This window comes from Erythrolamprus reginae, chromosome 3 (assembly GCF_031021105.1).
Source record: "Erythrolamprus reginae isolate rEryReg1 chromosome 3, rEryReg1.hap1, whole genome shotgun sequence".
Taxonomy (NCBI): domain Eukaryota; kingdom Metazoa; phylum Chordata; class Lepidosauria; order Squamata; family Dipsadidae; genus Erythrolamprus; species Erythrolamprus reginae.
In genome coordinates, this window is record NC_091952.1 from 81,415,069 (window position 1) to 81,559,247 (window position 144,179).

The 144,179-nt window shown below is 40.1% G+C and overlaps 4 protein-coding genes across 6 annotated transcripts; all 4 read right to left on the reverse strand.

Moving 5' to 3' along the window:
• Positions 1 to 11,006: 11,006 nt before the first annotated feature.
• Positions 11,007 to 57,867, reverse strand: OMA1 (OMA1 zinc metallopeptidase). The gene is made up of 9 exons (XM_070746010.1): positions 57,496 to 57,867; positions 51,866 to 52,371; positions 50,554 to 50,782; positions 43,934 to 44,107; positions 43,723 to 43,830; positions 42,008 to 42,136; positions 37,132 to 37,206; positions 28,515 to 28,664; positions 11,007 to 11,545 (listed from the first exon to the last, which is right to left on the reverse strand). The coding sequence occupies exons 2-9, from the start codon at positions 52,345 to 52,347 to the stop codon at positions 11,336 to 11,338; spliced, it is 1,557 nt and encodes a 518-aa protein (XP_070602111.1). The 5' UTR covers positions 52,348 to 52,371; positions 57,496 to 57,867; the 3' UTR covers positions 11,007 to 11,335.
• Positions 57,868 to 70,603: 12,736 nt separating this feature from the next.
• On the reverse strand, positions 70,604 to 72,343 carry TACSTD2 (tumor associated calcium signal transducer 2). The gene has a single exon (XM_070746005.1). It carries the CDS (start codon positions 72,117 to 72,119, stop codon positions 71,193 to 71,195), a length of 927 nt encoding a protein of 308 aa, XP_070602106.1. The 5' UTR covers positions 72,120 to 72,343; the 3' UTR covers positions 70,604 to 71,192.
• Positions 72,344 to 87,933: 15,590 nt separating this feature from the next.
• MYSM1 (Myb like, SWIRM and MPN domains 1) lies at positions 87,934 to 118,993 on the reverse strand. Of its 3 annotated transcripts, XM_070746006.1 has the most exons (20): positions 118,848 to 118,993; positions 115,693 to 115,768; positions 115,178 to 115,248; positions 114,231 to 114,308; positions 113,953 to 113,979; positions 113,467 to 113,545; positions 112,590 to 112,688; positions 110,882 to 111,600; positions 108,845 to 108,975; positions 105,198 to 105,301; positions 98,349 to 98,426; positions 97,110 to 97,198; positions 96,751 to 96,805; positions 96,623 to 96,673; positions 95,504 to 95,578; positions 94,650 to 94,838; positions 94,323 to 94,455; positions 92,413 to 92,518; positions 92,240 to 92,297; positions 87,934 to 90,226 (listed from the first exon to the last, which is right to left on the reverse strand). In XM_070746006.1, the coding sequence occupies exons 1-20, from the start codon at positions 118,922 to 118,924 to the stop codon at positions 90,062 to 90,064; spliced, it is 2,460 nt and encodes an 819-aa protein (XP_070602107.1). In that variant the 5' UTR covers positions 118,925 to 118,993; the 3' UTR covers positions 87,934 to 90,061. The 3 variants fall into 3 exon arrangements, with proteins under 3 accessions (XP_070602107.1, XP_070602108.1, XP_070602109.1); XM_070746007.1 differs by lacking the exon at positions 113,953 to 113,979; XM_070746008.1 differs by lacking the exons at positions 114,231 to 114,308; positions 115,178 to 115,248 and having other exon boundaries at positions 118,848 to 118,976.
• A 2,503-nt stretch (positions 118,994 to 121,496) lies between these two features.
• On the reverse strand, positions 121,497 to 125,953 carry LOC139164200 (CARD- and ANK-domain containing inflammasome adapter protein-like). Its single transcript, XM_070746009.1, has one exon. The coding sequence runs from the start codon at positions 125,624 to 125,626 to the stop codon at positions 123,374 to 123,376; it is 2,253 nt and encodes a 750-aa protein (XP_070602110.1). The 5' UTR covers positions 125,627 to 125,953; the 3' UTR covers positions 121,497 to 123,373.
• Positions 125,954 to 144,179: the final 18,226 nt, after the last annotated feature.

Consider the following 144,179-nt stretch of genomic DNA (forward strand, 5'->3'; position numbering starts at 1 on the left):
CGCTTCTTATCCAAGAAGCTTCTTCAGCTCTGACAAGATAGTGGGGAATGGAATTTATATTCCTTGGAGACAGCTGGTCATTTGCATTCTTTTAGAAGGTCGTTGAAGCACTTGTAGGTATTTATGTCCTCAGGGTCACCTGAATAGTGATCCTGGTTCCTATAGTCTGCAGTATTTTCTCTGGAAGTCCATTTCTACTCCTATACCTTTCAAAGGGTGTTCATCCCAAATTGTATAGCTAAAAGTCTGTAGAAATTATCAGCATGGTCCAATGCTCTTTCATATTTTAACCATAGATATATTGTGTTTGTCCACTCAATTTAAAATGCTGGTTCTCATTTTTCTTTTCCTCTCTCCATTAATAATGTGGGATTTGGATACATTTCCTCATTCAACTTCTCTTGAATTCCTGTTCAACTTCTGAAGTTCTGGTCTATGTAACCCTCCAACCAAGTTGGAAGAAGGCATTCTCAGTTATCACGCCAAATGTATAGAATGTACATGCCAAGTAATAGCACTTTTACACGCCAAGTAAAAAATGAGACCTCGTTTAGTTTCAATTTGATTTCTATTGCCAATCTTTCCTCTTCTATCCAGCTTTTTTTCATTTCCTGTAGTTTTGTTTTGCTGACAATTATTTAACTTTGTCTTTTAGCTTAACTAAACACTTTAGTATTGTTTTGTTATTCACTTCCATTTTCAAAAGATATAGATGGATATCATTGCAAAGCACAATTTCTTTTTCTATATCAGAGATCTACCCCAGGGAGTTCACTGTTTTAAAATGAGACTAAGTCTGAAGCCACTCCCTGCATGGATGCTCAGTCTTTTCATCCTGCCAATGCGAAACAAGCACTACATTTTCTCCTTTTTCCTATTGTCCTCCCTCCCAGCAGGAAAACAGACAAGGGTCATCTCACACGCTGCCCGAGAAATATTTTCTTCCTTTCCCATCAAATGTGGAGGCATCCTACTTCATTTACTTCAACAAAACACTTGGTCCCTAACCAATTTATTTGATCTATAGGGGGGAAAGTGATTACTACTGTGTATTATCCCAAAAGTGCTTTTTTATATATACTGAGAATCTCCATAGACATACTCTATATTATGCTTTACTGTTTATTTTATGTGATAGCACTGAAATAGCTTAGCGAATTTTGATGTTTTTCTATTTATAGAATGGGCAGCAAAATCCTGAACAGAAATAATAAAGTGGCCAAGAATGGCCAGCGGGAGACTTTTGCTTGGTCTTGCATTCTGAAGCATAAAAGAATTGAAAATGATGCACACTAAATCAACTCGTACAGAATCAAGACTGACAATAGAGAGCGCCAATTGTGGACATTCCTCTCCAGATAAAAGTTAAATTACATGTTATCATGAAGCTCAGTTGCTTTCCTTTAGTGAAAACAAAACAAAAAAAGGAATATTTCAAACAACCAAAAAGGTTTTCCCACCTCTCACAGAAAAAGCCCTTAACAAGACACCACATTCCCAATTCTACATTAACAATTGGGAGAGCTATACACTTCTCTAGATGAAAAAGAAAAGAAAAGAGGGGTAGCCACATATGTGAAAAAAGAATTAAACCCAAGAGAGATAAAAACTGACCCAAAAGGAAGATATATTATAGTAGAAGTAGAAATCAAAGGAGAGAAAATATTATTAGTAAATATATATGCACCAAATCATGAATTGAAACAATTTTATAAAAAAATACATGAAATATTATTACAATTTAGCCAAACAAATATTTGTATAATAGGAGACTATAACGGAATAGTGAACCAAAAACTGGACTACAAAATAGAAACCAAGAGTAAAATAAAAAGAGCCACACTACCAACCACATTTGAGAAAATGACGGATGAACTAGATCTGGTAGATATGTGAAGATTAATACATCCAAATGAAAAACAATTTACATTCTACTCTGCCCCACACAACTCTTTCTCTAGGATAGATATGGTATGGCTAAGTAAAAATATGCACAAAAAAATAAAATCTGTTGACATAGAACCAAATACGTGGGCTGACCATAACCCAATAACAATCACTTGGCAGGGGGAAAAGAAAGAATTTAGAAGATGGTCATTAAATACAAACCTACTTCGAGATGAAAAATATACAGAAATGCTAAACAAAGAAATAAAATTATTTCTAGAGGAAAAGAAGAAACAACCCACCTCAACTCAAATACTATGGGACACACTGAAAGCATATACTAGGGGAGTTACTATATCATATACAGCTAAAAAACAAAAAGAAGAGAAGGCAGAATATAATCACTACGTAAATAAAATAGCCAACCTGGAAAAAACTCTTCAACAAAACCCAACTAACAAACAGACACAAATATCACTAAGGGAAGCTAAATCCAAAATAAATATATTAGAACAGCAAGAATTTATTAGAAATTTAAAACAAATGAAACAAAAATACTTTGAAACAGCTAACAAACCAGGTAGATGGCTTGCACAGAAAATCAAAAAAATGAGAAGCGAAAAATTAATTTATCAATTAGAGGATAAAGAAGGGACAATACAACACATGGAACAAAAGAAAAAGGAAATAATACAAGATTATTACAACAACCTATATAAAGAAGAACCAATCGAAATGGTAAAAATTACTAAATACATACAAGAAAATAATACCATACAAATTGAAGAACTCGATAAACAAATTTTAAATGAAAAAATTACTTTACAAGAAATTCAATTAGCATTAAAAAAACAAAAAAACAATAAAACTGCAGGGCCGGATGGACTCCCGGGGGAATTCTATAAAGGAAATAAAGATCTATTTGAACCCATATTACTGGAGACATACAATGAAATATTAGAACAAGCCAAAATTCCAGAATCCTGGAGAGAATCATACATAACGATGATACCAAAGGAGGGGTTAGACAAACAGAAAATAAGAAACTACAGACCAATTTCTCTGCTCAACGCGGATTATAAGATCTTTATGGTAATCTTAGCAGACAGAATAAAAGAAATATTAAATAAAATCATCAACACAGACCAAAATGGTTTTCTACCCTCCAGACAAATTTTCAACTGCACCAGGACAGTTTTAGACGTCTTAGAATATGGTGAAGCCCATCCAGGAAAACAAATAGCTCTTGTCTTCCTGGATGCCTAGAAGGCATTTGATAATGTTAATTGGCAATACTTGAATGAGTTAATTAGAGAATTAAAATTAGGTAACAGATTTGAAAACATTATCAAATATATATATACCACCCAAAAGGCCAGAGCAATAATAAACGGAGACACTACAAAACCAATTTTGATAGAAAAAGGAGTCCGCCAAGGCTGCCCAATGTCACCCTTATTATTTATACTGACACAGGAACTACTACTAAATAAAATAAGAAATAATAAAAATATACAAGGAATTAAAATTTAAAAAGAAGAATATAAATTACAGACATATGCGGACGACATGGTGTTCTTTTTAGAAGAACCAACCAGCTCTGGCCCAGAGCTAATCAAAGAAATTGAAAATTTTGGGGAATTTGCAGGTCTAAAAATAAATAAACAGAAAACAATGTTAATGACAAAAAACATGAGTATACGACAAATTAGGAAATTAGAAGAAACTACTAAACTCCAAACTACAAAAAAAATGAAGTACTTAGGATTAATATTAACAAACAAAACAATTACACTTAAAAAAGACAATTATGACAAATTATTGCAAGATACCAAAAAATTTTTAGAGAAATGGAAAGACCTACAAATATCAATGTTAGGCAGAATATCTGTAATAAAAATGGATATTCTTCCCAAATTTTTATATCTTTTTCAGACAGCTCCGATTAACTTGGAACCAAACTTTTTTAAAGAAATCAATAAAATCATCTCCAAATTCATCTGGCAAAACAAAAGGCCAAGAATAAAATATGTGTATCTCCAAGATAATAGAATTAGAGGAGGCCTGGGGCTCCCGGATCTAAAATTATACTACAAAGCGGCAAGCCTAATTTGGATAAAAGAGTGGATTAACTTAAAAAATAAGAGAATACTTGTATTAGAAGGCCATGACTTACAAACAGGCTGGCATGCGCATTTATGGAAAGATAAATTGCAAAAACAAACTATATTTGACAGGCACTTGATCCGTAAATCACTACTAAAAACCTGGTACGAAATTAAAAATAAACACTACGATAAAATTCCAAGATGGCTTTCCACTATGGAAGCCATCATCTACCCAAATTTGATCGACATAGCCAAAACCATCCAGTACAGAGACATATTACACCCAAACGGGGAACTCAAATCTAGACAAGAACTGGAAAGATTAAATCATAAAATGGATTGGTGGACATACGCCCAAATAGAATCCAGATTTTAAAAAGACAATCAAACACCCGGTATTCAAAAATCTATGAACCCATTAGATAAGATTCTGATAGGAAATGAAAACAAACAAATAAGCAGAATATACCAAATACTTTTAGAACAGGAAAGAATAAAAGATACGACCAAAACACCAATGATAGCGTGGGGAAAAAAATCTGCAACACGCCATCCATATTGCCGACTGGGAATGAACATGGACCACAATATCCAAAATAACCCTTTCGGCAGCATATAAGGAAAACTATTACAAATTATTCTACAGATGGTACCTCCCACCGGCGAGAATAGCAAAGATCCACCCAACATTATCAGACTCATGTTGGAAGTGTAAAAAGGAAAGAGGTACGTTTTTCCATATGTGGTGGTCCTGCCCCATGATACAAAAAATTTGGACAATAACTCATACTTGGCTCACAGAGATTACAAAAGAGGAAATAGAACTCACACCGGAAGCTATGCTTTTAGGAGTTTGGAGAAAACATTATTCAAAACAAACAATGCTCCTCACAACACATATAAATACCGCCACAAGAATTGCGATAGTACAACTCTGGAAAAGTGATCAGATACCAACGGAAGATTTAATTATAGATAAGATATATGCATGTGTAGAGATGGACGAATTCACGAATTCAATTAAGGGAAATAAATTAATAGAATCAAAAAGAACATGGCAAAAATGGCATGAATGGGTTCAAAAGAGAACATAAAAGCAACATAATATGAAACAACAGTACAATTGAAACGACCTACAGTTACCGTGTATAATTAATGAACATAATAGATTTTAGAATTTAAAAATACAATGTATATAATGAAATGAAACCGGTCAAAACTTACTGTCAGAATGTTAACTGAGAATATGTATAATCTGTAATTCAAAATAATATGTGATGGGAATGATATAAGAAAAATTAATAAAGAGATTTAAAAAAAAAAGTTAAATTACATGTTATCATGAAGCTCAGTTGCTTTCCTTTAGTGAAAACAAAACAAAAAAAGGAATATTTCAAACAACCAAAAAGGTTTTCCCACCTCTCACAGAAAAAGCCCTTAACAAGACACCTCATTCCCAACTCTACATTAACACTTTGGTCCTATTTAGTATTGGTGGCATGCCACTTTTAAGCAAGGTTTCCAGGTTGTTAATGCTATTACATATTTGGCCTATATTTAATATATGTGGCCTATATTTAATCTATAGAAGCTATCTAGGCCTAATTTACAAAAACAAGTGAAAAAGGAGAACATAGACATGGGTTGTTTTGGGTTGATGGTTTAACAAAGCAGAAATTGTGTGCCACCAGCAAACGCTGATTTATTTGATTGAATGATTAATTGCCACCCATCTCACCACGAGATAATAATAATAATAATAATAATAATAATAATAATAATAATAATAATAATAATAATAATTTATTAGATTTGTATGCCGCCCCTCTCCGAATACTTAATGCTGGATTTTCAAATCATGCCATGCTTGGTAACAGTAAACTGCCATCTCAGTTTAGGACGAAACATTAAGCTATAATTCACTTAGACTTAATTATTATTATTAATTAAATATCAATTATTATTATTGCTTAACTTATACTCTCCCATTAGTGAACGGGTTGCAGATATTTAGCACACCATCCTCATTATGACTTAACCTTCCTGGCTGAAAACAGCAATATTGTAACAATATTGTACCAAAAAAGTGAAGGTATATATTCAATAATTTTTTAATATTGTTCCACACATTAATTTTTCTATGTTCTCTGACTGTTAAATGCAAGAGACTAACATTACCAGTAATGGGTGAACTTCTGAAATCTGGAAATTTGCAGCAATGTCTCTGGTTATAGCAATGTTCTCTTTGTAGCTTATATTTCAGGAGCACTTTACTGAGATTTTTAAAAGAAATACTTTATTCCAGTGGAAGCTTTTCTCAGAATAGCATGGAAGAAAAATCTCCTACTTCTCATCTTCCTGTATTTTTATATCTTTAGTAAAAGATGCACAAATCTTTTAAATTGTCTTAGAAACATGGCTGTCCAGTCGTGGAATGGCTTTGCTGTAATAGGTGAAGTGGGGTTTGGGGAATGAGTTTTATAGCGTAAACAAATGTTCTAAAATAAGGACTACATTTTGACAGTCATCTTCTCCTTAGAACAGTTGGGCTGCAGAACTACTGTACTATTGGCCGAGAGCGATATCATCATTATTGCTAACAACATTATGCTTCAAATGTAGAATATGTACCGTATGTACAGTGAAAATGAAAACATTGCAAAGATAACCCTGTGCAAATGGGCAAGTTGTGAATTAGGTTCAAAGTAGGGACACAGAAATGAATAGGCATCACAAGGTTAGATGGATTATTTTAATCTTCATGCCTTCAAGCACTTCTTCAAGAATGGTATCCATGTATCTTAGCAATATGCTTTAAGAACCAGGCTCTAACCTAGCAGGTCCTCACCAAATGTTTATGTTTAATCATTAAAGTTAAATCATGCTGGTTCTGCAGGAGTTCAAGGCAATAGACAGGGCACTTTCGCCTAAGTTTTCTTTACAAGGTCAATTGAGTCAAATAGGTTGAGATGAGAGATAGTGAATGGCGTCAGCAACCCAGTAAATTTCCATGGCTGAGAACAGATTTCCACAGTCTCACTCTCCACCGATTTAAATGAGTTTATCATGTAGCTGGAACTCATGAACTTCCAATCGACTGATATCCAAACAAATAAATCTACTGACTTTAAGTGGTGTTTCATCTACCCTACACATATGAAGTTATATTTAATCACATTAATGTTTAACGAAGGAAACATAACCTTACACGGTCTAACAGGCATTGCAACTTTGAGGAAGTCTTTTTTCACAGCCCTCCTGAAATTAGGCAGCAGTAATTTCTCCCTCAGTTGCAGAGGAGCATCCCAAAGGAGGTTGCCCATTTCAAGGGGTGCAACAAGTGGGGCAAGAGGAAATTCTGCAGCCAGGTTGGGGGGGGGGGAAAGAAAGGAGGGTTCTTTCCAGTGGCCCAGAACAGAAATGTTTACTGAGTCATTCTTTGTCAAATGGACCAATTTTCAGAATCTTCCCCACTCGACCACCTTCAATTTCAATGAAACTTTGCACATACAGTGATCCCTCGAGTATCGCGAGGGTTCCGTTCCAAGACCCCTCGCGATAATCGATTTTTCGCGATATAGTGGTGCGGAAGTAAAAACACCATCTGCGCATGCGCGCCTTTTTTTTCCATGGCCGCGCATGCGCAGATGGTGTTTTTACTTCCGCACCTGGGAAGACCCAGGGAAGGTTCCTTCCGCCGCCCAGCAGCTGATCTGCTCGGCAGCGCCGCAGCAGCGAGGAGCCGAAGATCCGGGTTTCCCCGCCGCCCACGCAAAGGGGAAACCCGGATCTTTGGCTCCTCGCTGCTGCGGCGCTGCCAAGCAGATCAGCTGCTGGGCGGCCGAAGGAACCTTCCCTGGGTCTTCCCCGCCGCCCACGCAAAGGGGAAACCCGGATCTTCGGCTCCTCGCTGCTGCGGCGCTGCCGAGCAGATCAGCTGCTGGGCGGCCAAAGGAACCTTCCCTGGGTCTTCCCCGCCGCCTACACAAAGGGGAAACCCGGATCTTCGGCTCCTCGCTGCTGCGGCGCTGCCGAGCAGATCAGCTGCTGGACGGCCGAAGGAACCTTCCCTGGGTCTTCCCCGCCGCCCACGCGCCGCTCGAGAGCAAGAGAGGGAGAGATAGAGAAAGAGAGAGAAGGAAAGAAAGAGATGAGAGAGGGAGGAAGAGAGTGTGAGAGAGGAAGAAGCAAGATAGAGAAAGAGAGAGAGAAAGAAAGATGAGAAAGGAAGAGAGTGACGTCATCGGGTGGGAAAATATTTTTAATTAATATTTTTTGAAAAATCGCGATATAGCATTTCGCGAAGATCGAGATCGCGAAAATCGAGGGATCACTGTATATTCCTTATGGTATAAAATTGAGGTGTGCAAAATTTTACGCTAACATTTTGCACACCTCAGTTTTATACCATAAGGAATATATGTGCAAAGTTTCACTGAAATTGAAGGTGGTCAAGTAGGGACACCTGGTCCACTTGACAAAGAATGTGCCTACCCTCAAAGCAGAGAAGTGACTGCATGATTCTTGGTCAGGCAGAGAACCTCCTGAGATTAAGAGGAAATGGCTTGACACCCAGGCAAGGCAAGAGACTGGGGACCATCCTACTCCCATATCAAAAAGCCACCAGAGTCAGAATCAGAAAATCTGCTACCAGTGGCAACCATCACATGGGGAAGAGGAGCAGCAACTTAAGCCTCATTTCTTGGTCATGTTGAAAAGCATCTTCTTGATGCAAGGTTAGAACAACAGACAACTATAGACCTTCCCTAAGTAGAGATTGATTTATGTCAATCTAAATTTGTAACAAATGTATGGAATGGAGAAGTGAGAAGAACAAGTGGTTGCGATGACTTTGCTTTTTCTTGAGGGCACCACAAGGCCTTCGTCCTGCTTGAGGGTATCTGAAGAGGGATTATAGGGAGAGAGAATAACAAGATTTCCAAGGCAGAACACCGAGGATGGGTCTGGTATGGAAGGAGGCACCTCCCCCTGAAGTTTGTTGCTTTCACTTTACAAAGGAGTTCCTGGTATCCGTTCCTCAGGGCCAAAGGTTTAGCTATTCCTAGTCATTCTCCATGAAACTGCTACCCATCACACACTAGCTCCAATGTCTACAGCAAGCCCAAGTATCACTGCACAACTGTCACTGGGAGCCAGGTGGGCAAACCATATGGTGGAATGATGTCTGGATTCAGAGGGCAGAGGCAGCTAAGCATGGTCAGGAGGAAGAGAATGAACCTAGCTCCTCCCTAGCAATTCCCAGAGCATGTTTAGTGATGAAATTAGCAGCTTCAGTTTGGCAAGATTTCTGACTATAGGTGAGAAATAAAGGAAACTACAGTGGTACCTCTGTTTACGAACTTTTCCCATAGGAATCAACGTAAAAGCAAATAATGTGTGTGATTGGGGAAACCACAGAGAGGGTGGTAGGCCTGTTTCCTCCTAGAAGATTCCTAGAGAGGCCCCATAGAGGCTTCTCCCCGTCTTTTCTGGCTCTGTTTCCTCCCAGGAGATTCCTAGAGAGGCCTCATAGAGGCTTCTCCGCACCTTTTCCGGCCCTGTTTCCTCCAAGGAGATTCCTAGATGCCCCACGGAGGCTTCTCCTTGTCTTTTCTGGTTACAGTTTCGGAGGCTCAGGTTTGTAAGTGGAAAATGGTTCTTGAGAAGAGGCAAAAAAATCTTGAACACCCGGTTCTTATCTAGAAAAGTTCGTAAGTAGAGGCGTTTGTAGGTAGAGGTACCACTGTACTCAGAAATAATTCCACATGCCTTTCTTGTTTCCTGGAAAATGTTGAGAAAAAGTAACATCAGAGTTTTGTATTCCAAGGCTTTTTGTCAATGTATGGAAGTTTCAATGTATCAAAGAAGTCTTCAAGCAGTACTTACGTTGATATAAGTATGAAACCTCTGCTACTTTAACTTTGACTTATTCCCACAACACTTTGGGTTAAAATATGTAGTCATCACAACAACGAAGCAGGATTGGATTTTTTTCTTATAATATGAATGGGAAACCAAGAGAAAATGCCAACGCTGGAGAAGAAATTGGAAATTTAAAAATAAAATATCCCAGATGGCAACAAGAAGCTACTTCCTTATCGACACTAAGAAAACAACATGGATGTAGCCTTGTAGTTACTAGTTGAGCATACTATAACACAAGATTAACTTTACCCGACTCAACCTGTCTTTTGGAAATACAAGAGAAACTCAACATGAAGTCAAAAAATTAGATGCTGTTCATTGCAGAGTTTACTCGAGACAGGCAGTGCAATTTTTTTAGCAATTCAATACAAGCTGAACAAAGCTGTGTAAAGCTTATAATATGTGAGCAATACACGATCATCTGAGTATTGTCCACAAGATCATATGCTGCAATGTCTTACCAGTCAATGACTACTTCATCTTCAACCGCAATAACACAAGAGCACGCAACAGATTCAAACTTAATACGAACAGCGCCAAACTTGACTGTTAAAAATATGATTTCAACTATCGAGTTATCGAAGCGTGGAACTCATTACCGGACTTAATTGTGTCAACCCCTAACCCCCAACACTTCTCCCTTAGACTATCTACGATTGACCTCTCCAGGTTCCTAAGAGGCCAGTAAGGAGCGTACATAAGTGCACTGGTGTGCCTTTCGTCCCCTGTCCAATTGTCTTTCCTTTCTTTCACCTATCTTATATATTCTCTTCCTTTCATATATCCTCTCCTCTAAGTTCACTTTCACCCTCTTTTATATTATCACATGTCTGTTTTCTTCTTATGTATTTGTGTATTGGACAAATGAATAAATAAAATAAATAAAATAATGAATATAACTTAAATGTACTATGCAAACAGGAGCCATTTTTAAACAGACATTCAAAAAAGAAGCAAGGTTTTAACTCTTCCAGTACCAGAAGTAAAAATCCCCCCTCCCCTGGACTTTTCATATAGCAATAAAACTGGTATTATAATGTGATATAAATAATGGGTGTTTTCATAAGAAAAAAAATTGGACAATCATTTCTTCGTTTTTGAGCATCTGGTGTGACAGCCCTTGGTTTATTATCTTGTAAGTAGAACCCCACTTCTATAAAGCAGGTTTTAGGCAACTCCAAAGAGGGATGAATTACAACCTTGTGTATAAGAAGCCATCTTCTGCCAATCCATCTAAACACCATGTTTCTTATCCACATTACGATTGCAGGGGAGGGGAATCATACTCATGATTCACATCTTTCTCTTAATGTTGTCATCAAATGTTTGCACAAAAGCCTATGGCATATGATCGACCGTGTGATGAGCATTTGGATAAAAAGTATCCAGAAATATTCTGGCTTTCGTCCCGAGTGTTATTTTCCAGTGACAGGGTCGACTGGCATGGTTTCCCTTTTTGCGAATGGAAGCGTAATGTGAGGGGGGGCGGAACCATGAAGAGTAATATTTGGGGTTTTTTGACCTTCAGATGCTTGCAACAGATGCTGCATGCTCAGTTTGAATATGAGGCGAGGATCCTGACCAGGCAAAGACGGGCAGTTGCAATTTTCTCTTATTTTCAGTGCCTGCAAATAGAGAAAGGGTACGTTATGACACAAGCAAAAAAACCCCATTAATCAACAAAGTTTACCCCAAAAAATTTGCCGCACGAATCCCAGCAATCGGTTAGGTCCCACAGAGTTGGCCTTCTCCGGGTCCCGTCAACTAAACAATGCCGTCTGGCGGGACCCAGGGGAAGAGCCTTCTCTGTGGTGGCTCTGACCCTCTGGAACCAGCTCCCCCCAGATATTAGGATTGCCCCCACCCTCCTTGCTTTTCGGAAACTCCTTAAAACCCACCTCTGCCGTCAGGCATGGGGGAATTGAAACATCTCCCCCTTGCCCATGTAGTTTTTGTGTATGATTCGATTGTGTGCTTGTTTTTTATATATTGGGGTTTCTTTTGGATTTTTTAACCTAAAACTGTAATTTAGATTGCGAAATATTAGATTTGTTACTATGTTTTGTTTACCATTGTTGTGAGCCGCCCTGAATCTACGGAAAGGGGCAGCATATAAATCCAATAAATCTAATTTAATCTACAAATCCATAATTCCAACCAAAACCTCAATGTTGGTTGGTTTGTTTATTAGACTTCCATGCCACCTTCTTGAGGCAACTCAGGATATTGTAACACAAACAATATTGTAACACAAACAATATATGTGTAGAAATCTAATTGTTTAAAAAAGGAAATATACAAAATTAGCAAAAATACTAAAAAGCCACCTCATTCCCAACTCTACATTAACACTTCGGTCCTATTTAGTATTGGTGGCATGTCACTTTTAAGCAAGGGTTCCAGGTTGTTAATGCTATTATATATTTGGCCTATATTTAATATATGTGGCCTATATTTAATTTATAGGAGCTATTTGTGAGCCGCCCCGAGTCTTCGGAGAGGGGCGGCATACAAATCTAAGTAATAATAAATAAATAAATATTTAGGCCTAATTTGCAAAAACAAGTGAAAAAGCAGAACATAGACATGGGTTGTTTTGGGTTGATGGTTTAACAAAGCAAAAATTGTGTACCACCAGCAAACACTGATTTATTTGATTGAATGATTAATTGCCACCCATCTCACCACAAGATAATAATAATAATAATAATAATAATAATAATAATAATAATAATAATAATAATAATTTATTAGATTTGTATGCCGCCCCTCTCTGAAGACTTAATGCTGGATTTTCAAATCATGCCATGCTTGGTAACAGTAAACTGCCATCTCAGTTTAGGACGAAACTTTAAGCTATAATTTACTTAGACTTAATTATTATTATTAATTAAATATCAATTATTATTATTGCTTAACTTATACTCTCCCATTAGTGAGAGTGAATGGGCTGCAGATATTTAGCACACCATCCTTATTATGACTTAACCTTCCTGGCTGAAAACAGCAATATTGTAACAAAAAAGTGAAGGTATGTATTCAATAATTTTTGAATATTGTTCCACACATTAATTTTTCAATGTTTCCTGACTGTTAAATGCAAGAGACTAACATTACCAGTAATGGGTGAACTTCTGAACCCCATGCACAGTCATCCACATTCATCCAATTCAATCACTCACAACAACATCGTCCGGAGACAATCTCGTCACTCAGGGACCCCATGCCCGCCGACAGAGGTATGTCTTCAAAGCTTTATGAAAGACCAGGAGGGAGGAGGAAGTATGTATCTCTGGAGAGAGTTCGTTCCAGAGGGCTGGGGCCACCACAGAGAAGGCTCTTCCCCTAGGCTCCACCACTTGACATTATCTGGCCGGCAGTACCTGGAGAAGGCCGACTCTGTGGGACCTAACCGGCCGCTGGGATGCATGAAGCAGAAGATGGTCCTGTATGTAGTCTGGTCGTAAGCCATGTAGGGCTTTATAGGTCATAACCAGCACCAATGCAGCTCACGGAGTGATGTTGAATGCGGGCAGATCTTGGGAGCCCCACAATAGCTCGTGCGGCTGCATTTTGCACAATTTGCAGTCTCCAAACACTCCAAACATGTCGCCTCATTTACAGTTCAATACTGTTGGCTTGAATTGAAAACTTCTCTGAAGCATTTTTAAAAAAATATAACACTTCTACCTATTTTGCACACTACCCATAATTTTAGGGGGGGGGGGAGAATCAAAGTAACGTTTTGATTTGCACATGGTCTTCTCAATATTGTGTCTAAAAATTCACTAGCTGTAGATGCAGTCATTTCCACTTACCAATCAATAACTTCACAGATATTTGCAGTGACAGAGTTTTCTCTTATTCTCGTGTTGAACATAAGCCACTGCATTAATGTCAAATGGTATTACTCAAGCCAAGCATAACGATTTGGGTTATTTCTTAAAAAGAGAAAATTCAGTTCCTTTCATACTCATGTAGCATTTTAAAAAAAATCTTGCAGTTTTTGTGTTTTTTGGAAAACAGAGTACAGTGGAACCCCGACATAAGAGCTGCTCTACTTAAGAGCAACTCGAGATAAGAGCTGGGAGGGGAGAGATATTTTTGTTCTACTTACAAGCCCAAATTCGAGATACAAGCGCCAAGGAGCTGTCTCCTGAAGCCAAACGCTAACTTCCGCGTTCGGCTTCAGGAGACAGCTGCGAAGCGGCGCGCGTGTTTTAAAAGGTTGCAGCCGGCCTGGAGGGCTCGGGGGGGTGCTTGCAGCTTTCTTTCTTGCTCTTTTTCTTTCTCTCTTTTACCTTCCCTTCCTCTATTTCTTCTTTTCTTTCTCCTTCCCACCTTCTTCCCTCCCTCCCTCCCTTCACTCATTCCTCTCTTACTCTCCCCTTTCATAAGTTTCCTTGCTTCCTTCCTCTGTTCCTGTCCCTTCCCTCTTTCCTTCCTTCCTTCCCACCCTCCGTCCATTCATTCACCCATTCCTCTCTTGATCGCTTAAAGCCGGTCCCTGGTGCAAAAAGGGTTGGGGACCTCTGTCCTACAGGATTGGGTGGCAGAGAAGTTGAACATATGTAAATTTAAAAGTTTAAGAAAGTTTACAAGTTAAGTGAAAGAAACTTCATTATTCATTTATATGTACATGTACATTTCTTCATTAAAAACATGTCTTTCTGCATAATTTAGACTAACTTTGTGAGTTTTTTGAGGGCTGGAACCAATTAAAATTATTTACATTAATTCCTATGGGGAAAAGTCGTTCGAGATAAGAGCTGCTCGACTTAAGAGCCCAGGTCCGGAACGAATTAAACTCGTATCTCGAGGTACCACTGTATTGTATCCATCTTCCCTCTGTTTACTTTATTTATTTAAATTAGCAGATCATCAGCAATAGAGCCAAAGTCGCAAAAGACATAGCACAGCTTAAAGTAATATTTTGTTTGAGTGGGAAAGAGAGGCCTGATTAAACGTACTTCACACTGTTTTATCATCCATTAAATACAAGATGAAGGCTATAGGCAGGAGAGATAGAGAGTTATGCTCAGCATGGAACCTTCTGAAACTTTAGGCCAGTCAAAATGATATTTGCAACAATTTCCTGTATGAAGATTTATTGCTGGTACTGAAAGTTTAGACTCACCAAGGGAATGTCCTGTGCTGACTATTTTGTTTTATTTAGAGCCAATAATGTGGACCACAAAGCAGTTTAAGGCCTGTTACCTGTACTGGATTATATCTTGACCTATGGTGCATTGCAACAGCAAGAAATACCACTGCATGGAACCAAACAACAGTGATGTCTATTGTTGTTTATTTGGAATAAAATTCCATTTAGTCAAATTATGCTCCTTCTGTAGTGCATTTTGGGCTGCAATCTAATTCAATTCAATTCAATTCAATTTATTAGATTTGTATGCCGCCCCTCTCCGAAGACTCGGGGCGGCTCACAACAATAATAAAAACAATATAACAGTAAACAAATCTAATATTAAAAGAAAAGATATATAAAACCCCAACAATTAAAACCATAAAACACATACATACCAAACATAAAATATAAAAGCCTGGGGTTGGTGTCTCAGTTCCCCCATGCCTGGCGATATAGGTGGGTCTTGAGTAATTTGCGAAAGGCAAAGAGGGTGGGGGCTGTTCTAATCTCCAGGGGGAGTTGATTCCAGAGGGCCGGGGCTGCCACAGAGAAGGCTCTTCCCCTGGGGCCCGCCAAACGACATTGTTTAGTTGATGGGACCCGGAGAAGGCCAACTCTGTGGGACCTTATCGGTCGCTGGGATTCGTGCGGTAGTAGGCGGTTCTGGAGGTACTCTGATCCATTGCCATGTAGGGCTTTAAAGGTCATAACCAACACTTTGAATTGTGACCGGAAATTGACCGGCACCCAGTGCAGGCTACGGAGTGTTGTAGAAACGTGGGTGAATCTAGGAAGCCCCACAATGGCTCTTGCTGCCACATTCTGCACGATCTGAAGTTTCCGAACACTAAACATGGCTGCTTGCATGTATGTGGAAATAAAGTCTTGGGTCTGGAAAAATACAGTTTTTCCATATTTCCACAAATCCCATCTCTGCAATGTTTCGAAAAGAGTAATATTCTGCTGTGCTACCCCATATCTGTCATTCCCAAACGTGTCAGTACAAGGAAATGAAAGAAAAACACCTTTTCTGGAAGTATGGACAGAACACGACACAATTTGCTTCAACAGAGCAGAATATTTAATCATGAAATCTGTCTGTAAATTTGAATGCATAACTTACTATTTATACGTTCCCGGAGCTAAAATAAGAAAACAATGAATATGCCATATGCAAGAGTTTGACACCTTTCTTTCCAAATTTTTCCAGCAGCATCAAACCCCAAATGTTTCCAACAGCGTCAAGCACCAAAGCCTAATTTAGGAAACAAGGATCGCTTGGATTTCGGGAATGAACTTTACCGCAAATAGGGTATTGTGGCAGAACCTTGAAAGCCTGCCAAAGCAATCCTTCATATTGATTTAGACCGAGCGCCCGAAAGCAGATTTTATTTTATTTTATTTTATTTTATTTTATTTATTTTATTTTATTCATTCATTCATTCATTCATTCATTCATTCATTCATTCATTTATTTATTAGATTTGTATGCCGCCCCTCTCCGCAGACTCGGGGCGGCTAACAACAGTAAAAAGACAATGTAAACAAATCTAATATTAAAAAATCTAAAAACCCCAATTTAAGAGATCAGTCATACATACAGTCATACAATACATAAATTTTATAAGCCTAGGGGAAGGGAATATTTCAATTCCCCCATGCCTGACGACAGAGGTGGGTTTTTAATAGCTTACGAAAGGCAAGGAGGGTGGGGGCAACTCTGATATCTGGGGGGAGTTGGTTCCATAGGGTCGGGGCCGCCACAGAGAAGGTTCTTCCCCTGGGTCCTGCCAAACGACATTGTTTAGTCGATGGGACCCGGAGAAGGCCAACTCTGTGGGACCTAACTGGTTGCTGGGATTTGTGCAGCAGAAGGCGGTCCCGGAGATATCCTTGACTTATGGCCACGGTTGGGTCCCAAATTTACTCTGCTAAGCAAGACAAGTGCTAAATGAGTTGTGCCTCGTTCGATGATTATTTTTTTTTGCTACAGTTGTTAAGAAAATCACTGTGGTTGTTAAGTGGATCGTGCGGTTGTTAAGCGAATCTGACTTTCCCCATTGATTTTGCTTGTCGGAAGTTGACTGGGAAGACTACAGATAATGATCACAGGACCCTGACACATCACAACTATCAAAAATACATGCTGGTTACCAAGTGCCCAAATTTTAATCATGTAACCATGGGGATCCTGCAACAGTCGTAAGTGTGAAACTAATCATCGGTCACTTTTATTAAGTTCCATTGTAATTTCAAAGTTCACTAAAAGGATGGGTTGGACGTTGAGTTCCCGTGCTTTGAGTCTCTTGGTCAAGCTTAGCCCTTACCTGTTCTGAGACATGAGCACTTCATTCTAAAGCAGGGGTCTCCAACCTTGGCAACTTTAACACTTGTGGACTTCAACTCCCAGAATTCCTCAGCCAGTGATCACGTTAAAGTCCCCAAGCCTTAAAGTTGCCAAGGTTGGAGACCCCTGTTCTAAAAGCATTAATTTCTCCCCACATAAAGAGCCCCTCCAGGGAAGGATTTTCCCCCCAGAATTTAAGCAAGGAAAATCCCCCATCGCTTACTCCATCCAACTGATGCTAATTTCATTTTGAAAGTCTGCTAATGTTAAAGGGAAAGCTGTATTATATGTCCTTCAACAGTAACAACTTTCTTTCTTCTAGCATTAGCTAGTGTTAATTCTTCCTTGTTTGTTGTTCAGCTAACCCCATATACTTTCACCAAATCAAGTAGAAAACATATGAAGCAATATAGTAAGACCTCACCTATCGCTAGTGTTACGTTCCAGACCCGTCCGCGATAGGTGAAATCCGCGATGGGGAATTTATCGACTGATAGTACTTATTTAAGTATTTATATTGTAATTGTTTGGTAAGTTTTCATTGTTTTAAGTGTTTATAAACCCTTCCCACACAGTATTTATTTTAGATACAGTGTTTAAATACAGTATTTACAATTTTAGATATTTTTTTTTAAAAAAACCTGCCGATCGAGTTCCGCGGGCTGTTTAAATCTGCCGATCGACTTCCTCAGAAACCCGCGAACCAGCAAAGATCCGCGAATGATTTTTCTCATTAATATTTCTTGAAAACCCGCGATGAAGTGAAGCCGCAGTAGGTGAAGCGCGGTATAGCATGGGACTAATGTACTGTGTTCATTTATTATTTTGATTTACATGTCTGCCCAACTCAAAGCCAATTCTGGATGGAATACATTTAAAATTAATGCAATAGCTAAAACAGCAACAGCAGCAACAACAGTAACAAAACTAACAGCACGGAATGAAGAAAACACATACTATAAGATAAACGAGCACACCAACAAACCTATCCTAGAGCTTAGGGGAAAAGCCAGGTTTAAATGCATAAAGGTTTGCAGAGCTGGGACAATAGTCTCTGGGGAAAGATGCTATTTAGAAGGCAGGCACCACAACAAAGTAGGCCTTCTTTCTAAAACTCACCAGACACATTGCTTAAGGGATTGGATTTGCTCACCCTGTTGGATCTTACAGGGCAGGCAGAAATAATGGAAAAGTTGTAAATGCTGCAGTAATTATTATTCAACTGAGAGCAAACTAAATTATCTGGATCCTTTTTAGTCAGGGTTCATGGGACTGAGATCATACTCTTAGATGACCTTTGGTGGGAGCAGGATGGGGGAGTGTGACCATCCTCATTATTCTTGACCTCTCAGCAGTCTTCAATACTGGACCTGCTTTGAGAGTAGATGATACTCAGGGGTGGGTTCTGACTTACCTCGCTCTTAGTTTGCTTCCTCATGTACAGTTAAGTACCCTACTGGTACTTAACATTTCTTTGTACCAGTAGAGTGAAGGAAAAAATAAAGTCAATATTCAGTGTCACTATACACATTTATGTTTTCCCTTAAGTTTTCTCTGGGTATACTTCAAGTACGTTGGCCTGCAGTTTTTGTTAAATTTTGGGGAAAGCAGTTAAGCCCCCTGCCCCCAAAAGATTTTGGAACTGACAGAAACAAGAACTGTATTAATATTATCAATGCATTTCCTTCTTCCATGTGTTAAATTACAGAGAGCTACATGTTGGCTTTATTAATTAGATCAAACAATGCCAATACTTGATGGTACCTGTCTAATTCCAAGACTCATCTTTCCTGGGAAATCCTCCCTTTATTGAACTGACTTAAAAGGAATCCTAGCAGAATTGAATCTTAGCAAGAAAAATAGCCTAATCTTGGTCCATTACCACTTTTCCCATTTAAAACAGCTCAAGAAATTCACAGCATGATTAAAGTACTCTCCTGAGATTTAATTTGATATCGGTTGTAATCCACGCTGCATCCCAAGTCATTGTTATTTAGCATTTTAAAAATATTATTTATTCTTTGGGAGGTTAGAAGACACGGGCTTACTAGATGAAAGGTATCTTTGCATGATTCCGCTTCATTTGTGCTTTGGGGCATAACAGATCTATAGAAGAGGTCTGGAATGGATAACTACTCAATTATAAAGTGCTATGCCTTGAACAGTTAAAAACAGAGCTGAAAACCCTATGTTAGGAAACATGGTCTTCATTTATTTTTGTTCATACCGTAAATTAAAAATGATTTTTTAAAAAAAAATAAAAATGATTTTTTAAAAAAAATTTAAAAATGATTTTTTAAAAAAATTTAAAAAATGATTTTTTAAAAAAAATTTAAAAAATGATTTAAAAAAAATTAAATTGGATTTTTTAAAAAAATTAAATCAGATTTTTTAAAATTAAATTTATTTTAATAAAATGCTTTTGGAGTAAAAATCCATCTAAAGATAATTGTATATTCAAGATGCATTAATAATTTAGTTTATTCAGCATGGAATTGAGCTTAGTTATGTAGCACGGGGCTGTATATTCTGCAATATTGGGACTGTCAATCAGTGCAGGACAGAAATGACAATTGCTCTTTAAAAATTATGATTTAAATCAAATTGATTTAAATTAAGCCTTTTTACTAGTGATTTAAATTGTGATTTATATCCTGTTTTAAATCGACTTGATTTAAATCAAATCCATCCTGTTCAAGGCATAGGAAATCTAATGAATTGAATTGAATTGAAAAGAAACATCAACCCACAGAAGTACGGTTCAAAGCCCAGTAGCTGCTCTTTTCTTGTAAGGCAGAGACCTCTTAAACATGTTTTCAGTGTTAGAAACACTTTCATGACACATACCTAGCAAGCAAAAGCAGTCTACATTGTTTGATAGCATGTGACAGCTCTTGAAAAAGATGCAACTGGAATGGACGGAGAATTCAATTTTTCAACTCCGCGTTTGTGAACAGGTTCCACGTTATGGCTCAATGTAACGTCTGTATGGCATTTAATGTGATCCGAGTTGCATAAAGACAGAAAAACATGATTTACCGGGAACTTCTAGAATTGTCCTGAGCTTGCAGTTAGCTCAATATTGGTCACACCAATATTTCTTCCAGACTGGAAGTTCTCCCCACCCCCAATTTGGCATAGCATCACAAATGTATATTGAGACTAGACTTTCAATCCTGGGCCTAGAAAGCCTAGAACTAAGACGCCTTAAACAAGATTTAAGTACGTATTGCCCACAAGATCATATGCTGCAACGTCCTGCCTGTCGGCGACTACTTCAGCTTCAACCACAACAACACAAGAGCACACAACAGATTTAAACTTAATATTAACCGCTCCAAAATTGACAGTAAAAAATATGACTTCAGTAACCAAGTTGTCGAAGTGTGGAACTCATTACCGGACTCCATAGTGTCATCCCCAAACCCCAACAATTTACCCTTAGATTATCTATGGTTGACCTATCCAGATTCCTAAGAGGTCAGTAAGGGGCGAGTACAAGTGCACTAGAGTGCCTTCCGTCCCCTGTCCTCTTACTTTCCTATATCTCCTATACCTTTCTTCTATTCCTATATCTCTTCTTCTATTCTTTCATTGATATGTTCTATTACTATATCTTCTTTTCTATTCTTTCTTAGATATATTTTACTATGAGTATCTTCTCTATAACCTTCATCATGTATTTAACTATGTGTGTAGATATATATATACCCACTAAACCCTCATTGTGTATCGTACAAAATAAATAAATAAATAAATAAAAATAAAATAAATTATGAACAGTAAGAGTTGTGATATTTAAAGAAGGTCTAAAAAAGTGATGGTGAACCTTTTTTTTCCTCGGGTGCCAAATCAGCATGGGCGCTTGCTATTGTGCATGTACAAGTGCCCACACATATACTTCAATGCCTGGGGAAGGCAAAAACAGCTTCCCCCACACCCCGGAGGCCCTCTGGAGGCTGGAAATGGCCTGCTTCCAAACTTCTGGTGAGCCCTGTAGGCTCGTGTTTTGCCCTACCCAGGTTCCAAAGGCTTCCCTGGAGCCGGTGGAGGGTAAAAAACGCCCTCCCCCATCCCACCAGAGGCTCTCTGGGAGCCAAAAACGCCCTCCCAGAGCCTCTGTGCGAGCCAAAAATCAGCTGGACGGCACACACGTGCACGTTGGAGCTGAGCTAGGGCAGCGGCTTGCATGCCAGCAGATATGGCTCTGCGTGCCACCTGCGGCACCCATGCCATAGGTTCGCCGTCACTGGTCTAAAAGATAACTGATAAATGATGCCTATGGAAACTTTGGTTGTGTTTAATCTAGTAGGAAATGTGTATATTATGTGCTCTATTTTACAACAACTTTTTAATACCACTTCCCTTAAGTATACAGGTATATATTCAGTACTGTACTTTCTGCCAAATTCTGGTTGCTTCCCTAAACCAGATGCCACATTTGTTATGTATATAGAAACCAACATCCACTGTATCACTTAAGAGTTCGAGTTATTGGAAGTACAGTTACCTTTTAAAAGGCCAGGCTGCAAATTACCCCAAAAGAACAGGACTCCAAAGGTTTGTAAATACCATTTTCGTTTTTGCAAGCCTTACAATTTTATAGTCAAGTAAAATAAAATTTAAAGGAAAAACATAGTAAACAATATATATAGAGAGATATTCTCCTGAATTACAGTGCTAACCCCAGCCTCAGTTTCAATATGTGAAGAAACAACCCCAATTTGAGAACTAATGACACAATTTAAAAAATAATTTACAATCTCCACAAAAGTTTGTCTCCTTATCATCTGCTAACACAAATAATCATAGATCGGCAGCATATATAGTATTCTAAATAATACATTCCCAGAATACTTTTCTCCATAGATCTTCGATCATTCAAGTGTTAAATTTCCCCTCTGACTTGCTTATCTTAAATCTGTGCCAACCAATTCTGTATTTCAGATCTCTCCTCAAGGATTTATTTTTCCATGCTAAATTGAAAATCTCCTTCCACTTCTTGCTATAAAAGGAATAGTTTTTCCTTAAATAAATGTGCCAATGTTTTAAAAAATTGTCATCTTCCGTTCTCAGCAAATTAAAAGTGACAATGAGTTCTTAGTTTCTCAGTATAAGTAACCATTTGGTTTATAATCATGGAAAACTTCTAACATATAATAGTATTCTTGATTTACGGCACTAAAACTCCTCTTGTTTCTATCACTATGGCAGTGAATGGATGGTTAGATCTGTAAAATAACAATGATTACACCATTTTTCAAAAAGAATATAACTTTTTTAAAAATATGCATTATGGTCACAAAATGGAAAAGCAAATGAGAGTTCTCATTTCAGGAGGTGCTCTCAAACATTAAGGTATTTGGGGTGCTTCAAAAGAAAAACATATGTGAAGTACTTTAATGGAAATGATCCACAATCACGGTTGTACAGTTTGACATTTGATTAATAAAAATCTGAAAATCCCTCTGTTTCGCAACTAACAATTAAACTATTAGCAGTTGGCATTGAGTTCAGTTGAAATTATTTCTGAGTAGACAGACATACAGGAATTATATAGTGAGATTTATTCAAATTTTCAGCTAGTTTGCATGGCAGTGCTTAAATTTCTAGTACAAATCAGAAATGTAAACTCAAAGACCTTCTCCAATATTCCCAATAATTTAAGAGTTGTTGGCCTTCTCCGGGTCCCGTCGACCAAACAATGTCGTTTGGCGGGCCCCAGGGGAAGAGCCTTCTCTGTGGCAGTCCCGGCCCTCTGTAATCTACTCCCCCGTGGAGATTAGAACTGCCCCCACACTCCTTGTCTTTCGTAAATTACTCAAGACCCATCTATACCACCAGGCATGGGAGAGTTGAGACACCTTTCCTCCAGGCTTTTTTTATATTTATGTTTGGGTATGTATATGTTGTTTGCTTTTTTAAATATGATAGGGTTTTATGTGCTTTTTAATATTAGATTTGTTTTCGCTGGAATATTGTTTTTATTATTGTTGTGAGCCGCCCCGAATCTTCGGAGAAGGGGGGGCATACAAATCTAATAAATTGAATTGAATCGAATTGAATCTGATCCAAACAGAGACATTAACAAATTCAACATCACTCTGGGAGCTGCACTGGCTGCCAAGGGATCTCTGGGCACAATTCAAAGTGCTGGTTATGACTTATTAAGCCCTACATGGCTTAGGACCAGACTATCTTTGGGACCGTCTTCTGCCTCATGTATCCTAGTGGCCGGTTAGGTCCCACAGATTCAGCCTTCTCCAGGTCCTGTCAACTAGACAATGTCATCTGGCGGGACCTAGGGAAAGAGCCTTCTCTGTGCCGACCCCGCCCCTCTGGAACAAACTCCCTCTAAAGATACGTACCGCCCCCTCCCTCCTGGTTTTTTGTAAAGCTCTGAAGATCCACCTCTGACAGCGGGCATGGGGGCCGTGAGTGATGAGATTGTCTTCAGCCTATATTATGAATTATTGAATTCAATGAATGTGTGTGTCTGTATATGGGGTTCTTAACAATTTTAGCAACTTGTATCAGTCTTTTAAAGTAAATTAGATTTATTTTCTATATTGTTGCATTTATAATATTGTACGCCACCCTGAGTCTCTTTAAAAAGGGCGGCATAGAAATCTAATTAATAAATAAATAATAAATAAATATTTTATTTATAAATTATTTGGAGCTGATTTTTGATAGAAACAAATTATTTAGAAAAGTTTAAAAATAACAAAGAAAGATAGAAAAGGAGGAGGAAGAAAAGAGGGGAAAACAGTAATTTCTAAACTAATGGAAAAGGCATTTCACTGACAGACATTATTAAGTACAAATGCATGTACAGTGCTAAAATTTGAAAAAAATATCTCAACTTTACTGATGGCAACAACCATCCTGGGAAGAGATCACATGAATATGGTGGACAGTTTGCCAAAATCATCAATTCCATTTGCATCAAATTCCTTGTCTAAATATAAATTTAAAATGTCAGTGTCATAATGTTTTATGTAATGTTTTTATGTAATGTCCTATAATCTTACTTGAGATATCCTATGTACCTGTCTTAAAGAGAATATTGCTGACTTGTAATTCTGTGAAAGATTAATCAAAGTAATTATGTAATGGTAACTACATTATAACAGTGAAGAGGTATGACTTTCACTTTTCAAGTAAAATGTGCGAGTAAAAAGGAAGATAGTTTCCCTGACAAATACCAGATATTCTGTAGAAACAGCAAAGGAACATCTTATGATGATGGTTTGAACTGATGGTTTAAACTTACGAGGGCTTCAAAAATGTGACTTACAACCTGTCCTGGAAATTAGGATTGTCACAAAACCTCTATAGCAGGGATTCCCAAACATGGCAACGTTAATACTTGTTGACTTCAACTTCCAGAATTCACCAGCCAGCTAAAATTCTGGGAATTGAAGTCCACAAGTCTTAAAGTTGTCAAGTTTGAAGATCTCTGCTCTATGGTTATAAGATCGGAATGCAGATGCTTGGAAATTGGCTTACATTTATGACAGTTGCAATATCTTGCAGTGATCACAATTTGTGACTTTCCCGGCTAAATTCCAACAAGCAAAATCAATTAAGGAAGCCAGATTCACTTAACAACCATGATAAAATGGTCATAAAATCAGTTCTGGTGATGTAATGACTTGACTTCCTTGCTTAGAGATCCAAACTGAAGTCCCAATTTGTTTGTAAGTTGAGACTTCTGAAGGATGCAGGTGTATTTTTAAAATTAATGCTATTTTCTTCAACTGAAAATATGATTCGTTATCTATTTCACTATTGCTTATAGCCATATATGGAAGGGTGGAAGAATTCTCAACAAGTAAGTTGGGGATCCCACCATCAACATACTGAAGAAGGCAAGTATGTTGTTTTTTATCAGTTCACATTGCCCAGATCTTTCAATATGTGGCCTGTTTGAAAAATTGAAGTTTTAAAATTTTAAGATGACAATGTGGCAAATATCATAAATAAACATTTATTTTATTTTATTTATTTTATTTATTGGATTTGTATGCCGCCCCTCTCCGCAGACTCGGGGTGGCTAACAACAATGATAAAAAACAACATGTAACAATCCAATTTAATAAAATCACTAAAAACCCTTATTATAAAAACCAAACATACACACAAATATACCATGCATAACTGGTAATGGCCTAGGGGAAGGAATATCCTAACTCCCCCATGCCTGGAGACAAAGGTGGGTCTTGAGTAATTTGCGAAAGACAATGAGGGTGGGGGCCGTTCTAATCTCTGGGGAGAGTTGATTCCAGAAGGCCGGGGCTGCCGCAGAGAAGGCTCTTCCCCTGGGGGCCCGCCAAACGACATTGTTTGGTCGACGGGACCCGGAGAAGGCCAACTCTGTGGGACCTTATCAGCCGCTGGGATTCGTGCGGTAGAAGGTGGTTCCAGATGTATTCTGGCCCAATGCCATGTAGGGCTTTAAAGGTCATTACCAACACTTTGAATTGTGACCGGAAACCGATCGGCAGCCAGTGCAGGCCGCGGAGTGTTGCAAAAACATGAAGATTCATTTGATCATGTGATCTTGCTTAGTATGAATCTTGCGTAATGAACGACTGCAAAAGTTCCCAGTATGGTGCCCTTCGGTTCTAATTTGTTCACAAATCTCTCCTTTGATGCAATATAAGCTCCATGCTTCATATGTATGGAAGAGAGGGAGGGGAGGAAAGGGAAGGAACTGACCAAGGTTGGTCACCACAATTTTATTAAAGGACATCTATCCGTCACTATGGCAGTCCAATGCCCACAAAATAGCCTCTCAAAACTCCAAGTGTGCCACTGATCAATGAAGCCGAGGATTTTTGCCTCGGGCTACAACAAAAAACTCTACTTATTTTCCCCTAACTGTGAATTTCCCACAGGCTTCCTGTTGGCTGCTTTCATTCTGTGGTCTAGATGAGTATTTAACTCAGCAGAGTTGTTGTGTTTCTCTACACTTATTAAATGCAAGCATAATTTATATTCCGTGCATCCAGCAAATCCACAACTAACAGAGAAATGATGCGTATTTCTATATACAGTACTTCATTATACAAGAATAAGCTTTATGTGTTACTAGATGAGAGGCTTCACTTGCAATTTCCCTGAAATCAACTATATAAATTCACATACAGGTAGTCCACAACATATAGCCATTCATTAATTGACTGTTCGAAGTTACAATGACACTAAAAAAAAACACCTGTGACCATTTTTCACACTTACGAACATTGAAGCATCCCCCTATCACATGGTCAAAATTTGGACACTTAGCAACTGGCTCGTATTTATAATGGCTTCAATATCTCGGGGTCTTGGGATCACTTTTTGCAACCTTCTAATAAGAAGGAGCAAAGTCAATGGAAAAGCCAGATATATTTAACAACCACGTTACTAACTTAAAAACAGCAGTGAATCACTTAAAAGCTGTGGCAAGAAAGGTTGTAAAAATGGGGGGGGGACCTCATTTTACAATGTTTTGCTTAATAACAGAAATTTCTGGGCTCAATTGCGGTCGTAAGTCGAGGACTACCTGTACTTCTGATACAATGCTTTAATGTGCCAAGGACTGCCAAAAGATGCATGCACATATTATGTACTAATACAGGGGTAGGCAAAGTTGGCTCTTCTATAACACGTGGACTTCAACTCCCAGAATTCCTGAGCCAATTATGCTAGCTCAGGAATTCTGGGAGTTGAAGTCCACGTGTCATAGAAGAGCCAACTTTGCCTACCCCTGTACTAATTCATTATATACTCAAAATGGGTGAACAGTGCAGTCAGGCGGTAGGGAAAGCAAGTAGGATGCTTGGCTGCATAGCTAGAGGTATAACAAGCAGGAAGAGGGAGATTATGATCCCGCTATATAGAGCGCTGGTGAGACCACATTTGGAATACTGTGTTCAGTTCTGGAGACCTCACCTACAAAAAGATATTGACAAAATTGAACGGGTCCAAAGACGGGCTACAAGAATGGTGGAAGGTCTTAAGTATAAAACGTATCAGGAAAGACTTAATGAACTCAATCTGTATAGTCTGGAGGACAGAAGGAAAAGGGGGGACATGATCGAAACATTTAAATATGTTAAAGGGTTAAATAAGGTCCAGGAGGGAAGTGTTTTTAATAGGAAAGTGAACACAAGAACAAGGGGACACAATCTGAAGTTAGTTGTGGGAAAGATCAAAAGCAACATAAGAAAATATTATTTTACTGAAAGAGTAGTGGATCTTTGGAACAAACTTCCAGCAGACGTGGTAGATAAATCCACAGTAACTGAATTTAAACACGCCTGGGATAAACATAGATCCATCCTAAGATAAAAATACAGAAAATAGTATAAGGGCAGACTAGATGGACCATGAGGTCTTTTTCTGCCGTCAGACTTCTATGTTTCTATGCTCTATGTTTTTTCCTCCTTATTTGTTACATCACAAACCACTATCAGTATTTTGAATCCTCTGGACAGGATGATATAGAATTACCTCTTTGAGCAAGGATGGAAATCAGATTTGGGGGAGAACCGCACACATGCATACAATGATATCAATTCTAAGAGCCAGCAATTTACAGATGGCAACTCCCATCAGAACAAGTGGAGGAGTAGAATAACACAAACTTTTCAATACCCAATGGCTAGGGGAGTAAAGAAATGAATGAGACAGAATACTAAATAGACCATATGTGCATCAGTCCACTCAGTATTCTTATCACCCCTCATCTGACTGGAGGGACGACTGGAAAGTCAATTATAAAAACTAACCCCTGTCATCTCGGGTTATGTCTTATGCTAGTCAATTTCTGTACTATTTATTTTATTATTATTTTGAAGCATCTATGCGTGGATTGCAAAACACGGTTCAAATTGACAGCATGCAACCTGGTGACAATTTTCTTTAGGAAAAAAAAGAGAAAGACAAAACAAAGCATCATTGCTTGGTAGATTGTAAAATGCGGTGTGTATATTTATCAGCAACACTGGATACCCTCATTCTCTCGTTTCTAAGTTATTTCATGTGGAGTGAAACTCTCTGTGATAAGCAAATAAGACAGGGCACACAAGGTTTACAAAGGGTGACTAACCTCCGGTATCAGTCTGTCTAATTGTTCAGCTCGATTCTCATGTGATGGGTGTGTAGAAAGCCATTCTGGTAATTGGGGTTCCTTCTGGAGAATCGTAGCCAGTTCCATTTGCTGCCAGAAGACAGAACTGGCTCTTACGTCCATACAAGCCTAGAAAATATAGGCAGGAAACTGCTTAGTAAAGACATTTTCACAGATTTCTTTCACAACAATTAGAACTCTTGTAAATATTGCTGGCTGCTCTCATAATACAAGGGAAATGTATCTATTAATTAAATTTATTTATTTATTTGTTTGTTTTATTGATTGATTGATTGATTTGATTTGATTTGATTTGTATGCCGCCCCTCTCCGTAGACTCGGGGCAGCTCACAACAATAGAAAACCGTTCATAACAAATCTAACAATTTTAACGATTAAAAAAACAACAACATTAAAATCCCCGTTATTAAAACATACATACACACAGACATACCATACTTACATTGTATAGGCCCGGGGGAGATGATTCAATTCCCCCATGCCTGATGGCAAAGGTGGGTATTAAGGAGTTTACGAAAGGAAGGGAGGGTGGGGGCAGTTCTAATCGCCGGGGGGAGCTGGTTCCAGAGGGTCGGGGCCACCACAGAGAAGGCTCTTCCCCTGGGGCCTGCCAAATGACATTGTTTAGTCGACGGGACCCGGAGAAGGCCAACTCTGTGGGACCTAACCAGTCACTGGGATTCGTGCGGCAGAAGGCGGTCCCGGAGATATTAGGGTTTTATGGGACGTTCCTAAGATATCAACATGCTGAAACTCACACGATACAGTAAGTCATTAGGTTTGGGGGCAGGTGTCTTTGACTCAGCCTTGACTCCTGGTGACTATCTCCATTAGTCCCTAAAGTTTCCTTGGCAAGATTTTTAGAGGTGGTTTGCCACTGCCACTTTCCTAGGGTGAGAGTAAATGACTGGCTCAGCTGGCTTTGTGCCTAAGGTAGGTCTTGAATTTATGGTTTCCCAGTTTTTAGCCTTAACTACTACACAAAACTGGCTCAAACATTGAGATAATTTACAGCCTAGATAAAAGAGAAAGCCAATGGCTAGATTCAAAGTTTTGCTCAAGTCACAATCTTCATTAGGCACTGTACTATGACAGGAAAGTTGCTGTCAGCAAAGAAGTAGCAAAAGACAGAAAGCATAGGAATACTCCTGGTCTGTTTTCATTGCAGGAATTGTGACATCTGTAGCTATGAAACCAAAATAATTCGTAGACCTCCTCGCTTTAGAAGTGAATGGGTTAATAATAATAAAAAGCCAGCATAGCCATTGAAGTGTTTTATTGAAAGAAGAAAACCCTCTAATTAAAAAAAGAATTGAAACAAAGGGCAGCACAAAATAACCCCAGAATAAGGCTACCTACATTGAAGTTTGTTACAAGGAAACAGCTAGCACAAGTATTCATAGATACTGTAACACAATCTGATTTCAAGAAACAAATCAAGTGATTTATAGAATGTGCGGAATTAGACATGATGACAAAACGCTTGAATAACCAAGCTGAAACAGAATTTTATAAAATATGGCACAAAGTATATAAATGGTGGAATTTTAAAAATAGTTTTAAAAATTAAATAAGTAAGAATTTACAATTATTTGAACGTATTAATTTGATGGTAAACCGTATGCATATATGAATAGTTTAAAAATAACATAAACATAGGGTAGTTTTGCAATATGATAAATTTAGAAGTGATATATTTTATATTCTATTTTAGATTAAAACATTTAATATTTGATAGATAAGAAAATTAATTAACATAGAGAATATAGAGTTAAATTTAATAAGAATATAGAGTATGTATGTTATGTTTTTGTATCAATCTGATCATAGTTAGACTTTTTTCTTTTTTATATTAGTTAGACTTCTATGATAAGCGGAACAATGGTAGCTCCTTAAATGTTGAATGTTGTTTGTCCTATGTTTGTCTTTTGAAAAACTAATTTAAATTTAAAAAAAAAAAAAAAAAGAAAGGAAAAATCAATTGCTGCTATATCCAATTGCTGGATACAAAATCAGTAAACAAGAAAACCCCCAAACAGTGGCATACCAAAATGGAAAATTGGGTGGGCATTTTCAGAGGTATCCAGTGATTGTCGTAAATATCTGCAAAATTGTCTGGATTCATTCAAATGACTATCTTTTATTACATCATTTTAAAAAACGGACAGCTTCTGAGTAGTAGAGTGAAAAAAAAATTCAGTGGGAAATAAAGGAGACTTGCTCATTGACATTCATCAGAAAACACTAAGGCAGAAATAGAAAAAGTTGATTAAATATGCACAGAAAGAACTAAGACCAATGTAATGACTGTTCTACTCTCGGGTCTCCAGTAATTTTCCACGTCCAGAAAAATAACTTTTTTGAAATAAAGCTCATTCTTTATTTTTTCAAACGAACAGGATATAATAATAATAATAATAATAATAATAATAATAATAATAATAATAATAATATTATTATTTATTAGATTTGTATGCCACCCCTCTCCGAGGACTCGGAGGATATAGCCACCCTGAGTCTGCGTAGAGGGGCGGCATACAAATCTAATAAATAATAATAAATAATAATAATATATATAAAATGCAATGCAAAGTCAAAGAAGCATGAAGTACAACACAGTTCTTTGTCACTTAGAAACAAGCTTTGGCTTGGGATCTGGGAAGCGCGCCAAAATCCATTCCTTCTAAATTCCTAGAAAACACACACCACTATAAATCAAAGCAAAATCAGAGGCTCACCGCCAACTTTTACAAGCAAAGGAAAAACAGCTTAGAACATATCTGGAAGACAAAGCCCATGATTTTTAGCATTTCATTTCAGGGACGCCACAGTTTCTCACCTGTTCCATGTAACTAACGTTGTGAGTCCACGCCCCCTTTTCCCAGCCACCCTTCTTTATATAGCCTGGAAGTGACATCACACATCAAAGAGTTAAGGCTGTGGATTAATAACTTTTACTCTGGATCTCCTCTTGCCTTTTGGGCATTCTTCAATAGCGTGGGTTAATCCATGTATCTTCTCCCAATATGTCTTCCTGACTATCTTACAGGGACCAATCTCCCATTGTCACATCAGCCCCCTCTGGCTCTCCCCAGTCAGTGTCTCACTCTCTCACTCAGTTTCCTCTGACAGCCCCACTGGCCCAGGATATCCTGAGGGGCCTGGTTCATCCTCTTCAGAATCAGGCATTATTATTATTATTATTATTATTATTATTATTATTTATTAGATTTGTATGCCGCCCCTCTCCGAAGACTCGGGGCGGCTCACAACAGTAATACAAAAAAATATAACAGTGAGACAAATCTAATATTAAAATAAAACATATCTAAAACCCCAACAATTTAAAACCATACAACACATACATACCAAACATAAAATATAAAAGCCTAGGAGAGGATGTCTCAGTTCCCCCATGCCTGGTGATAAAGGTGGGTCTTGAGTAATTTGCAAAAGACAAGGAGGGTGGGGACCGTTCTAGTCTCTGGGGGGAGTTGATTCCAGAGGGCCAGGGCCGCCACAGAGAAGGCTCTTCCCCTGGGGCCTGCCAAACGACATTGTTTAGTCGATGGGACCCGGAGAAGGCCAACTCTGTGGGACCTTATCGGCCGCTGGGATTCATGTGGTAGAAGGCGGTTCTGGATGTATTCTGGTCCAATGCCATGTAGAGCTTTAAAGGTCATTACCAACACTTTGAATTGTGACTGGAAACTGATCAGCAGCCAGTGCAGGCCACAGAGTGTTGCAGGCATGACCTAAGGTGAACAAGGATCAGTCACAACAATAACCATTGTTGTAAACTCCTTGATTATTATTTCCTAAAACTATTTGTATCCAGGCAATACACCGTTTAATTGAAAATGGAATTTTTATATGTTATAAAATTTTAAAAAATCATTTTTTAAAAAAGGTATGCACAGAAAGGTTGGGTGGAACAAAGATGGGATGTATTTACTGAGTCAGAATTAGCCTTAAACTGGAAGTTCCCAAACGCATGGACTTCTCAGAATGCACAACCATTGTAATTATTGCAGAGAATTTAAACATCCTTGTTTAGAACTCATGATTATTCAGACAATCACTCACAGGAGGAAGAACTTTAAGGAACAGACATAATGGGAAAAGATAGCTCATGGAATGCCCAATTGTAATATTTTTATCTTTTTTTCTTTTTTTCTTTCTTTCTTTCTTTCTTTCTTTCTTACTTACTTACTTACTTACTTACTTACTTACTTACTTACTTACTTACTTACTTACTTACTTACTTATTTACTTAATTATTTATTAGATTTGTATGCCGCCCCTCTCCGAAGACTTGGGGCGGCTAACAACAATATAAAAAGACAACGTAAACAAATCTAATATTAATAATAATCTTAAAAACCCCAATTTAAAGAACTACTCATACATACAAGCATACCATGTATAAATTCTATAAGCCTAGGGGGAAGGGAAATTTCAATTCCCCCATGCCTGACGACAGAGGTGGGTTTTAAGGAGCTTGCGAAAGGCAAGGAGGGGGGGGCAACTCTGATATCTGGGGGGAGCTGGTTCCAGAGGGTCGGGGCCGCCACAGAGAAGGCTCTTCTCCTGGGTCCCGCCAAATGACATTGCTTAGTCGACCAGGAGAAGGCCAACTCTGTGGGACCTAACCGGTCGCTGGGATTCGTGCAGCAGAAGGCAGTCCCGGAGATATTCTGGTACGATGCCATGAAGGGCTTTATAGGTCATAACCAACACTTTGAATTGCGACCGGAAATTGATCGGCAACCAATGCAGACTGCAGAGTGTTGGTGTAACAACACTGTGAAAAGATAGCTCATTGAATGCCCAATTGCAATATTTTTATCTTGCTACAAATTAGTTTGTCTCCTCCCTAATCTTCTTTCCTCTTACTTCAAACTAATCCACATGTGTAAAATAGATCAAGTGGTTTGAGACAGGGATGAAATGCAGCCGCCTTCCCTACCAGCTTGGAACTACAAGCCTTCATATGCCACAGTTTTGACCCTCTGCGCATGCACAGAAGGCATTGCGCATGTGTAGAGAGCTAAAACCGGGACGTGACCGTCATCTGGGCAGGTGGGCACCCTCCCGCGCCACTGCTGCTACAGCATCGCCGAACCTCACACCACACCGAACCTCTGGCAGCATTTCCCCCCTGGTTTGAGAGGAAATAGGCATCTTCCTCTTTAGTAAGTTTTGCTTGAAACTTTTTGACAGTGACAAGAGGAAGCCATTGTATTTAACTAGAAAAGAAGAAGAGCAGAAGATGAGTAATTGACTCACGTACAAATATAAGAAACAGAGATTCCAGTTTTGTGAAAAGAAACAAACTAGCTGAATTAAGATATGGACTTTTATCAGCAAAACAAACATGCTCACGCAGATACATACACAAATATGAAAGACATTGCTGCAGCAATGTGAAAACAATAAAAATAAGACTTTTGATATATTCTTCATAAATGCAGAAGGTACTGAAGAAAATACTACAGGGATAAATGGTTAAATTTTTTCTGCACCTTAAAGTTTTATTTAAGAAATATTTGTAGCCTCGCTGACTCCACTAAATGGAACACTATATACCCCAGGATCAGACTGCCTCTGAGCCTGCTGGCTTTTCATAAAGCCTGAAGATCTGGATGTGCTCCAGGGTCTCAGGGTCAGGAGATTGAGTGCCTGCTGAGAGATCTTTAATAATGGTTTTGTTTGGATTTATCTTCTGTGACCACTATTGGGGGTTTTCTTCCCCTACTCCTTCGCTTTTAGTGAAAAGCTGTATTTGTGAGATGGGTGGCCATATAAATCAATTTAATAAATACATTAAATAAGTCTGTGTTTACATATGTGGAATTCCACTTAGATGTGCGACCCATCATAAAAGGCTGTTCAATAATGCAAAGGTATGGATGTGATAGATATGATAATACCTGCTGCAGATGCCAGGGTGGGTGTGGGGCGGAATCAGCACCTGTGTTGATGTGTTCATACAACAAGCCTGGATTTTCATATCAGCACCACAATATATATATGAATAGCAGTGGAGAATGTGTGGTGTGTAAGGATGGGTTAAGTTCCGTCCTTTAATTAACTTTATAGATTGAATGTTATGGGTTGAAAGAAGGTAGGTATTTGGGTTACTCCCAGTTTTGGTTGTGCTGGTTGTTGATCAAATAAAGACTACTTATTTATTTATTTATTTATTTTATTTATTTATTCATTTGTCCAATACACAAATACATAGGAAGAAAAATAGACATGTAGTAATATATGTAAGGGTAAAAGTGAACTTAGAGGAGAGGATATATGAAAGAAAGAAAATATATATCATAAGTGAGAGAAAGGAAAGACAATTGGACAGGGGACGAAAGGCACACCAGTGCACTTATGTACGCCCCTTACTGGCCTCTTAGGAACCTGGAGAGGTCAATCGTGGAGAGTCCAAGGGAGAAATATTGGGGGTTAGGGGTTGACACAATTGAGTCCGGCAATGAGTTCCATGCTTCGATAACTCGATTGTTGAAATCATATTTTTTACAGTCAAGTTTGGAGCAGTTCGTATTAAGTTTGAATCTGTTGCGCGCTCTTGTGTTGTTGCGGTTGAAGCTGAAGTAGTCATTGACCGGTAGGACGTTGTAGCATATGATCTTGTGGGCAATACTCAAATCATGTTTTAGGCGCCGTAGTTCTAGGCTTTCTAGGCCCAAGATTGTTAGTCTATTTTCGTAGGATATTGTGTTTCGAGTGGAGGAGTGAAGGGCTCTTCTGGTGAAATATCTTTGGACATTTTCTAGGGTGCTGATGTCCGAGATGTGGTATGGGTTCCAGACACATGAGCAGTAGTCTAGGATGGGTCTGGCAAAAGTTTTGTAGGCTCTTGTGAGTAGTGTGAGATTGCCTGAGCAGAAGCTGCGTAGGATCAGGTTAACAACTCTAGAAGCTTTTTTGGCGATATTGTTGCAGTGGGCTTTAGCACTTAGGTCATTCGATATTAGTATTCCAAGGTCTTTTACTGAGTGTGGGTTGGCCGTGAGAGATTGTTTATTCAGTTCGTATGTGCTTACTACATCTTCCCTTTTTAGACAGCAATGAATATGATCATCATAGCAAAGTAGTAACAGTGTGATTTTTCTATAGAAACTATTTAAATTGATTAAATTGGTTTGCCAGCGGAGGTTGCAAACCCTCCAACATTCAACAGTTTCAAGAGGAGATTGGACTCCCATTTGTCTGAGGTGGTGTAGAGTCTCCTGCTTCAGCAGGGGGTTGGACTAGATCAGTGGTCCCCAACGTTTTTTCCACCAGGGACCAGTTTCAGCAGGACAATTTTTCTATGGCCCAGTGGGGGCGGAAAGGGGCGTGATTGGGGGCGGGATTAAGCATGGGGGTGCTGGTCCTCCCCGCCCCTCTTTCCCGCCATCGTCCTGTGTCCGTCAGAACCTGCCTCCCAAGCCCTCTTGCCCAGCGGGAGCTAAGCGCTGGAGAGAGGGGGTCAGGCTGGCCCTCCTGCCTCCCCCCAGCCAAAAACGCAAAAGCGCCCCGCGGCAGAAGCCAAAAGAGGCTTGAGCCTCTCGGTCCTTCTCGCCCCTATGTCCCATCCATCGTCCTGTGGCCGGCAGAACCTGCCTCCCGAGGCCTCTTGCCCGGCGGGAGGTGAAGCGCTGGAGGGAGGGGGTGGCGGCATGAGGGCCGGCAGCTGCTGACTCCACGGACCGGTGCAACATGCCCCGCGGCCCGGTACTGGTCCGTGGCCCGGTGGTTGGGGACTCCTGGACTAGATGACTTGCAAAGTCCCTTCCAACTCTAATGATAAATAAATAAATCATTGTATAACTAATACCCTCCTTGCCTTTCGTAAACTCCTTAAAACCCACCTATGTCGTCAAGCGTGGGGGAACTGAGACATCTCCCCCTGCCTATGTAATTTTAGTGCATGATATGACTGTATGAATGTTTTTTATATTGGGGTTCTTTGCTTTTAGATTTTTAAATGTACAAGTGTTATTTTAGATTTTGAATTATTAGATTTGTCAATGTATATTGTTTTTATCACTGCTGTGAGCCGCCCCGAGTCTGCGGAGAGGGGCGGCATACAAATCTAAATAATAATAATAATATTATTATTATTATTATTATTATTATTATTATTATTATTATTATTATTATAAAAAATCCTGAAAAGGAATTTAAAGAATTCTGGCCCACAAATATAAAAGAAAGGTACTGACATTGTTGTTAATTAACATGCACTAGAGCTTTAGCAACACTATTTAAATATAATGCCATATTTAGCAGTCAAAGCGGTTCACATATTCTAAAAACCTAATATACATTTTTATTATCACTAGGTGGCAGTGATGGTATATAATGATATGCATGTCACATGTAGACTGTAAGTGTGCATACATACATGTATTAAGAATGAATGCAAAGTCAGTAGAAAAAAAATTACCCCAAGACTAAAATTAAAGACATTACAACTAGAGGGGGAAGCTATTGGTCAGCAACACCACCTACTGAGAATTAATTCAACTGAAACTCTTAACATGATTCGAAGAAAGGCAATTCTTACCTTAGCGGCAAACCGAAGTCCGACCTTGTCAGCTTCAGCTTCTAAGGTCCTGTTGTATGGCATATCAAAAAGTAACTACAATGAAAGAAGAAAAAGTAACCCAGTGTTTATATATGCTACTTTCTAAAATAAGCCAGTTTATTTTATCGAAAGCTACCTGAAAATTACCCTCGTTGAGTTTCTGCTAAATGCAAGAGTGATTTTTTTAAAAAGTAATATAAGTAGAGATGATTGCTGGTCTAATGCACAGGTGTCAAACTCATGGCATCACGTTGCCATCACATGATGTTTTGTGACATTTTTCTCATTCGTGGAGCTTGGGTGGGCGTGGCCTGTGCATGACGCATCCATCCCTATGGGCTGCCAGTTTGACACCTCTGGTCTAGTGGTTAAGGCAGCAGGACAGAAAGTCGAAAGCTGCGAGTTCAAATTCACCTTAGCCAAAAAAGTCAGCCAGTTTTTATCTCCCAGAGGTCAGGAGGCTGTGGTGGAGCCAAGAGGCTCGCGGTGTCTGCCAGAGCTGGCGATGTCTGCCAGAGCTGGCGGCAGGTGAGTGGCTGGGCGCAGGGGAGAGAGGCCTTGGCGGCCAGGATTCTAGGGCTGCACAGGGGTCAGGAGGCTGTGGCGGAGCCGATGGGGAAACGGAAGGCTGATCGTCCTCTTCCTTGGCGGCTTTCCTGCTTATTGGTTCTACTTCGCGGATTTTTGTTTATTGCGGGTGGTCTTGGAACGTAACATCCGCGATAAACGAGGGATCACTGTAATGTAAACATCTTACCTAAACATAAACACATTATAATGGAATGGAAAATTGCTAAGGCACTAGCTATGACTTTCCCAGTTATCTGTGGAATGTGAGAAAAGGCTTTATTTATGTACTTATATGTTATTATACTCTCCGGAAATAATAATAAAAACCCCACTAAAATACATTTACACCATTTAAAATAGAAAAGTTTTAAAAAATCTACTACAACATAGAAAACAGCAATAAGGTACTACAAAGCAATATTAAGGCAAGATGACCTGAATATGAACTGTATAATTCTGTGGTCAGTTATCTTTCTTGGTTGCTTTTCATCCCTGGTTCTGTATTATTTTATAACCCTACTAATTGTATATATTGATTTTGTGAGTGGCACAGGGTCTTCAACCCACGGTGGCATATAAAACCTGAGTTAATAAACAAATCTTTAAGGGCATAGGAAATGCAAAAAGAAAAGAAGATTCTAAAGTCATTCTTTTCAACTAGAAATGAATCAACCACAAGGTGAAAGTCACACAAAACCACAGTATTTTGTTACTATAAATCTAAGTCGCAGTTTCTCAACTTCAGCAATTTTAAGATGCACAGACTTTACTCCCAGAATTCCCCAGTGGACAATATTCAATCTCTTAGTACTACGAACAGGAAACTTTTATTAAAGGTAAGAACAGCACATTCATCCAGATACCTTTAGAAACTAGAAAAAAACAAGCCTTGCCCTAGGGATTTCTCTGGTACTGCCTTTTAGGAAAAAATAAAATATGCTATCCGCAATTTTTTCTATTTCTGCAACATAAAGAGAAGGAAGCTGCTAGGTATAACACGAAGCAAAGAACTGGGCTTGGCATCTTTTGAACTATAAAGAAAGCTCAGTGCTGAAGTCCCATTGATCACCCTGACAGTTCGTTCAGCTGATTTAGGCTAGGCAACTGAACTGCCTTTTCCTACTTATCTGATTTTATTCCTGACTGGCAGGAAGAACAAGTGTAATAAGAACTCGTACAGGAAGAATAAAGGCATTTATTCTCTTCTTTGTTCGACATGAATGAGCTTTGCAGCCTTCAACCACAAGAAGCCAAAGTTCTGGATTATTTCTGGGTGATCAGGTTAAAGGAATAACATAAATAAAAGAAGACAGCTCAGCCACAAACTGCACGCTATTCTTCCAATAGTTAATACCATTACCTACAACTGAATTTAAATTATTGATTCTAGAAAAGTTTTACATCACTCAGTAGAATGTAGGCACCGTAGGTTCTGGAACAAAGTTTAAAAGAAAAACCCTGTTCTTGTTTCAGAGTATAAATACACACACACACACACACACACACAACACAAGGGTCATCTGGAAATGTTGATCTACTGATCCACTGGTCAGTAGATCATCAACTGGCATTATGGTGAAGGTTAGAGATGAGCGTCCTCATTCTGTTTTCATCCAAGTGCAAAGTGTGTGCTATAATACACTACCTGAATGCTAAGGGCATGAACGCTACTGCAATGGGTGCCCAAGATGCTTACTGAAGCACACAAAACCGACAGCGTCAGTGCCGCCCGATAATTTCTTGACCGTTTCGAGATTGAAGGCGAGGCTTTTCTCAATTGTATAGTGACAGGAAACTTGGGCTACTCCAGAGAGCAAACATCAATCAATGCAGTGGTGCCGTGCCCATTCTCTTTCAGCAAAATTCAAAACTCAGCAATCGGCAAGAAAATTCTTGGCCACCAATCGCGCACAAATCTTGAGTACCCATCACAGCAGCGTTCATGCCCTTAGCATTCAGGTAGCGTATTACAGCGCTGCACTTCACACTTGGATGGAAACGGAATGAGGACGCTTATCTCTAACCTTCACCACAGTACCAGTCGATGATCTATTGACCACTGGCACTGCTCGTTCTCTTCCGCTGGCTTCCCGCTACACAATAGCAGTACCAACTTCCCCGGGAACATTCCCCACGGTCCACTGCTTCAAAGAAGAGAGCCAGTTTGGTCTAATGCAAGGGTCGGCACCAGAGCCTCAAGCGTCTCTTTCGGCCCTCTGCTATGGCTCCCTGTCTACCTGGCTGGCACCAGGTAAGGGCAACAATGGGAATGGAGAAACAGCCAGGATTCTCCAGTGTTGAGGCGTTGAGGAACTATTGCCATCCCTGGCGGAAGCTTCCGTTTGGGTGACCGTCCTCTCCCTCTTGTGACTCCCTGGCTGGCTTGGCAGGCCCAGGAGTTGTGCAAGGAGATCCTCCTCAAGGGAGCGCCAAAGAGCAGCAAAAAGGAAGGTCTTTGAACACAACTTCTCTCCTGCCCTAAGGATCTGGCCATCACCTAGCTGTGACCATCCCCACCCCATCCTACATCCACCACTCTTCGGCTAAGTGGGGAGGGTTTAAGCTCCAGCCTGAAGCTGCAGGAAGTGAAAGCTGACTTACTTGCAAATGTGGTGCAAACGCAGGTACAGGGCCACTTCGCTCCTTCTGTAAGGCTCCCGCGACCCTCCTCCAACTCCCATTCCTTCTCCTCTCATGCGGGAGGTGGGAGCATGGCAAGGGGATGACCAGAGCCTTAGTGCAAAGTAGAAGCCGCTTCCTTTTGCGTCCTGTTAAGACCCTCCTTAAGCAAGCAGCTGCCCATCCTGTGTGTGCGCCTTTGCAGCGCTTTGGCGCTCATTCGAGGAGGGTCTCCCACATGCACACACTCTCCTGACCAGTTAGCCAGAGAGTCGGGAAAGGGAGGAGGATCATCCAACAGAAAGCCTTTGCCAGGGCTGACAATCGTTCCTCAGCAGAGAGAGAGAGAGAAGGGGAGAGTGAGAAAGAGAGAGATGTGAGAAAGAGACAGATGAGGGAGGCCAAGAGAAAGAGATCAATGAGAGAGTCAGAAAGAAAGAGAGAGATGGGAGAGGGGGGAGAGAGACAGAGAGATACAGAGAGGGATGAGGGGGGAAGAAGGAAGAGAGAGATATAGCAATGGAAAAGGGAGAGAGAGAGACATGGAGACAAGGAGAGAGGGAAAAGAAAGAGAGGTATACCTGTTTCCCATCGGAAAGAAAACAAAGAGAGCCACAAATTCTGGGTAGCTGTGGCTGGGGTAGTCATGTGACTTGGTGGGAGTGAGTGGCATTGAGTTGGCTAGGGCCACCCAGATTTTGTGACTCCCAGTGTTTTCTTTTCTCTGGGAAATGGGTCCAAATGGCTCTTTGAGTATTTAAGGTTGCAGACCCCTGGTCTAGTGGTTAAGACTCCAGGTTACAAAGTAGAAGATTGTAAATTCTAGTCCTGCCTAAGCCACGAAAGCTAGCAGGATGACTTTCAGCCAATCACTCTCTCTCAGTCCAACCCACCTCACAGGGCTCTTGTTGTGGGGAATATAGGAGGAAGAAAGTATGCTGGATATGTGTGCCGCCTTGAGTAATTTGTAAAAATCGCAAAATCGGGATACAAATAAATAAATACTGAGTAAACTAGTGAGGTATGCACCACGTGTCCTACCGATTAGCAGACAATAGGATTCCCAGACATACTACCATAGTTCTTTGCTTATTTGACCCCTATGACAATCATTAAGTGTTGTACCACATGATTCTTGACAAATGTATATCTTATTTTATGGACGCTGAGAGTATCTGCACCAAGACAAATTCCTTGTGTGTCCAATCACACTTGGCCAATAAAAAATTCTATTCTATTCTATTCTATAATGTCAAAAGGATGAACAAGTGTGGGGTAAAACAAAGGTTAAATGAACAGCATTTGAGGCTGAGGATTGTTACATCAGATGAAAGAAAATCTCATGATCCACTATGGATCAAAATAGGACCAATCTAATAAAAAAAAGTAGGTCACAGATGCGATCCTGTTTAATATCAGGGAAATCACATTCTTCACACCAACCTATGGAGAAAAGCCATGAGACAGCTATTCACAGAAACTAATCTATAGTTTCGCTCCCGCATTCCAAAAAGGCAAAAGTCCTCCGGATAGATCTCAATCTATTGTTCGCAGCATCTCGTTTCCAACAAGATCTATCACCTTTGAGACAGAAACAATTTTCAAGCTAATCTCGGAATCAGTCAAACCGAAATGTAAGATAAAGTGCGGGACTCAGTTAACTTACCTCTTGAAACCTGCCCTGGATCCACTGGCCTATCACAGCTAAAATGTCTTGGGGACAGACAGCCCAAATCGTGGTGAGCAGAATGAGGGAGAAAAAATCCAGGAAGTGCATCAGATTTGCCTTTTCTGCCTTGAAACGAAAGGGGGAAAATAGAAATATTGTTTTAATTCTTCTATCGTCGTTCGGTTTTTCATATACAGTGATACCTTGTCTTACAAACTTAATTGGTTTTGGGACGAGGTTCTTAAGGTGAAAAGTTTGTAAGACAAAGCAATGTTTCCCATAGGAATCAATGGAAAAGCGATTAATACATGCAAGCCCAAAATTCACCCCTTTTGCCAGCCGAAGTGCCCGTTTTTGCGCTGCTGGGATTGCCCTGAGGCTCCCCTCCATGGGAAACCCCACCTCCGGACTTCTGTGGTTTTGCGATGCTTCAGGGGATTCCCAGCATTGCAAAAACGAGTGCTTCACTGGCAACGGAAGTCCAGACATGGGGTTTCCCAGCGAAGGGAGCATCAGTGAAATCGCAGCATCACACAAAAACACCGAAGTCCTCAAAACCCCACTTCCGGACTTCCGTTGCCAGCGAAGCGCCCATTTTTGTGATGCTGGGATTCCCCTACTGGGATTCCCCTGCAGCATCACAAAAACACAGAAGTCCGGAGGTGGGGTTTCCCATGGAGAGGAGCCTCAGGGGAACCCCAGCAGCGCAAAAACGGGTGCTTCACTGGCAACGGAAGTCCGGAGGCGGGGCATCCCAGCGGCGACAGTGGGTTTGTAAGATGAAAATAGTTTGTAAGAAGAGGCAAAAAAATCTTAAACCCTGGGTTTGTATCTTGAAAAGTTTGTATGACGAGGCGTTTATAAGACGCGGTATCACTGTATTTTAGTCCTGAAATAAAACTATGTATGGGTGAAATGCTCCCGTTTCACTTGTGCCTGTCGGTCGTAGGAGAGCCGGTCGTGAAGGAAGCATGAGGCTCCATCCGCCTGCCCAGATGCCATCATTTGGGTGCTTTTACCCTCTGCGCATGCATAGAAGGATTTGCGCATGCGCAGAGGGTAAAAGAATCCAAATGGCGGTGTCCTGCCAGGTGGGCGGAGCCTTGCACTCCCTTCACGGCCAGCTCTCCTACTACCGATAGGCAACAAGCAAACCGGGAGCATTTCAACCCTGCGACAATGTTTAAATAACATTTCCCTCATTAACAATGACAGCCCAAAAGATACAATCAAATTAGCTTTAAAAAAAAAAGATGTAGCAGAAGGCTCAGCTTACCTATGCTTGTTAAAATGATGGGGGGAAACATGCACCAACCATCTGGCAATTAGTTTAAGAACATAAGAAAATCTCTGCTGAATCAGGCCCATAGTCTGTCTAACATTTGATGACACAGTGGCCACTCAAATTCATTTAGAAGTAGGAGGACACCTGCTGTCTTCTCATGTTCTTCCTAGAAGCCATAATTCACTTTTAAGAATGACTTCAAACTCAAAAGTGAGTGTTTTAACCTTGAAACATTTTGAACCTTGTCCCTGGTGAACTAACTGATTAAGACCAAGCCAGTTTCTCAGTGCAAAGTACCAGCCTGTCTAACCCATTTTGCTGCAGAAGACATGGCAATCTCGACTATGGCAGTTACATTTATCCTAATGGAACAATGTTTAGGTTAACATTTCTTTTTAAAAAAAACAACCAACTAAACAAAACTTACAGCATGTCCCAGAATAACATGAGCAATTTCATGTCCCAGAATGAATGAAAGCTGATTGATATCTGACACGGCACCTAGCAAACCAGTGAAAACGAACACTTGTCCATTCTGTAGGCAAAGGGATAAAATAAACATTTAGACAAGCCATTAGGTATTTTCTTCTCTCTCCCTTATAATTATGCGTCATCGTTTCTTTTCAGTTATTACTTACTGGAAGTACAAAAGCATTAATGCTAGGCTCTTCTACCACATGGATAGTCCAGGTAAATTCAGAGAATTCTGGAATGTCCCTGTTGCTTTCAGTTAAATGAGTGACAACTTTTTTGACGACCTGGTAACGAGGGTCTTTTTCTGGCAACATTTTATTCTGAAATTGTAGCATCCACTGAAATATTTAAAAGAGGGGGGGAGAAGCATAGTACATTAATCGTCCTAAATGACTCAAATTGCAACGTATACAGTATATGAATATCTATTCTGTCTATATTTAACAAACATACAAAATAAAATTATTCAGAAGAAAATGCTATCCATCATGCCACAGTCTGCTTTGAGATAAAGTTTAGGAATTTGAATAGAGTGCTTTTATGAGGAAGTGGGTTTTTCTGTTTACCTCAAGGTGGTAAAAGAAAGTAAAGTTTACAGAGTTGTGTCCACATCAGAGATATGCAACCTCGGTAACCTTAAGATTTGTGACTTCAACTTACAGAATTCCCCAGCCGGCATTGAAGTCCATAAGTCTTGAAGTTGCCAAGATTGGATACTCCAACTCTACAGCTTTCATAACAACACATCAGATAAGCAGTAGGACTTGTTTAATGAGACTGCAATGCTGTTTACATCACTTAGACACACCATGTCGCCCCTTCTCACACTCTCCACCAAGTGTAACCTACCAGTATGAACAATCTTTAAAATCAAAAGGAAATACAGTGATACCTCGTCTTACAAACGCCTCGTCATACAAACTTTTCAAGATACAAACCCGGGGTTTAAGATTTTTTTGCCTCTTCTTACAAACTATTTTCACCTTACAAACCCACCACTGCTGCTGGGATGCCCTGCCTCCGGACGTCCGTTGCCAGCGAAGCACCCGTTATTTGCGCTGCTGGGATTCCCCTGAGGCTTCCCTCCAAGGGAAACCCCATCTCCGGACTTCCGGAATCCCAGCAGTGCAAAAATGGGCGCTTCGCTGGCAATGGAGGTCCAGAGGTGGGGTTTCCCATGGAGGGGAGCCTCAGTGAAATCTCAGCATCGCAAAAACACAGAGGTCCGGAGGTGGGGTTTCGAAGACTTCGGTGTTTTTGTGATGCTGCGATTTCACTGAGGCTCCCTTCGCTGGGAAACCCCATCTCCAGACTTCCGTTGCCAGCGAAGCGCTCATTTTTGCGATGCTGGGATTCTCCTGCTGGGATTCCCCTGCAGCATCGCAGAAGTCCGGAGGTGGGGTTTCCCATGGAGGGGAGCCTCAGGGGAATCCCAGCAGCGCAAAAACGGGCGCTTCGGCTGGCAAAAGAGGTGAATTTTGGGCTTGCACGCATTAATCGCTTTTTCATTGATTCCTATGGGAAACATTATTTCGTCTTACAAACTTTTCACCTTAAGAACCTCATCCCGGAACCAATTAAGTTTGTAAGACAAGTTATCACTGTACACCCTTATGGTAGCTACGATTCAGCGCCATATCCTTCAGAGGTGGTATTCAGCCAGTTTGGACCAATTCTAGCAAACCAGTAGTAGAAACTTTCAGTATTTCGGAAAACTGGCAAATAACAACTTCTGGCTGGTCCCACCCTCCCATCCCCACTGTTCTCTGTCCCATATTCCCTTATTCAGCTGATTCACGGGGAAGAGAAGATTGCCGCACCTCAGCTGAGTTAAACAACAGCTCAGCTCTCCAGAGCTGGCACTAAGGGTTCTCTTTGTGCAAAAAAGGGCAACAAGTAGGATCAAAGAAATGTAGCACCTCCTTTATGAAACCAGGTTGCAATGCCTTGGTCTCTTCAGCCTTGAAAGACAGCGTTTAAGGGGTGACTTGATCGAAATGTATAAAATCATGCATGGGATAGAAAAGGTGGATAGAGAAAAATTATTTTCTCTATCACACAATACTAGGATGAGAGGGCACTCCCTAAAGCTCATAGGTAAGAAAGTGAGGACAAATAAAGGGAAATATTACTTCACCCGAGGGTCGTTGGTTTATGGAATTCACTTCCAGAAAAGGCCGTGACAGCTGTCAGCCTTGATAGCTTCAAGGCAGGATTAGACAGATTCATGGATGCCAAGTGTATTGGTGGATATTGAAACGGATGTCCATGTGCTGCCTCTATGTTGGTTGAGGCAGGCAGGAGTTCCTTGAGTATCATTTGTTGGGGGTCAAGGGAAAGGGAGGATTTTGCCTTCTCTTTCTGCCCAAGATCCCAATGGACAATTGGTGGGACACTGCGTGACACAGAATGCTGGACTCGATGGACTTTGGCCTGATTCAGCATGGCTCTTCTTAAGTTCTTATGTTCTTTGAGTGCTACACAAAGCGTGCTCTCATAGAACTGGTAGGAAAAGATTTGGAATCCCACCACAGATACCCTTCCCCTGTATTTCAAATTAATCACAAGCACCCTGAACTGTTATGTACCAAAGAGAATGCCAAGCTAATTAATCCACTGAATTGGCTTAATAATGAAAGTGGGACAATGCTTCTCATTTTAAAACCCTGTTAGGAAAGGCTAAAAATCAGAAGCCACCGTTGCATTTAAGTGCCTTTATAAAGTAGCTTCTCCTTTGATGCTTTAAATATTCTTTGTTCCTCTCATTCTCTTCATTTTCTCTTCCTTCCACTTCTATTACCAACTGAAGCCTTCACCACACGAAAGGCAGTCAGCGCATATGCAGATAAATGCCACTCAAATCCTGCAGGGCAACCAAGGCAGATAAGCAGAAGAAGGGAGAATTCTTGCTGCAAATAATAATTTTCTTCCAACTACCTCCCCGTAGCCTTTGACTTCTGCAGCACATAAAAATGGTGTCTTGCCTCAAGGGTATCGTGTAACCATTTCTCCCCAAACAGCAAGAAGCTGTGCTTCTACAACAGGAGGCTCAATTCAGCTTTCAGCATTTTGACCTATCCAGTACACGCTTGGATCAAACCTTATTTTTAATTTCTTTTGGGTCAGGCAAATTTAAGCTTCTGGACAATAACTGAGTGTAAGTTAAGGTAAATGAACAGATGGAGGCAAAATTATCGGGGTTACTTTTTCGACTGACCTGTGTATCTCTGTGGCATTGATTGATTGATTGATTGATTGATTTCTTTCTTTCTTTCTTTCTCTACCTATCTATCTATCTATCTATCTATCTATCTATCTATCTATCTATCTATCTATCTATCTATCTATCTATCTATCTATTTATTGGATTTGTATGCCGCCCTCTCCGGAGACTCGGGGAGGCTAACAGCAATAATAAGACAGCGTACAATAATAATCCAATAATAAAAACGATTAAAAACCCATTAATATAAAAACCAAACATACATACAGACATACCATGCATAAAATTGTAAAGGCCTAGGGAGAAAGAGTATCTCAATTCCCCCATGCCTGGTGGCAGAGGTGGGTTTTAAGTAGCTTACGAAAGGCAAGGAGGGTGGGGGCAATTCTAATCTCTGGGGGGAGTTGGTTCCAGAGGGCCGGGGCCGCCACAGAGAAGGCTCTTCCCCTGGGTCCCGCCAAGCGGCATTGTTTAGTTGACAGGACCCAGAGAAGGCCGACTCTGTGGGACCTAACTGGTCGCTGGGATTCGTGCGGCAGAAGGCGGTCCCTGAGATAATCTGGTCCGGTGCCATGAAGGGCTTTATAGGTCATAACCTATAGGTCATTGTACTGTGATCCAGAGGTAATAATTCCAGAGAGCTAAATATTTAACATATGAGGCAAGACACAATTCTCATGCAACCGAGTTTAGCTAGAAATTGTAGGAAGCAACCTTGCCAAAGCTCCTGGCACCTTATAAAGCTTAGTAATCAGAGGGACCAAAACTACAATTTCCTGACTCAAAGTCAGTGGTTATTCTACTAAGTCTTGCTTCTTAGGGAAGGCCAAACTCTGTCAATATGCCCTACCCAGTCTGGCATTCTACTGAAGCCAGAGATGAGGAAATCTTCCCTAGGAGTGGCTTAAACTTGTCAAACAGCCACACCAACTTCCCTGGCATTTTGAAAACCCAGTGAACAGAGAGAGCAAAACATCCACCCACAAGGACAAATCAGAGGTGAATCGTATATTAAACTGGACGTCCCTAGAAAAGCAAGGGGAAAAAAACCCGGAATTTTATTTATTAGGAATTACAAACCAGAGTTACAAGAAAGAAATTTTATATTTAATTATACATATACTAACTGCGGCTAGGATTATATATGCGCAAAATTGGAAAGGGGAAAATATCCCCAAAGAGGAAGAAGTCATTACAAAAATACTAGACTGCGCTGAGATGGATATGATGACAAGACGCTTAAATGATCAAGAAGATACAAAATTTTATGAAATGTGGAACAAAGTTTATATATGGATAAATAAGAAAAAAATAATAGGAAATTTAGATATAAATGTGTAACTGTTTTGGTAAGGATAAGATTTTTTTTTTTTTTGGTTATAGTAGTGCTAGATAAATAAAGTTTGGTTTTAGAAATATAATAGAATTAGGTTATACTGTATATTAAGAATCATTATGAGAAGAATTCTTTTTTAAAAAAATGAAAAGTTTAACGTCATTTTTTCTAATATTCAATTATATACTTAATTATGTATTCTTTTTTCTGTATCGAAATTTATACTTTCGGATAAGCGGGGAATTTACATCCCCACCTTTTTATGTTAAATGTATGTATGTCTGTTTGTCCATTTTAGGAAAATTAATAAAAATATTATTTTAAAAAAAAAAGGCAAGGGGATAATCAAGAGCTTTTTTTCCCCCCAACAGTTTTTGTGCAGTATGATTTCTGCATTGGTTTAGCATAGATTCTTTGGTGGAGAATGTGGTGGAGGCTATGTCTTTATGATATATTTGCTCTCTCTGCCTCAAAACAGGTACAAGGATCATATTTTCAAATGTCAAGGTTATAAAACAAAGTCTGTTCAAATCCTGGTATTTTCACAGCATTCTATATGTAAAAAAAAACCCCAACCCAGTGCTTTATAGTTTATGATTAACTTTTTTCAAGCAGAATTTCAAGGCAGCTGAAATCAAGAAAGTTCACTTAACCAAACCACAAACCTGAATCACACACCCTCTTGGAATCATCACCAAAATTAAACCAGAGCTGATTTGCAGAGGTCTAAACATACTTTTTGCAGATATTGAACTTATTTTTTTTTTAAATTAAACCAATTTATACAACTGGCCATCTCACTAACAAGTAATTCCAGGCAACATACAACAGGTTACTGTAATAAATACTAAAAAAATAAATAAAATCAAATTAAAACAAAGAATTTATTTATTTGTTTGTTTGTTTGTTTGTATGTCGCCCCTCTCCGTAGACTCAGGGTGGCTAACAACAATAATGAAACAACATATAACAAATCTAATATTTAAAATAATTAAAACACCCTTATTTTAAAAACCGAACATACACACAAACATACCATGCATAAATTGTATAGGCCTAGGAGGAAGGGAATATCTCAATTCCCCCATGCCTGACGACAGAGGTGGGTTTTAAGAAGCTTATGAAAGGCGAGGAGGGTTGAAGCAATTCTGATCTCCGGGGGGAGTTGGTTCCAGAGGGTCGGGGCCGCCACAGAGAAGGCTCTTCCCCTGGGTCCCGCCAAATGACATTGTTTAGTCGACGGGACTCGGAGAAGGTAAGAGTTGGGAAGATTGTTAGTATTTAGTTAGAGCTGGGAAAAACAGCTTTGAAAAAAGCTATATTCAGAGTATAAGACATACCTGAATTTTTAGCCTCTTTTACAGAGAAAAAAGGTGCACTTTTACTCTGAAAAATACGGTAGATGTTAAATCGGAGCTGGGAGACATTGACCGCTCTGGCATCCCACATAGCAGGGATAGAGGATGGAATCTCTCCTCTGCAATCACCATTGACTGACACCAACCCTGCAGAAAAAAAGTGAACCTGCACAACACCATGCCACCCACCCTCAATTTCCGAGTCAGTCCAGAAGGATACCGTGGTTGATGGTATTGAAAGTCACCAGAATGGACACAAAGCCACCACCCTGCCCATGCCAGATATCATCCAAAAGCACAACCAATGCCATTTCCATACCGCTTCCAAGTCTAAATTTTGACCAAAAAACCTCCCTGCAGATAATTCATCCAAGTCCTCTGAAGTTGCTGCATAACCACCTTCTCCATCACCTTCCTTAAAAGGGGGAAGATGGATACTGGATGAACATTTGTCCAGCATCATGGGGTCCAGTGATGGCTTCTTAATGAGAGGATGAACCAAACCCTTATTAAGAGCGCATGGTAGCAAAAGAATATCCTTAATTTCTACCAACCTTGATTTTTATATCCAACTGAAAGTCTGCAAAGATATACTTTCTCTAAAAAAGGAGGTGTATGTTAAAGAATTATTATTATTTCTAGTCAGCAATAGAGAGAGAGAGAGTAGTTGTTATAAAATACCAATGTCTGTGGATTATAAATTGCAACAGTTAAAATCAAAGCACTCAGTCAAAACCTTCCAGAATTACACAATGCTATAATAAATGGATGAACTCAAATTACTTCATATATTATAGCACTTCGAGAAGAAATGCCATTCTAAAAGAACAAGAAACAAAGGTAGTGTTTACCTTAGTAATTACCTACCATGTTATACTCAATTTCCGTCATTTCTGCAAACTGATCCTTATGAAATACTACAAGCCGAGTGCGTCCTGTTATTGGTGTCTCCTCCAAGTGTGTAAAATAAAAAAGGATAAATACAACTCCTAAGCTAGAAATTCCAAGGGTTATCTTCCATTTATTTCTTCTCACAGCTTCTTTAAATAACTCCTTCTTGTTTGGAGGAAGTGCACGCCACCATTTTCTTATGGTCCTAAACGACAAAATATTAAAATTTTCAAACAACTACCCCTAGATTTCTAAAATATATAATCTTCAATACAGATTATTCCAGATGAGAGGTCCACAACTAATTTGGCTGTTATGAAGTCAAATAAAATAAAGGGCAGTTGTTTCTTACTTTAGTACAATAAAACAATATTCTACCAATACCACTGTAAGGACTACAAAGCAAGTTTTACAAATTGGTAAAATCATTGGATCTCTATAAAATAATAAATATTTATTTTATCCTAATTTAAATGTATTATTCGTAATAAAAGATTCAAATGCATTTATTTATTTATTTATTTATTTATTTATTTTGTATGCCACTTCAGCAACTTATATGAAGAAATATGTTCTTGTGTAACTTTGCACTAGTAAAATAAGTGTTTATTTTATACTTAACTATGGCTTACACCTACCAAACTAAATAAACTATTTAATATTTGAACTGTACCTTGAGTCAATTAAACAAACCACACTATTGTTTAATTCAAGATGTAACCCCAGTCTGCAAAATATACCAATTATCAAAAGTAGAAGAATAATCTATATTTAAATCACAAACTGGTTGGAATTTTAAATATTTCGGATGTACATTTAGTATTTCTATGTACTATTTTTCTCCAAACTAACAAATGACACACCATATTCAGTGCATGAGAACTTAACAGAAGAAACTCCTATAAACCCAAGAGAAGAAATTTGGCAATCCGAGTTGGATTCTACAAAATAAACTGGGAACTGATTTCTCAAATTATTAGCAATAAGAAATTCTTATTGCTCAAATTCTTAGCAATAAAGATGATATGAGTGATTGATGTAGATCAAACAACTGACTGATCCCAAGCAGGAGTGAGTAAGCTGTTTCCTTCTGCCTTTTACCCCAAACCAAAATTCTACCATATGATGAGCTACATCTGTAACTTTAAAAAAGCTACAAGAAACTCAAGATTATTTTCTTGCATATCATGAATTTTTATCAGAATTGGTCCTTTGTAAACACACCACAAACTTTACATTTATTCCTACTTTTTTTCTCTCTTTGACCAGGACAATGTTGATTGGTTACCTCCCCAGGATGATAGCAAAGAGCTTTTGAAGTGGTTTCAGGATCATCAGTAAGAGTGGAGCTGGAGCAGCTTTCAGTATTGACGATCGATGAAAGCACCTGAAGGTCTGAATATTCTCAGTAGCAACATCATGTAATTTTTGAGACATGGTAGCTCCAAATAGTACACATTTTCTCCTTGCCTTTTGCTGAGTGAGTATACAAGGCCTTCTAAAACAGCTGTAGCTGGTTGTACATATTTCTAGGTCTTTAGGATCCAGAGGCCATCTGTGGGTTCTATTCATGTTTCCATAGGTTCTGGAATTGTCGGTCCAAAAATTAAATCTAATGCTGTTCTTTTTATTCCATGCTTGGCACTTTGTCAGTTGATGCTGGGCTCCATTTAAGGCTTTAGTGGAAAATGTGTAAGGATTAATGCATTTTCCCCGATTAATTGAAGATGCCAACTGAATACAGTTTCTTGAGCCACCAAAGGAAGCCATCTCTCTGTTGTTGAGCTTTTATATCTAAATGAAGATAATCAAAATGTAATGTTACAAAAGAAAGAATTTGTAAGCATGTGACTACAACAACAAATCAATTAATTCATGTAAGATTGACAGACTTTCTCTGAGTACTACGTGATAAAACTGCTTGGTCTTAGACAATCATTCCAGGATTCATAAATTTTGTTTATAAAGACAGGAACAAAAAGTCCACTAGTTAATTTTTAGCTACCATATTTTTTGGATTATAAAATGCAACGAAGTATTAGACACTCCTAGACCTTAAAGGAAGAAAACAAGGAAAAAAGTATTCTGAACCAAATTGTGTAATATATAATAATAACAACAACAACAACAACAACAACAACAACAACAGACTGTGGAAAACAGGATGGGTTTTGCAATCCTGTTTTCCAGTTTGCCAGGTTTTTTGCAAAAATGGAGTGGTAAAAGGGTCTGGGAAGCCTGCAGTGCTTCTCCTGGTTGCTGGGGGATGGGGAAAAGGACAATTTTGGGGCCATTTTTCACACAAATGGGTGCATTTATGCCTTCCCCCAGTCCCCAGGAGTTCTGTGTAGGCTGCCCAGACCATCTATCCATCCGATTTTCCCAAAAATGGGACTCAAGGGGTCAAAAATGAATGTATTTGGTGAATAAGACACACCGAAATTTCCATCTTCTTTTAGGGGAAAAATGTGTCTTATACTCTGAAATATACGGTAGTTTCCAAAGAATGATTAACAGTTTACTAGCCAAATCTACTCTCTATAAATCAACATTAAGCCAGAATTGTATCATTTGGGCACACAACTTAATGCAAGGCATAATATAAATCAGTCACTTGCTGAGATGGGCATCCAGACAAATTAAACCAATAAATAAAAATAACACAAATAAGGTCCCAAATAAGATGAAAAGAGACAGACCAGACCCAGGGTTCATTCCGAGGAACCAGCATGTAAACGTGGACAATATGCTTCATAGGATTTTTTCATTCATAAAGGTTGCTCTAGGATAGATTATGTTGGGTATATTTTTGGTGCAACGTGATCTAGGAACCAAGGAAAAGCCAAGAAGGCCAAACAAGGAAACTCATAATGTTGAATCACCAGCTTGTCCGAGTTAACTTTTCATAACTTTCAACACAGCCATGACTAGAATCCTGCTTGTGTGGCAGAACCACTCCTTGTTATTCATCACATACAAATACAGAAAGCAGATTTTAGCAACATGCAACAATTAAAGGGAAAGGAGAACTAAATCCATTTCCTTCCTGGAGATGCAATGGTATGACATAACTAGATTCCAACCTTTGTTGTTTTAGGTTTTGTTCCAATATTTTAGTAGAGTATTTCAAAACTGCTAATGCCTTTAAACACATTTAAAAATGGCAACAGTTAAGAAATAAAGCAGAACTTTGGAAACAAAAAGCAGGACTGAAGAAGTAGTGAAAGAGAAATTTGAGCAGAGTTTAAGAGAAAGTGGATGGCAGCAAACAGACAAGAATTTACAGGAGACTGGCAGAAAATAAAAGACTGGGGATTTCAAGCAAGATTAACTTCATACCTTCTATGGATTTGTATTTTGTGCTAAGCCTGAAGTCATACAACTCAGTTGGTTTGGTTTTGATTCAGCATGAACCATGCTGCTGAAGTAAGTTTCTGCATAAAAGATGGCTTAACAAATCATGGATAATGAAATTGTGGCTTAATATAATAACCCACTGAATTGGTCAGAGGAGCCTTAAACTAGTTTGATTTCATTTTGATTTTATTGGATTTGTATGCCGTAGACTCGGGGCGGCTAACAACTATAGTAAACAGGATATGACAATCCAATATTAAAACAGTTATTGTAAAACCAAACATACATACAGACATACCATGCATAAAATTGTAAAGGCCTAGGGGGAAAGAGTATCTCAATTCCCCCATGCCTGGCGGCAGAGGTGGGTTTTAAGAAGCTTACGAAAGCCAAGGAGGGTGGGAGCAATTCTAGTCTCTGGGGGGAGTTGGTTCCAGAGGGCCGGGGCCGCCACAGAGAAGGCTCTTCCCCTGGGTCCCGCCAAGTGGCATTGTTTAGTTGACGGGACCCGGAGAAGACCCACTCTGTGGGACCTAACTGGTCGCTGGGATTCGTGCAGCAGAAGGCGGTCCCTGAGATAGTCTGGTCCGGTGCCATGAAGGGCTTTATAGGTCATAACCAAGTTGCTATGTTAAGTTACAATTTCTCCACTCTAGCATTCATTCACCAGCTATAGGAATGAGATATTTTACTATCTCATGCAACACAACTGTAAATATAATGGATGTAATATTCCGTGAAGCCCTTACAATGCCCTGATCATTAAAGTGTATCAGGATTGCCTATAATTGAAGGAACACTCCCCCTCATTAAAAGAAAGGAGGCAATATTCAAAATACACTTGAGCTAAGGAAAATATTGAAAAACATGGGGAAATATAGCCTGATGAAAGTGTCAAAAGATGATGGGAGGGTTAGCATAGTGAGCAAAAATGACAATCGGGCACTGCCCAATCAAGTTTATTTTTTCCAAAAATGGGATTTGCCTCTGGCAAAACCCATAAAGTACATTTATCTAAAATCCATGCCAATATAGTAAGTCGCCCATTAAACCAACTGAGAATTAAAAACAAGTACTCCTATCGTGTTTCCATCTCCCTTCTCAACATTAAATATACAAACAAGTATTTTAGACTACGAGGTGCCAGTACTTAAAACAGGGAGGACCTATGATTAAAGGAATCACCCCGCTGGACTTGCACATCTGCATTTTGAGATTCCAACCCCAGTGTGGAGAACAAACACCCACATCTTCTCCAGTACAGATTATGCAACCAAGGAGCCAAATCATGCATGTCCAAACTGTAAATGGGGAATACCATGTACACTTGCCCTTCTGGTTCTTCAACTTTGTTGCCAAGTCCATGTAAAAAGAAATATCCAGTCTCTTTCTACATCAGACAGAACTAATGCCCTCTTCAGACGCCGGAGGCTTTCCCTGAGCCTCCAGGAGGGTAAAAAAGGCCTCCCCAGGCTCCAGAGGCCCTTCTTGAACTTCTTGTATGCCCATTTTTTGTACTCCGAGCCTCCATGCATACCCTCCACTTACTTGCATCCAAAATGGGCCACGTGGGGATCCCTGGGAAGGGAGGGGAGGGATGGGTGGGACCAGCCAGAAGTGGGATTTGGGGGTTCTCCAAACTGCACAGAATCTTAACTAGAGGTTCTCCCAAACCCCTGCAACCCCCCAGCAGCCTGCCCCCAAACTAATGTTACCAATAGAAGATACGGAGAGTGGCGGCATACAAATGTAATAAATAAATAAATAAATAAATATAAATAAATAAATAAATAAATAAATAAATAAATAAATAAATAAATACTTGTAGCTCAGGGTTGATTTGTGGGGTCCTTGATACAAGATTGTTACATGCTGTTTTTATCACTGTTGTTAGCCGTCCCGAGTCCACAGAGAGGGGCGGCATACAAATCCAATAAATGAAAGAAAGAAAGAAAGAAAGAAAGAAAGAAAGAAAGAAAGAAAGAAAGAAAGAAAGAAAGAAAGAAAGAAAGAAAGAAAGAAAGCTTCGTGGTTTTCTTGTAGACATTTCATTATCCACCTAGGCAACATCATCAGGACAATACTGATGTTACCTTGGTTAGGTAATGAAATGTCTGCTTTTGCCAGCTGACCTGGAGGTACTCACTGTTGGAGATGGCTGAGCAGGTAAGAAGACCTTACCACCACCACCCCACCCCAGTTTGGCTGTTAGATCTCAGTTCAATTTTACTATAGCTCTTAATATTAATTTTAACTTTGTATTGTTTTCACCTTTTAACTATTTATTACTTGTTTTATAAACTGTTAAGCCACCCAGAGTCCTTGTAAACTAGATTTAATTTAAATTAAATTAAATCCCACAGGGGTGGTCTTCTTCAGGTCCAGTAGCTAAATAGTATCGGTTGGCAGGTCTGCAGGGGAGTGTCTTTTCTGTGGTTGCCCCAAATCTCTGGAATCAGCTATCTCCTAAGATCCACACTGGCCCCCACCTTATTGGCCTTCCAGAAAGGCGTAAAGACCTGGAGCTTCCATAAAGGCCTGGGACCATTGACCTCGGGAGGGTTACTTGTGAGGTCAGCCCATGAATGTATGGATGACAGCTGCAATTGTTTTAAACTGAAATGTTTTTATATTGATCCATGTATATTTTTGTTGTGAGCTGCCCTGAATCCCTAGGAAATTGGGCATAGAAATGAAGTATAGTACAGTATAATATACATATGATATGATGATATGATATATATCATATATTGTATCATATATCATATAACAATATAATATAATATATCATATATATCATATCATAATATACTGTTCAAAAAAATAAAGGGAACACTCAAATAACACATCCTAGATCTGAATGAATTATTCTCATTGAATACTTTGTTCTGTACAAAGTTGAATGTGCACAAGAGCATGTGAAATTTATTGTCAGTGTTGCTTCCTAAGTGGACAGTTTAATTTCACAGAAGTTTGATTTACTTGAGAGTTATATTGTGTTGTTTAGGTGTTCCCTTTATTTTTTTGAGCAGTGCATTATAATATTATAATAATATAATATAATATAATATAATATAATATAATATAATATAATATAATATAATACAATATAATATAATAATATGATGGGCAGAATAAAAAATTAATAAATAAATAAATAAGATAAATAAAACCACTAAGTTCGGAGAGCACCAAGGGCACTGCAGGATTACAATCACCTTCTCTTCTATTAATAATAATAATAATAATAGTAATAATAATAATAATAATAATAATAATAATAATAATAATAATAATAATAATAATAATAATGGTATCAATAACACATTTTGGAATCTGGTCTAATAAGTTAGCCTGCTTTGATCCCTAGTCAGCGATGCTGACTATGCCACCCACCCTCCCAAACAGGGGCTGCTGGGAACGACGGGACATGTAGTCCAACAGAGGCTAAGGAGCGACTCCCTTGGAGGAAAGCTGCTTTACGGGACATAGAGACGCAAAGCGGGAAGAGAGAGGGAAGGATTCGGGCAGCGCCGGCGCCCGTAGAGACTCGGCACCTACCACCAACGTGGGAATAATGGACCCATCCGGCCGGGAAAACGGCTGAGACCAGGCGCCCCAGGCGGCGGAGGAGAAGGGGAGGGGCGAAAGTTTTAACAGCTCGACCTTCTTCAAGTTCTGCCTTCCCTGAAACCGAGAGAATTTAGGCGCGGGCGAAGGGGCTCAAAGGGGGACGCGGGAAGAAATGGGATTTACGACTGGGGGGGGTCTCTTTACAACCCATTCGACCATCCCCGAAAGAAGCGGTTTTCTCGGAGCCTTAACGCCGCGCCCTCCTTCCGTCCGTCCCGTTCAAGGGCTTCGGCTCCCCTCAAGGCCGAAGCCGGTCTCCTCAATTTGTTTCCCTTCCGGGATTGAGGGCGGAGCGTCGCCGGGAAAGCCTGTCGACTCGCCCGCTGGTGGCTAAATGGCACCCGGGACGGACGGGCGCAAATCTTGCAAGGGCTGGTCGCTGCACCTCATTGCTTAGTTTATTGCCCGGGCAGGACTGCCAGGCCCTGAAAATGCCCCACCATTACCCGACCTGTTTTGTTGTTGCAGTCTTCGGAGAAGGGCGGCATATAAATCTAATAAATAAATAATTTTATTTTTTTTATCCTTTCCTTCCTTCCTTCCTTCCTTCCTTCCTTCCTTCCTTTCTTCATAAATGCTTGGGTCCTTTTCTACATGGAGAAGCCGGTGCTGGGTTTCTACCTATGCCACAGCAAGGTGGAACAAGCATCCTTTTGTTTCCTTCCAGTAATCGTTAAGATAACTACGATTTGACTGGATTTTTAATAATAGTAATAATAATAATAAACCAAAGGTATCACGCATAAACATATTTACATTTCACAATTCTGTGTCTTCGGTTTACATTCTTTATGCATTCGTACCACTCATATTTCTTTTCCTTTCGAGCCAATTATAGAATTTTTCCCATTCAGTAAAAAATCCTTGACGGTTCTGCAAGGACTGAATTTTAATGGCAAAACTTTCCATCTTGTTGCATTTCAATTGAAACTGGGCACGTTGCAGGGCTTTTCAGAAGCAATTTTTTTCCAGGCTGTCTGATAACATTTTGTGTGTCTCCCTAAGAGAAATAATAAATAAAACTGATTCTGTATGGGTGGATTTTTTTATCTCTAAATCTTTAATTGGATAATCTTTATTAGGACTAACTCAAATGTTCAAGTTGAAAAAAGTATAAGAGCCATTGTAAAGTAAGACATGACAACCACAGAGGTGAGAAATAATATGCTCATTGCCTAGAGACTATTTTTTAAGATATTTCCGTACTGTATTACTTTCTTTAAACTTCTTGCCTTTACAACATCTATGAAACTGTTATTATGAATAAAGGAAATCTCATCCCTCAAAAGTATATAAAAAGACCTCTAATAAGACTAATATCTTGGGTTTTCCCTTCTGCTTAAAATCTTTCCTTCAGTGTCTAGTTTCTAAAATCATCACTTACATTTTGTTTGATATTGCGATAGCAAAACAAGAGGTTATTTCCCATGAGAAGCTGTTTATACTTTTGTAAAATCAGGATGCCTATAATAAAGTGTGATGCTAATACTAAAAATCCATGATTTATTTGGCCATTTTGATAAAAATTTGAATCTTCTGTTCATGTATCTGGGATTCTACATCACTTGTGGGCATATAATGGGGATTTTATTTATTATTTATTTATAAAATGTATAGTCAGCCATTCTTACCTCAAGATAACTCTAGGCAGCTTACAATCAAATTATCTAGCGATTTAAATAATTGTGCACTCTAGGTGTTTCTTTTTTAAAAAAAACACCCATGATTGGCAAACCTATATATTACCATTCCAAGCTAGTCACCAAATGTAACAAAGATAATTATAGGATAATTTTACTAAATAGAAACATGAATGCTACTTTATATGTAAATGTGGCATGTGTAGTCATACAATTAGAAATTTATTAATGCATTTTTCTTTAAATAGACAGCTAGATCAAAAGACATTGTAAGTAGTCTTTATAAGCAGTGACTGTTCTTGAATTTTAATGAGGAAATAGCACCTTTATTTTGAAGAGAGGATGAAAAATAAAGTGTAGAAACTGTCCTCTGATCTGTAAGCAACTAGTGATTAGTGTAGGTGTAGCGACTCCAGGTTTTATATCTACCATGAGCCATCGAAACCTAACGAATAACTTAGAGTAATTATATTTCCTGGTCCAATCATCTCACATAATTTTTATGGGGGGGAAATTAGAGAAGATGAATCATCTTAGATGATATGTTTGGTAATTATTGGGACTACTGCCATGGTGGTCTACCTACTAAAAGACCCTGATTGGAAAGTCCCACAATTGTAGCTAAATTTTGTACCGTCACTATGACAATTAGAAAGTTTTGCATCTGATTGTTTCCCCAGATATATCTATCTAATTCAGGCATGGGTAGGGTTTTTTTTTTCATTTTTTTTTCACCAACTTCACATAAACATCCATACGTATACCTTAAATCGTATCAAAACATACATAATTACACATTTCCATTCAATATTTTTGCACCTTTTATACTTTTATCTCCCATCTGTTTTCTCTCTATATTTCATACTACTCCTTTCCCTCTATCTCCCTCTCTTCCCTCTACCTTCTTTCCCTGTTTCCTACTTCCTTCCACCATCTCTCCCCTTCCTTTCTACTTCCTCTTCCCTGAGTACATCTAATCATAATCGATTTTATGGTTAACAGACGAGCAACTCAAATCCCTAACTTCATTCCATCATCAGTGCTACTCTTAAACTTGTATCTTTTCCTTTATCCATATTTATATATTTACCGGTATATTATATTCTTCTGGGTATATTTATTGTTATTCTAATATGTTTGTCGCCTGGATCTACCACCTTTAATTTTCAGCTTTCTTCCAAATTAATAGCTATGGCTTATCTTCCATACTTAATTCATTGTCTCTTGTGCCTCCTTTCTTATTTATCCATCAAATCCATCCTGTTTATGTTTTTAATTTTAGGCCATACTCCTCCCTTTCCTCAATTTATATCTTTACTCATTTTACTTTTATTCTGTCATTTCTAAATGCCCTAAATTTCTAATATCTTTTACCTTTTCATAACTCGGTTTCACCTTTATTACTCAATTTCTTATTTAAACTCATTCTCAATATTTAAACAAGATCTAATCTTATTACTACACGTATATCCATTGGTTAGCAACGTTAACAACTTCCCAATATACAAAAAAACCCAAATTATCTAAAATCTCAACAACATAAAGTCAAATTTATGAATTATATAATCTTATATAAAAACCTTTGAAAATGTTTTTATATGGATCTTATATAGATCTTATAACATTCCAACAATTTCAGTAATTATATAAATCCTTTTCAACATTAAATCAAATTTATGAATTATATATCCTTCCCCCCCCCCCTCCCTGGCTCTAGAATATATAGTTTTCATGGCAGTAGTATGTTACTCTGTCACTTTTCATAAGAGAACAGCTCAAGTCCTCATTTCTTAATTATATTTCAAAATAAAGTTTCTCAATCCTTTGCCAGGAGCCTTTTTAATGAAAGTAGTCAAGAGTTTTTAATATTTTTGTATTAAGTAACTATACCTACAAAGGGAGGGCATGGGAAGTGAAAGGGAGGCATATGCATTAAAAAGTTTTCCACTTTTTGGTGTGTTGAAATTTTCACCCAGTTAAAGAATTGAAAGTAAGGTAGCTTTTTTATTTATTTATTTAGTTAGTATTTATTTATTTATTTATTTGTTTATTTATTTATTAGATTTGTATGCTGCCCCTTTCCGTAGACTCGGGGCAGCTCACAACACAATAAAACAATTCATGACAAATCTAATAATTTACAATTTAAAATAGTTAAGAAAACCCCATTTTTAAACAGACATACCTACAAACATACCATACATAAATTATATAGGCCCGGGGAAGATATCTCAATTCCCCCATGCCTGATGACAAAGGTGGGTTTTGAGGAGTTTACGAAAGGCAAGGAGGGTAGGGGCGGTTCTAATCTCTGGGGGGAGCTGGTTCCAGAGAGCTGGGGCCACCACAGAGAAGGCTCTTCCCCTGGGGCCCGCCAACCAACATTGTTTAGTTGACGGGACCTGGAGAAGGCCGACTGTGGGACCTAATCGGTCGCTGGGTATTGTTGAAAGCAGCTCACAATAACAAAAAAAAACAGAGTTGAGAGGGACCTTGGAGGCCTTCCAGTCCAACCACCGGCTCAATAATAATAACAATCACATACATTGTAATACACACAGAGAGACCTAGACAGAGAGATGGAGACACACACACACACACAGACAGACAGAGAGAGAGAGAGAGAAAGAGAGAGAGATTGATGCCAAAGAAGAATTGCCTGAAAAATAATGGAAGTAAATGTCACCAGTTCTTCCGGACTTAGCTCTAAGATCTCAAAGGAGGATTACAAATCCATTTCCATTCCCTCATTTAGCAGTCGCCTTATGGTTTCTTATAATTATTTCCTCCAGTCGTGAAGTATGCTGGGAAAGGATTCCAAGTCTATTCATCCTTCAGGGACACAAGACCTTCATGAAAATCAAAATAAGGACCTTGTCAGCTTATTCAACGCGCATAATTTTAACAAGACAAAGCTGTGGCATAAGGAATTTTGCTAATGCTACCAAGCCATATTAAAAAGAAAAAGAAATCTGGAAAAGTCGAATCTCACTGCCCTAATAGGCCATTGTAATATTTCTAGATTAATTTCGGTATTAAAGTGAGGTAATTGCAGCATTTAGAAATTTATCAAAACCCCGAGGCAGATCAATGGGGAGGCTTTGAAAATGCTAATTGTACCTGCATGGGGAAAATTATGGCTGTAATAGTATTAACAGCCCTATTAAGAAACAGGGAATTGAGGAGCAATTTATAATATTGCAAGCATTCTCTGAAGAAGTGGTTAAATAAAAATGTAAGATATAGATTGTTTCGTTTTTATTGCTGTTAGCAGATGACTATTTATTGATGTCACCCACCCCAACTGAAATATATCTCATTTATGAAAAATACTTGTAATTACACTTTTAAAAAAGAATCCCATAAAATAGCAGACAATACAAGGAAATCTCTTTATGGTATTTCAATCCCATTTTTCAACAGTTGTCACTGATGTATTGTATGACGAAAAGAAAAAAGAAAAATATCCACAATATTAAAACTGTGTTTAAGATCTAATTGCTAACTATGTGCAAGAGAAAATTAAAGTTACATGTCTTAGTTCCCTGGGGAAATCCTGGGAGTGAGGTAGAAGCCCTCAGACGATCTTTCAGAACTGAAGAAATAAAATCATGATCCTTGCCGTGTGTGTGTGAACTGGTGGCATTTCTCAAAATGTACAATGTTCAATTGTACATTTATACAAGCATACACTTCTTTTCATTTTTGCCACTTGAAGATCCAGACACAGCATCGTATCATGGAGGTTTCCAGAATGTTCTACTAAATGTGCTTACTACCAAGAGTTGTCTATTTATGTCTACAATTGGGACCAGAATCTCTCTTTATTTTATGTATGTATGTATGTATGTATTTATTTATTTATTTATTTATTAGATTTGTATGCCACCCCTCTCCGCAGACTCGGGGCGGCTCACAGCAGTGATAAAACAGTATACAATGACAAATCTAATATTAAGTCTAAAATAACAAATTTACATTAAAAACCTAAAAAAAACCTTATATAAAAACATACACACAAACATTCCATACATAAAACTACATAGGCAAGGGGAGATGTCTCAGTTCCCCCATGCCTGACGGCAGAGGTGGGTTTTAAGAAGTTTATGAAAGGCAAGGAGGGTGGGGGCAGTCCTGATCTCTGGGGGGAGCTGGTTCCAGAGGGTTGGAGCCGCCACAGAGAAGGCTCTTCCCCTGGGTCCCGCCAGCCGACATTGTTTAATTGACGGGATCCGGAGAAGGCCAACTCTGTGGGACCTAACCGGCCGCTGTGATTCGTGCGGCAGAAGGCCGTCTCGCAGATATTCTGGTCCAGTGTCATGAAGGGCTTTATAGGTCATAAACAACACTTTGGATTGTGACCGGAAACCGATCGGCAACCAATGCAGACTGCGGAGTGTTGGTGTAACATGGGCATACCTAGGGAAGCCCATGATTGCTCTTGCAGCTGCATTCTGCACGATCTGAAGTTTCAAACACTCTTCAAAGGTAGCCCCACGTAGAGAGCGTTACAGTAGTCGAGCCTCGAGGTGATGAGGGCATGAGTGACTGTGAGCAGTGACTCCCGGTCCAAGTAGGGCCACAACTGGTGCACCAGGCGAACCTGGGCAAACGCCCCCCTCGCCACAGCTGAAAGATGTTTCTCTAATGTGAGCTGTGGATCGAGGAGGACGCTTGGCATCCTTGGCCAATCATGCCAGATTTTGGGGATATTTTTGCCATGGATGTTAAGCGAATCATTGCAATTGCGAAGTGGATCATGTGGTACTTAAGCGAATCTGGCTTTCCCCATTGACTTCACTTGTGGAAATCCAGCTGGAATGACAGTAAAGAACAGTCACGCGACCTTGAGATGCTGCAACCCTCATTAATACATGCTGGTTGCCAAGCACCCAAATTTTGATTAGGTGACCATGGGGATGCTGCAACAGTTATAAGTGCGAGGACTAGTCATAAGTCACTTTTTTAGTGCCGGTGTTACTTCAATTGATGGCTAAACAAATGGTTGAAAGTTGTAATTTTTTCTTGGGAAAAGTACTCTTTAGTCTGTTATAGCCAACAACTTTTTGAGGCCCGCAATATTTCACTTTTTGAGAACTATACTTCCAAACATTCTCTTCCTCCTCCTCTGGGTCCATAGCAGTGTTCCCTCTAATTTTTTTTTTTGGGGGGGGGGGCGGAAAAGTATAGTGTCTGAGCGGCAGTCCCTTTGGGACTGGGTGGCACAGAAATAATAAATAAACAAACAAACAAACAAACAAATAAAAACCCCACCCTGTTTTGCCTCAGAGAAATTCAAAATAAAATACTGTACTGTGTGTCTATAACAGTGAGCTCATAATAGGGCAACTCTATCAATATCAAAATGCCACTTAAATAGTTGAGCTAGTTTCAAACTAGATTTTGATTTTCTTTCTCTCTTCCTTACTCCCATTCTTTTTCTTTCTCTTTTCCTTCCTCTCTTTTTTCTATCTGTTTCTCTCTCTTCCTCTCTTCCTCTCTCTCTCCTTCCATCTCACTCGTTCCCTCTCGGCTTCTGGGCAGGTTTGGAAAACTCTGAGTTGATGATGATTTTTAAGTGAGCGATTGCTCACTGCTCAGCTTAGAGGGAACTATGGTCCATAGTAGTAATTTTCTGGAGAAACCAAATTGCCTTTTTGACATCCTCTACCACAGGATCGCACCATTTCTAGACCTATTCCTTTTTCAGCCAGGGAAAAGCTAGAAGCAACACACTATGGAACATATTGGTTCAAGTTTCTCATTCATTTGTTAAGGTTACAGTGACTAAAATTAATCTCCCAACACCACCTTTTGCTAGGACTCAAAAGCCACAGGTCCCTCAACCCTGGGTAAAATTTGCTAAAGAACTGTTATTCCAGTGCCTTTTCTTTGAATTGAAAATGACATATGGCCAGATATATTCTACATGTTCCTTGCTGCAATTAATCTTTGTGTTCCTTTGATTAATTACTGACATATAAAGTACAATATCGCTCCCCATTTATAACCTCAGAATTTTGTCTGTTCCTTCTCAATAGCACACATAGAAATACCAAAGCTTATCCATTTTCAGATGAGGTTAACTAATTACAGAAAATTTGATATCCCTTTTAAACTGCATGGTTCATCCTGCCTTCACTGTCTCTATACATCTTCTCGTTACCTGCTTTACTTATCAAGAGTTTTTTTTTCTGGTTTTCTTTTGGGTTACAATTTTGATTAATCACATTTATCTTTCTTGCTATCGATTCAGTCTTTCAGTTTTCTTCTATCAGTATACATTGTATTCATCAGAACACAAGCAACCTAAAACCTTTCCAGTTTTGCTTCATTGAAACACGGACTGCCCAAAGCAATTCTGATGGAAGTGTCCAGATGATTTGAACTACATGTGAACAAAATGTAGTTTTGTTTATACTTCACCTGAGAATAATTCCCACTGAGTTCAATGGAACATGAGAAGCGCTAATATGGATGGGATGAAAAGCTTATCTTATTTTTATTATTAATAAATAAACCTTACCAAGCATCTTAATTTTGTTCTAATCAAAAAAACATCCTAAAGTTCTGTTCTTATTCTTATGATCAGGAATGTTCAATTTAGTATATCAAAACTTTTGGGGGGAAATTCCTTAGAGATTTGTAGCCTAAAAAAATATAAACTGACACCAAATGGGGGGGTGGCTTTTTGATCAAAATAATAATATAAGCATCAATTTTTTCAGTTCAATTTTCATATCATTGCGTTCAGAAATGTTCAAACTAGTTTCCCAGTAAAAAAGGTTTTCAAAAAGACCAAAGTTAAGTTCCTATAAGATTTTTTTTTGTTTCGGGTCAAAATCACCTGGGAACAGTACAATTTTAGGTAAAATTTTGCCCAGAAAAAAGTTAGCCCCCACCTCCCTAAAATATTTTTATGATGATCAGCAATGTTAAATTGAGTAAATCAATGCCTAAGATATTTAAAATATTTCAGATTTGGAGCCTAAAAATTTTTTAAAGTGAAAATGGTTGCAAGCAGCGGGGGGGGGGTTATTTCTGACTTTTAAAAACCAATAAGCATCATTTTTTTAAGTTCATTTATATTTTTCTTATGTTTGGAAATGTTCAAACTACCAATCCCACACCAACTTTAGTAAAATTGAACGCATTTTGCAGGCGAAACTATCTATAAATTGAAAACAAATTCACAAAAAGGGGGGGGCTGCCTTTTATGATCAAAATAAACCAATAAGCATTATTTTTTTCAGTTCAATTTTCATATCATTGTGTGCAGAAATGTTCAGACTACTTTCCAAGTGAAAAAAGTTTTCAAATTGACCAAACATAAGCACCTCAAATGAAGAATTTTCGGGCTGGGTCAGGGTGACCCGGGAACATAATTTTAGGCCTATTTTTTTTCAGCAAGAAAGAAGCCCCCCACTACCCCCAAAAAAATTCTCATAGAGAGAACCCTTGAAATGATGCAAATTCATGAAATTTCAAGTTTCAGATATGCAGGGAAATTTTTTTACAGGGTCTCAAACTTTGATTTCAGGTCTCACAGAGAAACATACAGTCTTCCTGGCCTATTATTCTATATCAGTTATTTTTAAAGCACCTTCCTCTGATTCACATAGTAGTGTAAAATCATAATTACTAGTAACTTTGATAGCACAAACTTCTACAAATTGCTAATTATTTCAGCAACCCTCATCTTTATTTGCATTTAATCATTCCAATACAGTAGATGGAAAATCAACCTTTTGTGTTTGTGTTTTATGTAAAATAATCATTTTATTTCTAATGAAAAATGGACTTGTTAGTCATGTTTCACTTGATGTATGCGTCTTGCAAAATTGCAAAGTATAGCTTAATATACTGTACAAACACAATCATTTTTCTGGTATAAATCACAATGGCTCCTGCTTTAAGAAGTTTAAATTATAAACAATGGTTTGTTTATACACACTAGCTGCGTGTACACAACATATTAAGTTCATTTAAATCTACGTTTGTTAGGTCAATACAACATACCATAAGCAATGATTTCACTTCATCATATCATGTAACAAATGAGATCAGTGATGCAATTTGAATCATTTGTGTAAAGATGTCATGACATATGTGATGTCGTTTGCCTTCCTGCGCTCACCCAAGCAATGAGCTAAGTGAAAATAGTTATACCACAATAATAATATGGCATAGTGTGACAGTTTGTCCAGACCCTTTATCTTGCCTAGTAAGAGACGGGCTACAATATTCTATCTATATCAACTATTGTAAAGTTCCTGTCCCTATGGAAATATAGATTTCAGGAATCTTAATATATGGATAAATAGAGACAGAACCAACTATTGCTACTAGTTCAAAACTTGAATGAAAGGATTATCTTTTCATAAAGTATAATTTTTTGCTGGACATCTGAGTTCTACATACTGCAAATTTTATGCTGGCTTGATACAGAACTAGATACAGAAGTTTCTGAAGGCATTCATTTATAAACAATTTTTTCAGAGTGTATCTGCATGACTGTAACACCTACAGAAAATAATTTTCCTAGTACACAACACTTACAAATGCAATAACCTGTTTTGTTTTGCATCTGGTTAAGTTTGTATAATAAAATTTGTGGGTCCATGAAATTTGTGAGTTCAGATTTGTGGGTCCAATAGAGACTACTCCAAAACCAAAACAGTTTGAACAAAACTCAGCTCCTTTCAATTCCAGCTCAAGATTTTGAAAGAATAATTTAGAGCAGAATTGCACAACAGCTTCAAGTTATACTTGCCACTCAGTGGATCCATTCTATTACTAGTTGTTGGAAATCAAGCATAATATTGATGTGCTATGCTATGCTATGCTATGCTATGCTATGCTATGCTATGCTAAGAAATCCTTTTTCATTGGAGTTTTTATTCAGTTACGATAGATAACTTGGACCTATTTCTGTGTAGTAAATAACGTATGATGAAGAAAGCAATTGTGCAAGCTTGTGATCATTATTAAAATTCATAATAAGTATTCTAATAGACTGTTACTGTAGGAAAGAAATCTTGAGAATGTGACTATTTTACAGTAGGGCAATATTTTTTTTAGAAATGATTTTATTCTGCCTATATTGTATTATCTCATTTGTTAACCAAAAGACTGGCCTTAAAGATTAGATATTGCTTATTGAACAACACTGAACTTGCAGCAAGCACTACATAAAACAGTGGATCAATATTCATAGACTGGGTCTATCTGAAGTGAAACACAGATGAATTTTAAAAATTATAAGCATACTTCCCTTTTTTGCAATGTTATTTAGGTTGATTCCAATAGTGCATAGGTTTTTTTTATATAGATTGCTAATTGTAGAAATGCATTGCCATTAATATTTATGTTTCAATACCTAGTTTTAGATTGTTTGAAATTAAAATAAATGGACAGAAACATAGAAACATAGAAGTCTGACGGCAGAAAAAGACCTCCTGGTCCATCTAGTCTGCCCTTATATTATTTTCTGTATTTTATCGTAGGATGGATATATGTTTATCCCAGGCATGTTTAAATTCAGTTACTGTGGATTTATCTACCACGTCTGCTGGAAGTTTGTTCCAAGGATCTACTACTCTTTCAGTAAAATAATATTTTCTCACATTGCTTTTGATCTTTCCCCCAACTAACTTCAGATTGTGTCCCCTTGTTCTTGTGTTCACTTTCCTGTTAAAAACACTTCCCTCCTGAACCCTATTTAACCCTTTAACATATTTAAATGTTTCGATCATGTCCCCCCTTTTCCTTCTGTCCTCCAGACTATACAGATTGAGTTCATTAAGTCTTTCCTGATACGTTTTATGCTTAAGACCTTCCACCATTCTTGTAGCCCGTCTTTGGACCCGTTCAATTTTGTCAATATCTTTTTGTAGGTGAGGTCTCCAGAACTGAACACAGTATTCCAAATGTGGTCTCACCAGCATTCTATATAGCGGGACCATAATCTCCCTCTTCCTGCTTGTTATACCTCTAGCTATGCAGCCAAGCATCCTACTTGCTTTTCCTACCGCCCGACTGCACTGTTCACCCATTTTGAGACTGTCAGAAATCACTACCCCTAAATCCTTTTCTTCTGAAGTATTTGCTAACACAGAACTGCCAATACAATACTCAGATTGAGGATTCCTTTTCCCCAAGTGCATTGCTAGTTCTTACATTTTGGCAACGTTACAAAGCTAAGAGGGAGTGCATTACTTATTTAAAGATTGCCTTGGTAAACAAGAAACAGCAAACCACATGTCATGTCCTAAGTGCTCAGATGAATCATTTTTGGCTGTTAAATAGCAGAGGTGTGGGGGAAGTAAGTTGAGTTTCCATAACTAAGTTACAAGGAAACAGCAATTATTTGCATGATGCTGGGTTTCCTCAGAGCTTCACTAGCTTACCATAAAATCGTGCTACCATCAGATGAAAAGTGATGATGCTCTCAGGAAATAGTAGTGACTGAAATGGATAAATTAGGTCATCCCTATTTAAAGTAGTCTAAGCAATTTTAAGTATTATACAGTGCAACCTTGCAGCAGACATTCAACAAGGTACTCCAAAACGTATCCATGTCATAAAAGCCAGAAGATCAGTTTATGTCAGGTACGAACAACCAGACCCACACATGCTAATTTCCTTTTTGAACCTTCCTCCCATGTTGCTCTTCAGCAGTTTATGAGGAAACTGTGTCTTTCCACTATGGTTGAACTGCAACCTCTAGCACAGTGATTTTCAACCTTTTTTGAGCCGCGGCACATTTTTTACATTTACGAAACCCTGGGGCACATTGAGCGGGGGTGGGGTGGGGGCGGCTAAAAAAAAGTTTGGACAAAAAAATTATCTCTCTCTCTCTCTTCCTCCCTTTCTCTCTATTTCTCTCTCCCTCACTCACTCTTTCTCTCCCTTCCTTCCTCTTTCTTTCTCTCTCTCTCTCCATCCCTCTTTCTTTCTCTTCCTTCCTTCCTCTCTTTTTTGCTCTCTTTCTCTCTCCGTCACTACCTCCCTCTATGTCTTTCTCTCTCTCTCCTTTCCTCTCTCTCTCTTTCTCTCTGTCTTGCTTTCTTTCTCTTGTTCTCTTTCTCTCTTTCTTGCTTTCTCTCTCTCTCTTGTTCTCTTTCTCTCTCTCTTTCTCTTTCTCTCTCTCTTCCTTTCTTTCTCTCTCTGTTGCTTTCTTTCTCTGAGCTTCGCGGCACACCTGACCATGTCTTGCTGCCGCATGTCTTTCAACCGCGGCACACTGGTTGAAAAACACTGCTCTAGCAGACCCAGCTAGCATGGATGACTGTGAGTCACTGGGAATTGTAGTTCACTGGGACCTGTAGGACACATACTCTCTACCCCAGTCTATACAATATACAATTTATAATCACGGAACTAAGTTTAGCAGCTTTTTAAAGTTAAGAAAATTTATTCAACGAAACCATTAGGTTACACAAGATAGATTTCATTAGAAAAGCTATGCTGGCATTACTTTACAAAAGTAGCATTCTTACAGTTAGATCTGGAACAGAAGCAAATGTTTTCAAATCAATTAAACTTACAAAATAAAAGTGTAACATCTTTAACAAACAAAAAGTCAATCTTAAATGTAGGAATAAGTCTTGTATTTGAGAGACACAGAAACAAATTATTTTAATATACACATAAAAATAGGTATAGAAACAGAGTTGATAAATTAAGCTAACTGTGTAGCTATGGAACAACTTTGTTTTCTTAAAAAACACATGAAACTGGAACATTTCAGGAACAGATTATAACATTAGGATTTTTTTTCCTCTGAAACATCAAATATACCTTCAGTCTTCATCTATTTTCCATTCTGCAATTGGGGAAGATTCTACAAAGCTATTGTTTTTACCTTTGATTATTATTAGAAGGAAAAATTAATGCCTCCTTCCCTTTGAACAATGTGGGATAATCTTATCTATTTTTCATTTCCTCAGTATCAAAATCTTAATTCTGCTTGGATTACAACATCTAAGAAACCCGATTTATTTGCATTTCACCCATCTCCTTAAGCTCAACTTTCTCATATTTTCCAGTCCTCCATCTCCTCATCACCACAAACACAATAATCCCAATTAAAATGGCTGCGAGAAGCACCACGGCCACTGCCACAACACCAGCTTTCACAAATTGCATTGTAAATTCTGGAGGGATTTCATCCACGTAGTAAATGAGGACTTGTTCAATATCTAAAGTTTCTCCGTTGACCGTGATATTAAATTTATTATTGGAGGCAAAAGGGGAGACACGTTTGATGTCTTTTTCAAAGTAATAGGCTACATCTGCAATATCCACATCTCCGTCAGACTTCTGCGAAGCGTTCTGTTTCAAATCAATTTTGATGAATGGGTGATTATATTCAATAGATGAGATGAAGATTGGACGAAGCCTGTACCGGTTCTGAATGAGGTGCCGAAGACTGCTGGCTACTTCAGATTGGGAGAAAGGAGTTTCCGGCTCTTGGTGCTTGAGCTGGATGAAAATCCAGTTTGTTCTAACAAGCTCGCTGCATCGTATGTCTTTATCACTCTTATCCGTTCTCCTGACCCCAGCACTGTTCACACACCAACACGTATCTGTATAATTGCATTGCCTGGCTTTGAAGATGCCACTGTTTTCACAGTCTGGATCATACAGTCCATCATTGTCCAAAAAACCTGTTTCAGGCGTTGTAAAGCTCTTGCCTCCTGGGGCACTCGCCTCTGCCTTCATAAGCAGACATTTAGATGTCAGAGTTGAGCAGTCCACTTTCTGATTTGAACCCAGAGCCTTGCAAACACAGATGCCTTGTTCCTCGGCACAATTAGTCCGTTTGTTGGTTGGACATGAGCAGCGATTCTCTTCTGCCGAGGCAGCCACGACCATCAAAAGCAATACAATTCTGAAAGTAGCCTCCATAGGTTGGAGAAAGATGAGCAGAAGCTGGCTTTAGAAAAGAGCAGGCGAATACAGCAGCCTGAAGACAAGATCCATCCACAGCAAGAGCCTCCCGGTTTCTGTGTGACTGAACGCAACTCTTGCTTCCTCTCTTTGAAAATGAATGTCAGACCCACCCAATCAATTTAGTTGGTGACTCACAAACAAAGCAGGTCATAACAGAGGTCCAAACGCATACACCTTCTTCCATCAGGGTGTGGTAGCAACTCTCATTTCTTTCCTCCTACTGAACGAGGAAGTACAGGTTGTCAAAAACACAGAAACCAATATAACACAACTATTCACAATTCTTCTGTGAATGCAAGCACACCTGCCTCATGGGCTGAGGTAATAATATGCCAGGCTCCATATTATTGGGAAAAAAAAACATACTGCCTTCTGGCTGGGGAATTCTGGGAATTGAAGTCCATACATCTTAAGATTGACAAGGTGGAGAAACCAAGGGTGGTATTCACTTACTTTCCCTACCGGTTCGCAAATGTGAGGGTGTGCACGCTTGCTTCAGTTGTGTGTGCACCTTCTACACGTGTTTGCATCCTTCTGGGCCTCTGCTTTGCTCATGTATGTGGCTTGCACATATATATGTGGCTTCAAAACTTGCGTAAATAGGACGATATAGCACCGGAACAGGTTGGCAGGCTGGTTCACTACTACCGGTTCCCCTGAACTGGTCCAAACCAGCTGAATACCGCTTCTGGGAGAGATGCTAAGGTAGACTAATGTTAATTTCAGGGATTCGTATACACAATGGGCAGGGATACAGAAAAAAAAACCTGAGGGATACAGAAAAAAAACTGTCTCTCTTTCGAGTTTTTGAGGATTCAGTGACTCTTGATGGTCAACTCTTCTGTGATTTAAGATGAACAGCTCTTTAGCTCTTCCACTAAACAGTGATGACCCTGCAAATACGTGATAGTTCAGTGGAGTACTAAGGGGAATATTTGGTATCTCTTGAGATGACCCAAATGCTCCAGCCAGTTACATCTTCCTCTAATATGAAGTGGACTTTTGATGTACATGACAGAGTAATTTCACACAGCCTATCCTTATTCACTTAAAAAGTATACCTCTGGCAAACACTGACATCTGCAAGGATGTCCACCAGGGGACCATGATTGACCAGTGCTCTAAAGCAAATTGGGTTTTGCTTTGGCAGGATATGAAAAATTGCTTTTACGGTCGAATGGGAGCAACTTGGTGAAAGTTGCTCCCAGTCACACTGACCTTTAATATCTTGCTCTTCTTTGAATGATAGAAGTACAGCAATTTTAAGACAGATAGGATTTTTAAGACAGACAGACAGACAGACATCAAAGGAGGGATATTTCATGCAAAGAGGAAACCTCCATTTCATCTCCTTATACAGAACATATACTCCAAAGTCCTGTTCCTCTGTTTTATTGCCTTTGTACTTCTCTGGTCTGTGTTGCTCATGTTCGTTACTGTGCTCCTGCTAGTTATTTTCAGTCAGTTTTTAAAAATTGGATCCCAAAGCAGTTTATTTATTATTTGTTAAACAAATTTACACGGCCCTTTCAACTCACATGTAGGTGACTATTGCATTGTCATTAGAACACCTACATACGACCTAAGGGGCGTACATAAGTGCACTGATGTGCCTTTCGTCCCCTGTCCAATTGTCTTTCCTTTCCCTTTTATCATATATATTCTTTCCTTCCCACCTACTTCTCTTCCTCTTTACTTCCTATCTTATATATCACTTAATGTCTATTCTCTTTCATATGTATTATATATTGGACAAAGAATAAATAAATAAAAATAAATATTCTTGAAAGTTGCAGTACTTGGCTTTGGGCGGGAATTTTATTTTTACTGCTAATGTCCAAAGTTGCACTATAAGAAACCAGTCTTGTAATAAATATTTTCACAGCACATGTCAAAAACTATTTTGTCCTGTCTCTGCGGTACTTGAGATACATGCTAAGATTTTGCTCTGGTAGCTTTTGAGATACTGCAGACTGAGAATCCTGTAATAAACTAACCTTTACCTCTGGATTTTTTACACACAAGTAATGATTAACTAAAGTACTTCAATTACACAGTTTCGAAGGTGTGTATGTGTCCACGTTACTCATTTATAGTAGCAATAAGGAAGAAACGTGTGGTACCTTAAAGAGTAATTAAAGTTGTTATTCTTTAAGTTGCCACAAGACACTTTCTTATTTTAATTATTCAGTTTGTGCCTAGTATTATGTCTGCCAACTGATTTGGGATATCTCTGAAACCAATACACTGTATATTGTGCCTTTCTGTTCCTCAATGCTTCTCCAAAGCTATTCATTAAACACTGGTGCTTGAGCCCAAGGATGGGTTCTAACTTACGTCACCACCAGTTTGCTTCCTCCTATGCATACACATTGCTGAAAACCAGAAAGAAATTCCTTTAAAAAGATGGTGGCATCCATGGACCACCACACAGAACCAGCCCTCTGACATCACCAGCGGTTTACTACTGTTTTTATAGAACTGGTGCAAACCAGGAGGAAGCCACCTCTGCTTGAGCCCTTTCTCCTACAAGTGTTACTTCCTCCAACTATTTTATTACTGCCAAAACACTCCCCAGTGTATCGTTAGAAGTACTGGCTATAAAACTGTGTGGCTCTCTGAAAGCATCAGGTGGAAAAAAACAGGCAAAATTTGAAAGCAACTTTCCCAAGCACTGAATGCATAGCGATAGAATGACAAACTGGCTGAAAATTTTAGGCTTTGCAGCATGCCAGGATGTGAAACAGCTTTTGAAAAAGTAAACAACTGTCGTATTTTAAGAAAGAATTAAAGCCAAGGAGAGGGATAATTGAAAGAGAATTAAAAGCCGGATAGGATAATTTCCACTTTTATGAGAATCGCCATCACTATTAACTGGGTATCATCAGTTCATTTGTATTTCTGTACATGAAGCACAATACTATCAAGAGTATGATAGGTAGTCCTCGACTTACACTCATTTGTTTAGCGATCTTTCAATGTTGCAGCGGCAATAAAAAAAGTGGCATAACTATTTTTCATACCTTTAACCATTGTGGCATCCCCATGGTCATGTGATCAAAATTTAGCTGCTTGACAACTGGTTCATATTTATTACTGTTGCAGTGTCCTGTGGTCATATGATCACCTAATGCGAACTTCTGATAAGCAAAGTTAACAAATGTGGTATTAACTTAGCCACAGCAGAGATTCACTTAACAATTTTTATTTATTCATTTAATTTATTTTGTTAACTGCATATTGGTAGTATACAAACAGTGATGGACACAGTGGAGGTAGTAAGTTTATGCACTATTATTGAATACTTTAAAGGTCATGACCAACACTTTGAATTGTGACTGGAAACTGATTGTATTATAGTATATATGCACACACACACACACTATATATATATATATATATATATATATATATTTGTTTTCGTAGATTTTCACGGGTACAGGAATGACGGTCTTGGTATATTCGGGTTTCTTCCCGTGTAGGATATGAACAAGCGGGATGATACCTCTCGCTTACCAGACATCTGGAAACCAGCCCTCAAACATATCCCAGCCACAGAAACCAGACTCAGGACACACATTGTAAAGCAATCAAGCAGCCTGCAAGTTCTAACTACTCAGGACATCACGCCTAATCTACAACCATTAACTAATCAGCATACCTCAGCTACATCAACGACCCCAATTGTTACCCCTCTGACTCACCAGGAAGTTTCTACACAGCAGGCAATTGCTGAGCCATCAAACCACACCCAGCCACCAGTATTTATAGAAGGAAGGCAGCTAAGGTCTCGCAGTGTTCGCCTGAGAACAAGGACAGAAACACCAGCCTGAAGATGATGAGTGGGACCTCATCGAAACGTCGCCAGAAATTTCCAAATCCTACACGGGAAGAAACCCGAATATACCAAGACCGTCATATATATATATATATATATATATATATATATATATATATATATATATACACACACACACACACACACACACACACATATATATATATATATATATATATATATATAGTTATTTATTTAAATATAATTATATATATACACACACACACATACACATATATAATTATATATATACTGTATGTAACATATTGTTGCTGAATTTGAAAATGAAGTTACACACACACACACTCACACACACACACAGGCTGGTTTCCTATTCCCACAGATTTTCAGGCTGCCTGCAATTGAAGTCAAGCAAACCAAAAACACAAATCCAATCATACAATGAAACTATCAAATTAAATCCAACATACTGTAGATTAATTCTATCAGAATAAGAACACAATAATCCATCACTGTCAGAAGAAGCTAACATAATAGTTCTGATCAGTCTTGAGATAAAGTAAATCACTGTATTTTGGTGGGGGGGGGGGGTTACAAAAAGCACCGTAATTAGTATTAATTCATTCTCTGACCTATGTAGAATCAGGAGGACTATGCAAGCAATATGTCATCCATAGAAAAGATGCTATTCTTCAAATGTTGAGGAAAACAAGAAGAGCACAGAATCTTGTCACCTTTTCATTTAAATTATCCTGTAAACTGTCAATTACTTTATACAGTGATCCCTCGATTTTCGCGGGGGTTACGTTCCAAGACCTCCCGCGAAAATCGATTTTCTGCGATGTAGCGGCGCGGAAGTAAAAACACCATTTTTGGCTGCCCCCTGCCCGCCCGCCCAATTTCCCTCTGCCCGGCTGGGGAGGTGGATTCACCACCCCCACCAGCCCGATCTCCCTCCGGTGGCTGGGGACGCGGATCCAACGCCCTCGCCAGCCCGATCTCCCTCCGCCCAGCTGGGGAGGTGGATTCACCGCCCCTGCCAGCCCGATCTCCCTCCGGTGGCTGGGGACACGAATCCAATGCCCTCGCCAGCCCGATCTCCCTCCGCCCGGCTGGGGAGGTGGATTCACCGCCCCTGCCAGCCCGATCTCCCTCCGGTGGCTGGGGACGCGGATCCACTGCCCTCGCAGCCCGATCTCCCTCTGTGGGGGGGGGCAGGAGAGGTGGGGGCAGGCATTCTCACAGAGAGGGAGAGGGAGAAAGAGAGAGAGAGCAAGAGGGGGGAGAGTGGAAGGTAGAGAGAGAGAGAAAAATGATAGAAAAAGGGAGAAAAAAGAGAAATGAGAAAATGATTGAAGCAGAGAATGACAGGAAAGAAAGAGAAAGAGAGAGAGAAGTGACTCTTGGTGATGACGTATGACGTCATCAGGTGGGAAAAACCGTGGTATAGAAAAAAAACCCGTGGAGTATTTTTTAATTAATATTTTTTGAAAAACCGTGGTATAGCGTTTCGCGAAGTTTGAAGCCGTGAAAATCGAGTGATCACTGTATTTGTAAGACAATATACGGACTATGCAGCCTGTAAAGAATTCCAGCAAGGATCTGCAGCTGAATCAGAAGGACAGATCTTTGTGTAAATGCTTGTCTTAATGTGATACCATGCTGATTTTCCACAGCTGTTCCATTTGCATGAACCTATCCAAGAAAATTGTCTCCATAAGATTCCTATTGCCTGTTTTTCAGATCAAGGGGTGGGGTCTAGAGTTACGATTGATGGCTTGGAATCTATTTATCTTGCTTTTCATGGGTTATTTAATAGTGGGTCAGAAAGCAATAAGGAGTGTGAACCATCCTTCATTGGAAAAGACAACTAGCTAAGTAAGTTATTATTTCCATACATTTACATGTATCAAGGATTGCAACATTTAGTTAGCTATGCAATTTATCCCTGCTTCAGTCCAGAGGGACTCTAGGAGTTTAGATAATTTTTTAATTTTTAAAAAATAACCTAATGAAACAACAACAACAACAACATTAAAACACAACTATAACATCATAACATATTACACTATTACCTTAAGTACTACCTCATTGCTCTATAGGAGGGGTGTCAAACAGGTGGCTCATGAGCCTGATGTGTCACATGCAGGCCACACCCACCCCAGCTGCGCAAAGGCAAAAAAAACAGTGATATGTCACATGACACAGTTGAGTTTGACACTTGAGCTCCATAGCTACTCATGAAAGGTCCTCCAGAAAACCCAGGTTTTCACTAACCTCTGGAAGATCCTAAGAGTGGGGACAAGGGAGCTGGTCCAGGGGCAGAAAATGGAAGTTTCGACCAAAAATGCTGCGTCTTCATTTTTAGGCAGCTTTATAGAGCAGGGTAGGCTAAGTTGGCTCTTCTATGACTTGTGGACTTCAACTCCCAGAATTCCTGAGGTATTCATGCTAGCTCAGGAATTCTGGGAGTTGAAGTCCACATGTTATAGAAGAGCCAACTTTGCCTACCCCTGCTATAGAGTTTCCTTGAGGTAAGATAGGCAGCCTATAAATGTTATGAATAAATAAGTAAATAAATCCATGTGTGTGACTTATCTAATCATCTTCGTTCCTAGAAATGGTCTTCTTTATTAAATAATATTGCAGAAGACATTAGGGAGAACACAAATCGGAATCCAATATCTCGGATCTCACCACAGAGGCATAAATGTAAATATTTTTAAAACCTGGAACATATGGTTTTCACGGGATCTCCTCAAGACAAGTTATGGGACTAATACAGTAAATTTATTCTCCTATACAGCTTCCTAACATTTTCATTCTTCTTTCCAGAGCGTCCTAATCAAAATAAAGATCTTTGTTCAAATGGAGATTTTATTCCGTTATTTCTCTGATAACAAGATGCTTAACAGTTGAGCCCCACTCTTGATAAGTACACCTGAACTGGCTCACAGCACAAACAACTTGATAATTTCAGTCACAATCATAGTTGTTCCTGTTAAATCAGAGGCTGGAGGCTGATGAAGACGATAACAGCTCTTTATTTAATAATCAGGAACATCTAAGTGACCAGCTCGCAGGCAGGTAGCGATTAAAAAACAAGCGGCTAAAACCGCATCTTATATACATTGTTTCTAGCGCTGGGATTGGTGACAATGTTTCAAGACTTCGTGCCGGAGCTTCCTATTGGTTGCGCCCGGAGGCTCCTTATTGGTCGCGCCTCGGCTTCCCATTGGTTGTGCTAGCGGGTTTCTTATTGGTTGCCCTGCTCCAATCAGCGATCACATTTATTCTAACAACTTGCAAACATAACAGTTCCAGACCACTAATTTATATCCAGCAGAATGGAACTGAAAACCAGTTTCAAATTCAAGATTTTTGCACAGCTCTAACCAATCTTAGGGTAGAATTCAACGTCTTTGCTTTTTTCCCTCTTGCTTTAGACTTAAAAGTTATCTTGCAGTGCTAAACAGAACTATTTAAAGCTCTTCTGTCCTGCTTGGCTAAAAATAAGTCTAGGTTAGGGGTGTCCAACCTTGGCAACTTTAAGAGTTGTGGACTTCAGTTCCCAGAATTCCCATCAGGCATCCTTGAAATCCACAGGTCCTAAAGTGGCCCGATTGGACACCTCTCTTATAGAACATGTAGCCTTACTGCATACTCACACCAGATTTCTAGAAATGAACAACAATGACGCTTAGAATTATTATTTTTTGCATGGGGTAGCTCTGCGCTACCAGCTTAATTACTTACCCAATAATTCCAGCATGAATCAGCCAAACTTTACCTTCCCTTTTGGCCAAAAGTAACTTGAGAATCTGCAATCACATTTTTATTTGTCCTGTTATAAAACCGGATGTCATTTCCTGGACCTTCTTTAGCAACTGGCATCATATCATGTTCTATTGACATATTCCTGTCCTACTTTTTTCTTCTCCTCCCTATTTTCCAGTTTGTCGTCTATAGGTCAGAGCCATTTAGGCGAGTCATCAGGTTTTGCTTAATGTTCACATTTATATTCTGTCTCTCATTCAATCTAAATTTTTACTCATGGTAACTGAACTATCTGAGCTGAATTTTATCCTATCCCTCGAGTTAAAAAACAAAATTAGGTCATTATCTACGGCAGACAGAAATTGTGAGGATTGTGTGGAAGAATTTATACCTGACAATGGGTCTGAACCAATACCATAGAACAGCACTCACTAGAGCAAGATTTGAGCAGTTAGATTCTATGGTTAGATACGGACCATTCCACCAAGTACCATATTTTGAGAGAACATGCATTTGCGGTGCACCAGAAATAGAAGACATTGCACATGTGCTACTCAATTGTAAACTATACTCCTCAGTAAGACCTCAGTATTTACAGCCCCTACTTAACAAAATCATACACTGGGACTGTAATAAACAATTATCATATTTTCTTCAGGGTACAAATATATATGTAGTTTCTAGAACCGCTAAGTTTATAGTCAGGGCTGTTCAGATGAGAATACGTTTTATAGAACATATTGGGGTGGCATGCAAAGGAGATGAACTCACTTAAGAATATTTTATATCAGTATCTTAGATTTGTTTAATATAATCCTTTGCACAAGTTATATTCTCATGTTTTACTACTCAATTTTAGCATATTATACTGCATTTTAACTTATTATTTATTCAAATTCCCTCTATTTTAGCCAATTTTATTGTATTTTAACCAGTCACAGTTTTATGACGACCGATGTGGTCCTTTTCCTCTCTTTGATATGGTTGATTGACTAATCAAATAAAGTTGATATTGATTGATTGTGTGGAAGAATTTGATGGAAAGCTGACCACTTTAATAATTATGAATTGCAAGGATAGAATCCTGTATCTTGCCTTCAGTTCAGACGTTTGTGTTGTCTATTGTTTTGTTGCCAGTAGTCAAGCTTGTCCTCAGAAATATCAGGAAGGTCACGTTATCTATTCCTTGATAATGTCCCCTTTCTGGGAAAGCAAATTGTCTTGCAGAGACAAAAACAAACCTGCTCCAGCTTTTCAATGGTGGCACCAGCGGCCACCAACTGGTGGTCCGTGGACCACTGGTGGTCCATGAAAAAATGTTGGTGGTCCACATAAAAATTATTTGCAATTTTTATATTGCACTAAATCAGGAGTCCTCAAGCTACGCCCCCTAGGCCATATACGTGCAATGAACATTAGTGTTGCTGCAGAGTCTCCCCCCTTTGTTCTGTCGGGCTCTCTGGTACACTCCTCCCAAAAATTCACAGGTACAAATTTCAGACACACACACGTTTGAAAATTCAAAACAATGTTCTTTATAATGAAAATTCACATAAACTAAGCCCTCTTTTGGTATAGCAAAGAGCACTGGTCCCCAAACAAACTGGTAATTTGTACAAGTCCCTGTGATACTTAGCTTGCAACTGTGAGGTAATTCACAGTCCTTCTTTCACAAAGTGAAACACACGTTGCTCTGGTTTAGTTTCAAAGCGGGGGGAAATCAGCACACAAAAGGTCAAAGTCAGTAAAGCAGTCATGAAACACAACGATCAGATAATCCTCCACAATGGCCAAACCCACAGGCTGCTATTTATAGCAGCCTCACTAATTACCACAGCCCCACCCAACCACAGGTGGCCTCATTTTCTTTGATAATAGTCTCTCAGTTGTTGCTGCCTATGCATCCCTCTCCCCATGCATGGCTGTATCATTAACTCTTGTTCCGAGGAGAGAGATAATTGATCTCCTTCTGAGCTGTCTGCCACACTCTCCTCCTCCCTGTCACTCATGCCTTCTTGGTCAGAGGAGCCTTCATCAGCAGATTCCACCGGGGGCAAAACAGGCCTGCAGCATGTGGATGTCTCCCCTACATCCACAGTCCTTGGGGCAGGAGCTGGGCCAGAGCTAACCACAACACCCTTTGGGGTCTTTTTCTGCAGGCCAGAGGGGGAGGAGAAATTCCAACTGGGGTCTACTTCAACCTCCTAGTGCAGGGCTTTAGGCGAAGACTGGAGGGAAGTGCTGCTGATGGCAAAGAGCTACAGGGCCTTGTTCCAGTGGGACAGCATCATAGCCTTGAACTAGCTGACCATCTCAGTCCGCTGAGCCTCCAGGCGCAGGTACCTGGCCTTGCACTCCCGCAGGTCTTCCCTCTGCTTGGAAAGCCTATGCTCCTAGTCCTCAGTGAGATGCTTCTGCTGAGCTTCCTTCTTGGTCAGATCCAATTTGAACTGAGCCAGCTGTTTGGCAGCTTTTTCTTGTGGTGGCTGTTTAGCTCCAATAACTGCTTCCTGTTGGGGACCTTAAGGAGCCCAGGCGAACAGGAGTGGGGTGGGTAAGAGAGGCAAGTAGAGGCTGGCGAGGCGCCCCTTGATGTGAGTGACATTGAGTTGGTCATGGCCACCCAGTCACATGGTCACCTACTGACCCAGCCAGTGATTAGGTAGATGATATTAGTGGTCCCCGGGATTTAAAATTATGGATTTTAGTGGTCCCTAAGGTCTGAAAGGTTGGTGACCCCTGCTTTAAAGCATGTTCAGGTACTATTAAAAGTACTTATGGGAAATCTCTTGAGATTGATATCCTACTTGGTTCACTGTGCTTTCCCCATATATTCCAAGCTCTCATCCAGAACCAAATAGATGGGTGAAGACTTCAGCCTCCAAGAGATTGCAGGTAATCTCTCTTTTTTTAAATCTTTTCCCTCCAACTCTACAAAAGTCTCTTTGTGGAAGAAAAGAGCTATCTCCCTGATACTGTGATATGCAGGAAAATGTCAGAAAAGGCACATGTTCAGGTCTTTTGAGACCAGGCCAGAGTTCACTTCTATCAGATTGACTACTGGGCAGCTGAATGAGAAGTACATCAACACCATCATCTATCCAACAAAATAAAACTCAGTGTAGGGCAGAGGTCCCCAAACTTAGCAACTTTAAGACTTGTGGACTTCAACTCCCAGAATTCTCCAGCCAGCCATGCTGGCTGGAGAATTCTGGGAGTTGAAGTCCACAAGTCTTAAAGTTGCCAAGTTTGAAGACCTCTGGTGTAGGGGAAAGTAAGATGCTGGTACAAATTAGGTGAAACTTGGTTCAATAGCAGTATCTGCAAGATGGATCTTGGAGTGCTAGTGGACAATCACTTAAATATGAACCAGCAGCGTACTGAAAATGTCAAAAAAGCCAACACAGTCCTAGGCTGCTTTAACAGAGGGTAGAATCAAGACCACGTGAAGGATTAGTACTACTTTATAAGATCTTGGTAAGCCTACACTTGCAATATTGCATCCAGTTTTCTTCACAATGTATTAAAAATGACTCTGGAAAGAGCGCAGAGAACAGCAACAACAGAACAGAACAGTTGCAGGAGTTGGGCATGTCTAGTCTAGTGAAAAGGACTAGAGGTGATATGATAGCAGTGGTACAATATTTGACGGGCTGCCACAAAAAGAGAGGGTCAACCTATCTATCAAAGCACCAGAAGGCAAGATAGGAACCAACGCTCGGAAACTAACCAAGGAGAGAAGCAACATAGAGCCAAGGAGAAAATTCCTCATAAGAGGACAATAAGCCAATGGAGTGGCTTGCCTTTAGAAGTTGTGGGTGCTCCTTCGTTGAAAGCTTTTAAAGACCCTAGACAGCCATTTGTCAGGTGTGGTGTAGTGTCTCCTGTTTGAGGAGGATGTTGGACAAGAATATCTCCAAAGTCTCTTCCAACTCTGTTATTCTGCCGCACGAATCCCAGCGACCGGTTAGGTCCCACAGAGTGGGCCTTCTCCGGGTCCCATCAACTAAGCAATGTCATTTGGCGGGACCCAGGAGAAGAGCCTTCTCTGTGGCGGCCCCGACCCTCTGGAACCAGCTCCCCCCAGATATCAGAGTTGCCCCCACCCTCCTTACCTTTCGCAAGCTCCTTAAAACCCACCTCTGTCATCAGGCATGGGGGAATTGAAATTTCCCTTCCCCCTAGGCTTATAGAATTTATACATGGTATGCTTGTATGTATGAGTGGTTCTTTAAATTGGGGTTTTTAAGATTATTTTTAATATTAGATTTGTTTACATTGTCTTTTTATTGTTGTTAGCTGCCCTGAGTCTTCGGAGAGGGGCGGCATACAAACCTAATAAACAAACAAACAAATAAATAAATTCTGTTTGATCAGATCCAGCAAGGACACACTTTCTATTGATCAGGGTGCTTGCTATTCCTATGGGTAATAGCAAACCCTCAACCTTATTCCTTAACTGTTTCTACTCTGAGGAGCCAGAGGGGGAGACCTAGCAATATGATCATGTTCATCAATGTATGTGTTTCAGTGCAGTATGTAAACAAAGCTTTTGATTAGAAATTACTTGTGGAGCTTTAGACGCTAGCTATAGAGAGAACGTTGAGTATATTATAGATATATTTATTTATTTATTTATTTATTACTTAGATTTGTATGCCGCCCCTCTCCGAAGACTCGGGGCGGCTCACAACATGTAAAAACAAATCATAAGCAATCAGACAAATTTAAAATATTTAAATATTTAAAAAACCCCATATGCTAACAGTCACACACACAGACATACCATGCATAAATTAAACGTGCCCAGGGGGAGATGTTTCAGTTCCCCCATGCCTGACGGCAAAGGTGGGTTTTAAGGAGTTTACGGAAGGCAGGAAGAGTAGGGGCAGTTCTAATCTCCGGGGGGAGTTGGTTCCAGAGGGCCGGGGCCGCCACAGAGAAGGCTCTTCCCCTGGGGCCCGCCAACCGACATTGTTTAGTTGACGGGACCCGGAGAAGGCCCACTCTGTGGGACCTAATCGGTCGCTGGGATTCGTGCGGCAGGAGGCGGTCTCGGAGATATTCTGGTCCGATGCCATGAAGGGCTTTAAAGGTCATAACCAACATTCACATAATGGCTGCTATATTCAGGCTTTCCAATTAACCAAAAAAATGGTATGGGATATGCAAAATATTTCCCATTCAAAAAATTTGATGTCCAGTACAAAAAGCTCCATCCATCCCAAACTGGGAAGCAAGTTTCATATACTATAATATGAAACAAGCTAGTTCAGTCATTTTCAAAATTTATGTCAAGCTCCCAAATTAACCGAATCAGGCCATTCTGTTCTCTTAGCAGCTTTTGCAGGAAGCTTAGTATAAAGCGCAAAGGCGAAATCGACAGAACAATTTCTTTTTAAGGTTTTTCCTGACCCAACATCCATTTCACAACAAGATAAAATGAGGAGGCTCAGTTTACAATTGTCAAGTCAGCTACTTCTCACCAGAAGAAAAAAAAACAAACAAAACCAACCACTTACAAGAAAATGCCAATTTCACTAGAGCAAAAAGAGGAGACATTTGGAGAAATATAGCACGACTATCGTTTTCTAAAAAAATCAGTGTTGCATCCAGGTTTATGCTTTCCTAAAAAGTTTTCCTGCTGACAGTACAGATTTTTCCTTCATACAGCTCAAAATCTATTTTGATGGCTACTCCAAACATTAAGGTCAGATTTTGACAGCTGATAAGGGGAGGGGGAAAGAAAGGGAAAATTTGTTTCATTAATAGTCTGCTACAGTAAGATGATGACTTCCACCCCATGTAAAACACACAAAAAATATACTCTAGATCAGTGTTTTTCAACCAGTGTGCCGTGAAACATGGTCAGATGTGCCGTGGGGAAACATGGGTCCCCAAACTATGGCCCACGTGCTGGATACAGCCCGTAGAGGCCATTTAACCGCCCCGCCGCCAGCCGTCTCCATTAGAACATAAACATTCCCCTCACAATCCCTCCAGCTATCAGCGACAGGAAGAGTGGAGGCACAGGGAACGCTCACTGGCCAATCACCTTCTAGGATTCATCCCGACCACTAGCGATGAACCAATAGCAGGCCGCCTCTCATCCATACCACGAAAGGTCCCCACTCGGGCTACCGCGTACTTGTCATTGTATGGCCGTGGTGAGTAGTTGAAGCTGCTACTCCTCCCCATGGTCCCGACTTCTAATCCTGGTCAGGACTGGAGGTAAATGTTGCCACCACTAGATGAAGCCTCAGCCTCAGCTGGCTATATCTATCCTGATGGTGTGTATAGATATTTGACCTTTTTCTTTTAACTATATGTATAAAATGTACTGTGTTAGATTGTCATTTTGGTTGGTGGTGTGCCTCAGGATTTTGTAAATTAAAAAATGTGCTGTGGCTCAAAAAAGGTTGAAAATCACTGCTCTAGATTGTTGGAGGCAATATGCTTACTCTCTGCAAACCACTTACAGAGGGGGTGCAAAGCACTGTGAAGCAGTATATAAATCTAAATGCTATTGCTACACACACTGGCTATAGCTGTGATGGCGAACCTATGGCATGTGTGCCAGAAGTGGCACACAAAGCCCTATGTGCACACACACGTGGTGACCAGCCGATTAGGTCCCACAGAGTTGGCCTTCGGGTCCCATCGACTAAACAATGTCATCTGGCGGGGCCTGGGGGAAGAGCCTTCTCCATGGCAGCCCCGGCCCTCTGGAATCAACTCCTCCCGGAGATTCGAACTACCTCCATCCTCCTCGCCTTTCGCAAGACCTTGAAAACCTATCTATGTCGCCAAACATGGGACAATTAATGTATCCCCTTTTCTGACCATTAAGATATGTGTGGTTGTGATTGTATAGTATTGTTTTTTTTAAGATAGTGGGTTTTTAGTCAGTTTTAACTATTAAATTTGTATTATATTGTTTTACTGCTGTTGTGAGCCGCTTATTATCTTATAGGTTCTGGCGCTCATATGTACACCGGTAAGCTCATCTTCATTCAAAGACCAGCTGGTTGGCGCGTGTGCCGAAACCCAGAAAACAGTAGCTAACTGGTGCACATGTGCACAATGGAACCCAGAAGAGCAGCAGGTCGCCCTGCACATGTACCCCAGCCAGCTTCTCTCTTCCGGGTTCCGGTGTGCTCCAAATTTCGGCACTGAGTGTCGAAAAGGTTAGCCATCACTGGCCTATATTAATCTCTCTTTGCAGAAAGCACTTTGCCCGACTCCATTTACCTCATAAATATGTACTCTGCTTGTCTTTTTGTACAGTACATTTGAAAGGAAAATGATGGCCGTTTTGGCAAATGAAGATTAGCGGAGAAGACTAACTGACATTTCACCTGCATATCCCAACTCTCCTGTTTTTGATGTTGTTTTAAATAAAAGGCAGCAGCAGTCCAACGATTCAAGCTCTAAGCTTTTTTCCCCTCAGAATGAGTTGTGGGAATAGTGAAATCCCAATCCCATTATTCAAATTTCTATGATGTGGAAAAGTGAGATTTCTGGAGCAGGTTCCTCCCAGCTATATGGTTTTATAAAACACTGTTTTTGTTTAGTTAAATTCTGAGTAATTAGAAGAGTGCAGTACTATTCTCTAGGCCCCACGGGAGTTTATTAGGCATCCGTTGTTGCATAGCGCCCTCTAGTGGCTCTGTCCCAAGTTTGAAGCACAATCAATTACGGGCCTTTATGAGCAATAGCTATTCTTCGGCAGCAAGTTATAGAGTCTCCATAGAAAGTCATTATAAATAAGTTGTTTCTAATTACAGCACACAATTACTCAGGCACCCATTTTTAATGGCCGGAGTGATAAGTCCTTTATGGAATATTTATACATGATGAATAGTCAACAGGTTTTCTTTTTTAAAAATCCCAATTTTGCAGCAGGTGCAGCTAGAAACCTACAATGTGCTTTTTAAGAATATGTTTGCAATTGACAGCATAAGCTAGGTCTGATGGAACTGCTCTGCCCCTCAGCTCTGAAATGCAATCCTACGAGTCAACCACAAAGAAACCTACCATGTACAGTATTACGTTTCTTTTATATGAAAAGTTCCTTTTAGCCTAATTTGAAACAAGGAAATCTTGTCATTAAGGAGATACAACATTACCAGGAAAAGCCTCTTCTATTAATTCCTTTCACTTCCAAATAAAAATGGACACACAATGGGCAAATATACTTGTACCACGATTTTACATGAAAGTAAAATAGTTCAGCCATTTTTTCTGTACAAAGGCACACTATTTACAACATTCGTTACACACAATAAAAATGTAAACATTTTTAAATAAAATGATATTGCAATGACTTGCAAATTCCATATATATTTTAGGAGGTTTTTCTTTCCTTCTAGAAATCAGTGGTTTCAGTGCCATGCTAGGATCTCAGTAGGACATACAAGTCATAATATCACATGCAATTTGACATATAAGCCTGGGAAATGGAACAAATGTAAGGACTAGACTTCATATCAAAGCAACTCTATACGGCACGGTATGATATAGGAGCCATACATACAATCAACTAAATCAAATACGTGCTGACTTTCAGTGAGAAAGAGCTATAAATTCACAATTCAGCAGTACTTGCACAATTTGCACACCACCACAATCACAATTGAAGGAACGTGGCTTCACAATGGAACAAGAAAGGCTGGGATGAAGATACAGCACATTAGCCTAGAGATGATGTTATCCAAATTAAAAAGAAATAGATCTGTAAAGTAATTTTTCAGATTACTTTCTACTATGCCTTTAGACAAAGTCTTTCTCCCTTGTATTACTGTATATATGCATTTAATGTTGTGGGTCCAAAGTTTAGAACTTGAATAAGAATTGGGGGTGTTGTTTTTTGGTTTCTTTTCTCAGATCCATACCATTAAGAATATCTTATTCTATACAAGTGATGGTGAACCTTTTTTCCCTCGTGTGTGCATACTATCATGCATGCGTGATTGTCCACACCCATAATTCAATGCTTGAGATGGGCGAAAAGAACTTCCCTCACCCCCTCCGGAGGCCGGAAATGGCCTGTTTTCCAACTTCTGGTGGGCCCAATAGGCTGTGTTTCATCCTCCTCAGACTCCAAAATCTTCCCTGGTGCTGGGGAAGGGTAAGAACCTCTCTCATCCTTCCAGAGGCTCTCTGGAAGCCAAAAACACCCTCCAAAAGCTTCTGGGTGAGCCAAAAATCATCTGGCCAGCACACAATGCACGTTGGAGCTGAGGTAGGACAACAGCTCATGTGCCATCAGATACGGCTCCGAGTGCCACCTGTGGCACCCGTGCCATAGGTTCGCCATCACTGCTATAGACATACTAAATTCCACAAATCTGTTTCTGTTCAGTTCAATTCAGTTATACACAATGTAGTACAAAGATGAACCCAACCTTAATTTCCGCTTCAAATACTATCGGCATGAATCAACAACCAAGAAATGAAAGGCTGAGATTATCCATAATTCTGATACGTTTTTAAACTGATTGCTGCCTTTTCAGAAGGATATGGTAAAGCGTATTTTATAAAATATGCAAGGGTGGGCTACTGCCGGGGGGGAACGCAGTGGGGCAGTGAAAATGGAGCTCCACCCCAGAGCATCCAATTTGCATTGAAAGATGTTGAAAGAAAATGCAGGGCGTCCTCCATAAGCCACGCTCACAGTGTGGTAGTAAAAAGTTTGGTAGCCCTTCACTGAAAATATGGCATAGCGTGCTGTCTGCAGAGATTTTCAGTCATCCAGATCATGGTTGCCTCAAAGGTTCTTGTTCAAGAAGTCTTGAAGACTTTCCAGTTTTTCTTTGAAGATGTTTCACTTCTCATTCAAGAAGCTTGTTTGATGAGAAGTAAAACGTCTTGAAAAAAACCCACAAAAAAGTCCAGTTGCCTCTTGAAAAAGAACCTTTGGGATATGGTATAGCTTATTTTATAAAATAGAAGAAATGCACTTGACAGCCTCTAGGGAATATACATTAAACATAACATGGTGGATTTTCCTAAACAGAATAGCAATATAATTATTTCACCATTGAGCTAATAGCGCCTGGTCCATGTAAAACATTATCACTTCAATTTTTTAGAGCGATGGACAGCTTCTACCTAAGTAGTGGGCTGGTAAATGGTTCATTTTCCTGCTGTATAACTGTAATTTTAGAAGATTAGAAGTTATGCCAGAGGTCAGATAGTTCACCATGATTGCTTCGTACTGCCTTTCATTAACAGTAATTTTCTTCAACCACACTGGATTCAGTTACTCTCAACGATGGCCACTTCATTATAAAGTGGTCAATTTTTCTTTCCAGTGTTATCATGTTGGCAGGTCATTTGGACACATGCTATTTTCCTCAGCAGTATCGGTCCATTCTTCATTCTGGTAGGCTGAAAGGAACAGGTTTTCTAACTGTGTCAGGAATTCTTCCGCAATGAAGCTATTGGCTACATTGTCCAGAGTCTTCCTCATGCACTCCAAAAGCTAGTTTTAAAATAGGAGAATAAAGACAAAAAATAATGTCAGAGTAGCTGAAATAACATTTAGGAGTTATGGGGGTAACAGGGTGAGCAAATATGCATTTACTATGATTATTTAACCAAACAAAGGCCTTATGTCTAAATTTATTTACTTGTACTCACAAATGTATACCACAGATTCAATAAATTGTTTTTGTGAACATTCTTCATGACAAATAGCCAGCTTGTTAATGTATTTTGTACTTCAAATACTTCTGCTAGAGGTATGTCAAACATTACCCAATGCAAACGTTCTATATATAGAAAGCCATATCAATAGCTTCGCAAACATGTCTCCAAGAAATGTGTTCTATGCTTCTCTGCCTCTTTTTCATTGAACTGAGGTAAATTTTGTGAGACTTGTTAAAATGAGAGTTGCAACACTAATGCTTCTTATTACATCATTTATTTAAAGCTCTACATGGCACTGGACCAGAGTATCTCTGGAACTGCCTGCTACCGCACGAATCCCAGCGGCCGATAAGGTCCCACAGAGTTGGCCTTCTCCGGGTCCCGTCGACAAAACAATGTCGTTTGGCGGGCCCCAGGGGAAGAGCCTTCTCTGTGGCGGCCCCAGCCCTCTGGAATCAACTCCCCCCGGAGATCAGAACTGCTCCCACCCTCGTCTTTCGTAAATTACTCAAGACCCACCTATATCGCCAGGCATGGGGGAACTGAGACACCTCCTTAGGCTTTTATATTTTATAATTGGTATGTATGTGCTGTTTGGTTTTAAATGAGGGGTTTTATATGGGTTTCTTTTTAATATTAGATTTGTTCTTTGACATTGTTTTTACTATTGTTGTGAGCCGCTCCGAGTCTTCGGAGAGGGGCGGCATACAAATCTAATTAATAATAATAATAATAATAATAATAATAATAATAATAATATCAAAATTTCCATAAGGATTTCACTATGCAGCATGTTATAGTCTACATGGAGTTTGAATTTACAGCCGGTGGGGGGCGTGTTGGTTGGTGATTGGAGGCTTTTGAAATAGTGATTGATGTTTAGAAATGTTGCTAAGCCTATTTTGATTAGCCCAGTCTACTGTATAGTGTGAATCAGACTCTTGAATGAATGATAAGAGTATATTTAGTTCCATTGATTCAAATAAAGGAACCATTAAAAATTTATGGAATTAGATATAATCTACCTCTTGCTCCTCACTTTTCAACTGTTTCACAGAGGAAGCTTTGTGTGCCAAGTGAAATATCTGTTTAAAAAACAGGATCTCCCTAAACCTGAAGAACCTCAAGTAGAAGTATGTCAAATTCATGTAATCAACAGATCATTGTAAACAACATCATGTAGACTACAACTGATGGGAAAAGGCAATAGTGAAAAGACTCAGTGTGCAGACATTCATTTCTACAATGTTGGGGTAGAATTCTGACCATTTTAAGATATTTAAGGTTTATACATCTTGATGAAAATCAAGAAAGCCAGATCCTAGATTTCTAAAGACAAGTTTACTTTACCAAGAGAATTTTATTTTTCAAAACTTTCATTTATTTCAGTATTTTATCAAAGGAAGTTGTTTGGAAGCCTCAGCAAAGAATTGGTAAATATATGTAAATACATAACCACCAATTCACAGATTTTTAGCATGATTTCTCTAATATTGTATGTATTTTATATACTGGAGGTTTTTTTTTCTTTTTAGACTTTTTAATGTTAAATTGTTATTTTAGATTTTAATTATTAGATTTGTTACCATGTATTGTTTTTATCACTGTTGTCAGCCGCCCCGAGTCTGCGGAGAGGGGCGGCATACAAATCTAATAAATAAATTTAACAGGTTGGATCCAGATTTAGATACACTTAACACAAACGACTGGAAACTAATGCCATGAGCTGTCACATTTAGAACAAGTCTATTGAAATCAGAATCCAACTCAAGATTTCTATAGTAACTAGGCACAATTATGCTGCCTGAAATTTCAGGTGAGAAACAAAGAATTTTATAATGATTACCTTCTGCAAACACGTTAGATCTGAATCTCTATGGAAGATTTTATCCATGGGCACACAACTATTGAATGAAACATGGCAAGACAATGTCAGTGGATACATAAAAGTGATTTTTATTGAAAAACATACTAATTTGGACTAACTTGAAAGATTCCAAAATGCAAGCAGCTACACACCTATGAGACAGTCTGTATTTTTCAATTATCCACTGTGTTTTTCCTAAAACTATCTCCCACTGAGGCTCTTCCAACATTTGTTGCACTTCAAACTTGTATGGCAGGCCTGTAAGCCATTAAAACATATATCACATTATTCATAATAATATACAAAAATGCTGCTTTCTTTGATTTAAACTTTATTGTTTACTTTTCTTTATTTGTTCTGATAAAAAAAATGCACAACACTAGTTTATAACATCAAGACCTTGATCTAATTATCTTAATTACAGACCAAATTAGCTTAAGTTCTAAAATCAGGTTCAAATCTGTGTCGAATTGCTCATTTAATTGCTTGTCCATAGTATAATTGAGCAGAAAATGCATGCCTTGTTAATTTCAAAAATGAGATGTATTATACAAACTATAAAGCCATTTGATTATAACTGGAAACATTCGACATCTTGGATGCTCAAACCTTTAATTATTGAAATTGATATTAATTTCTTTTCCTCCCCTCTTTCTATCACAGATAATCCTATACTACAATTTATACAAACTTCAATTGTCTTCATGCTTTGGATATCAATTTGCAAAGGATTATTGATAATATCAAGAGATTAAACACTAGATACAGATTTTAAAAATCCACAGGCAAGTTCTCTTATTGCTTAGCTTTTCCAATTTAACCAGGCTGCTCTGCTGATAATATTTTTAAGAACCGGGTTTAACTAAATTACTCAAGCCCCCAAATCTACTTTCTACCATTTTCCTGTACACAGGCATTTCAGATACTTAGACAACCATATGTTCATTTATCTAGATTCTAGACCATTAAAGACAAAAAGATAATTTATATACTGCACTAGTTACTGAATGTAGTCAAGCAGATGCTAGCAACCATCTGACATTTTGTGAACTTCAGATTGAATCTGAGTTTTATCATTCTAGTACAAACAAGAAACGAAACAACTGAACTCTTCAGGTGCCAGGCACAAGGGTAATTACGCAGATGCCCCCCTTTGTTAAGTATGCTTTTAACAAAAGACCCAAATCGAACAATATACTATAATTTTGCACATTTTTGTCTCCAGGAAGTATTATAGGATTTTTTTTCAATTGTTAGTTTTGGTCTTATTTTTAAAATACATTGCTCAAAAAAATAAAGGGAACACTTAAACAACACAATATAACTCCAAGTAAATCAAACTTCTGTGAAATCAAACTGTCCACTTAGGAAGCAACACTGATTGACAATCAATTTCACATGCTGTTGTGCACATTCAACTTTGTACAGAGCAAAGTATTCAATGAGAATATTTCATTCATTCATGGATGTGTTATTTGAGTGTTCCCTTATTTTTTTTGAGCAGCATATTTTTTTATTTGAGAAGTGCTCCCTTTTTTTTTTGAGCAGTATATTTTTTAAAATGTGTAATTTCAATTTGGGGTGTATAGATGTTATGACCATTGATATGCCTATAAATGCTGCATTGTCAATCACAAGGCTGAACAACTGGGTGTAGTATATTTGCAACACGATCCAGATTTTAGTTAGATACTCTTAAAACTGATATCTATTTCCAATTTTCATGGGCATTTTTGAGGTGTTGGAGAGCTGGTCTACAATAAAGGCTGGTATTTAGATAGGGGAATCCTTACTTACTTTCACCCCCAAAGCTTGCTTCACTATCAATGCAAATGCAGGTCACAGATTCCTGTAACACTAGCCCCTCGGTGCTTAGATTCAAATTCATTAATTAACGTTCCGTTTGTAAAAACTAGCATATATTTTTCTTCCCCACCCCCAAGGTTTCTAATTAAGCACAGCTTAATTATAGTGGCTCTTTCTCTTATCTCTCCAAAGCCTGCTTTTAAAACACATTGAAATAGAACCCATAACAGAGAGGATTATTTTAAAAACCACTTACGGTAGGATCCATCCGAACTAGTCTCATCGCTAATCACAAGACAAGTGATCTGAGAATATGGAAGAGGATTATTTCGATTGTAAGGACTTATAATCATTCCAACAAACATTGAGCCACCTCTGGAAAAATAGCTCTGGAGAAAAATAAGAATGCAATGAACAAAAATATATACTTTTCCTACTCTGCATATAATCAATCAGGATGCAAATGTATCGATAACAGTGGCATATCGCGGTTTTATTATTCAAAGTTGTATATGGCTAATAAATAAGCAACATTATTTCTAACAGTTATTAAGTTTTATCTCTTTCATTCAACAGGGATTACCTGGTATTTTGCCTGGGTATCAATATCACGTAGGGAAGGATTAGGGTCAAAGGCAGGATGAGAATGGTACCATCCAATGATACTATAACCTCTAGCAGCAAGTATCTCTGATGCTTGAGTTTGAGATACTGGATCCATTTCACACTGCAAGCCTGTACTAAGGCTATTGCAGGGTTCTGCTGCACAGACCTGTAAGTTAACAAATGTGGAGGATTTAATAGGGATGCTACAGATGAATGGGTTTTTTAAAATTCTGAATAACATCTTCTATTTTAAAATGGGCATCTGAGTTCCAAATATACAGCGATCAAGCTCTTAAGATGATGCTACTAAATGGATACTTTAATATACTCTGGTTCAATTTAGTCCACTGTAACTCATTTCTCGTCAGTGTATGAGAGTGTATGAATTGGAATAGATATGGTAACAAGTCAGCCAATGGGAACTATTTGGTGATCCAGATGGCTTGGAGCTTGGGTGTAGCTTAGCTTGACTTATTTGTATATAATAGTTGCTTTGTCCTTGCAATATAGCTTCTGTGATTATGCTGATTTTGTGCTTCTAGATTCTAAGTTCTAGTTGCGGTTTCTGCTACATGGGTATTGTATACGTGCATCATGATTTATATCATTGTATGTAAAGCAGTTCCTTATATAAATGAATCCTGCTGAATTCTTTACATGTGTGCTGGTTGTATTGCTATAAATTCTAACAAAGTTGTATTCCAAATTATTTCCCGAAGTAATAACAGAACTGTTTCCCTGTTTCTCTATTTCCCTAGAGGAAATATAGGAAAGCATCCCCATAGAATTGGTAAAAGCCCTTTTAAAATTAAAAATAAATATGGTACTTACTTCAACTATTCCATCAGCTTCAGAATATCTTCCACCTAGCAAACCAATCACTTCTGCCATTGAAACATGAGCATGCTAAAAATACAGGAAAATAATAATACTCATTCAACAGTCATTCGTAAAGTGTTGGCAGTCTTTGCCCATTCTCATTCTCTCCTCATCATGTTTAGAAAAGAAAAAATCAGGTAGTATTATAAAGATTGGGACACTTTATCCCAATTACCATGTTTCCCTGAAAATAAGACCCCATCTTATCGTTTTTTGAACCTGAAATAAGCGCTTGGCCTTACTGCCATGCACTCAAAAACCCAACAGGGCTTATTATAGGGGGTGTCTTATTTTGGGGAAAACGGTATTTTCATAAGTATTGTACTTAGAGACACTGGAAACCTATGTGATAGAAACATAGAAACATAGAAGTCTGATGGCAGAAAAAGACCTCGTGGTCCATCTAGTCTGACCTTATACTATTTTCTGTATTTTATCTTAGGATGGATATATGTTTATCCCAGGCATGTTTAAATTCAGTTACTGTGGATTTATCTATCACGTATGCTGGAAGTTTGTTCCAAGGATAAAGCTCTATGAAAGTTGCAGTCTCTTGAATTGTTACAAATGGAAAAATTGTAAATGAGAAGTTTCTGTCTTGACCAAACTCCTCAGAGAGGGAAAAGTATACTGATATGTTTTATTTACTGTCCCTAGTTGATAAACAAGTAAACCAAGCAGGAAAATATGTTAGAAGATGAAGCTTATATGAGACGTGTCATATGTAAGATGTCATATAAAGCACATATTTGAGACAAACTTATTTGCAGGCATAATTATGATACTCTCTCAGAGACATCAAAACATCATTATTTTTTAATATAACTGCCAATAAAAACAAAAATAGGCTTATTTCCACTCTAAATCCGTATTAAGAACCTTAAACATGTACTAAAATGTATGCATTTAACCAGGATAGCAGAATCCATTTTAGTTACATCAAGTATTAGTTAATTAATATAAATTTATAATGCACCAAAAAGATTGCTATTTTATTTAATCGTGACTTAAACTTTTCTTTTAACTAATTTAAAGCGATTTTGAGAGGTATTTCAATAGAACAAGCCTTACCAAATCCATAATCAGAAGTGCTTCTGCAGATACTGCCACTTTGAATGGCTCCTGAAAAGATAAAAACCTATAAGAAAAGTTTGCTTAAGGAAACTAAAACTTGTTCATCTTTCCTAAATCATACTTACTGGTTTTTCTTCTGTGTAGGAACAGCAAGGGATCAGCTGAAAGGGATCAAATGAACTATGGAGTGAAAAAAGAAATGCCTTAAATTGTAAAATTTAAAGAAAATATTTAATGCTGCATAATTTCTTTATTTTTTAGTTTCAATTCCAATATCCCAAGTGTTCATGAATGGTTCAAATAAGCACTTTGATATATAAGGGGAAAAATTCCATGGGCATATTTCAATTTTTTTACTGCAGCGTGGGTGGCATGAATTTAACTCAAATACTAATCTTAAATTCTTCTGACAGAAAACTTTCAAACCTAAAATATCATCCATCAATTTTTTCCAAAAGAGATTTTACAAAGTTAAAAAAAAAACCTTTTGGTGTGTCTTTGTCCTTTAAATGCTTTTGATAGTTTATATTTTTGATCTTCTCTCCTCTTTTCTAGCTCCTCAGCAGAGAGATGCTAAAAACAAAATATATGGATTATGTTTTGCCACCTAATACCGAGTGTTAAACATACTTACGCTCAAAGAAATGAGTCAGCTGGAGAATGCTTAATTCAGTTGTCCCACTAGCCAATGCTAACAGCTGCTACCACAATTAAACTAGCATTATGCCAAATGCACTTATATAAGTGTCAGGAACACTCATATCCCCTCTATAGAAGTCAAAACAATTTCTCTCAGTAAAAAGAATGAACCTTCTGCAGTTTTCCATTGGTAGATTGTGTTAGGACAATTTTTAAATTTATAATATACTGTTCTGCCAAGTATGTCTGCTTTAGTTTTAGTTCGTCCTTATTTATGGTCAACTCAAGATGGCATATGTAACTAAGGTTCCCATTTCCTATTTTCCGCACAGCAACAAACCTGTGAGATAGCTTGGACTAAAAGAAAGTGACCAGTGCAAAGACATCTAGGTGGCTTTCGCGGCTATGGGAGGGCCAGAACTCCAAAACACCTGTTCTATAGCCCAGCACGTAACTCACAATACCAAACTGGGTCTCAATGGCACTTTGATCCATAGGCTATCTAAGCCTTGGAAAGTCATAATCAACAAGATCAAAGCACACACTAGCTCAGTAATAGGGCATTCAAAAGAAGCTTACAGATATAATAATATGGCCACAACTCTGAATTTCTTATGAGGTATACAATCTCAAAACACAAAAATCCCATACTTGATTTTAATAGTTAAATGTCATGTTCAATGTTTTAATGGTCAAATGAAAAATATTCCCTTTTCTGAGCTCTAACTTTTAAGGGCTACAGATCTGTGGCCCCTGTGCATTATTCTAAACCACCCAACCTGGAGAAAACCCAGAAAAATTGGAGGAAAAAGGTCCCGTCCCCCCAAACTCCTTTGGAAACCCCCCCCCCCCCCCCGTTTTTCCTTTTCTGTTTTTCCCCCAACTCTACCTTCACACAACCCCCAAAGTTGGAGTGATATTCTAACAATCAAGAGGGGCATTCAACATCCTTTCCATCAACCTCCGGACATGGAAAGACCCACCTGGAGGCATGGCTACAAGTGGTTGAAATGTGTTCCACGAAAAGGTATCCTCCTAGCTCTATATGTACTCAAGCAAGTTTATGAGTCTAAAATGTTATTACCTCAAACGTCTGTCCTTCCAAATCTCTGGCGTCGCACCAGTTTCCCCATGGGTCTCTCACTCGTCGCCTCCTCGTACGCTGCACCAAACAGAAATGCACTCACACGTCTATTCAAGTATACCAAGGGCAGCAAGCTCTCTTCATAATTTATGAAGGACTGTCACAAAAATATTGCAATGTACAGTGATGCAGATTGCCACTCTCCTTACCAGCTGATGAATATAGATGACACATGAACTTTAGCTGATCCAATCTGACCCATTTCTCTACTTTCCAGCCTCGTTTCCTAATTCCGCATGCAACCATGCAATGCAGAAAAAAAACTACAGAAAACTCCTACAGAAACTGTAGATGAAGGGACTGGGGGGGAAAAAAAACAGAATCCATGCTGGGCCTCTTTTCCAACTCTACCTATTCTTTCCAATCTACCATTGGGGGGAAAGTATTTATTTATTTATTTTATTTATTAGATTTGTATGCCGCCCCTCTCCGAAGACTCGGGGCGGCTAACAACAATAAAAAAGACAATGTAAACAAATCTAATATTAAAAATAATCTAAAAAACCCCAATTTAAAGAACCAATCATACATACAAGCATACCATGTATACATTCTATAAGCCTAGGGGGAAGGGAAAATTTCAATTCCCCCATGCCTGGCGACAGAGGTGGGTTTTAAGGAGCTTGCGAAAGGCAAGGAGGGTGGGGGCAACTCTGATATCTGGGGGGAGCTGGTTCCAGAGGGTCGGGGCCGCCACAGAGAAGGCTCTTCTCCTGGGTCCCGCCAAATGACATTGTTTAGTCGACGGGACCCGGAGAAGGCCAACTCTGTGGGACCTAACCGGTCGCTGGGATTCGTGCGGCAGAAGGCGGTCCCGGAGATAGTATGCAAATAGACTCAAGAATCAAACTAGTCAATTCTTAAGATTTGTACCAAATGAGATGGTGTTAAAAAGAGAAGCCAAGAAAAGAAAAAAACAGCTTTGAAAATGGGCTGGATTCTCTGAAGGAGAAGTAATTAAGAAAATCTTGGACCGTGCAGAGAGGAATAGATTTACAATGAAAACTAAAGACAGGAAGATAATAATAATAATTTAATAATAATTTATTAGATTTGTATGCCGCCCCTCTCTGAATATTATGATGATACAGAATATTATAATGTATGGGTGAAATTTTATTACTGGATAGAAAATGAATATGTGTAAAAATTAAGTTAGAATGATTAATAAGGAAGAAAATGGAGAATAAAAGTTGGTAGACCCAGGTGACAAAATTAGATTTTTGAGGAGGCACCATTAGGTTAGCAGTGCTTGTTTTTTCATATTCTGGGGTTGTTTTTTATGAATTTTTTAGCTTAAAATTGTAATTGGATTGGTGGGTATTGGATTTGTTATTATGTATTGTTTTTACCTTGTTGTGAGCCACCCCGAGTTTGCGGAGAGGGACGGCATATAAATCCAATAAATCTAATCTAATCTAATCTATATACCTAGAATAAACTGCTATATGTCCAGATATGATCTACGAGGGTCACCCAGAAGGTAATGCACAATTTTTTTTCTCAGCCTACAGTAATGGTACGAATGCAAAACTTTAGATATACAGTGAACCCTCGAGTTTCGCGTCCTCAAGGATCGCGAAAGGGCTATTTCGCTAGTTTTCAACCCGGAAGTAAACTCCACCATCTGCGCATGCGTGCCCTTCCACGCATGCGTAGATGGTGGAGTTTCCCCGCCGGGCAGAGGCTTCCCTGGGTCTTCCCCCTCTTTCTCTATGTTGCTTCTTCCTCTTTCACACTCTCTTCCTCCCTCTCTCATCTCTTTCTTTCCTTCTCTCTCTTTCTCTATCTCTCCCCCTCTTGCTCTCGAGCGGCCGCCTAGCAGCTGATCTGCTCGGCAGCGCAGCAGCAGCGAGGAGCCGAAGATCTTCGGCTCCTCGCTGGTGCTGCGCTGCCGAGCAGATCAGCTGCTAGGCGGACGAAGGAACCTTCCCTGGGTCTTCCCCGCCCGGATCTTCGGCTCCTCGCTGCAGCCGCGCGCCCCTCGCCTTCGCCTCACCTGGCGGGCGAAGGAGGGCGCAGCTCCGGCTGCTCGCCTCGGAGCCGGTCTGCCTCACTGCCTCCAGTCCGCGGCAATTCCCCTCAGCACGCTGCCGGATCCAGCGGGGGAGGGGGGGAAGCAAAGGCGCTGCGATGGGCAAGGGCTACCAGTGAGCCTTCTCCGTCCCTTTCCTGCTGCACCGGTCTGGGGCCAAGTGGGCGGGGGGCGGCCGGGACCTCGCCTGTCTCCGCCGCCCGCATCGCCCCCTCCGGCGGGCCGGCCTCCCCCGCCCGCCTCTGCTGCAGCCGCCACCGCCTCCCCGACTGGCACAAAAGGGCCCCCGCCCGCCCCGCCCCGAAGCTTACCTTGCGGCGGGATTCCCTCCCCCCGCAGCCAAAACTAAAAGCCTGTCTCTTTTTTTTCTTGCGGCGAGCCCAAGCCATTTCTCTCTCGACCGCAGCCGAGCTTCCCTCGGCCCCCTTTGGCCCCGTCGCCTCCTCCCCGCCTGCCTTTCCTCGCCAAGCGCACGAAAAAAAAGAGAGAAGGCTTCTACCAGAAGCGGGTGATGGCGGAGGAGCTCCGAAAGCTGGCTAGCGGCTTTTCCCCCGCAAGAGATCCTTCATGCCCCTGCCCGCCGTCCCCGGCTTCTGGTAGAAGCCTTCTCTCTTTTTTTTCGTGCGCTTGCAGCAGAGCCGGGCGGGGGAGGCCGGCCCGCCGGAGGGGCGATGCGGGCGGCGGAGACAGGCAAGGTCCCGGCCGCCCCCCGCCCACTTGGCCCCAGACCGGTGCAGCAGGAAAGGGACGGAGAAGGCTCCGTCAGGTGAGGCGAAGGCGAGGGGCGCGCGGCTGCAGCGAGGGAAAGTGAAATGCCGGCGGCTCTAGCAGCTGCTACGAGCGGCATTTCACCTTCCCTCCCAGGCAAAAAGATGCCGGCATTCTGGGCTGATGGGGTCGGACTTCCCAGGCGGAAGGCGTGCCCCGGCATCTTTTTGCCTGGGAGGGAAAGTGAAATGCCGGCGGCTCTAGCAGCTGCTACGAGCGGCATTTCACTTTCCCTCCCAGGCAAAAAGATGCGGGGAGAGGGGCACGCCTTCCGCCTGGGAAGTCCGACCCCATCAGCCCAGAATGCCGGCATCTTTTTGCCTGGGAGGGAAGGTGAAATGCCGCTCGTAGCAGCTGCTAGAGCCGCCGGCATTTCACTTTCCCTCCCAGGCAAAAAGATGCCGGCATTCTGGGATGATGGGGCCGGACTTCCCAGGCGGAAGGCGTGCCCCGGCATCTTTTTGCCTGGGAGGGAAAGTGAAATGCCGGCGGCTCTAGCAGCTGCTACGAGCGGCATTTCACTTTCCCTCCCAGGCAAAAAGATGCGGGGAGAGGGGCACGCCTTCCGCCTGGGAAGTCCGACCCCATCAGCCCAGAATGCCGGCATCTTTTTGCCTGGGAGGGAAGGTGAAATGCCGCTCGTAGCAGCTGCTAGAGCCGCCGGCATTTCACTTTCCCTCCCAGGCAAAAAGATGCCGGCATTCTGGGATGATGGGGCCGGACTTCCCAGGCGGAAGGCGTGCCCCGGCATCTTTTTGCCTGGGAGGGAAAGTGAAATGCCGGCGGCTCTAGCAGCTGCTACGAGCGGCATTTCACTTTCCCTCCCAGGCAAAAAGATGCGGGGAGAGGGGCACGCCTTCCGCCTGGGAAGTCCGACCCCATCAGCCCAGAATGCCGGCATCTTTTTGCCTGGGAGGGAAGGTGAAATGCCGCTCGTAGCAGCTGCTAGAGCCGCCGGCATTTCACTTTCCCTCCCAGGCAAAAAGATGCCGGCATTCTGGGATGATGGGGCCGGACTTCCCAGGCGGAAGGCGTGCCCCGGCATCTTTTTGCCTGGGAGGGAAAGTGAAATGCCGGCGGCTCTAGCAGCTGCTACGAGCGGCATTTCACTTTCCCTCCCAGGCAAAAAGATGCGGGGAGAGGGGCACGCCTTCCGCCTGGGAAGTCCGACCCCATCAGCCCAGAATGCCGGCATCTTTTTGCCTGGGAGGGAAGGTGAAATGCCGCTCGTAGCGTGGGCGGGCGCGCGCGCGCGGGGACCCCAGCTTCGCTTCCCAGCTGGGAAGCGGCCCCAGCAATGGCGTGGGCGGGCGGCGCGCGCGCGGGGAAACCCCAGGCGCGAGCAACGGGGTGGGCGGGCGAAGGGCGGTGGAAGTAAAAACACCATCTGCGCATGTGCAGATGGTGTTTTTACTTCCGCACCGCTACTTCGCCAAAAATCGATCATCGCTTGGGGTCCTGGAACAGAACCCTCGCGATGATCGAGGGTTCACTGTACATTATTGGAATTATCAGGACTGCATGTATAAATTTTACGTTTCTTCAGACAGATAGCGTAGCTGCAGCAATGTTTCAAAATGGTGTCTGTAAGTGATATACGTTACAAGCAGCGTATCGTCATTGAATTTCTCACAGTGGAGAAAGAAACTGCTGGGAACATTCACAAACGTTAGTGTAGTTTATGGAGAATCTGCAGTCACTAGAAGTATGGTTACTAGCTGGGCACAGAGGGTGAGGCCATTAGAAGACGGTTCGGCAGAGTTCCACAGTGCAGAAATGGCTTCGTAAGCAGAAGTTATCAAAGTTATCTTACTACAATCAGCTATGCCCAAAAAGACTATTCAAATCACTGTGCCCAATAAGGCCATTCATGTTACTATGCCCAGCAAGGCTACTCATTCACACAATACAGTTTTAATACAAGTGATTAGGCAGCATTAGAGTGGGTTAGGAAGCAGATTCTGGGCGTCCTCTGCTCCAGAAGTGTCATCTCGAACCTTTGGGGATGTGGGCTCATAACAGTCTATCTTTACACCCACCTTGGTATAAAGTGGTACCGGCAGGGCATACACGCCCTTGTGTCTTGCTGGAGGAAGGCCATAGAACGGGATGGAGATTACGTGGAAAAATAAGGACTGTAGCACCATTCTTTCTTGTGTGTAAGTTTCCTTGTGTTCAATAAATAATTGTTGAAGAAAAAAAATGTGGTGGATTACTTTCTGGGCGACCCTTGTAGAAAACAATGAGCTTAGAAGGTACACTGTTAATTTTAAAATGTATGGGAATATGTTATCGGCCTATTAAATATAAGATGAATTGTGATTATAATCACTCAGTGAAAGGTTAAGATGGAGAAAGAGGATGCAGAAAGGGAAGAGAGAAGGGATGGGGGAAAGTAGGAAGGGAGAGAAGGAGAAAGAAGGTAGGAGGAAGAGATGGAAATAGAGGGAGGGGAGTGCAAAGAAAAGAGGAAAAACAGACTGATAAACAGCAGTATAAAATAGGTGCAAAATAGAATGTTGATTTGTGATAGATTGGATAAAAAAGTATAATTATGTATGTTTTCATATGTTTTATGGTATATGCATAGATGTGTATATGGAAATTGTGGAGAAAAAATAAAAATAATTTATATTAAAAAAATAAAATGGGCTGGATTTAGCAGGAGACTGCAGAGAAAAAACAGTTGGGCAAAACTGCAGTCATGTGATGACAAACTGAGCTGCTTTTAAAAGTCTAGGGGGAAAAATCGGCAGCCTTTCCCTCATTTGTTTTACCTTGTACAGTGATACCTTGTCTTACAAACTTAATTGGTTCCGGGACAAGGTTCTTAAGGTGAAAATTTTGTAAGACGAAACAATGTTTCCCATAGGAATTAATGGAAAAGTGATTAATGTGTGCAAGCCCAAAATTCACCCCTTTTGCCAGCCGAAGCACCCGTTTTTGAAATGCTGGGATTCCCCTGAGGCTCCCCTCCATGGGAAACCCCACCTCTGGACTTCTGTGTTTTTGCGATGCTGCAGGGGAACCCCAGCAGCGGAATCCCTGCATCGCAAAAACGAGCACTTTGCTGGCAATGGAATTCTGGAGGTGGGGTTTCCCAGCGAAGGGAGCATCAGTGAAATCGCAGCATTGCAAAAACACCGAAGTCCTCGAAACCCCACCTCCGGACCTCTGTGTTTTTGCGATGCTGCGATTTCACTGAGGCTCCCCTCACTGGGAAACCCCACCTCCGGACTTCCATTGCCAGCGAAGTGCCCATTTTTGCGCTGCTGGATTCCCCTGCTGGGATTCCCCTGCAGCATCACAAAAACATGGAAGTCTGGAGTTGGGGTTTCCCATGGAGGGGAGCCTCTGAGGAATCCCAGCAGCGCAAAAACGGGTGCTTCTCTGGCAACAGAAGTCCGGAGGCAGGGCATCCCAGCGGCGGCGGTGGGTTTGTAAGGTGAAAATAGTTTGTAAGAAGAGGCAAAAAAATCTTAAACCCTGGGTTTGTATCTCGAAAAGTTTGTATGACGAGGCGTTTGTAAGACGAGGTATCACTGTATTTATATAACATCACTTTTTGCTCATAATCAACTGCATCGCTTAGCAATGGGAATTCTGACTACAATTATCATCATTAAGCGAGGACTAGCTGTATAGTGCATTAACTTAGTAGCTTCAGTTTTTGAGAACGGTAGTAATTTCCTTTTCCTCCAAATTTAAATACATTGACTTGAAAATGAATAACCACTACTATACACCTGCCCAATGATCTGGTTGAAAGCAATATATAATTTAACAAAAATCTCTGCAAAAATAGCAACATGAGTAGAACGCCAATATATAATTTATGAAGTCAAAGAAATGTCAGCACTGTGTCAAAAAATGTATTCAAGTTTGTGTTCCTACAAATATGATCCTCAAATAAATGCAGTAGGAAGAGAAAGAGGGAAAAAATAACCCAAAGGATCATAAACACATGAGCCTGTTTTCCATCTCACCATAGATTGCAGACGTTGCACAAGCTGGTATGCGTCAACAGCATCCTTGCCTTCCCTGGGCCGTACTTTGTCAACTGTCTGTGGTCGATTATACACAGCTTGCTCTGTAAAGGTGAAGAGATGTTGCCCTTCAGTCTACAATTAAGACAGAAGCTTAAAAAAAAACAAATTAGCCCCAGAGTCAAAACCAAACACCTGATCACAATATTAACTTCACACATTTTAATTCTATCGTTCAAGTTAAAATTTCCATATAATCACGAGGTTTATGTGACTAAATAGAGCCAATAAATAAATATTTTTTGGAGTAATAACACACCCCGGAGTATAAGATGCACCTTAGTTTTGGGGGAGGGAAAGAGGGGGGGGTCTGCATCTAGCAGGTATTCATCTGGCTAGCACCCTTAATCTGGTCAGCTTCAGCACATTATTTTATCCCCTGGTTAGGGCTGAAAAAAACTTTATTCAGAGGGAGTAACAATGAAAAAAAGCCTGCAAAGACTTATGGCTGGAAAAAACATTCTTCGGAGAGAGTAGCAATGAAAAAGACTGCAAGTTGGTAAGAGTTGGGAAAACTGTTAGCATCTGGATAGGGTTGGGGGGAAAAAAGATGCACCCAAATTTTCAGCCTCTTTTAGGGAGGAAAGAGGTGCATCTTATACTCTGAAAAATACAGATTATAACAATCAATCAATTTGCTCATTTACTGTACAGTGTTCCCTCGCTTTTCGCAGGGAATGCGTTCCGAGACCGCCCGCAAAAGTCGAATTTCCACGAAGTAGAGATGCGGAAGTAAATACACTATTTTTAGCTATGAACAGTATCACAAACCTTCCCTTAACACTTTAAACCTTTAAATTGCAAGTTTCCATTCCCTTAGCAACTATTTAGATTATTACTCACCATGTTTATTTATTAAAGTTTATTAAAAAAAATATTTATTAAAAGCAGATGAAAGTTTGGCGATGACATATGACAACATCGGGTGGGAAAAAACGTGGTATAAGGAAAAAAACCCGTGAAGTATTTTTTAATTAATATTTTTGAAAAACCGTGGTATAGACTTTTCGCGAAGTTCGAACCCGTGAAAATCAAGGGAACACTGTATATGCTCTTTAGAATAGCAAAGCCTTGTAAAGCATGCTGTTACATGTTACATAAACAATGCTACCTACATAGGAGCATACAAAAGGGGTGCCAAGATTTAGAGACCATGATGGCAAACTTATGGTACGCTTGCCGGAAGTGGCACGCAGAGCCATCTCCTGCTGCTCTTCCGGCTTCCGGTGCACCAGCCAGCTGGTCTTCACACATACAGGAGCACCAGAAACTGAAATAACTCACCTGGTGTGCATGCGCTCACTGGGAAGATGATCTTCCTGTTTCTAGTGTGCGCATGCACACTGGCCACTTGGCCTGGTATCTGGTGCGCATGCATGCAAAGAATAGCTCGTGTGCCAAAAGACGTGGAGACAGGATCCTGGCTGTCATTTCCTAAGGGAGCACAGCTGCCAGCCAGGACCGGCCACCTGAGCTGGCTTCTTGAGTGGCCTCAGCCCTCCAGCCCACAGCAATGTACATCTGCAGTCCAGAGTGCCTGGACGGCTCGGACAGCCAGAAGAGAAGCACAGCAGCGCTGCTTCTTTCAATGGTGGGCGAGGGCGGCTGTTCTGCAGAATACCACTGCAAGCAGAAGAGTGTGAATCACTCCGCAGTCCCAGAGAGCAGCAGGTGCATGGCTGGAAGGGAGTGTGATTTCTCCTCCAGCATCCTGGGCAAAAGCAAGGCATCCACCCCTTCCAGCCACTGAGAACAAGCAATCCTTTCGCACAGACTCCGCTCCTCTGCAAAATTGCTTGTTCTCGGTGGCTGGAAGGGTGTGTGTGATTTCTCTTCCGGCATCTTGAACAAAAGCAAGAAATCCCCCAGAGAAGTGGAAAGTGGTTTTCATGCTCGTTTGCTGCAGGAAAAATCGGATGCTTGGAAGAGTAAGATCCGTTTGTGTGGGATCACTGTTGGGAGGCTACCGTAGGGAGACCCATTTGGAGGGACTTGGGTGGGGCAGGTCCCACCTCATTCGGCTGTGTTTTTTTCCTTTTCAGCTCCAAGCAAGAGGTGCAGGTGGCAGCGTAACAGCTCCTGACGTTTGTGCACCTCTTGCTTGGAGCTGATCTGGAAAGTAAAAGGGGGGCAGAGCTCCCCACTCCCCAAGCCAGCCATTGAGAACAAACAGCCCTGCCGCAGGAGCTGAGTCTCTGCTGAAGGAGCATCTGCCGCTAGGGTAAGAGATGTGCTGATATTAAGGGAGGCTTGCCAGGACCAAAAATAGGCAATGTGTGTGTGTATGTGTGTGCGTGTGCGTGCGATATACTAGTGCAGGGGTGGGTGTGTCATGCGGTGGAGGAGTGTGCGGATTGCGTGCGCATTCACGGGGGAATCATTATGGGGGGAATCACATGCTTATGCATTGCATTATGGATGTGGGCATGCACACGCGCTACCCCCGTGCTCCCCCCGTTGGCACACCACGGAAAAAAGGTTCACTATCACTGTTTAGAGATATTAAAATATAGCTAGGTATTACACAACATTAAGGAAAATAATGGAAGAAACTTTTAGGATTTGTCTCCAAACCTAACTGGAGGAGAAAAGAAACGGCAACCAATTGTGTTCTTTTTAAAAGAAAAACAGCAAATGCTTCATTCAGACTCCAAATTCTAGACACATTTTAAAAAACCTACATTCAAGTAGATCCTTATGCATAGCTTACAGAGTCAAATCATGCACTCTACAGATTAAGCAGCCAATACCAATTAAGTTGACCAAGATATTGACTCTGCTGTTATTTTTCTTCTGGTGACATTATTACAAGATGTCATAATAAATCCCAATACATTTAGGATTCATATACTTCCTCTTCCATATATTATTCTGAACAATCATTGATTCCCTCATTTGTAAGACAAAGAGACCTACTTCTGGCATCTGAAGTGGGAGTATTTGGGGAGAAAAGCTCTTAAGACAAAAAACCTTGGGGGCCGTTGCTGCCACTGACCGCAAAGAAAATTCAGTGAAGAGAAATTAAAGAACTAATTTATCAAAAGATAATAATTTGTTTCCAATATCTTACACAGGGATAAAGTTGTTTAATTACATTTTCTGGCACACTATTCATAGAATATTTATTATCAACTAACAATCTGACCTCCTCATACAGAATCCAAATCAATCATGCATACATTCAGAATTCCTGATGAAACTTACTTAGTTTTTAACTGGCCTTTAGCCCACAAAAGCTACCACCATAATTAAGTGGAATTGATGCAAAAAGCTGTGCTGTTGTTTTACCACAAAGGACAGAGCGTAGCAGAAAAATAAAAATGTGAGGTAATAAAAAGAGAGAGAAAAAGATCACATGAGTTCTTGATTCCATAAGATTGGCATCTGACCTCCAACGACAATAAGCCTATTTTTAAAATACTGTTTCTAATCTTTATTCTCTTTCCACCTCAAATCTACCAGTACTTTCTAGATGTAAAGGTTCAGTAGAATTTTCTATGTCTTTGGTAGTTTTGAGCTGCTCTGGAGACTTTTCTAAAAAACAAAGGATACAGACGTAAATCTAATGAAAGATATATTTTTTTTACCACAGCCAAAGTTAATTGCTCCTATTAATTCCAGGTACGTATGTATTCGTCCAATGCAATTGACATCTCCGCAATTCTTCAGCCCTGGACGTACCGATGTCTTGTTCAGGTATTTTGGTTTGATTCTTTCCCTAAAACCAAGTGGAATCACAATTTTAAAAATATAGATTTGACATAACTAAATGTATCTCATAATTTGGGAATTGGGTGGGGTGACATAGTCATGAAAGCTATGGGATGTTGCCATTCTTCTAGAGCAGTGGTTCTCAATCTGGGGGTCGAGACCCCTTCGGGGATTGAATGACCGTTTCACAGGGGTCACCTGAGACCATGGGAAAAGACAAATTTTCCATGGTGTTAGGAACTAAAACTTCTATTCTGGTGCCTTGGAACATATTTTTACAACCCAACCAATCAGGTGCTTACAGTGGGGGTGTCCTTCTGACCTTCCTACCAATCAGCTTAAAGTTCCATCAGGAGAATTGGTGCCAGACTTATAGTTGGGGGTCACCACAACATGAGAAACTGTATTAAGGGGTCACAGCATTAGAAAGGTTGAGAACCACTGCATCTAGAGAATTTCTATTTAAACGATAAAAAGCGGTGAAAGCCAGCTGGTGACCTTGGGATGGACATTCTTTTTCAGCCCAGCCCTACCTTATAGCTTAATGATGTGAACAAAATAGGAGTTAGAGAATTAGGTAAGTTTGCTGCCTTAAGTTATATACGAAGACAGAATAAATATTTATTTATTAGATTTGTATGCTGCCCCTCTCCGCAGACTCGGGATGGCTAACAACAATAAAAAGACAATGTAAACAAATCTAATATTAAAAATAATTTTAAAAACCCCAATTTAAAGAACCAATCATACATACAAACATACCATGTATAAATTCTATAAGCCTAGGGGGAAGGGAAAATTTCAATTCCCCCATGCCTGACGACAGAGGAGGAGCTTGCGAAAGGCAAGGAGGGTTGGGGGCAACTCTGATATCCGGGGGGGGGGGGGAATTGGTTCCAGAGCCTACTGTACTATATATAGTAATAACCTTTGAAAAGTGTTCGGAAACTTCAGATCGTGCAGAACGCAGCCGCGAGAGCCGTAGTGGGGCTTCCAAGATTCGCCCACATTTCTTCAACACTCCGTGGCTTGCATTGGCTGCCGATCAGTTTCCGGTCACAATTCAAGCATTGGTCATGACCTTTAAAGCCCTACATGGCATTGGACCAGATTACCTCCAGAATCGCATGATACCGCACGAATCCCAGTGACCGATAAGGTCCCACAGAGTTGGCCTTCTCCGGGTCCTGTCGACTAAACAATGTCGTTTGGTGGGCCCCAGGGGAAGAGCCTTCTCTGTGGTGGCCCAGGTCCTCTGGAACCAACTCCCCCCGGAGATTAGAACTGCCCCCACCCTCCCTGTCTTTCGTAAACTATTCAAGACTCACTTATGCCGCCAGGCATGGGGGAGTTAAGATATTCCTTCCCCCTAGGCCATTACAAGTTATGCATGGTACGTTTGTGTGTATGTTTGGTTTTATAATAAGGGTTTTTAGTTGTTTTATTAATTGAATTGTTACATGCTGTTTTTTATCATTGTTGTTAGCTGCCCCGAGTCTACAGAGAGGAGCGGCATACAAATCCAATAAATAAATAAATAACAGTATTTCTGTAACCATCATATAAGATACATTGTGCAGCAAGAGAATGATTGGCCTTAGGTTTGCCAGGACTATCTCAGTCATAGATCCGACCGCTCTAGTTTTGCAAATAACTGGAAGTTATCAGGGTACACAAATAGTGGGGAGGGCATAGATGGCTAACAAGTCCTGCATTGTAAATGGACACTACATAATAGTGCAAGCTTATCAAAAATACACAAAACATGTTTGTTGCATATCCAATCACGGATGGCATTCTTTTCACCAACACGGTGTGTGCATTGATTGGGTCCCCTTAAAAAACAACAAATTTATTGTCCAAAGGAGTCAGAGGAACCTGAAGTGACTTTCCGGTTCATCAAAAACACTTACCATTGGTCTAAAATATAATTTCTAATTTTCAAATAGCGCTCGGGTGTTTTGGCTTGACGCCCAACGAAAAATTCTGGAATCGCTTGCTTCTCTTCTTCCAATATAATGCCTCTATCTATCGCTATTTCCTGATCTGGTGACTTAAGCTCCTCTGCTTCCATCTGATTTTCCTCCCCAAGGTGTTCAGAAGAAAGGAAATGAATGCTGCTGTCAGTTATATTTTTTTGTTCTTCGCAAAGCTCTGGGCTAGGAAACCAGTCGGGACTTTCAGACGTCCCTGTTCCATCACATTTCTGATTCTCTGTTTTTATAGTCTGATGCTCTTCATTCTCAGAGCAGGAGATTGCAGTTTCGTCTGCGTTTTGCTTTGTCTTTGTAACGTCCTGGGTTAAGAGAACAGCAGATACGTGTTGGGCAGAATCCAAAACAGGTTCTGCCCAACTGCTTTCTTCGGATGGGCTTTTTGGAGCATCTAATATCTCAGACTTTCCAGATTCTTGCTGATGTGCACAGGATAGAAGTTCATCCATTCCATCTGTAATGTCCACTTCCTCATCATCTGATAATTTTTCAATTTTCACTGCATTTAAATTAGGGTCCGCTCGACCTCTTAAATGCTCCGATGCCCATGTCGCCTTCTTCCTTTCAACATCCTCACCGCTTTGTAGAAGAGGAGCAGCGATGTGCAATTGCACTTTTTCTATGCCATCACTTTTTGCCTGGTTACATTAAGAAGAGTTAAGCATAAGGAAAATTATGGATTGTGCGGAAATGAATAGACTTACAATGAAAATAAAGAACAAAGAAGACTCGGGGTTTTACAAAATTTGGGGAAATTATGAATGAGTTGAAAGCAAAAATAATAAATAAAAAATAGTCAATGGAAGATAAATTTAATGTAAGATTTACATTAACATTTCTTTAAAAAGAAATGAAAAACAATTGACAGAACCTGGATGCCAGAAAGAGAAAAGGAAGCAGCATTAGTTAACATGCTTTAAAACTAAATTAAAAATAGATTCAAAATGGAAATTAAGAGTTTAAAATAGAGTACTAGAATTGAAAAAGGAAGAAAACTGTTTAGACTATTGTTTTAAAGTTAAAATTAGATATAGCTTTTCTTCTTTAGATAGAATGAATAATTGAGATTTAGGATTTTTTATTATTTTATATGAAAGAGACTTTATAAGTATGTTATTATCCATTGAAGATACACATGTTGTTATATATGTATAGTTTTATGGTGGAGATAAAAAATTTAAAAAATATTTTTTTAAAAAAAGAAGAGTTAGGCATGGCATGACTAAATTTAAAAAAATCAAAACAAAAAAGATTGCTAGTTGCTAGAACCAGCTACTTCTCAGTGTTGCCCCGTTCTCCAGTTAAAAACAATTCCAGCTAGGAGAAATAGTTTTTATTTTGTGTTAGATTGTATAATTGCTCCTATATGCAAAATGGGGGGGGGGGGGAGAAAGTGGGTGCAGACATGAAAACTCAACCAGTTGTTTCAAAGAGAGAATTTGGACATTTGGAAGAATCTGAAGCTGCATGAGTGATAGTCTACTTGTGTGAGATGCTTTATTTCACTCAGTGGTTCAATTAATAATATTTAAAAGGGAAGCTAGACACTTGATAGATTTCATCAATTTATTTCTTATAGCTAATCAGTTACTAGTTGTCATCATGTCAAGGAAAATTCATTTCTTACCTTGTTCTTAAAGTATTGTCTGGCATAGCTCTTTACTTGAAGAACATTGCGACTTCCAATCATCATAGCAATTTTTGTCCATCTTCTGCCAAATTTAGCCTAGCAGAAACGTAAATATAAATTCAGAGGTGGGAATTACAGAAAAGATAGCAATTTATGTAAACATGCATGCACATCCAGCGAGATTTTGTTTCTGTGCATGCCCAGAAGCAAAACCTTACTGGGACACGTGCACGCACATGTCGGAGACACGAAGCTACAGTACGTGCGCAGCTCGTTTGCAGTGTGGCCTGTATCGTGTAGGAACCTGATACCGCTACTGGCTTGCAAAGGTTATCTTATCTAATTCAACACAGAACATTTTAATGTTAAGGCTGAAGAATGGCTGATTATCACCAAAATTGCAGCAAATGATCCAAGTAGAATTACAGATAGTCTTCAATTTATAGCCATTCTTTTAGCATCTGTTCAAAGTTACAACAGCATTTTCACTCTTATGACCTTTGCAGCATCCCCATGGTCATGTGATCAAAATTAGGATGCTTGGCAACTGGCTTATATTTATGATCGTTGCGGTGTCCCAGGGTCATGTGATAAACTTTTGTGACCTTCTAACAAGCAGTCAATAGGGAAACAAGATTCACTTAACAAGTCTGTTACTAAAACAACTGCAGTGGCTCATTCAAAAACTGTGGCATGACAGACCATAAAATGAGGCAAAACTCACTTAACAACTGTTTTGCTTAGCAAAGGATTTTGGGGCTCAATTGCGGTTATGAGTCAGGGACCACCGGTACTTTCTTGATCCTTTTTAAACAATTATGCAGTATAAACAGTTTTAAAAACTGTTTATGTTAAATTATAGCATCGTATTTACCAGTCCTTCTTCAAACTTTTCCTTCTCTTCTGTTGTCCATTTCAGTGAACTAGTTGCTGATTTTGTAGGTGAACGAACCCTATCAGAAAGCAAAATACTTGATTTCATACACATGTGCTTAAATAACAGGATGTAAAACAAAACCTTTTTATAATCAACTGCCTTTACACAAAATACTTAAAAGCATGTCACATGTCTAAACAGTAGAGTTTGGATTCAAGATAAAAGACTCTGTGACTTGCAGTATCTTACATATAGGATTTCCTATCACTCCACCATTCTGTTTTGTGAGTTGTTAGTGTGTGGATGATATTAAAAATCTTTTGCCCTGACAGAAGGGTCTTACTAGCAAGATAAAATCTTGGATCCAATCCAATATGAATGCAAATAAATTCAATTATTTCAGAGTATTTATAAGCAACACAACAAATTCTACAAGGCTAAAACAACAACCTTCAACTTAGGTTTAGTATCAGAAGTACATACATGATTTTTGTTTCTTTCTTGTGTGGACTATGAAGTAAAAACAAGAAACATAAATGTTACTTAATATTCTACATTTACATTTGTAAACTTATCTTTACTGTGTGGATTTTTAAAATGTTTTCCAGTATACTGATCACTTTCAGTTTTAAATTTTATACCTTGTAGAATGAAAATGTTTTGAAATATTATATTCTTGTTTAAAAAACAACAACATTGTGCTCAGGAAGAACATTAAAGAACACTAGTGGCCCATCACAGTTTTACATAGCAAATTTTACCTTTTTGTACATTTTTTATCACTTTCCTTCGGCTCGTGCCAATTTTTTTCTGGCAGAGACTTGCTAGACAAGTAATATCTGAAATATATTAAGGCCTTCAGAATGTACAGTATTGTGAGTGAACATTTTTCACAGGAATCTTTGGGCAATTATTTATTAAAAGCAGTGACACCAAAACCCAATCAATGTGCATTAGTTGTAACTTATGCACATACAATACTCATGAAGTATGGTAATAACACCACATATTTTGCAACACTTGGTTAATGAAGAAAAATAATCCCACATGTATTTAATCAGACTTAATTAAAAGCTTAATGTGCTTATAACTGAAACAAAAAAAGAACACATAGACATATAAAATTTTCTGTACCACCACCTGCATTCAGTAAAATTAGAATAAATTTACTTTGAGACTTCTTTCCTACAGAGGAAATAATTAAAAAATTGTAACTGGGGATGAGGGGTCTTTGCTGCTCTATGAGCCTGGTTGTTTCATTATCAAACCTTCAAATATTCAGCAGTCCCGTATGTATGTATGTATGTATGTATGTATGTATGTATGTATGTATGTATGTATGTTTAAGGGCATGGGAAAAGCAAAAATATATCCAGGAAGCACAAAAACTGATGGTAGACAAAAGAATCACAGTACACAGCCCAGGTCTTCCTCTTCACACAGGACAACTGATCTAATTCAAATAAGTATGTCATATTTATCTATGAAAAGGAGCCTTCGTGTTTTATGTCCTTGTAAGTCTAAACAACAAGGACATAAATAACAATCCTCCTTTTCCACAGATGATTAGGAGGCTGTTGGCAAAAGAAAGTATCTTGGGAAACAGTTATGAGGAACAAATTGTTACAAAACCAGACATAATCCTTAATAACTGCCTTACAAATCTGCGTTACAGCTTTTTTTTTACTTTCTAGTAGGAAAAGGATACTCTTCTTCCAGAAGCATCTTCTCAATGGCAGCCTTGTTTTCTTCACTAATTGTATTATCAAGACTCCAAGGCTAAGAGAAGAAATAGCAGTTGTACAACATTAATTTTCATAACAAGAGTGGTATGAAGAGAAAGAGGAATCCCGAGATGCAAAGTGAAAAAAATAGGTGTATTTGTAGGAAAACTCAGAAAACCTGAGCTAAAACTTGGTTTAAAAAAATAATATAAATTAGTAAAATCTCATTCTTTCCTTAGAAACCCAAAAAAGAACGGGGCAATAATAAGCATGCCTCAAAAAGGAAAAGTATACAAAAACATACTGGACAAAATTAGCTATGTCATACTTGTTCCCAGGCTTAAATATTTTTCATGAACACTACATGTAATATTTCCTTTCTGCCTATGGCAGTTCATACATCAAAGTACATGGAAATTGAAACACATCCAACCCCCCCCCCCACCACAATCATTTGTCCCAAAATATATTCTCCTATTATATTCTGTAGTTTACTTACAAGAACCACATCTGTTCTCCATGTGGAATCAAGGTAGTGATCTTGGAGTAAACTGGATGATGGATATTGATAACTTCTGAAATAAAAAGCCAAAGAATAAATATTATCACAGGCATGGTATTTTAATACTTTCTAAATGTCATAGAACATTGCCTTGCCCTTGATCTTACCTATTTGTCTTTACAAGAATGTATGGATTAACAAATATTGTAGAAGATCAGGCTGAACTAGAGAGCTGGGTTAAACGTTGCAATAAGAGATCCCAAGTCCCTGTTGAATTCTGTTGATCCTGATCTAATGTTATGTTAGCTTTGATCACTAGTCTACTAGATTCGCATGTATAGGTAGCAATAATAAACTCTTCTATGCTTTGGACTCAACAAATGCTCCTGGGCATTTGCCCTTGGCAAGTACTGGAAAAATTATTTTATAGTAAATAATTCCCTATCCCATGAGATAAACAGTAAACATTCAGTTATTGTTGCAGCAGTAGACCATATTTAGGACCTTCTGATCTGAAGAACCAGTGATTGGAAAAGATAGTCCATAAAAATATCAGTCCTTTGCAGAGTGTATCAAATGAACATTTAACTGTACTGTTTAGAAGCTTAAAATAATAAAATAATTTTAAACAATTCAAAATGATTGTTGGAAATCAACAAAGTATGGACGTAGAACAAAAGGCACAAAAGTCTATTTGAAAGTCTATGAAAAGATAAATTAGTTTTTACAGAGATGAAAAGTAATCTATGATCCTCGAGATGCTGATAAACAACAAATAAGGGAACAAGATTTTATCAATAATTCCTGAATTTTATCAGTCCTTACAGCTTAGAAACAATGGGTCAAAATTTGCATGAGTAAAGCACTTTCATCCTTCACACCCTCCAAAGAAGTCTATAGATATTCAATTTCCACCATTACAATGAAAGATTACCAGAGAAGGACCTAAGCAGCAAGCAGACACAGATTTAATTTAACAATTATTATTTTAAGAAACTCTAGCACAGCTTATGCTGTAATGCTAGGTGAAAATAACCTTGGGAAGCAGGAGGAGGAAAGGCTGCAGCCTAATCTGGTGAATAATCCTGAAGGAGATTTTAATTATTGAGAGAATAAAAGTGAAGGAGAGTAAAACTTGCAGGATTATGTTGTCTCTTTCTTTTTTTCTAATTGGTGGTGTAATATTTTATTCTTGCCTGTTAACTGTTGAATTGATCTTTTTTCCTTTTCTTTCCTCAATTTATAAGATAACCATCTACCTGGTTATTCGCATTTTCAAATTGATCTTGTTTTGCTGCTCTTAATTTCCTTACCACCTCTTCCTGATCCAATAATTCTAATTTATGTTTAATTAGCTCAATTTGTTGTCTTGTAGTTTGTTTTCCCGGATCATCCTGAGATTCTTTTTCTAAAATTTTCAGTTTACATATTAATTCATTTTTACATTGTCTTTTTTCTTTATTTTTTCTGAATGTATAGGCTATTGTTAACCCTCTCTAGTATGTCTTAGCTGTGTCCCATAAATTCTGTAGAAATTTCTTGATTATTATTTTCTTTAAGAAATAACTCCATCTCTTTTTTTAATCCAATCTATATATTCTTGATCTTTCAATAATTGCGAGTTCAGCATCAATCTTTTATTTTTTCTACCTTCACCTTTCCACAAAATTTTATAGGGTTATGATCTGCCCATTCGTTAATATCTTTTTTGATCTGATTTATTAAATTTTCTACTTTACCATTAGCCCAACCCATGTCTATTCTAGACCAACTCTGGTGAGCATTGGAGTAAAATGTATATTCTCTCTTATCTTTATTTCTCATTCTCCAACAACCTCTCAAACTTAATTCTTCACACATTTGGTGGAATGGTTTCCGAAGCACTTTCCTTTTTTTATACAAATTTTTATTTACAACTTTTGTAGTCTTTAACAGCATCAATTATACCATTAACTATATGATAAACTATATGATAAAGTTAACACCTAGTCTGGTGAATAATGTTTGATCCTGAAGGAGATTTTAATTATTGAGAGAGTAAAAGTGAAGGACAGTAAAACTTGCAGGATTATGTTGATGCAACCTTACAATAATGATAAAGCTGATACTCTAAGTCAGGGATCTCCAACCTTGGCAACTTTAAGACAAAGCTGGCTAAGAAACTCTGAGAGTTGAAGTCCAAAAAACTTAAAGTTGCCAAGGTTGGAGATCCCTGCTCTTAAATTGTGCTTCTTGTCAGGACAACACATGCAAAGCTTACAAATAGGTAAAGGCATCATGAACTGTAACTGATAAATATCTGAAGGCAGTAGCTGCCACAATTTACAAATGCACTCACTCCTTCCCATGCTAAGATGCTTATCTCGCTGTTTGCAAAAAAATAATCGGCTTTAGCTTGGTAAATATACGAGAATAGCTGGGCAGAATATGGGAGGGTTCCCCCCCCTCAAATTTTAGCAATGGTAATCATAAAGGAACAGAATAGATAAATTAACTTATATGTTTGCTTTACCTGACCATGCATGCACAAGTATGGAAGACCCACAGAGTGAAACATAAAATAGAATTCTTTATTGGCCAAGTGTGATTGTACACACAAGGAATTTGTCTTTGGTGCATATGCTCTCAGTGTACATAAAAGAAAAGATACATTTGTCAAGAATCGTGGGGTATCACACTTAATGATTGTCATAGGGTAAAAATAAGCAAACAGGAAACAATCAACATTAATAAACTTCTTAAGGATCCAAGTAACAAGTTACAGTCATACAATCATAAGTGGGAGGAAATGGGTAATAGGAATAATGAAAAAAAAGTAGTAGTAATAGTAGTGCAGACCTAGTAAATAGTAAACATCGTCCCAAAAGACGAGCCAAAAGCCTTAGATCAGTGTTTCTCACCTTTGGCAACTTGAAGACGTATGGACTTCAACTCCCAGAATTCCTCGGCCCGTATGGCCGATTGTAAGAATTCTGGGAGTTGCAGTCCACAACATTTAAAATAGGCAAGGTTGAGAAATACTGGGTCCTGATTTCTACCAGCCCCCGACATGGAAAAAAGGAGTCTGGGCGAAAGGCATTGTAACGGCGAGGTCTCTCCCACAAAACAGAAGGATCTTCTCGATTGCCAGCCCAAAGCCCGCCCTCTCTTACCCTGCCTGCGCTTCCGCAGCGGGTCCCACCGTCGAATCTCCCTCGACATCGACGTCTAACTCTTCCACAACCTCCATACTTGCACCTCTACCGGATATCGGGGCGATGACACAGGAAGGGGAGTCAAATGTAGGCTGCCGCGTCTTCCGCCCTGGAACTCGGGGCCTAAATGACGTCACAGGAGGCGGAGCTTCAAGATGCGCGCATGCGCAAAAGGCGACCGGCTCACCGTTGTCTTTTTGCTTCCGCCCTTAGTTGGTGGTGGTGAAGAAAAACATGATTGGGCTGGAAAGGTACTATCTATGCAAAGACCCAGTGTAGCGTGAGAAAGAGCCGTAGGAAGAAAAATCCAGTTCGGTTCCAATCCGGAAGAAAAAAGAATAAAATAGAGATTGGTTGATTAGAAAGCTCTCTATTTATTTAGATGCCAAAAACTCCAGTGACAGCAGCAAACGTTTCTGTGGTGGCTGAGCAAATGGCGCAGCGGGTGCATGGTTTTTATAGGATCCCAAGATGCTCCAAGGCAGGGGTAGACAAAGTTGGCTCTTCTATGACTTGTGGACTTCAACTCCCAGAATTCCTGAGCCAATCATGCTAGTTCAGGAATTCTGGGAGTTGAAGTCCTCACGTCATAGAAGAGCCAACTTTGCCTACCCCTGCTACAATGGATTGTGCAATGTGTCTTTTATTATTTCAATGGTGGTGAGTTAATCCTATTATGTCCCAAAGGTCATGTCCTGCTCTTGGAATGGGTGTGTGTGTTGCTCAATGCTGCACATTTTTTTAATGGATAGATTGGCCCAGTCCTCCTCAATGGATACAAAATCTGCATTCCTAAAAGCCAGCAAGTTTCTTAGTTTGAAGCTGTCTTCCTATGGCAGGAAGACAAGGACTGTCTGCTGCCTTTCTAAAGATTTTTCTCTCCAAATCAACACAGACTGTTGAAACTTCACACTAGACTTCAAGCATCTTTCAATGTGTGCCTCTCCATTCTTCCTCCGTACACTGGGTTGGAGTATGGTTTCCAAATGAGATGCAAAAGTTTCCAAAGTCTGTGTTGATTTGGGGAGCCATGTCATCTGCTGGTGTTGGTCTACTGTGCTTCATTAAGTTCAGGGTCAACGCAGCCATCTACTGAGCGATTTTGGAGCACTTCATGCTTTCTTCCGCAGCTGAGCTTTATGGGGATGCTGACTTCAATTTTCAAGCAGGACTTGACACCTGCCCATATTGCCAAAAGCACCAAAACCTGGTTCAATGAATGTAGGATTACTGTGCTTGATTGGCCAGCAAACATGCCTGACCTGAACACCATAGAGCAGTGTTTCCCAACCTTGGGAACTTGAAGAGATCTGGACTTCAACTCCCAGAATTCCCAGAAATTTGGCTTTTCCGGACTGCAATCCCTTAGTAAGCCTGGCAGTGCCAAAAACTGGTTTGTGCATGCATGGCATGCATGGCAGCCAGCTGGTTGCTGGGCCTGCATGCCTGCTAGAACCCAGAAGTTCAGCTTTTCCACAGCGTGGCCCCGACAAGCGCACACGCCCGACATTTCCAAGGTTCGCCATCACTGCATTAGAATATAAAATGAGAGCAAACCTCACTCCCTTCTAACACTGATGATGCTATCTATTATATTTTTTGGAGTGTAAGACACACTCCCTCCCCCATGAGACTGAAAATGTTAGTGTGTCTTATACACAGAATACTACCATTTTTGGCCTCCTGAAGCCCTGCTCCGTGCAAAAACGGGTATGCAGAGGGTTTGGGAGGGTTCCTGGGGGCTGGGGGAGGGTAAACATGCCCCCGGTTCTGGGGAAAATGGGCTGTTTTCCCCAAAAAACGGGGTGCACAGAGGTTTGAGAGGTCTGCAGAATGCTCCTGAGAGCTGGGGGAGGTCAAAAACTTTTTTTTTCTTACTTACCTCTTAGAAATCTTGGTGCATCTTATATACTGGTGCATCGTCTAGTCCGAAAAATACGATAGGATGGTAATGAAATGTTTCCAAGAAAACAATCAAGCTCAGAGAACACCAACGACCCAACAGCTGAAGATTTTTTACCAGCAGTCTTCTGAGAATTCCTTAGGACAATATACAGGTAGTCCTCGACCTGTGGCCACAACTGAGCCCAAAATTTATGTGGCTAAGTGAGATAGTTGTTAAGTGAATTTTGCTCCATTTTACAACCTTTCTTGCCTCAGTTTTTCAGTGAATCACTACAGTTGTTAAGCTAACACAGTTGTTGACTTCCACCTTGTCTTTGCTTGTCAGAAGGTAGCAAAAGGTGATCATATGACTCCGGGATACTGCAGCGGTCATACATATGAATCTGTTGCCATGCGTCCAAATTTTGATCACATGACATTGGGGATGCTGCAATGGTTGCAAGTTTGAAAAAAAATCATGAATCATTCTTGTCATTGCTGAAAACGGTCACTAAATGAACTGTTGAACTGTATAGGGTTCTGTTTCCATGTAAACCATTCCAGGGTGTAAAATAAGAGGCATTCTTGTCCTAAAGAAAAGAGAAATTAAGTAATATTTCCTCAATTGCCTGATAACCTGATGTAAAACTTCCTGAATGTGTAAATGATAAGAGTGTGTATTACACATATGTGTAATAAATTACAGAGGGAATAGGAGGCACCATCAGTACAATGTGAGTTTATCGAGAACAAGATTCAAAACATGGAATATAATAATATTTCCATTCCATAAAATGCATGCCAATGCTTTATGTTTAAACTATCAAACACATTCCATTACGGTTTCTGGATTCTAAACAAGTATTGATCTAATACATTGGAGTGGTAACTAGCTTCCAGGTTTATTTTGGATCATATCCATTTATGTGTTAATGTGTTTAGTAATAAACCTTTATCTTATGCTATATTTAGTGCTAACATCAACACATTTTATAGGAATACAGCCAAGTAATATCTATATTTCATTGCTGAATATAAGGTAGTTACAAGCTCTATAGTGTGTAAGCAGTCTTATTTATTTATACTAAAGCCAATAACCTCACTTTCACCTCTCTGAAAATTGGATCCCTGAAGCAGCTATTGTCCATTCAAAAACAACACTGACCTATCAACAGAAATAAAATGGGTCATCGCATATAAATCAAGAGAAATAAATCAAATCATTGCAATAATTTTAGAGCTAGGTCAAAACCGTAAGCAAGAAGTGAAGTAAAACCAAGCTTTGCTGTAGAAGAACACAGGCTAGAAGGAAGAAAATGTCTTAAATATTCCTATAGTACAGCATTTTGCAGATTGGCTACTACTATTACAAAATAAGTTGTCTCTAACTGCCCTACTGAAGACAACTTATAATTCGTTCATTCATTCATTCATTCATTCATTCATTCATTCGACTTCTATGCCGTCAGGGCGTCTTACAATAATAATGTAAATACAAATACAAATAGATACAGAACAATAAGAAGTCAAATATAATATCTAAAACTATAAAACCCCGTAATAAAAAGAACTCATTAATTACAAAACAGTCATAAACACATGCATACATTCCATTCATACAGTTTGGCCATGAAAGATGTACATTTCATGCCCAAACTGTACTAAGATAGTATGATGCAAGTAATGTTTACGTAATTACACTAACTTAGTCTATAGTATGATGCACGTAAACATTATATAGAATATTGTCAGTATTTTTTAATGTAATCTGCTTAGAACACAGTTGCTATTCTAGAAAGATAATTTTAACTGTGGCTGGAATTGTGAGTCAGATTGTGCAAATAAATAGGTCAGAAGGTTTTAAAAGGTTGCTCCCCTAGATCAAATTTACAATCCTCCTTCCACTATCACCTGGGCATATTTTAATTGGGTTTTTCCATCCCTCAAAAGAGCCAGTTAAAGATAAAACAGAAAAGTTTCATCCCTGAAGTGAAAAACCAACTATTGCTTGATTGAGAAGATGACATAGTCTGGTGAGTATAATCTATGAGCCTAAACATCTGGAGGACATCAGGTTGGGGCAAACTATATGCATTAATTTGATCTTTCACTGGATCTCCTATGTCAGTGATGGTGAACCTTTTTTTCCTTAGGGGCCAAAAGACTGTGCATGTGCGCTATCACACATGCGTGAGTGCCCACACCCATAATTCAATGCCTGGGGAGAGGGAAAACAGCTTTACCCATCCTCCAGAGGCCCTCTGGAGGTCAGAAACATCCTGTTTCCCAACTTCTGATGGTCCCAGTAGGCTCGTGTTTCACCCTTGCCAGGCTTCGCTGAAGCTGGGGGAGGGTAAAAACACCCTCACTTATTCCCCCCTGGACACTCTCTGGAAGCCAAAAACGCTCTCCCAGATCCTCTGTGTGAGCCAAAAATCAGCTGGCTAGCACACACATGCATGTTGGAGCTGAGCTAGGGCAACGGCTTGCATGCTAGCAGATATGGCTCCGCATGCCATCTGTGGTATCTGTGCTATAGGTTCACCATCCTGTCCTAAGTTAAATGTAAAAGGAGTATCTATAATACCCTCTTTGCAAATCTACTTTATCAATAACATTTTCTTTTTCAAAAGATTAACAATTTGAGCTTGGTGCTCAGTGACACTGGATTCTGCTACTTGCAGTGGGGTCTTTTTCAAGCTATTAGTAGCCTGCAAATTCGCTTTCTCTGCTCCAGACCAGTTGAGGAGCGCTCTTACAGAATCCAAATGGCCAGCTTTACAAGCACAGTGCAGTGAGGTATCCTTATTGTTGTCCAAGGCATTAATAGCTGAGCCGTTGCTCAACAAAAAGTCTATCAGATTGCCGTGTCCATGTTCTGCTGCAAGATGCAATGGTGTCTTTCTCCAAATATTTTTGTCATTGATATTTTTATAATTGCCAGCCGCCAAGAGTTCTTTTAATATCTCCACATTCCCACTGATAGCTGCATAGTGCATTGGTGTGCAGCTGTCCATGTCTTTGCTTGCAACTCTAGACTTTTTAGCCAACAGGGCTTTCACGGCATAAAAATGCCCTCCCAAAGTTGCAAAATGAAGTGGACTCTTCTTCTCTTTATCGGTTGCATTTGGATCGGCCTTGAAATTCAGTAGCAGCTCCACTGTCGCGTGATTCCCCATTGCAGCTGCAAGGTGAAGAGGTGTCCTTGATCGCTTATTCTTGAGGTGGACATTGGCTTTGTGTTGCAATAGGTTTAGAGCCACGTCAGTCTGGCCTTTATTGCTTGCCACGTGCAATGGCGTGAACAGGTCTGTGGTGACCGCATCGATTTTAGCTCCTCCTTCAATGAGTAGGTCAACTAACTCTCCTCTGTTGTACATTGCAGCAACATGGAGGGGCGTTTGATTTCCTTGAGCTGTGACGTTAGGATCTATTCCCTTCTGCAGAAGCATCTTTGCAATGTGAAGGGCCCCAGCTTCAACCGCTAGGTGCAAGGGGCTACTTAAGTTAGGGTCCTTGTCCTTGAAGCTGGCCCCCTTCTCAAGAAGAACTTTGGCCGACTTAATCTTTCCCGTTTTACATGCCACAAGCAATGGTGTGTACTGCTCTTCGTTACGGGCGTTAACGTCTGTCCCTCTCTCAATTAAAGCCGCCACAATGCCATGCAGGTCTTTCTCTATGGCTTTAAACAGGGTCGATACCATTGATTCAGAAGATAATCCTTTGGCGTATTCCAGCAATAATTTGAAGAGGGATTGGTTGTTGCTATTAAAAGCCGCTTCAATTATGCCAGAATCCACTTTGGCTCCACCTTCCAACAACACCTTGACAGTCTTCTCATGTCCCTGAGATACAGCGTAGCTCAAGGCTGTCTGGCCTCTGTCATCCCTGGCATCAACCAAGGCACCATTTTTCAAAAGGACTTGAACCAGGACGCTATCATCCTTGAGAGCAGCCATGTGAAGGAAGTTGTGCTGATTCCTGTGCCGTCTCGCCTCTTCTTTTAAGATGTTCTTCAAGACGTGTGTGTGCTGGTTCCGGTTGGCCAAGTGAAGGGGAGTTTTGCCTTCTTGATCCAAACTGTACATGTTAGCCCCCGCTTGGAGCAGCCTGCTCACCGCTTGATCGTGACCTTTCTCAGCAGCTCTGTGCAGTGGGGTTCTTCCTTTGTTATCCTTGACCTCTAATCTGGCACCTTTGCTGATTAAATAATCAATGATTTCTGTGTGCCCATGAGCTGCAGCAATGTGCAGGAGAGTCTCATTTGCAGAATTCATTGCATTAACATTACTGGGGTTTAAGGCATTTTCCAAATCGGAAAGAATTCCTTTCCTCACCAAATCAAAGACCGTGGGAACATTGTCTAGAGACTGTCTGGCTGCCAAAGTGGATTTTGATTTAGGTTTATCATAAGTCATCTTTCTGGGCTTAACAGATCTAGGGCTATCTTTTTTCCCTGGATGTGAAGCCTTATCCTTTTGAATCAGCCCCTTATCTTTTTCAAGGAGATACCCTATCAGTTGTCTTCTGGCATCCCCAATTTTCTCATTCACATCACTCACATAATTCCTTATGTTGTTATATAAACGGGGCTCTATCTCTTTCAGGCAGGGATAAAAGAAAAGTCTGCAAGCGCGCTCACCTTGAGAAGCCAAGATATCCAAAACACGGGAGTTCTTTGCCATCCGTGTTCTATAGTAGGATAAAATCATTCTTTTTTCAGATGTAAGCACACCTTTTTCTATCAGCCAGTCCAGAAGGTGATCGGGGTTTTTAATGCCTTCCACGAGTTCATTCTTTTTCATTTTCAGTACTTCGGTGGCATATGGATTTGTGAATAAGCTAGAATACATTCTTGCCTTTAGATGACTACCATACACTGAACCTTTTGAAGTTCAACATTTACTGTAATTGTAGCTCATTGAGGTTTATTCCAACAAATATTGCGGTGGCTCAGCTGGAAAAATCAGGAACAGACTTTCCTTCTTGCAAAAAAACCCATAAACTCTTCACCTTTCACTGTTCAGAGCCATTGATTCTTTTTTTCTCTCTCCTGTTGCCCAATAACAAAGTTGACAAATGTAAAAGAAAAAGCCACAAAAACCAAAATACAGTCCAATTAAAAAGTATTCCAAAACACTCGTACACCAATTCGCTGTAATAAAAATCTGTGTCTCAGAATTTGTATCTAAGCGCTTGGTGGAATAGAAATATTTTTCATTATTTGCCATAAGAGCCATCTGTCAAAATGTCAGTAACTATTGTAACCAGCAGGCTGTTTACTGTTGCTATGAAACTGGACTTTTTGTAACGTTGAGATAAAATAGTAAGCACTGAGTTGATTAAACAAAGGCGTTTCATGCTGGGTTCCAGAAATATTACTAACAAATGTATCCAGAAATGTATTGTATTACTAACAAAAGTATGCCAAGTAGGATTTTTTAAAAAGCAAGTGTTCTACACACACACACACACACACTGTGTGTGTGTGTGTGTGTGTGTGTGTATATATAATATATATTATATATATATGTCTGTGTAAATAATTGTTTTCCACATTTTAGTAAAGAACATATTATTATTATTATTATTATTATTATTATTTATTAGATTTGTATGCCGCCCCTCTCCGCAGGCTCGGGGCGGCTCACAACAGTGATAAAAACAGTATACAATGACAAATCTAATATTAAAAGTCTATAATAATAAATCTAACATTAAAAGTCTAAAAAACCCCATTGTTTAAAAATCATACATACAACATGCCATACATAAAACTGCACAGGCAAGAGGAGATATCTCAGTTCCCCCATGCCTGACAGCAGAGGTGCGTTTTAAGGAGTTTACAAAAGGCAAGGAGGGTGGGGCAATCCTCACCTCTGGGGGGGAACTGGTTCCAGAGGGTTGGGGCCGCCACAGAGAAGGCTCTTCCCCTGGGTCCCGCCTCCCTTTCCTCCTCCTCCTTCTCAATGCCTCCTCGCGGAATGGGGGGGTAGAGAGGCAGAAGCCCGCCTGACCCACCTCCACAAGCTCACTTACCTGCTATCATTGGGGAAGGCGGACGCGCATCTCCACCTCTCCCCCATGTTCAAAACAAAATAAAGCTGAGAAAAAGAGTAACAAATCCTCTGATTGGCTAGCGGCCAAGTGTCCCCTGCATCCAAATAGCCAGGGCGGAAGTGCTTTTGAGTCTGTTCAGTAAAAGGGCCAAGGAGAAAAGGCAGCAACCAGTGGCTGTGGGTGGAAGGCTGGGGACGAACAGGTTCGGCCAACTGGAGGAGGCTAAAAGTCCCATTCCACCTATGGGTCAACTATCTTGATGAGGATTGATACCATCTCCCATTTGCACCCACAGAGAACTGAAAAACGTATACTTAGTACATTCCATTAACAATATTTCCTGTACTATCAGTTCCTGGGTTAAGAACTTCTGACTTATGGGCAACTTGTTTATTTATTCATTCATTCATTCATTCATTCATTCATTCATTCATTCATTTATTTATTTATTTATATTGGATTTGTATGCTGCCCCTCTCCGTAGACTCGGGGCGGCTGACAACCATGATAAAAAACAGCATGTAACAATCCAATTAATAAAACAACTAAAAACCCTTATTATAAAACCAAACATACACACAAACATACCATGCATAACTTGTAATGGCCTAGGGGGAAGGAATATCTTAACTCCCCCATGCCTGGCGGCATGAGTGAGTCTTGAGTAGTTTACGAAAGACAGGGAGGGTGGGGGCAGTTCTAATCTCTGGGGGGAGTTGGTTCCAGAGGGCCGGGGCCGCCACAGAGAAGGCTCTTCCCCTGGGGCCCGCCAAACGACATTGTTTAGTCGATGGGACCCGGAGAAGGCCAACTTTGTGGGACCTTATCGGTCGCTGGGATTCGAGCGGTAGCAGGCTACCTATTACTAAAAATGGTGGATGGCATTCCCCTTCCTCGAACCAATGAATCGCTGAAGACAATGTTTTCAAGAACCATTGAAGCCTTGTGTTTTTAATACACAACCTGTTTTCAGCAGTTCATGAAAACATTGTGTGTGTTCAGTGGTTCATCAGTTCAAGAAAGAAAAATACCACCCGTCATTTCTAGTAACAGGCAGTCTGTTCATGAGTTCCAACTTACTTATACAGTGGTACCTCTACCTAAGAATGCCTCTACTTATGAACTTTTCTAGATAAGAACCCAATGTTCAAGATTTTTTTGCCTCTTCTCAAGAACCATTTTCCAATTACAAACCCGAGCCTCCGAAACTGTAACCAGAAAACGTGGGGAGAAGCTTCTGTGGGGCCTCTCTAGGAATCTCCTGGGAGGAAACAGTTCCGGAAAAGGTGAGGAGAAGCTTCTGTGGGGCCTCTCTAGGAATCTGGGAGGAAATGGCCAGAAAAGGTGGGGAGAAGCCTCTGTAGGGCCTCTGTAGGAATCTCCTGGGAGGAAACAGGACCAGAAAAAGCGGGGAGAAGCCTCCCTGGGGTCTCTCTAGCAATCTCCTGGGAGGAAATAGGGCCTCCAACCTCTCTGGGGTTTCCCCAATCGCATGCATTATTCGCTTTTACATTGATTCCTATGGGAAAAATTGCTTCTTCTTACAAACTTTTCTGCTTAAGAACCTGGTCACAGAATGAATTAAGTTCGTAAGTAGAGGTACCACTGTATACAAAATCAAATTAAAGACATACTTAGGAATTGATCCAGGGACTTCCTGTACATTAATCATACAGAAAGATAATAATAATAATAATAATAATAATAATAATAATAATAATAATAATAATTTATTAGATTTGTATGCCGCCCCTCTCCGAAGATTCGGGGCGGCTGCTACAGCATCTTCGATCCATCCCCTCTGTTGACCATGGAGCAATGATTTCATCACTGACAGGTCCCTATTATTTGTCTAGGAAGCAGTGTAAATCCACAGCCATGATTTTGAAGCCAAGCGCACATACGCAGGAAGGAAGGTCTTCTGTAACACAGGGAACAGCAGATAATTTACAACTTGGCAGGCTGAAGGAATCACTTAAACAGAGCAATCAAACATTTTCAGCAACAGCTCACTACTTAAAGTGCCATGTGCATGTAGTTGAAAAATGAGTGAAAACAGAAAGAAGGTATTTGCTGAAGTTTTTTAAAAAAAATAAAGTATTACACTGACATGGTTGAAATTATGCTAGAATTGAAGCATTTTTCTTTATAGGTCTGTATGCGAGTAAAAGGAGGAAAATAGGTGTGAATGTGAATATGTTTTGAAAAGCAATATACTGAGTTATTTGGCATTGTGCATCTGATGGAGATGTAGCCATTAAACAACCAAGACATTTTGTTTGTTTAAACTAGTAATGCTGGCCCAGTTACTGGGACAGCAAGTTAATCGCTACAGTACTTGAAAGAAGAAGAGTGTTTCAGATTAATTGTTTAGTCTTCCTATTTGGCTTTGAAGGTCTCTGTGCTTTGAAGCTTTCAAGGTTTTGGATTCCAAGATGAATTTTCTTCTTAATGTAACAGCTTGCTTTCAAAAACAGCATACTTAGGCAGTGCAACATTTGTTTGACATAGTTTTCTGCCCTTCATCTGGGAGAACAAAATATGAATGGTTTTTTAAAGGCAAATCTTACATCAGCGTCTTGCCATTTGTCGCTGGATGTTTTTACTAAACCCAGAAGAGGTCACTGTTACTCTTCTCTCTCTTTCAGCCACACTTGGAATTATTTTTAAAGTACTGTATTTAGATACCTGGAACCTCTTAAAATGGAGCATGCCATGCAACTGAATGATTTCCAATATCTTCATTATATTCTCCAGGGAATCTGGCTTAACATAACAGCTGGATTGGATGAACATAAATATATCAGTAGTGAGGGAAGTTGTGTTATTAATGTTTCCCAGCATGCATTTTAATTTGAGATTTAGCCATTGAAGCACAACATGTATTTAAATTGTTGCCTGGTCTTTTATTGAAAACATTCAACATCTTTGTTACAAGCTAGGCAGCGACTTGGCCTGGAATTGAGATGTTGGATGTTTTCATTTTACTTGGAACTTTTTGGATAATGCCTTGCTTTAAGGACTATGGACTTATTCTGTTATTAAAAGGATATAAATAGGCTCAATTGACTGGGCTTGCCCCAGTTTTAAAAATCAATGTTAATAATAATAATGATAATAATAATAATAATAATAATAATAATAATAATAATAATAATAATAATAATAATAATAAATAAAAAAATAAATAATAACAAAAACAATAATAATAATCAAAACAACAATAACAATAATAACAACAACAACAATAATAATAACAATAATAATAATAATAATAATAATAATAATAATAACAATAATAATAATAATAAAATAGGGCTGCACAAACAGGAAAAACCAGCAAATGCTCAGCTTTGTCTGTGCAAATCTGCTAATCATGAGCATTGCTCCCCCTTAATTGATTGAAAATATGACATGCATTGCATTTCTAGCAGCCTGGGAGGTAAAAATGGCTTCCCCCACTCCCCAGAGGCCTTCCGGAGGCCAAAAATGGCTGGTTTCCCAATTTGAAGAAGTTGGCAAATGGGCCATTTCTGGCCTCTGGGGCTGTTTTTGCCCACTCCAGGCTCCTAGAAACAAACAAACAAACAAACAAACAAACAAACAAACAAACAAACAAACCAACCAACCAAAAAAGGCACTTCCAGTTCAACCAGAACTTGGCAAATGGGCCATTTCTGGCCTCCGGAGGGCCTCTGTGTGTGTGTGTGGGAGGGCGTTTTCACCTTCCTCAGGCTGCTAGAAAGGCTTGGAGGCTTGGGAAGACTGAAAAATGGGTGTGACATTGTGTGCCGGGAGCAGGGGAGGGTGTCATGTATGCATGTGCAGGGGGGGCGCAAAGAATTATGGGTGTTGGCCCACCCACCCACTCCCTGCGACCCCAGGCAGAACAGGCAGAACAATAGCGGTTGTGGTCAGGCATGCACACGCTGTGCACATGCAACCAGAGTCATTCCGGTAAAAAAATTACCTGTTTTTTGCTTCCGCACATGACTGGAAGCAAATAAACTGGCAATTTTTGCTGCCGGAAAGAGATTTCAGCTGCTGCATATGCCCAGCTGGGGCCAGCAGTTGCCCTAGCTCTGGGTGCATGGACTGCTCTTTGATCTCCCAGGCCACAGGAGAGATACCTGCGGCACGGGAGAGCATAGAGCAGGCCATGTGGCCAGAATTGGGGCCACCCAGCCTGCTCCCTGTGTCATGGCCCCTGCAGGAGGTGATCAGGTAAGCATTGGCAAGGGGCGCGGCAGGGCAAGCAGCGAGGGGAGCAAGGGCGAGGGGCCCTGGTGGTGGCTGGCAGCAGCACAGCAGCAGCTTGCAGCGGGGCGGGCAGCTGTTACCTCTTCTCTCCAATTTCCGAGGTTTTTTGCTTTTGCGCATGCGCGGAAGCAAAAACCCCTAGAAATCGTGTGTGTGTGTCTTTGTGCGGGCTTCTGCGCATGCACATAAGCCGAATTACACACCAGGCATGCTTGCGGTGCATTCCAGTAGGGCCGAAATTGATGGCCCGCCGCTGCCCGCGACCCCTCTTTTTGGCACGCAAAACAAGGCCGACTCTGTGGGACCTAATCGGTCGCTGGGATTCGTGCGCAGAAGGCGGTCTCGGAGATATTCTGGTCCGATGCCATGAAGGGCTTTATAGGTCATAACCAACACTTTGAATTGTGACCGGAAACTGATCGGCAACCAATGCAGTCTGCGGAGTGTTGGTGTAACATGGGCATTTTTGGCCTTAAACTCTGCTGAAGATGTTACCTTGCCTGGTAATGAAAGGTTTAGAAATCAACCTACAATCTTGGGGAACAAACCTTCACCTTGAGTTACAGCTATTTGCCACTATTGCAAATATGAAATTGCAGTTCAAGTCATGAGTGGCAACCTCTATCTCCTTTTCTATCCATCAATCAGAGGTTGCACGCTTGTGCATGTTGATGTGTTCAGGAGTGCCTCATTTGCAATAAGTGTCCCATGCTGTCTCTCTCGGATGCCCCTGCTTTTCCCAAACAAGGACAGACTTGAGAGACGGGCAGAGTTGAGAGAAAATGCCTTCTCACAGTTCCCTGTTAGGCAGTTAGCTGTTCATAAATAATGTAAACTATTTTCCTATCATAGTGGCCAGCATTGTAAATATGTTATTAGTTTGAAGTTATTCTTATTTGTGGGACAATATATAAACATCAGTATCCTTTTCATCAATCATTTTCATATAGTGATTGCAATCAGGTCTGTGCAGGAAAATGTATTGCCTTATATTAAAAAGATAACATCAGCTTCAAGTCAGCCTTCAGTCTGATGACTTCACTGGTACATTCAGTAGCTTTCCTGACAACAGCGTGGAAGTGTTTGTCATGGCTTTCTTCTGGGAAACTCTTTAGACTTCCCAGTCACGTTACTCAACAAATAATATATCAGCAATGTAGACAAGATGGAAGAGATGCATCTAAATTTATTTATTTATTTATTTATCAGATTTGTATGTCACCCCTTTCCGTAGACTCAGGGCGGCTCAAAACATAATAAAACAATTCATAACAAATCTAATAATTTACATTTTAAAATTTAAAGTAGTTAAGAAACCCCATTTTTAAGCAGACATACCTACAAACATACCATACATAAATAATATAGGCCCAGGGGCCTATATAGGGGAGATATCTCAATTCCCCCATGCCTGACAACAAAGGTGGGTTTTGAGGAGTTGACGAAAGGCAAGGAGGGTAGGGGCAGTTCTAATCTCTGGGGGGAGTTGGTTCCAGAGAGTCGGGGCCGCCACAGAGAAGGGTCTTCCCCTGGGGCCCGCCAACCGACATTGTTTAGTTGACGGGACCCAGAGAAGGCCGACTCTGTGGGACCTAATCGGTCGCTGGGATTCATGCAGCAGAAGGAGGTCTCGGAGATATTCTGGTCCGATGCCATGAAGGGCTTTATAGGTCATAACCAACACTTTGAATTGTGACCGGAAATTGATCGGCAACCAATGCAGACTGCGGAGTGTTGGTGTAACATGGGCATTTTTGGGAAAGCCCATGACTGCTCTCGCAGCTGCATTCTGCACGATCTGAAGTTTCCGAACACTTTTCAAAGTTAGCCCCATGTAGAGAGTGTTACAGTAGTTGAGCCTCGAGGTGATGAGGGCATGAGTGACTGTGAGCAAGGAGTCCCGGTCCAAATAGGGCCACAACTGGTGCACCAGGCGAACCTGGGCAAACGCCCCCCTCACCACAGCTGAAAGATGGTTCTCTAATGTGAGCTGTGGATCGAGGAGGACGCCCAAGTTGAAGACCCTCTCTGAGGGGGTCAATAATTCCCCCCCCCAGGGTGATGGATGGACAGATGGAATTGTCCTTGGGAGGCAAAACCCACAGCCACTCCGTCTTATCCGGGTTGCCGTTCTTCTTCACCATGCCACACGCCCACTTCCACAGATTTCCTTTTCCCCAACAAATTCCCTTCTGTGGATTGTGCTTGGATGGAATAATGATACAAGAGTCTCAAAAAAAACCATGCATTAGTTTTTTAACAGATTACCAAAGTTGGAAGGGATTTTGTAGTCCAACACACACACAGACACACACACACACACGCTCAAGCAGGAGACCCTACACCAGTGATTTTCAACCTTTTTTGAGCTGCGGCACATTTTTTACATTTACAAAACCATGGGGCACATTGAGGGGGGGGCGGCTAAAAAAGTTTGGACAAAAAAATTCTCTCTCTTCCTCCCTTTCGCTCTATTTCTCTCTCCCTCTTTCTCTCCATCTTTTTTTTCTCTCCCCATCCCTCTTTCTTTCTCTCTTCCTTCTTTCCTCTTTTTTTGCTCTCTTTCTCTCTCCCTCCCTACTTCCCTCTATGTCTTTCTCTCTCCCACCTTCCCTCCCTCTCTTTCTTTCTCTCTCTTGCTCTCTCTCTTGCTTTCTTTCTCTCTTGTTTTCTTTCTCTCTCTCTTGCTTGCTTTCTCTCTCTCTTGCTCTTTCTTTCTTTCTCTCTCTCTTTCTTTCTCTCTCTCTTGTTTTCTTTCTCTCTCTGAGCTTCGCGGCACACCTGACCATGTCTTGCGGCACACTAGTGTGCCACGGCACACTGGTTGAAAAACACTGCCCTACACCATTTCTGACAAATGGCAGTCCAATCCCTTCTTGAAAGTCTCAAGTGATGAAGCTCCCACACCTTCTGAAGGCAAGCTGTTCCATTGGTTGATAGTTCTCACTGTCAGAAAGTTCCTCCTTGCTTCTAAGTTGATTTTCCTTGATCAGTTTCCATCCATTATTCCTTGTCTGGCCTTCAGATGCTTTGGAAAATAGTCGCGGTAGTGCAGTGGTTAGAGTGAAACACTGCAGGCTCCTTCAGCTAACTGCTAGCTGTAGTTCAGCAGTTCAAATCTCCCCACTGGCTCAAGGTTGATTCAGCCTTGCATCCTTCTGGGGTGGGCAAAATGAGGACCCGGATTGTTGAGGGCAATATGCTGATTCTGTAGACCACTTAAAGAGGACTGAAAAAGCACTATGGAGCAGTATCTAAGTCTAAATGCTATAATACTACTGCTAGCTTGACCCTCCCTCCTCTCTGTGGCAGCCCTTCGAGAATTGAAACCCTGCTAGCATGCATCCCCTGGTCCTTCTCTTCACTAGACTATCCATGCCCATAATTGCTAAAGTTGCTTGGTAAAGAGCCAAGACTATAGCTGTTTGGTAAAGAGCCAGTTTGGTATACTGGTTAAGGCATCAGGCTTGAAGCTGGGAGACAATGAATTCTTGTACCGTCTAAGACATGGGTCTCCAACCTTGGTAACTTGTTCTGTCTGGGGCACTCCAGAAGCCAATACCAACCCAAAAAGAGAAGCCAGACACATTGGTAAAAGGCAAAGGCAGTTTATATAATTCAAGGAAAACACAGGTAACAGAAAATGTCCTTACAAACAGGAAAAACGCTGGAACTTCAAATATATACACGAAGGGAATAGTCCATGAAGCAATACCAGATTCTTGCTGCCAAGACGAAGCTGTAGATAGCAAACAGATGCCTCCCACGAGTCTTCCAGACTGCGAGGCCACAAGCCAAGATCAGAGACGCTGAGAATCAAAACAGGTCACTGCAACTCCAATTGATAACACTCCACATGGCTTCAAGGCCTTGCCTGCCTTTTAAACCCTGCTGATGAGGACCACACCCAAACCCAGCTGTTTCTAATTCAATGGTGAAAATATTTCTTTAACTGCTCCTTTCGTTGCTCTGAACGTCTCTGTCTCATGTCAATGACAGCTTGTGCGTCATCACCTAATGACTCCAAGCTACTGGCTGGGGAGAGCCCCCCCCCCCCGGGGCTCTCATGCTGTTCTCCTTCATCCCATTCCTGACTCTCCTCTCCCCCGTCCGACTGTTCAGCCCCCTCCTCTGCGCTGTCATCCTCCTCCGGGCATGGAGCCAGCAGAGACACAGCTGGTCCCTGAGCAGCCTCAGGCTGAATCACAACAGTAACTTTAGACTTGTGGACTTCAACTCCCAGAATTCCTCAGCAAAGCTGGCTGAGAAATTCTGGAAGTCCACAAGTCTTAAAGTTGCCAAGGTTGGAGACCCCTGGCCTAAGGGACAAAGTTACTGAGGAGTCCTTGGGCCAGTCACTGTTCTCAGCCCCAGGAAGGAAGCAATGGCAAACCATTTGCCAAGAAATCTGCAGGGTCTAGTCCAGGTAATCACCAGAAATAAAAAGCTGACTCAAAGGCATACCCAGAAGTTACTCAGGGAAGACTTTGCCAAGGAGAAGGAAACCTCTGCTTATGCAGGTCTAAGATTTCCCATGATTCCTCTCATACTTATGATGAATCATCCCATCCATTTTGTCTCTATCAAGACAGATGGTTGATGTTTGGAGAGAAAGGGCAGCAGGCTTGTGGGATGGTTATGTTTGATATCAGGAGGCAGACTTTGCTTTCTATTTTTGGAAAGAGATGAAAAACATCTCCTGTTTCCTAGGACAGGGGTCTCCAATCATGGCAACTTTAAGCCTGGTGGACTTCAACTCCCAGAATTCCCCAGCCAGCAAAGCTAAACTGGCTAGGGAATTCTGGGAATTGAAGTCCGCCGGGCTTAAAGTTGCCATGATTGGAGACCCCTGTCCTAGGATTCCTCCTATTAGCCACAGAGCTCCAGCCAAATACATTTTACAGATCCTTGCTGAAACAGCCTCATTTACAATATTATTTAAAAAATGAATTATATAAAATATATTTTCCTTTGGTATAATTTGGCAGCTGGAACCGAAAAAGGTCTTCATTTGTTCCCAAGCACCTTATTTTCAATAAGAATTTTTTCCCCTTCAGTAAGAAAAAGAAAGTTGCAGCCAGTGAGTTAGGAAAAATTCATGTGAAATCAGGTTATTTATGTCCTGGTCCTAGATCAGGGCTATTTGAGCTTGAATTATTAATATTTGTATTTCAGATGGAAGCAAACAAATTTATGTCAGTTGTGGCAGTTATAATCTCAACTGTTTTCTAAAGAAAGGTTTCAAAATAAATTATTGTGATTTGTGCTAAAAAAATCCCCAAAAACAAAAAAGGCATAATTTTGTTATATTCCCTGATCCCACCACCATCAGAGTAAAGGAATAAGGCTGTATCATTGTATTTCCCAAAAATCAAATCTGCTATTGAAGAAAAGATGAGATGAATGCAGCTTAAAAAAAAAAAAAAACATACAAATTCTGGATTAAACAGCTGTATCAATACCAAAATGATGCATTGCCAGTTTGATAGATCCATTGGCAATCTAGAAGAGGTGCTGAATAAGGCACGGGGAGAAGAATAAGGACTCTTATAGAAACAATGATAAATATCCTTTTGTACTCTAATATTGGTGGCAAAGAACATCTAAAAAAATGGATATGGACCAGAATGGCTTCTGGATTAGCAGGAGAGAGATTGAAGTTCTCAGGATTTAAAATGACCATCTGGAAATCAAGTAGCCAGATCAACCAGTGGTGGCTATACTCCATTTAGGTTCTCAGTTTAGGACTTACCATATTTTTCAGAGTATAAGATGCACCTTTTTCCATCCTAAAAGAGGCTGAAAATTTAGGTGTGTCTTATACTCCAAATGTAGCTTTTTTGAAGCTTTCCCTCTCCCCAGTTCTAATAAGGTGCTAATAATCTTCCTGCCTCTTCCAGGTTTACAGGCTTGTTTTCATTGTTACTCCCTCCAAAAAAGGCTTTTTCAGCCTTAACTAGACAATTTTCTCGGCTTGCAGGATTTTTTCATTGCTACTCCGAAGAAGCCCCAAGTCTTTGCAGGCTTGTTTTCATTGGCATTCCCTTCAAAAAATGTTTTTCCCCCAGCCCTAATCAGGGGATAAAATGATGTGCTGAAGCTAACTAGACTAAGGATGCTAAGGTTAGTAGATCCCCCCCCACCCCATTTTCCTCTCCCAAAACTAAGGTGCGTCTTATACAGTGGTAAGAATGCCTGTACTTACGAACTTTTCTAGATAAGAACCGGGTGTTCAAGATTTTTTTTGCCTTTTCTTAAAAACCATTTTCCACTTACAAACCCGAGCCTCCAAAACTGTAACTGGAAAAGGCACGGAGAAGCCTCCCTGGGGCCTCTCTAGGAATCTCCTGGGAGGAAACAGGGCTGGAAAAGGTGGGGAGAAGGCTCTGTGGGGCCTCTCTAGGAATCTCCTGGGAGGAAACAGAGCTGGAAAAGGCAGGCAGAAGCCTCCCTGGGGCCTCTCTAGGAATCTCCTGGGAGGAAACAGGGCTGGAAAAGGTGGGGAGAAGCCTCTGTAGGGCCTCTGTAGGAATCTCGTGGGAGGAAACAGGACCAGAAAAGGTGGTTTCCCCAATCACACACATTATTTGCTTTTACATTGATTCCTATGGGAAAAATTGCTTCTTCTTAAAAACTTTTCTATTTAAGAACCTGGTCACGGAATGAATTAAGTTCGTAAGTAGAGGTACCAGTATATTCCAAAAAATATGATAGTTATAAATCTTCATCCTGCCACTCTATACAGATTTATTAGGCTGCTAGGTTTAAGCCAGAGGTAGATAAACATCCTTGAAAACAGAATGATTGTTGCTGCCTGTCTGAATAAGATGTGTTTGCCATAACACTTGCTGGTGCTTCCTACTTTCCCTTATTTCAGCAGGCTCTGGGCCCTGTGCTTCTTTGTCTTGAAGCCAAACAATGGTCAACTAATGCTTAACATTTCTACCTTAAGAACTGCAGGCTCCTGTCTTTCTATTCATACTACTAAATACAAAGAGCAGAAAACAGAAAGTAGATTCTGGAAAACTGATGGACATGTATCAACCTGTTGAGATCAGTCTGTCATCCCCTGGATATTCAGAAGTGAGCAACTCCACAGGCGTGACGAGGATAGGATTGCAATCACCCTCGTAGTCTTAGGCCAAAGGAAGGAACAGCCACTCGCTTCGTGACTGGAGACACCATGGCAGTTTTCAAGTATCCTATGCAGATCCATTGAATTAAATCCCCCAGTGGCAGCTTTTGTCAACCTGACACCCAGCCTGCTTGGCCAAGAACAGTCACAAGCTGCTAGCAAACACGTTGGCATTTTCCCTTTGGCTGCTGTTTCCATCCCTTCACTGCAAAGGTGAATTTTGGGGTTGGGGAGAGCTGAGGTGACTTATGCAGAAATATAAATATGAATATGAATATAAATATAAATATAAATAATATAAATTAAATAAATATAAATATAAATATAAATATAAATATAAATATAAATATAAATATAAATATAAATATAAATATAAATATAAATATAAATATAAATATAAATATAAATATAAATATAAATATAAATATAAATATAAATATAAATATAAATATAAATATAAATATAAATATAAATATAAATATAAATATAAATATAAATATAAATATAAATATAAATATAAATATAAATATAAATATAAATATAAATATAAATATAAATATAATAAAAGAGCCGGGGTGGCGTAGCAGGTAGAGTGCTGTACTGCAGGCCACTGAAGCTGACTGTAGATCTGTAGGTCAGCGGTTCAAATGTCATCACTGGCTCAAGGTTGACTCAGCCTTCCATCCTTCTGAGGTGGGTAAAATGAGGACCCGGATTGTGGGGGCAATAGGCTGCCTCTGTTAAAAAGTGCTATTGCTAACATGTTGTAAGCCGCCCTGAGTCTAAGGAGAAGGGCGGCATAAAAATCGAATGAATGAATGAATGAATAAATAAATAAATAACCACTGCCACTCGCTTTAAAAAATTTAAAAAATGTCAACGATAAACTTCACCTTTTTGTCATGGTGATGTTTTTTCAGGCGTACGCCCAAAAAGCTATCAGAAAGTAAAACTGAACAATCTGCATATTGAAGGCTGAATCGGTTTCAAGAATCTGAAAATGGAGAAAGAGATCGTAACACACTTGGCAAAATGGCCAGACTCTCTCCTTCCCAGTTTCAGCTGAAGGTTTATTTCTTTTTTTCAGTCAAAATTAAAGCTTTCTTTAATAATTTTATTTCCTTTTTCCAGAGGGTGGGCAACCCCCCCCCCCAAAACCTTGACACTTTTAATACCCTTGAATACAATTCTCCTTGGGATTTTTGCAAGGTGTATATTGGAGTCATATTAATTGTTCATGTTTAGTTCCAGAAGCCATTTCTGAACTTATTTGGACACTTCCAGAGATTGCTCTATGCCCAGGGGTGGGCTACTGCCCGGACTGGGGGGGGGAACGCAGTGTGGTAGCGAAAATGGAGCTCCACCCCAGAGCACCCAATTTGCACTGAAAGATGTTGAAAGAAAATCCAGGGCGTCCTGCATAAGCCACGCCCACAGTGTGGTAGTAAAAATTTTGGTAGCCCTTCACTGTAACCACCACATCTAAGCACCACAAAATGGATAGATCAATGTGGAATGGAAAGGGCAAGGGGACACTTATGTTCTCCTCAACTCTGGAATAACCCCAGCTGGAATGTATGCAAGAGACCCCGGATAGCCTCTGGTATAGTTATCCATCTATATCCCCCCCACCCACTGTGAGTACTAAGATTTGTAAACTCAGCACATTGGGATGGTGTCAGGTTGGGATAAACAAGAGCTACAGGATGCCATATCTTCCCCTAGGACAGAGCTATCCAGTGTTGGCTATTTAGGCAGGTCAAATAGGAGCAAATATTAGAACTATGAAACACTTTGGATGTAAATCCAATGCATCTTTCACCAGGACAGGAAAAGTAATAAAGAGCTTTTTCTAAGCACAATATGCATAGGATTCTGCTGTGAAACTAGTGACCAGGATAGGATGGATGCAGGGGTGAAATGGTCCCGGTTCGCTCGTGGCTGTCAGTCATCGGACAGCTGGGCGCGAAGGAAGCGTGAAGCTCCTCCTACCCACCCGGATGCCATCATTTGGGTTTATTTACTCTCTATTTGTTGATTTGTTAATTTGTTAATTTGTTAATTTGTTAATTTGTTAATTTGTTAATTGGTTAATTGGTTTATTGATTCATTGATTCATTGATTCATTGATTCATTGATTCATTGGTTTATTGATTTATTGATTTATTGATTCGACTTCTATGCCACCCAATCCCAAAGGACTCAAGGCGTAAAAAGACACAAGACAATAAAAAGAAGTCAAATATGAAACTTGGTTATAAAACCATTAATTAAAAACACTAATAAACATGATAAATTAACCCAACATATATACTAAACATTCATACAATTTGGTCATGGTTGTTGTTGGTTCATGGCCCCCAGGCCTGTCGGCAAAGCCAGGTCTTCATGGCCTTACAGAAAGCCAAAGGGTGGGAGCAGTACGGACCTCGGGAGGGAGGGAGTTGATTTCATAGAGCTGGGGCAGAATAAAGAAGTACAGCCGTCTCTGATAATAACCTCCAAGAAGTTGAATCCAGTTAATGACATCATTGGCCAAATATGAGATCACATTAATTAATTAATTAATTAATTAATTTTATTAATTAATTTTATTTATATGCCCCCCACTCCACAAGGATTCTGAGCGGCATACCACAAATAATAACAGCATTTAAAAGAAACAGTTTAAAAATAATTACAAAACCCTAATAAAACACCATACATATCTCTCAATATCTCTCATGGCTGGATCTAAACAGTACCTCATTTGATCAACGGCCCAGGCCTGCCAGAAAAGCCAGGTCTTTACAGCTTTGCAGAAGGCCAGTAGGGTGGAGAGTATATGGATCTTCAGAGGTAGCTGGTTCCAGAGAACTGGAGCCACCACAGACAAGGCTCTCCCCTGCGGCCAACATTGTTTGGCTGATGGGACCTGAAAAAGACCAACTCTGTGGGTCTTTATTGGTCGCTGGGAATTATTCGGTAGAAGGTGGTCCCGAAGTTAATTCATAACTTTAGGATCAGGGCCAGGGCATAGAAGACAGTAACTATTGAGAGTAGTCCAATTTTACTTTCTATATTGGCATTAGGAAGTGTGTACCCCCATAAGACCCCGAAAGTCCCCATTGATAAACCCTGAACATGATGCCTGAAGACGCATTTCCTATCCATTGAGCTATGGGAGAACTCAAATAAAAGAGATTTACCTTAATGGGTTTGCACGTATTGGGGTACGCAAACTAGGAAATATGACATCAGGTTGAGATCTGGAGTGATGTTGAGGCCCGCCAGCAGCTACTGGAGCTGGCAGCACATATGGACAGTGAGGAGGTTGGGGAGGAGCATGGGCCAGTCCTTGAGTTTGGGGAAGGCTCGGACAAATGTTTTGTGTCAGAATCAGAAATGGAGCCAGGGCAATCTGACAGTTATCAATTACCTTTGGAGTCAGACATCAGTGAATCAGAAGAACAACTGGAGTCTGTTGCCAGTGTGTACATGTGCAGAGTTGCCAGACAAAAGGAACAATTGAGGAACAAGGGTCGACTTGGGAGTAAGGCGGACAATGAATGGCCCCTCCCATGGGGAATAAAGGAGGAGTAAATGGGGAGGACAGTTTGCAGAAGACAATTGGGTGGCATAGAAGTCAAATGAATGAATGAATGAATGAATGAGTGAGTGAGTGAGTGAGTGAGTGAGTGAGTGAGTGAGTGAGTGAGTGAATGAATGAATGAATAAATAAATAAGTTGTCCACTTAATTAGTTAATTCCTGCGTTCTTGCCAAGTATTGTGGCATGTGTAAGATATCGGCTTGGCCACTTTCCAAGCCTGATAAAGCCTGGTCGGTAATTGTGAACTATCTTGAAAGACTGTGGGACAGAAAAGACTTTGCTGGAGAGAAATTCACTGAACATTAAATAAAAGAGGTTTTATTGGAGCGAGGAGTCTGCTTTGTGGTTTGGGAAAAACCTAGGTGAGAACAAATGAAAAGGAAAATGGAGAGAGGGATTCCCTAGAGAAGCCATATACAGTATATAGGGATGTTTTAGGAACCCTGTGCTATGAACTATCGGGAGGAAGAGAGGATTAACCTTCTCTTCTGTGTTTGGAAAACAGCTGTACTAGGGAAGATTATTATAATTTTTTTTAAAAAAAAAACCATTGAGCTGTTTCAAGCTCAAACTGACCTCCCACCCATTGCTACTCCTGCTGCTACCAATGTGCTGTGCGCGCAGCTTTGGTTGTTTTACCTGCATGTCCTCAGTGTATTTTTGGCTCTGCGCATGCGTGGGAAGCAAATACATGCTGAAATCTCGTGAAGGGATGCATGTGCATGCGAGATTTTGGTGATTTTTTTGGCTTCCGCACATGCCGGAAGCAAAAAATTTCCAAAATCTCACATATGCGTGAGTCACCTCGTGAGATTTTGCTTCTGTGCATGGGCAGAAGAAAAATCTATGAAAAATTGAAGAAAAAGATGGCAACAGCCATAGGACTGGCATCAGAATACTCGCGTGCAAATTGGGCAATCTGGGAGGCGCTACCGGCGTGCAGTCCGCTACTACACCAGTAGCAACCCACTACTGCTCCCATCAGTTAGTATTGTCTGGATTATGGTGAGTGACACAACAGGCATTCTGAATGTAATGATCAAAGATTCTAAAACAATGATGGCGAACCTATGGCAGGATGCCACAGGTGGCATGCAGAGCCATATCTGCTGGCACTTGAGCGATTGCCCTAGCTCAGCTCCAACATGCATGTGTGTGCTGGCCAGCACAAAGGCTCTGGGTGGGTGTTTTTTTGTTTTCAAAGAGCCTCCGGGGGGATGGGGGAGGGCGTTTTTATCCTCCGCCAGCTCCAGGGAAGCCTTTAGAGCCTGGGGAGGGCGAAACATGAGCCTACTGGGCCCACCAGAAGTTGTAAAACAGGTCATTTCCAGCCTCCAGAGGGCCTCCAGGGGCTGGGGGAAGCTGTTTTTGCCCTCCCCAGGCATTGAATTATGGGTGTGGGCACTCACACATCCGCAATACCATGCACTCATGCTCTTTCAGCACCCAAGGAAAGAAAGGTTTGCCATCACTCTTTTAAAACTAAAAGAAGAGGCCAAAAGACCTCTGTTTGAAACTCTACTCATCTCCCATTAGTAATACTGAATTAAGTCAGCTTTTTGGAAGGATGGATAAGTCAGAAGAATACTGCAAAAATGAAAACGTCAAGATTCCATTCATCCAACGTGCACAGCAACATGTACATCTTTCATGATGCGATTTCTATGCAATGCAACATAGGAAGCGAGGCACAAACACTACAATTGGATAATGGAAGCAGCAGGGAGTCTTGGGGCATCTTAAAGACTGATTTATTGTGGCATAAACTTGGGTGGACTGGAGCCCATTCATCAGCTGTAGTCAACAAAAACTTCAGTAAAGATTTCCTGTTGTTTTAGCTGCAACAGGCTAAGTTACCTATTCCCCTAGAAAGGATATAATGATTACAACATGGAGCTGTATAAAGTTCTCCTGCCATTTTTTGTCCATATATTTTTCAGGCATTGAAGAGTGAATTTTAACCTCAGAAATGTTCAGTTTTGTCTCAGAGTTTTCCACGCCTCCCTCTTGTACAGTTTACTGATTAACTAATTGTGCTATTTCATATTTAAAGTCATAAATGCCTCTCAGAGTTTCCCTCACTTATGTACAGACACAGATTAACAGAGTTGGAAGGGACCTAGCAGGTCATCTAGCCCAACCTCTGCTCAAGCAGGAGATCCTACACCATTTATGACAAATGGCAGTCCAATCTCTTTTTAAAAATCTCAAGTGATGAAGCTCCCACAACTTCTGAAGGCAAGCTGTTCCATTGGTTGATTGTTCTCACTGTCAGAAAGTGTCTCCTTATTTCTAGGCTGAATCTCTCCTTGATCAGTTTCCATCCATTATTCCTTGTTTAGTCTTCAGGTGCTTTGGAA

Coding starts and splice junctions, on each gene's coding strand:
- OMA1 (XM_070746010.1), bottom strand. CDS start 52,347: ATGGCTTCCTTTGGTGGCTCAAGAAACTGTATTCAGTTGGCATCTTCA. Junction 44,108..50,553: donor CGGAAATTGAGTATAACATG/GTAGGTAATTAC, acceptor TAAATATTTCAG/TGGATGCTACAATTTCAGAA. Junction 43,831..43,933: donor TTAATGCTTTTGTACTTCCA/GTAAGTAATAAC, acceptor CTTTGCCTACAG/AATGGACAAGTGTTCGTTTT.
- TACSTD2 (XM_070746005.1), bottom strand. CDS start 72,119: ATGGAGGCTACTTTCAGAATTGTATTGCTTTTGATGGTCGTGGCTGCC.
- MYSM1 (XM_070746006.1), bottom strand. CDS start 118,924: ATGGAGGTTGTGGAAGAGTTAGACGTCGATGTCGAGGGAGATTCGACG. Junction 113,546..113,952: donor AAGAAAGAAACAAAAATCAT/GTATGTACTTCT, acceptor GCTTTCTGATAG/GGTTCGTTCACCTACAAAAT. Junction 112,689..113,466: donor AAAAGTTTGAAGAAGGACTG/GTAAATACGATG, acceptor CGTTTCTGCTAG/GCTAAATTTGGCAGAAGATG.
- LOC139164200 (XM_070746009.1), bottom strand. CDS start 125,626: ATGTATTCTAGCTTATTCACAAATCCATATGCCACCGAAGTACTGAAA.